This window comes from Sciurus carolinensis, chromosome 6 (genome assembly GCF_902686445.1).
Source record: "Sciurus carolinensis chromosome 6, mSciCar1.2, whole genome shotgun sequence".
Classification (NCBI taxonomy): Eukaryota; Metazoa; Chordata; class Mammalia; order Rodentia; family Sciuridae; genus Sciurus; species Sciurus carolinensis.
Genome location: NC_062218.1, coordinates 34137028 through 34281206, shown reverse-complemented (window position 1 = coordinate 34281206; position 144179 = coordinate 34137028). Strand labels below are relative to the sequence as shown.

General features: G+C 36.9%; 1 pseudogene; it reads right to left on the bottom strand.

Annotated features, from left to right (window-relative positions):
* Positions 1-70824: 70824 nt before the first annotated feature.
* On the bottom strand, positions 70825-114595 carry LOC124986299 (39S ribosomal protein L1, mitochondrial-like; annotated as a pseudogene).
* Positions 114596-144179: the final 29584 nt, after the last annotated feature.

The following is a 144179-nucleotide window of genomic DNA, read 5'->3' as shown; positions in this document are numbered from 1 at the left end:
TCAGGGTTAGGCAAAGTGGGTCCCTGACTTGACAAGGTAAGAAACTGAGATTAAAGATTCAACTTTTATAGTAATTCAACAAGGGAACATTAAACTTAACATTTTTTAAAAAATAGGGGCATGTATTCTATGTCTTTTTTCTTGTCAACTTTCTAATCATTAACTTGCATTGATAATTATTTTAATTTATCAAAAATTTAATGGTATTCTACATACCAAAATTATATATATAATTATAAGATAGTGCATTGTATATTACATATATGTAACATATATATTTACTACAGATAGTATATTTATCTGATATTACTGTCTCCCTTATTATTAACATCTTGTATAGTACAACATCAAAATGAGAAAATAGTCATTGATACAATTCAGAGAGTGTGTTATGACTCCACCAGTTACACATGCATTCTTTCTCTGTGTGTTTGTGTGATTTTCTGCAATTTTTTCCATGAGTACCTCTTTGTAATTCTCACCACACTCAAGATAATCATCTTAGCATCAACACAAGTCCTTCATCCTAGCCCTTTATATCCAAATTGATCCCAGTCCCTTTCCCTTGCTTAACCCCTGACAACCACTAATTTGTTCACCACATTTATAATTATACTGTTTCACAAATGTTATATAAATGGAATCATGAATAGATCCAAATATGTGTCCTGAGTTTGGCTTTTTTCCACTCCATATAATACCATTGAGGTTGATCCAAGTTGTGTGTCACAGTAGGCCTTTCCCTTTTATTACTGAGTAATATAACATAATTTATTCTATCCACCCCCTGAAGGATATATTTGTTATTTCCAATTATTGGCTAATAGGATTTTAAAGTCTTTTATAAACATTCATGGATGAATTTTCTGCATAATTTAAAAAGTATCTGTGATATACATGCAAGAATGCAATTGGTGGGTCATATGGTAATTCCATTTTTAGTATGGAAAATAGATGCCAAACTATTTTCCAGAGTGGCTGTACAATTTCCCTTTCCCACATGCAGTGTATGAGTGATACAGGTTCTCTGCACCCCTTCAGCATGTGGGGCTATTATTTATTGTTAAAATTTAAGCTGTTTTGGCAACTGTATTATGATATTTCTTTTGGTTTTAGTTTGCATTTCTCTAATGTCTATTGCTAAATGATGACCATTAGGTGTGACTTTTTCAAATATTTTCTTCAAGTCTTTTCATTCTATTAGGAAGTTCTTTCACAGAAAAAATTTTTAATTTTGATGGAATCCAATCTATTATTTTTTTCCTTACATGGATTGCTGAAGTTTAGATTGTAAATGTCTCCTTGAGGCCCATGTGTTATAAGTTTGGTCCTTGACTGGGAATTACTGGGATTTGGTGGAACCTCTGGAAGGTAAAGCCTTGTGGAAGGTCACTGGGGACACTGGTCTCTTCCTAATCTTCTTTTTACTTCCCTGCTGCAGGGAGGTAAGCAGCTTCTTCTGCCATGTGCTCTCACCAAAATATGCTGCCTTATCATGGACCAGAAAGCAGTGAGGCCAGTTGACCATGGACTGATAAACCTCCAAAACTGTGAGCCAAAGCTTTCCTCTTTTTAAGTTGATTGTCTCGAGCATTTTGTTACAACAATGCAAAGCTGACTAACACATGGATCATGCTTACTGTTATGCCTAAGAACTTTCCTTAAATGTATATCCTAAGACTTTCTCCTATTTTTTTCTTTCTGTAACTTTTGTAGTTTTATATTTAAGTTCATGATCCATTCAGTGATAATTTGTACATAAAGTATAAGGTTTAGGTTGATGTTCAACTTTTTCCCTATGGATCTACCTGTCTTGATTACTGTAGTCTTAAAGAGGGAAAATTGATTCATTTCATTTTAATCTTTTTCAAATTTTTGGCTGTTCTAGGATATGTTATATTTTATAAGGAAAATGGTCAATATCTAGTGCTACACAAAATTAACAATACAGCTACATATTCAACAATAAAATAAATCATGTCAAAAAATAAGTAAACTTAAATTTAAAAAAAGACGTATAATGAGTCTTCTATTAATCTATATTTGAAAGCTTATTGCAAGGAAATAATCCAAACCTTTACTAAATTGTATATGTAACAATATCAGGCACAGCATTACTTCTAATATCCCCAAATTTCAGTCAAACACTAACAGATCAGGGTTAGGCAAAGTGGGTCCCTGACTTGACAAGGTAAGAAACTGACATTAAAGATTCAACTTTTATAGTAATTCAACAAGGGAACATTAAACTTAACATTTTTTTAAAAATAGGGGCATGTATTCTATGTCTTTTTTCTTGTCAACTTTCTAATCATTAACTTGCATTGATAATTATTTTAATTTATCAAAAATTTAATGGTATTCTACATACCAAAATTATATATATAATTATAAGATAGTGCATTGTATATTACATATATGTAACATATATATTTACTACAGATAGTTTAAGAAGCAGTTATCGGGTCATCGATTCCTAGCCTCTATCATTTTGGTAGCAAAGATAAAGAAGCCAGTATTACTTGTATGGCATACTTCAATTTATTTAGGGTATTTATTTCTCTTCTAATGGGACTTAGGTAAATAAATGTATTTTTATACCAGATAGCAGTCAAAACAGTGCAGACGTTAATTGTTGAATCAAGTAAATTATTTTCCAATATTTAAAAATAAGAAATTCAAATCTGTTTTGGTAAAGCTGATTCTTTGCATCAAGATATAAAATAGTATTACACCTCTTAAGAATTCTTCACCAATTTTCCTTTTCTTAACCCAAAAATTTGAAACCTTGGATTTGTTAATGATAATGGATTTTTTATCCAACTAAATTATTTTCATATCAAGGATTCTAAAATGTCCAAGATGCTCTAATTTGCAGAAATGATTTGCCTTGTCAGAAAAGTCATGTTTCAGATACTGTGAACCCACCAAATGCTTCTCAAGAACAATGGACAAAATTTCTGATACATGAAAGTAGAAATGGAGGATGTTATTTAGAACCTTCCCAACTGGGTGCCCCTGTCTGACTTCCTTTCCTTTCCACCATATCTTACCACATGTTGTCTTTTCAGCATGGTCCTGAACTTTACCTCCTTCTCCAGTTTCACAGGTCCTCAACCATACTGGAAAGCAGAGGTGAACTCTGAAACTGACCATTGATGCAGGTCTAGGTAGGAAATCAGCTCCTTGACCTTTCTCCATGATGTATTGTAACAGCATGTGCTTGGTGCAACCATACCGATCACAGCCTACAAGGACAACAGGTTGTATCGATAACCACTGATGTACTCCGAGGAGCACCATGAGGGGACGATCACAGCCAGAGATGACTGAACCAAAGGCTTCCCTGCACTCTCAGGCCCAAGTGAGTTGGTACAAGTGCAGAATAGATCAGTATCTCCTAGATGTCATTTTGTGTCTCCTCACGTGTATTTGGAATCCATGCTCCAGGCTGTGCATATATACCCCTAAAAACATGGATTATCTCTACTTGCTTGTTATAGTACCACAATGTGTACAGTTGCCAGTTACATAATTATGTGGTCTAAAACAAGTTGTTGAGTGAATAGGTATGAGCTTCCCAAACAGTGCAGTCTTTAAGTTAAGTGAGATATAGCTTCTAGGAAACTGTCAATGAATAGTGTTGAGTAAAACAATTGTTGACAAATTATATGCATGATATAAGCAAATTTACAAAAATTATATGTTTATGTGTATGGGAACCATCATGAAGAATCTTAAGTTTTTCTGGTATATTTTGTTTGTTTGTTTTAGAGGAGGGAACATTTATTTTGGGATCATTGATTCAATACATGGTTGGTCAACTCCATAGCTCTGAGTTAGAACATCATGGTGGAAGGACATGGAGGAGGAAAGCAGCTCAGGAAATGGAAACTCTGGTTTTCATTTATAAATCATTTTACAATTACTTTACTTACCTATACATTGCTTCACAGAACGTTGAGAGTAGTGGCACTCATAAGAGAAAAACAAGTGAATCCTAAGCATGACGTGAGCTTTCTTCTCCTTAGTCCTTTTCAACGGATTATGTTGTGTCCAAACTGAGCAAATACGTATTTTTTATGTTCATAAAATTTTATATTTTCTACAAGTCTTCCATATCATATTTCATTTGTGCCTCAAGTAAAATTAGGACTCATGTATTCCTTGCTCTTACCCCCAAATTGTTTGGCTGCTTTTGCCAAATTTCTGCGAGTCTTTCTGCAATCTCCCTGGGAGGCTCATATTGAATCTAATCAATGTTTATCTTTGGGTACTGTGGTTATTCTGTCTTGTCCCATCAGGTATTGTCACTAACCCTGATGTTTAAAGAAATAATAATTATAATTATAATTATGACAGAAATGCACTGCAAAGTCACCAACAACAAGCCAAACCCAGTTTTTTGTCCTCATATCAACTAAAACCCCACTGACGGCATCCAGGGATATTGCTTCTATCATGAAGCAATCTTGCCTTAAAAGGACAACAAGCAATCAAATAGGATTTCAGATTTCAGATTTGATAGTTGGGGGAATAGATACAGAATATGTGTCAAAGTTCACTGCTTATTAACATCCCAAAGGAAGGAATTCAGATAGTTTTAATTATTCATAGATTATTGAATTCTTCCAATCTGAAATATATGTTTCAGTCTTGATTTAAAAAAAAATACTAGATAGTAATCTAATGTTATGAATTTTTAAAGGAATTTTTCTGTAACTCGGTAACTGGTCAAGTAAACTTAAGCTATTTTTAATTGTAAAGAAATTGAACTAGTATTAAGGGGTATGAGGGTAGGAATGGTAGTAGAATGAAACAGACATTATTACCTCATGTACAAGTATGACTGCATGACTGATGTGATCCTACAATATGTACAATCAGAAAAATGAAAAATTACATTTCATTTATGTATGATCTATCAAAATGTATAAATCCATTCTACTGTCATGTACAAATAAAAAATTAGAACAAATAAAAAATTAATAAAAATTTTTAAAATGAGCTACTTGAAAGCCTCTGGAGATGCAAGAAATAATTGAGAAGGTTTTAAGACAGTTTATACTCTATTACTTAATAAAATTTTTACCCAAATTGTTGTATGGTTTTTACTTATATGTTGGTCATAGGATATGGGAAGTGAGCTAGAAATAACCTTATATACTAGAAATCACGTAAATACCTAGACTCACTCCCTGTGCTCACAACTAATACTTGGTTAATATGCCTCATTGCTTCATCTGACTCCCTGGTAACACTGGGTAAGTATAGCCTAAACATTCCCTGCCCTCAAGAAAAATTAAGACATTCCCTGACATGCTCAAATATTGTTTAAGCTAAAGTTCAGATCTCAGGTTTATTATAAATGAACTAAAAAGCAGAAATAAAAAATGATTCTCCCCAACACACAATCAGTGATAGGCTATAGGGCAGCACATAATATACCATGTTATTATTCTCTCTTGGGACATTTTATAACCTTACAAAATCACAATCAATAAATGATTTAGACATGCAAATAACTTTTCCAAACATAGCTCTTATGTGTGTATGTGTGGTGCTGGGATCAAACCCAGGGCCTTGGGTGTGTTGGCAAGTGCTCTGCACTGAGCTATATCTGCAGACCTACAAACAATTGCTTTGAAATAAGTAATTCCCCATATATTTCTTTTTTAAATTATGTTTTATTCATTCTAATTAGTTACACATGACAGTAGAATTGCATTTATGCATTTTGATAAGTCATACATAAATGGAATATATTTCTCATTTTCCTGATTGTACATGTTGTAGGATCACATCAGTCCTGCAGTCATGTAGGGACATGACATAATAATGTCTGTTTCACTCTAGTATCCTTCCTACCCCCTTACACCTTCCCCTCCCTTCACTTCCTTCCACCTAAGCTAAAGCAACTCTATTCTTCCCTAGCACACCTGCCTCCAACTTATTGTGAATTAGCATCTGCATATCAGAGAAAACAATTGGCCTTTAGTTTTGGGGTTTGGTTTATTTCACTTACTATGATATTCTCCAACTCCATCCATTTACCAGCAGATGTCATAATTTCATTCTTCTTTAAGGCTGAGTAATATTCCATTGTACACATGTAGCACATTTTTTATCCATTCATCTGTTGAAGGACATCTAAGTTGGTTCCATGGGTTAGCTATTGTGAATTGAGCTGCTACAACATTGATGTGTCCACATCACTGTAGTATGCTAATTTAAGTCCTATGGGTATATATCAAGGATTGGAATAAGTGATCAAGTGGTGGTACCATTTCAAGTTTTTTGAGGAATCTCCATACTGCTTTCCAGAGTGGTTTGCACCAATTTGCAGTCTCACCAGAAATGTATGGGTGTTCCTTTTTCTCCACATCCACTGAGTCTGTCTTTGAACTTGCAATTCTCCTGCTTCAGCCTCCTGAGCCATTGGGATTACAGGTGTGCACAACCATGCCTGGCCAGTCAAGACTTTTTAACAAATGATTTAAGTATAGGATGCCCTCAGTAAGTATTTGCTGAATGAATATATAGTAAGTACCTTAGTCTTTCAAAGACTTGATTTAAGATTTAATTATGCATATCTGTATATAAGGCAATTGATATATATTAGATGCAAGATGTTGTATGTTATTATGCATATTAACCAGAATTTTTGAAATGCATGATACTGTTTAATTATTAATTTTAAAACATAATATTTGTAACTAGTGTGGACAAGATTAGGGTCTCTAAGTAGAAGACCAGCCACCCACTCTCTCTAAAACCACTCAGGGAAACATGCCCTGAAAATAAGGTGTTCTTGGGAACCAATCCCACTGTAGTCTCTTCATGAACTCATCATGCAGGTACTGAGCATTCTCCTACCTTAGTGGCTTGTCCTGTGCTCTCCTTCCAAGTTCTCAACTAATGTGATGAAAGAAGTCAAGAGTAGGATTCACATAAGACACTTCAAAGAGTGCATGTCAGGTGGACTGTAGAATAGGAGAAAGAGATAAAAATTACCAAAGCACATAGGACTGATAGCTATTTGTTAGTAAATTGAACAGTCTGGTTTTGCTGAGAGAGAGAGACAGAGAGACAGAGAGACACAGAGAGAGAGAGAGAGAGAGAGAGAGAGAGAACCATGAGCATTGTGTCTTCAAGTTCTTAATGCACTGACTGATGATATGACCTAAAAAATATGGTTTTTGGAAAAGCATTGGTTTGCTAGGGCTACTATAATAAAAATTCCATAAACTGTGTGACTTTAAGAACAGAAATGTGTTGTTTCATAGCTCCAGAGTCTAGAAGTCTGGAATGAGGTATCAGTTTCTTTGAGGGCTATAAGGAAAGGACCTGTCCAGCTCTCACCTTTTGGTTAGTAGACTGTCAAATTCTCCCTGTGTCTCCATGTCATCTGTGTATCTGTCTTTATGTACAGATCTCTCCTTTTGTAAGATTTCCTGTCATATTGGCTTAGGGCCACACAAATGATCTCATTTAATTTGCTTATATCAGGAAAGGTTCTAATGGTGAGAATCTTGCTCAGAAGGATAAAGAGGGATCTGCCAACAATTTAGAGTGCCTTAGTTTGGGTCGCTATAACAGATTTCCATTCACCAGGTGACATACGAGCAACAGACTTTTATTTCTCACCATTCTGGAGGCTGCAAGTCTAAGATCAGAGTGCTGGCGAGGCCAAGTTTTGATGAGGGCTGTCTTCCAGGCTGCAGACTGCTGACTTCTCATCTATCCTCGGGTGATGGAGAGCAGAAGGAAGCAAGCTCTCGGAACTCCCACAGGAGTACTAATCCCATCATGAGGGCTCTGCCCTCCGAGCCTCATCTAAGCACAGTCACCTCCCAAAGGTCCTGCCTCCTGACACCATCACAACAGGAGTGGGAAGGTTTCGTTGTATGAACTTGGAGGAGGGAGCAGAAATATTCAGTCCATAACAGAGCAACTAGAAAATTGACAAAGTGGTAGCATACTTACTCAAACCTTGACAAAAGGGCCAAAAACACACATTGGAGAAAAGACAGCCTCTTTAACAAATGTGCTGGAAAAATGGGATAGCCACACGTAGAAACTAGATCCTTGTTCTCACCCTGTACAAAAATCGACTCGGAATGATTCGTGATTAAATATGCAATTTTAGTGTGGTAGTGATTTTAATGCTTTTATTAGTGTATTATGGGGGGTTGGGGGTATGAAAGACGGTGGAATGAGACAGACATCGTTACCCTATGTATGTGTACGATTACTCGAATGGTGTGAATCTACATCGTGCACAACCATAGAATTGAAAAGTTGTACCCCATTTGTGTACAATAAACCAAAATGCAGTCTGTAAAAAGAAAAAATAATTATACATAATAATTAGGTTCTTGTTGACATATCCATTATTGTATATAAGATAATTTGCTCCATATCATCCCCCAGTGCTTCTCTCTCCCCTCCCTCCCTCCCACACCCTGATCCCCTTCTTCTAATCTACTGGTCTTCCTCCTATTTATTTATTGTTTTTTCAAACTGATCCATTAAAATTATCCATAATAGTGGAATTCATTGTAGTATTTTCATGCATACATATAGCAATAGTTTGGTCACTTTCATTCTACAATTGCTCCCTTTTTTCTTTCCCTCCCTTGATTCCCTCCCTCTACGATTCGCCCTTCTATTTTCACGAGGTTCCCCTTTTCTATTAGTGAATTATTGTTATGCTAATAGTGGGGTTCATTTTAGCATATTCATATATGAATTGAGAGATATGTAGCCACCTAACTGCATATTCTTTAATATCTATTTTTAAACATTTTCTCAAATTGCTTAGCAATTCTGTGATGTTTGATATGTAGAATACCTTAATTTTCATGCAGTATAATTTAACAATTTGTCTTTTTTATATTTTTATTCAAAGAATGACCTTTCCCATGCTTCAGTAAGGTAAATATTTACATAACTTTTCTCCTAGTTCTTTAAAGGTTTTTTTTTTTTTTTTTTTTTTTTTTGGTTTACTACAGTACCTTTCTAAATCTGTCATTTTAACTTGCAGTATGTTGTGTCATAGAATCTTTTTTTAAAAAGTTAAGTTGTTAATCAGTTCTTTCAAGGACTTCTCTTAAATAGCATATTATTTGCCCAATAATTGGAAAGGTCAATCTTACCACTTGCTACATATTTTTATATAGAAACATATTCATAGAACACCAGCTTCATAAGATTGAAAGTACCAGGTAAAAGTATCACTCACCTTTCCATTGTCCTTGCTCCTCTCCTTTCACATCCCAGCTCAGAGAGCCAGAGGTCCTTCTCTGGGTCACTTCACCCCAACCCATGCCACACCTACCCCTTCAGGCTTCTCACTGGTGAATCTTTGCCCAAAGAGCAGGAAAGGTTTATTCTGAATGTCACTTGAAAATTATGACTCTTAAATTTGATGAGAAATTTTATTCTGAATTGAAACTTTTCTTGGGAAAGAGTCTGATGAACTTATTATCTAAGGAGAGATGAAAATAAATTCTGAAACTTTCTAAGCTATCTCTGGAAGGGAAACATAGCCACAAGTAGCTTTGAAGGAAAATGAGAAGGGAAAATAGGTGCTTTTTACTTTTCATCCCTCTGGCTCATTGTTAATTTCTGCTCTTTTAACCGAGTGGATATATGAATGTTAAGGGGCTAACAGAGTACTTCAGTCAGCATTTTTACTGCTGTGACCAAAAGTCCAGACAAGATCAACTAGAGGAGGAGAAGTTTATTTGGGGGCTCACAGTTTCAGAGGTCTCAGACCACAGCCAGCCCGCTCCATTCCTCAAGGTAAGCTGAGGCAGAACATCATGGCAGGAGAGTGTGGTGGAGGGAAGCAGCTCACAAGGAGAAGCAGAGCGAGAACTCTGTTTTGCAGGACAAAATACATATCCCAAGTATTTTATTTTTTTCGAAGCTATTGTGAATGGGGTAGTTTTCCTAATTTCTCTTTCTGAAGATTCATCGCTTATATATAAAAATGCCTTCGATTTATGTGCATTGATCTTATATCCCGCTACTTTACTGAATTCACTTATGAGATCTAAAAGTTTTCTGGTGGAATTTCCTGGTTCCTCTAAGTATACAATCATATCATCAGCAAATAGGGATAGTTTGAGTTCTTCTTTTCCTATTCGTATCCCTTTAATTTCTTTGGTCTGTCTAATTGCTCTGGCTAGAGTTTCAAGGACGATATTGAATAGAAGTGGTGAAAGAGGGCATCCCTGCCTTGTTCCAGTTTTTAGAGGGAATGCTTTCAGTTTTTCACCATTAAGAATGATATTAGCCATGGGTTTAGCATAGATGGCCTTTACAATGTTAAGGAATGTTCCCACTATCCCTATTTTTTCTAGTGTTTTGAGCATGAAGGGGTGCTGTATTTTATCAAATGCTTTTTCTGCATCTATCGAAACAATCATGTGATTCTTGACTTTAAGTCTATTGATATGGTGAATGACATTTATTGATTTCCTGATGTTGAACCAACCTTGCATCCCTGGGATGAAACCCACTTGATCATGGTGCACTATCTTTTTAATATGTTTTTGTATGCGATTTGCTAAAATTTTGTTGAGAATTTTTGCGTCGATGTTCATTAAGGATATTGGTCTGAAATTTTCTTTCCTCGATGTGTCTCTGTCTGGTTTAGGAATCAGGGTAATATTGGCTTCATAGAATGAGTTTGGGAGAGTTCCCTCCTCTTCTATTTTCTGGAATACTTTGAGAAGTATTGGAATGAGTTCTTCTTTAAAAGTTTTGTAGAACTCGGCTGAGAACCCATCTGGTCCTGGACTTTTCTTTGTTGGAAGGCTTAGTGCAGCCACTCTGGAAAGCAGTGTGGAGATTCCTTAGAAAACTTGGAATGGAAACACCATTTGACCCAGCTATCCCACTCCTTGGCCTATACCCAAAGGACTTAAAATCAGCATATTACAGAGATACAGCCACATCAATGTTCATAGCTGCTCAGTTCACAATAGCCAGATTGTGGAACCAACCTAGATGTCCTTCAATTGATGAATGGATAAAGAAAATATGGTATATATATACAATGGAATATTACTCAGCCATAAAGAATGATAAAATTATGGCATTTGCAGGCAAATGGATGAAACTGGAGAATATCATGCTAAGTGAGATAAACCAATCTCAAAAAAAAAAACCAAAGGAAGAATGATATCGCTAATAAGTGGATGATGACACATAATGGGGGTGGGAAGGGTTAGTGTTGGGGTTGGAGTTGGGTTTAGGGAGGGGGGCAGGAATGGAGGAAGGAAGGACTGTATAGATGGAGGGGAAGGGTGGGAGGGGTGGGGGGGAAGGGAAAAAATGGCAGAATGAATCAAACAACATTACCCTATGTAAATTTATGATTACACAAATGGTATGCCTTTACGCCATGTACAAATAGAGAAACAACATGTATCCCATTTGTTTACAATAAAAAGAAAAACAGAAAAAAAAAAAAAAAAAAATACATATCCCAAATGCGTGACCCTAGGGACCCACCCCTCTAGCCATACCCTACCTGCATAAAGTAACCACTCAGTTAATTCAATTCAGTGATTGGGTTAAGGCTGTCATAACCCAATCATTTGACCTCTAAGTCTTCTTGCACTGTCTTACACATGAGCTTTTGGGGGACACATATTTAAGCCATAACGTGGAGTAATAAACTGGATATATAATTTATAGCTATCAGATGTACATGTGTTTGCATCAGATTTCCCTTAGTAAAATCTAAATACATTTTTAGAAAACAGAAATTATGTCATTCCTGGGATTGGGATGAATTTCTGCCTCTAGAATCGACTGGGCAGAATTTGCCTTTCTTTGCCAGGACCTTTGATATGCACAGGACATGTGAGGTACTATCTGCTCTGTACCACAGGCAAATAAGCACTCCTGCTTCGATGATGAGAAGCACTGGGAGGGAAACCCAACTGTCCACACTGAGAAGACTCAGGAATCCATCAAAACCGGAGACAGAAAGGAAGCACAATCATTTTTGAAGCCCCAGGAAGGTAAGATCAGACTCATAAGGGTGACTATATTTGTATGTGTACTAAAGCTGAATGTACATACATATACTGTAGAGATGAACATGTGGATCCCCTAACCCAGTGGATCTTAAACTTAATGCCCAGTATAGATAGGACTCTACTTCAGTGACAGAGGGGAGTACCCTAATCAATGAGCTGAGAATGATCTAAATTATTTTCATAATATAAAAAGAGCTCTTTGCAGTTCAAAAGTTCTAAGAACCAAATAGATAAATGAGCAAATTTTAAAATGTTTAGCTATGCCTGTGCAAAATAATATGTGAATTATTAATAAAGTATGAATTAAAATTCTGGGAACATTTTTACTTATCAAATGAGAAAAAATTTAAAACTTTGACTACAAACTCTGCTGATAAAGTTGTGAGAAAACAGATACTCAATAACATATTTTATGTGGAATATAAAGAACTAAAACCCTTACAAACATCAAATTTATAATTGCATGTAATATATTTTAGTACTATTTATGCTATTAAAATATTAAAATAAAAAAATATTAAAATCAGTCCAAAGATCTACCAATAAAAGACTGGTTAAATAAGCAATGACATAAGCATGCAATGAAATTCGATATTACTTATAAAAGTAATGAGGGAGCTTTCTTTGCTCCAATGTGAAAAAAAATCCTGAAAACAATAAAAAAATTACAAAACATATAACAAGGTAACTTTTGTGTAAAATAGGGAATATTGGGTGTGATATTCATTTGTTCTTCTATTTTATTTAAGAATCTTTGGAAATATATATGTGAAAGTAACGGTGGTTATTTTGAATAGATCAAAAATTATAAAATCTCAGTAAAAATTTGTAAGAGAAGTAAGTAAGACCTAATGCCACTTGAAAAATGGTTTTTGAGGAACAGAACCCATGATTCTGGTAATGATTCAATTCCTAATATTTCTTAGGAACAATTAAAATTTCTTTTTATTTTATTGGTAAATATGATTATAATTTATAATTATTATATAATAATTCATTTTTATAAAAGTTTGAAATTTCTTTTTATCATTCCACAGAATCTTGAGAATTTACAGTTATAGCCTTGTGTTTGAAAATGGGAGGGTGGCTTTTCACCACTTGTATTGTGGAAGATATTATGTGGCTGCCTTGGCCTGTGCAGCCTCCTGGTGGGCCAGGCAGAGGGCCCAAGCCTGGCAGAGCCAAGGGAGCAGAGCCAACCATCTATAGTGCTATGTGGGCAGAATGTGGTGTTGATGGGAACAATTGTCAGTATCCAGCTCGCGACCCTCATCCTTAGGCATTTTATGTATACAAGCTCATTCAGCATCACTAAGAGTCAAGCCTGCCTCAAGTTTTGGTGAACAGAATAAATTATGCTACACATGGGCCAACGGAGAAGTTGGAAGCAGAACTTTTCTACTTGGAAATGACCTTTCTTCTGGAAAGTTGGTAAATGCTAAATGAGTTAGAAAAAATACGTACTAATGATGATGTTTTTAGTTATATAAAATATTAGAATACATTTTGATATAATCACAAAAGCATGGATTTGATTTGCCCCAATTCAGTCCCCAGCACTTCCCCTTCCCCACTCTTCCCTGCAACCCTCCCTCTACTCTTGATCTTTGCAGCAGTGATTTTCCCTAGCATCATAATGCAAGTAATTGGCTCCTACATCTACTTCTGTGTTTATTTTTATTTCTGGTTGTACTTAAGAGACCTGAAGCTCCAAGTTTCAGTGTAAAGATGGAGTAAGTGATCACAAGAAAACATGGTAACCCTATGAATGTCTGTAAATTCTACCCTGGAAAGGAGTAGTCATTATTGCTTGAAATAATAATAAGAGGAAGACTTAACATATTGACATTCCCTGCTTTAGAGCCATCTGGTCACAGCAGTTTAAGAATCACACACCTATTTCATTACAGTGAGTTGAATTAGAATGTCTTGGTTGCAAAGCAGTGTCCACTGTGGAAAACTCAGGCCTACTATGACTCTTCACCTGCATCTGACTCTGATCTCAGATGCCTCTCTGAAATGAGGGTTACATCAGGTGGTCTTGTGCACCCTTGGCATGGAAGGTTCTGGGGTAGACTGGAAATGTTACAAGTGGTTCATCAGAAAAAGAACTCCATCCTGCTCAAACACGTTGATCTCCTTTCTACCATATTTAAATATGTCCAGCTCAGACCTAAATCTTGTGGTATCTTTTCAGATTGGGAACTGAAGAAACACAGCAAGAACCCCTTTAAAGCCCTGGGTTCAACCAAGAAGTGCATTTACAATGTGTGGGATGGTGTGTGTTTACAAATCTCAGATTAGAAAATACATTCATCAACTTGCACTGCTCATAAACTCCTGTGGAAATGATACTTCCATACATATCGATTGGTTATTGGTGTTTATTTTAAAGATGCCAGATTTAGTTTTGTTGTGAAACAGAAATGCTTATCTTGTGCTCTACATAGCACAGCACTGATTTGTTTTCTCCTCAACAACCTGCACTTTTTGTGAAATAATTAATGATCAATACTCTATTAACCCTAAGGATTTCGTTTGTAACCTTATAGCTTTGAGCCAATAACATGTACACTATTGTATGCTTTTTAGCAAACTGTCAATTAAAATGAAAGCAACCCCCCCTGAAAAGAAGAAAGAAAATGCAAGTGTGGACATAAACCTGAGAGGATATTGAAGAATCCTCAATGGTACCTACCCTTACATCTGTGGTCTTAGTGGAAGGAGAAACGATGATCAGTTTATTACCAACAAGAAATATGCATTTGTACTGTGCTATAGTTTGTATCTGGAATGTCCCTCAAAACTCATGTGGTAAAGGTTTCTTCCTGAACTAGTGACTCTATTGGACAGTTGAAAACTTAGTAGGTGTGGCTTAGCCTATTCAAAAGAGGTGGGTGACTGCAGGCACACCTTTGAAGGGTTTATTTTGTCCCTGGCCTCTGTCTTTCTCTTCCCAGCCTTCATGAAGTGAGCAGCTTTGCTCCAGTATTCCCTTCCACCATGATGCTCTGCTTCACCACAACCCCATAAACAATGGAACCAGCCAACCATAGGTTGAAACCTCTGATATTACCAAAATCTATATTTTTTCCTTTAAGGTGTTTTTCTTCAGTTATTTTGTTGCAGAACAGAAAACTGACTAATGCATAGTGTTAAGATACCAAGATTCCAGCACTCAATAGCATATCTTGTCTATTCTTCAGGTCTTGCCATTCTTCAAAGTATTGGGCTATGTTAGAGACTGAGACTGACTCATAAAAATGAGCACTTTGTATGTGCTTCTTGGGCACTGTTCTGCCTGATGATCAGTGTCCCAGTGACATTTAGTGATGTAATACAATGAAAATATAACTGGTACTTGTAGAATGCAAAGGGAAAAAGTCATTCCAAAATTTTACCTAAAAAAAGTCGCAATTCATATAATAATCATAATTACTTGAATTTATACTTCTTATAAAGGCAAGAATAGCCACACTTAAATAAGAAAGTTTGAGAATTCTCACAATCAGACTTTTTCAAAAAGATGCCAAACCCAAAAAATCAAAGGCCAAATGTTTTCTCTGATATGCAGATGCTAACTCACAATGCAGGAGCAGGGGTAATAGGGAATAATAGAGTTTTAGATTAGGTAGAGGGGAGTGATGGGAGGGGAGGGGATATAGGGATAGGAAGGATAATAGAATGAAACAGACATTATCACCTTATGTACATATATGACTACATGACCAATGTGATCCTACAATATGTATAATCAGAAAAAGGAGACATTATACCCCATTTATTGTATGATATATCAAAGTGCATAAATACATTCTACTGTCATGTATAACCAATTAGAATGAGTAAAAAAAAATTAAAAAGAAGTATACTAAAAACATGAACAAAACATCTTGTAGTTGTAGAACATTAAAATAAATGGACTAATGATAAAAAAGATTATATTGATGACTAAATCTGACTAGTCAAGAGATTAGATTAAATAACTCAGAAATGGATAAGCTTTGGAAAAGAACAGATGATGATCATGGACACAACCAAATACAGAACAAATATTAAGCAACAGTGAGACTTTACTGCAGAAATTTTAAAAATCATGAAAAAACAACAATAATAATATAACCAATGAAAGTAGTTGGGGAAAGAAGGATAAAGAAAATGTAAGATGTCCAATCTCTTTTCCTTTTACAGCACGAAGTAAATGTTTCAGAAAATGGAAACATGGATACAAAAAAATGATTACAAGCTTTTTATATTTCTCATTTTTTCTTCCACCCTTTGACTGAAAAAGCTCTGACCTGAAGTTTAATGCTGCTTTCACTTTAAACACACTTTATCTGCAAGACTCTATTGAAATTATACATAAAGAATGATCGCAATATTATAAAACTAATCCTCTCAATACAGTTAGAATGTAAGTACTATATGTATTTCTCATATTTCCTTTCCACATTTCTATTGGTTTATTTATCTTTATGTATCAATGCATGGAAAGTATTTGCAAAGAGTCGCATCAAATGCTATTTTTAGTTTTTTGTGGTGGCAGGATTTATTTTTTTTATTTGTATTTTTTAAGAATTGTTTGAATTTTGCACCAAGAGCTCAGGGCTTTTTTAATAAAAATAATGAAGTCATTATTTATAAGGAAAAAACGATACTATCATGATACATACCAGAAGACTGTCAGGACTGTGACCACACTTTAAAAGAAAATACTGAACTACGCAACAGTTAGCATGTGTGCAATGGAAGAGTCATTTTCTTGGTTTTCCCCAAAACCAAAAGATATCTGTGACTAAAAATAATACTGAATCTGACATTGTTTATGTTTCTGAGATGGTAAATTAAGCTCTTATGACTAGCACATGTTTAGTACACACAAAATTGGGAGTGTGGGTGGGGGATTTCCTCAATGTTTGATTTTGAGTAGAATCATAGAGTAAGGTTCTTTAGAAGAACTTCCAGGTCATCAAGCCCCATTGTAGAGATGGGTAAAGAAAGGCTAATGGGTCTAAGAGATTTTTTTTTTAATCGAAAGATTCATGACCAAGTTAACTAAAGAACCAAATACTATGTTCTGGAGGTTTGTAGCCCCTCAAGATCCAAGTCTGAAACTGATGCACTGAAATTCTATCCTTCAAGGTGATGGCTTTGGGAGGCAATTTGTTTGAGGAGTCAGAGCTTCCATGATCCTTAGTGTCCTTATAAAAGAGGTCTCAGAGAGCTGTCTTGTCCCTGCCACCATGTGAGAATGCAGGAAGAAGTCTCCACTGTGAAACAGGAAGTGGACCCCCACCAGATGCAAACCTATCAGGGCCTCCTCCATCTTGGACTTTCCACCCTCCAGAACTGTGAGAAATAAGATTTCCAGTTTTTGATGTTTTTTTATAAGAGCCTGAACAGACTGAACCACAAAGGTAAGTCCATCTTCTGAAATCCGCCTCGTTAAGCCACAATTTTACATTACATATTTGATTTTTTTAACACCTAGAGATGGATGACGAATTCAATACCACAGAGATGAATCTCCAAATTAAAATACCACATTATCTGAGTATTTAAAATGTTGTTCTTCTATTATTTTTGCTTACTTTTAATTAAACTGAGACTTTAAAGACCTTAAAACATATGTTCATAGAAAAGAAACTAGGTGTTCACTATGATGTCAATAATTTTAACACTGGGTTGCTGGCATAGTGAGTAATTTGGGGGAGATTCTTTTTTTTTCATCTGTATTTCATAAATTTTATATAATTACATTTACTAACTTGGAATATTAGAAGAAAAGATTATATCTCAAGTATCAGAATATAGGAATTTTAATCCTCACCTACAAGAAAGAAGGTTTTCCCCCTAGATAAGATAATGAGGATGTCCTTTCTTTTTAGTAGTCATCAGAAATCTGAAAAAGAATTGATAAAAATAACTAACTTTTTAAAAAGACTGGCCACAGGTCTTGTGAGAAGCAGTGAGGATGACCAGGCAAGGAAAGGGATCCTGATATTTGGGGACGTAAACTCACGAGGGTTCGGGCCTCCCATGAAGCAGCCGAGTTGCTGTCACCAATTCACCATTTTCCAGTGACTTTCCAGGGGAATATTCATCTGCTTCTGTGGTGACGGAGGCTTTCACAATATCCCCTGGCCAAAGAAATGTGACCACAGCCAGGATGACTTCAGATGCAAACTATGTCGGCAGCAGCAACAACAGCAAAAACAAAGACTTCAGCCAATTCCCAAATAAACTCATGTGAATGCTTCATGTTAGTGATTATCAAGGGGGTTTTATGGGAAACCATATCAAGAATGTGGTGGAGCTTCCTAGGAGACTGTTTTCCCTTGCTTGGGTCTGGAGAGGAAATGGAACAGCACAGCATTGAACTGGTGTGTCAGAGTTGGGGTGGAGATGTCAGGATCCTCATGAGATCTTAGTCTTTGGCTTTGCCAAGTCATGGAAGACCTAAGTTCTCTCTTCCCCTTCCACCTACTTACCTCTACTCCCCACCCTCAGAGAGGCAGAGAGAGCAAGAGAATAGCAGAGAAACTATTTCCCAAAGTGTTTTCTTCTGTGACATTCATAACAGATGATTTTTGCATGTGCAATACTTTCCCATGAGCATATCCACATTTTGACAAAAAAGTTGGTCAAAAGTAAAGCTAATAACACTACAGACAGAGTCAATCACAGATGAAATATACCATAGAGTATGTTGAATTCCCACCTAAAAATGTTACACACACACACACACACACACACACACACACACACTCACATAGAGGAATGCAAGTAACTTAGAAAAGTTTATCATAAAGTAAATATTTGACTCCATACTAACTTCTTTACCAATAAATTTATGCTAATCTTAAAATACAATGAATTTTTATAAATCGATTAGGAAAACTAACATTTTTTTTCTAAAAGAACAAGTCAAGGAGGGATATCATATAAAAACAAAACATTCATGTCTAAAAAACATTGAAAGATCCTTAGGGCAGAGGGCTAGGTATGTGCTTCAGAGACTGATTGCCTATCTAGCATGCTGGAGGCCCTGAATCCAATTCCCAGTATTGAAAAAAAAAAAAAAAAAAATCCTTCCTCAAAATAACTTGCCCCTTAAGAGTTAAAATTACTGTATGAAAAAAAAAGTTGAAAGTTTTTTATAATAGATGGACACACTACCTTTATTTTATTTATTTTACTTTTACATGGTGCTAAGGATAGAACTCAGTGCATCACATGTGCCAGGGAAGCACTCTATCACTGAGCTACAACCTCAGCTCCTGTTAAAATGTAATTGAGTCCTTAGATTTTTGAGAAAACATGTAGAAAAGCTTAAAGTCTGTTATCATTTCATCCAACAATTCCTTTTTTTAAGAATTCATCATAAAATTACATTTGGTGAATTTCTTACGTTACTTGATATTTTAATAAGAATATAAGTGAAAGAATAACCAAAACTCAACTCGGTGAACCTCAACTTAAGTTTCAACTACATCTTAGTGACATGGGTTTAAATGGAATGGGTGAAGATTTAGATATAGCTAAAGCTTTGTGAGGAATCTTTTTTTTATTACAGTATTATAGTTATACATTGTAGCTGGGTTTATCCAGACAAAATCATTCATGACTGGAAATTGACCGCATTCATTTAAGTACCTATCTCCTCTCCCCCCATGTGCCCACTCCACTCCACTGATCCTCCCCTCGCTCACCCATTATCCATCCTTGATGGGTGCATTCCACTCGCTTATAAAGGTCAAATTCCATATGGTATATGTATATATGCAGATAACATGATTTTGTTAAATTAATTCCACATTTCCTCTAACATAATCAAATACATGGTGCCAACATGTTTTTCTACCTATTCCTGAACAGAAAAACACTAGTCTCATGTTGCAGAAACTTAATTGCTTAACTTTCTTCAACATGAGATTAGTTAATTGTTTAAGTTAAGACTAGAAATAAAACAACTGCCATGCGCTGTGGCACATGCCTGTAATCCCAGCAGTTTGGGAGGCTGGGGCAGGAGGATCTCATGTTCAAAGCCAGACTCAGCAACAGTGAGGTGCTAAGCAACTCAGTGAGACCCTGTCTCTAAATAAAATACAAAACAGGGCTGGGAATATGGGTCAGTGGTCCAGCGCCCCTGAGTTCAATCCCTAATACCCATCCTTTCAAAAAAAAGAAAGAAAACGACTGTGTTTATCTTTGGAGATGAATATTGGAGAGTTTTGATTAAAATAGTAAAAAGAAAGACCGCTAGGAAACAGGTATGATCTGAAAATGAATAGCCCTGAGAATGATGTTTTTCCAAACATATGTCTGTTAACAATAAATCAATACCAAAAGAGGATTTATAGATTTCTGAGATCCTGTAGATTTTAATCCTGTCTTAGATTGGACCATCTATAGTGAAACCACCAGGGCCACATCAGGCCACCAAGCAGCTATTGAAATGTGTTTCCACCTAACAGCTGGTATAACTGACATAGACTCTCTGCTTATTTCCAGCAGAGCTGCATTTTTCAAGCTCTGTGGAATACGAGGTCTGGGACACATTCTTTCAAGGAATATTTAACAAGCAGCACATACTCTCGCAATGCTCTACTATTAAAGAGGGAAGTACAACAAAGTAGAATTCCTCTTTTAGGGCTTCCCAGTGCTTACTGATGTATTAAAAGTTATGAAAATTCCTGTGGTAGAGAAAACCAGGAAGGTGTAACCTTGCTAGAATTCAAAATCTTTTTGTGCTGAACTCATCTACAAGGCTTCCAGAGCACCACAAATGTGTAGAATTTAAATTTGGGAGATAGTGCAATAGGCATATCAAGCAAGGTTGCATGTTTTAAAAACTGGACTGCATATTATGCTTGAAACAGAACTTAAAAATAGATTTCTTCTAGAATTTAGAGTTATAAAATATGTATCCTCATAACTTGATTTTATTATTTTATACTTTCAGTAAGGAACATGTCATAGTCAATAAGAAAAGTGGTTTCATGTTTTTTTGGTGTCTATCTGTATCAAGCATTGTTTTGGAATAGGAGATTCAGCACTGAAAAAAAAAAAAAAAAATAGAAAAATCTCTGCCCTCCTATATCCAGCCCACAGGAAATAAGTTACTAAGGATCCTTTAAAAGGATTGGTCAATCAAGAACCTACCTGAGTAAAGGTATCTTAAGCTCTCTGTAGGCTCTTCATCAGTGTGAAGAGGCTGAGAAGTTTCCCAAACAGGTATCATTATTTTGTGACCCAAAGACAGGAGAACCTGCCCTCCAGCTGGAGCTTCTTGATCCTACACACTGAGCCAGTGCCTAGTTCTTCTCTGATAGTCAAATAAGTCACTACCCACTTATACAAGGGTTCTGAAAAGCAATTACTACTTGCTCTATCAACATTTACCCCTTCCCCACTTACTTTTTACTTACATTTAAAAAATTTTAAAAATTAGAATACTTTTCCAAATTACTTCTGAGACAATGTTCAAATTCCAACCTACAAAGATGGATAAAATTTTTGTCCATTCAAGGGAGAGTCACTCAGTAAACGTGGTAGAAATTGAAGTATCACTTGTATTATTAATTTGCTAGATGAATTTTCTCAGAAACTATTATTGGACTAATAGTCAACAAATACTCACTAACAAGTTTCTATTAGTTAGCTACAGCTGGAGTCCATTTTGAAGAACTGGCCGTCTACTCTGAGTGGATGGTGACTATGTGACTATGCTATTCTGCTTATTAATCACTTGAAATATCACTATGGTTTAGAATTTCTAAACTCAATGTCCAGTTTGCATTCCAATAGTCAGTAATGGATTATTATTTGCTGTTGGCTTTTCATTTTTTAATTTTTTCTAATTTGTTGTACACGACAGTAGAATGTATTTATACTTTTTTTTTTTTTTTTTTTTTTTTTTTGCTTTTGCTTTTCTTTAACAGAATCCACAGTAAGGAACTTGGAGATCTTTCTTATCATCCTGTAGTCCCCACTCTTCCTAGGTCTGGAGACAATGATGAAATAGAGATATCTCCCTCAAAAAGTGGGATCTCCTCTTTATATGATTACAATGTTTGGAGACTTGAAAGTTCCACTCATTTTATAATACTAAACATATTGAAATTCTTCCCTGAAATGGCTTATTTCAAGTTATTTTTTAGGCAATCCAAGCTTTCACTAGTTGTGAAGTTGTGAATACTCTAGGATTTCATCTAATAAAATTTCTTACTTCATTTTGGTTGAGTTGCTCAAGTAATGTTTCTCTTAAGTGTGACACAGTAGCAACTTTTTGTCCTGTCTGAAAGATCTTTCCCTGAATTGTTTTGTATTACAAAATTGTCTTCAAACAGATGACCACAAACATTTGAAATTTCAGGGGTTCAAAAGCTTTTATTCACATTAAAGTGCTAGAAAGTTATTACATTCCAACTCATTTCCAGTTCCCAGGCTCACTGAATAGCTGAATCATGCTGACTCATGGATGGATCTTATCCCTGGATGATTCTTATTTATATCCTGGACTAAATCTAAATTATTTCTTTAAAATAATTTTAAGAAAACAAAGCACTAAGAGAAAATTCTGTCTGCAGCTTCAATTGATATTTTGAGATTTGTACCACATTTACCAGAAATATCTCAAATTAGGCTGGAAATGCTGTAAAATATAAGACAGACATAAAAGGTACAACTCCCTGGACTATTGTAATAATATTTTAAGTTTGTATAAGTGAAGTATTCCACATACCTTGGTTCATGTGGACCACATGACAGCCATGTTTTGCTGGAAGATTAGACATCTGGTAGAAATAGACCTACCTAAGTGTCTGTTTGGGGCATTCCATAATGACTACCTCCCTAATCATATTCTGATGTCAAGACACTTCATGAAAATATGCCTGTCTTTGAGTTTGAATTACTTCTCAGTCTCAGATCAACTGTTGTCAAGACCTACAGGTACTCTTGCCTGACCAGGTATGGCTATAGTTGAATCTGGAGTTATTGTATGGTCCCTTTGTTTCCAGCTACTTTCTAAAATCATAAGTCCTAATTCCATTGCCTATTTAATTTGTCCTATTGCCTAAACAACCAATATAATTTCTCACTGTTGGTGAGTGCAGAAAGTAGGCTGTACCCTGCCCCAAATTACTTCATGATGTGTAGAAATGTAGGTTTCAGGCTGTGCTCTTCTGAGATACTTCATTTAGTAAAGCAGTAATTTCTCATCGGTTACTCCAGTTTGAGTTCAAGAGCCAAGGCAGAATGAATCTACAACTTGTTTGTTCAAATGAGCAACCACCATCTGCCCAGCACAACTATAAGGCAGAAATCGATAATTAACTCTTCCCTTTCAACTTATCACATTAAATTAGGAGCACCTGGACACATGGCTATCTCCAATTCTATCAGGAATACCAGACGCAGGAGCATATGAACCTCACAAACTTAACCCCCTCATCTAAGATCCATAGGAGGAATCCACCAAGACTGGGCACAGCAACACCCTGACCCCATCACCTGGTCACTTGTCATGAGCCTTGCCTAGGAAAACTGCCAAAGACAAACCTCTGGTTTTGTTCCCAGGCTTCAGCTCAGAGAGATTTCTCCTCCCCACAATGATGACACACAGCCCTACTCCAAACTCACAACTCAAGTTGACACTGAAACTGCCTACCTTCTGAACCCTCTGCCTTGACAACTCTGTGAAGTTGATTCATTAAAACCTTTATCTGACCACCTACAGAGACTTTTTGCATTCACACCTCTCTACCTATGCTCTTGCACAGCATCTGATAGCCTTACGGCTGCCTGAGCTCTTTTTAGTCTTCTTGTGATGTAATACATATGTCTGTGTGAAGTATGATGTGTGGGTTGAGTGTTATAGATAATGGAAATTAAGATTGGGATGGAATAAAAGAACTTGCAATTGCCAGGTTTCTGACTACCAGGTGACCGCAAATACTCAGTGAATTCCAACTGCTAAAAGTAGTATATCTTGTGATTTTTTTATTAGTCCATAAACTCTGGCACGTGGAAAGATGTAAATGTGTTTGGTCTGTGTTAATGACATAGCTCACTCACAACAATAAGGAAGCAACAATGGATTCGTTTTTTAGGAAAACAAGAAACTGAGTAAGAACTTAAAATTATTCCATTTTGTATTTTATTAACATGTATTAATTGTACTTTATTCTGGCATATGGTGTGGTATTTCCACATATGCAGTGATCAAGCCCAAGCTCTTTTATCCTCCCCACTGCCCACACCCTTCCCAAACTCTAGCAATCATTATTCTACATCCAGTTTGACTTTTCCTACGTTTCCACAGATGAGAAAGATCATGCAGTAGTTGTGTTTTTGTTTCTGACTTATTTCACTTAACATGATGTCCTCTTGTTCCATCCATTTTGTTGCAAGTGACAGGACTTCATTCTTTGTTATGGCTGAATCATACTCCATTTTGTACCTACACCACATTTTCTTTATCCTTTCATCAGTGTATATACACCTAGGCTGATTCCTCAACTATTGTAAATAGTGGCACAATACATGTAGCTGTACAGGGGTCTCTGATGGTTTCACTTTCTTTGGATATAGACTCAGACTTTGGATAGCCAGATCATAGGGTAGATTTATTTATTTATTTATTTATTTATTTATTTATTTATTTGGAAAAAAGCTACAAGTTAAGGTTTGCTTGACAATCTCCAAAGTCTCTCTTGAATCTGACTTTTACTAACAGGTTTGATGAAGGAGGAATATTTGCCATGTTGAAGTGTTCTTTGTGGCATTATCAGAATACAAAACTTCAACCAGTGCATTGATAGATACATCAGTGAGTTAAACACCAACTTTCAGATATTGTGTACGTTATGCAGAAATATAATGACCAGACCTATGGAAATATGGAATGAGTGTTTTAGCAAGGATTTTTCCCTGTGTCACTCCATCAGTAGGAAGTGAGGACTTATGATCCATTGATCATTCATCACTGCCCATACTTTGTGATTATCAGTAGTCTTTGACACAGATGATCACTGTCATCTAATCCTGGATTATTTCAATGGTCTCCTGTTATCTATGTTGCAAATACACTAGTTGGTTTAACAAAATTGGATGATATTGTGCAGAATCTTAAAAAGCACTAGAGATTGAATTAATGTTTAGGAGGATAAGACACAAGCCTCTTATTAACCCATCATCCTAAATCTTCACACTGGGACTCATTAAAATGCTCCATCTGTGTACAATGTGCCTAAATGCATTCTGCAATCATGTATAACTAATTAGAATGAATTTAAAAAATAAAAATTGAATTTTAAAAGTAGCACCTTTTAATCACATTTTTTAAGTCTTGTGGTCTACAGAAACTACTTACCTGGGAACCCAGACACTTTGTGGGTGACCCTGAATAAAATTCCACAGCAGTTCATTGAAACAGGATACTTTTCAATGGTTTTTCTACCAAGAGTGAGACTTTAGGCATGCTCTGTACTTCTGGGACCTGTCCTGATGCCTGGGCACTTCAGGCCCTTGGCATCGGCTGTTTCTGAACAGCACCTTCAGTAGGTAGCTACAGATGTCAATCCTCACCTGCTTCAGAGCTTACACAGATGTCCTCTTCTCAGAGAACCCCCACCCCCGCCATCATCCTCTTTTTTGTTGTTGTTGTTTAATCATTATCTTTTTTTTTTATTGTAAACAAATGGGATACATGTTGTTTCTCTGTTTGTACATGGCATAAAGGCATACCATTTGTGTAATCATAAATTTACATAGGGTAATGTTGTTTGATTCATTCTGTTATTTTTTCCCTTCCCCCATCCCTCCCACCACTCTTTTCCCTCTATACAGTCCTTCCTTTCTCCATTCTTGCCCCCCTCCCTAACCCTAACTCTAACCCTAACACTAACCCCTCCCACCCCCCATTATGTGTCATCATCCACTTATTAGTGATATCATTTGTCCTTTGGTTTTTTTGAGATTGGCTTATCTCACTTAACATGATATTCTCCAATTTCATCCATTTGCCTGCAAATGCCATAATTTTATCATTCTTTATGGCTGAGTAATATTCCATTATATATATATACCACATTTTCTTTATCCATTCATCAATTGAAGGACATCTAGGTTGGTTCCACAATCTGGCTATTGTGAACTGAGCAGCTATGAACATTGATGTGGCTGTATCTCTGTAGTATGCTGATTTTAAGTCCTTTGGGTATAAGCCAAGGAGTGGGATAGCTGGGTCAAATGGTGGTTCCATTCCAAGTTTTCTAAGGAGTCTCCACACTGCCTTCCAGAGTGGCTGCACTAATTTGCAGCCCCACCAGCAATGTATGAGTGTACCTTTCTCCCCACATCCTCGCCAACACCTGTTGTTGCTTGTATTCTTGATAATCACCATTCTAATTGGGGTGAGATGGAATCTTAGGGTGGTTTTGATTTGCATTTCTCTTATTACTAGAGATGTTGAACATTTTTCCATATGTTTGTTGATTGCTTGTAGATCTTCTTCTGTGAAGTGCCTATTCATTTCCTTAGCCCATTTGTCGATTGGATTATTTGCATTCTTGGTGTAGAGTTTTTTGAGTTCTTTATAGATTCTGGAGATTAGTGCTCTATCTGAAGTATGATTGGCAAAGATTTTCTCCCACTCTGTAGGCTCTTTCTTTGCATTGCTGATAGTTTCCTCTTTGACAATATAGCCATCTCCATTCTCCTTGTGACTTTCCCTTACCTCTTTCTTTCTATCCCTATCCTGCATGACATAGTTACATGTTATCACCCATGTCTCTCCCGACCAGTAGGCAAGCATTTTTACTTACTTATTCACTGCTGTGTCCCCAGTTAATTAAGAATAAATTTGTTGAATGAATGATGGAATAGTTTACCCATGATTAATAAATTAACTATGGTCAGACTTGACTACTTTAAAGCTTCCCTTCAAACCCCAAATCATTTATAAATTTCCTTATAAAATATAACACATATATTAATATCCTTCTAATTGTTAACTAAGAATAAGCCAACACTAAACTTAAAAATATTTGCAAATAATATTTCATGGAGGTTGATTTGCAGATCTTCCATTTTTTTATACCATGAATATCCTTTTAAGTTCTTAAAACCTTGAAAAGCATTCCATTTTAAAATTATTATTCACTGATTTTTTTCCCTGTATTTCCTCATAACATCTAATGTATTTTTTTCTATTTTTGGCACTTATTTAAATCAGACAACCTTATTTAACCCATTGTTATCCTCTAAACTCTGCCTCTTCTCTATTTCCAATTTTGACATTTTTAGATTGATTTTCATCTCCTTTCCTGTGATCCAGAGACTTTTTTTTCTAACTCACATTTCATCTATAAAACTATCTTTCTACTATAATAATCTCAGAATACTGGGTAGAGAGTTTCTATGAAGGAAAGCTAAAAATGCCATTTAGAATTAAGAAATGTATGCAAAGTCTGGCAAACATTTTCTCATGAAAAGGGGGGAAAAATCCCTACCAAATGTCATTTTCTTTTAATCCTTCATATTTGTTTCAAAAAATAAAATGGCATTTACAGTTCCCATGACATTAAAAAAGTATTCCTGAATGTCATTTTACATGAACCATATTACGTACTTCCAAGTACAAAATGTGATTGGTGCTCTTTTTCTCCTTTGGCACGGTTAGGGCTGGCATAAATCAAATTTAAGAAGGACACTATAACCTTTCTTTCTCCCAAAATTAATGTTAACAGTGGAATCAGATTTCAGTCTGTGTGAATTCAGACTTACAGAAGAAAGAAAAAGGAAGAAGGAAAAAGAAAGAAAGAAAAAATAGAGAAAGAAAAAAGAAAAAGGAAGGAAGGGAGGGAGGGAGGGAGGGAGGAAAGAGAGAAGAGCTTCAACTTACTCTACACTTACCTTTTTTGCCTTTCCAGTGATACAATTTACTCATCAGATAGCTTTCTGGTATAATACCCGTCTATAGCATTTTCTACTTTTATTTGTTCTTTTTAGTTATACATGACAGTAGAGCATATTTATACAAACATGGAGTACACCTTATTCTGATTAGGATCTTGGTCTTGTGGTTGTATATGATGTGGAGCCACATGGGTGGTGAATTCATATAAGAACAGAGGAAAGTCCGATGCATTCCACTGTCTTTCCTACTCCCATCCCCCGTCCCTTCCCTTCATTCCCCTTTGTCTAAATGTACTGAACTTCTACTCTTCCCCTCCCCCTGTGTTGTGTGTTAGCATCCACATATCAGCCATAAAAAAGAATGATTTTATGACATTTGCTAGTCTATAAAATTTTGACCCTTAACAACTTAGGACTGGTGATCTTTTGCCCAGTTCCACGGGTACTAGTGTCTCATGTAACCAGTGACCTTATTTTGAGGACAAATAAACCACTCCAAGGGTTAGATCTGTGGTCCTATACATAGTATGTGTGGAATTTAAACTACTTATTCCCAATTGTTATTTTATGACCTAGCCAATTTAAACCATATACCTTAGAAAATGGGAGGGGCAATTTTCTGGGTGATATTATACATGAAATACTAGTGACAATCGCAGTTTTTTCTTGGTGTAGGAGTTAAGAAGTTGAAATTAGGTATACTGGACTACCCTGTCATTTAGCTACTGTATAACCTTGGTTATGTTTCCATATGGTGCTTCACTTTATCCCTCTGCAATATGGGAACTAATGCAGTTGTTTTTCCTAATCAAACAGAATAATTAAGAATAGTACTTAGGATATAGAATAACCTCTATAAATGTAATATCATTGCCATTTTTGTGTTCATGTATTTATTGCTGCAATATTTTGCTTTTATCATTCTTTTTAGGTACTAACATTTTTGAAAATTTATACGTAAATGTTACAAGCTAAATTAAGACAGTTAAATTTGTATTATTTCTTTTTAAAGTCTTTTAATGTGGTAAAATACCTTATAACAATATTTACCATCTTAACAATTTTAAGTGTATAGATTAATGATATTAAGTACAGTCCTATTATTGTGTAATGTTTATTACCATTGATCTCCAGAATTCTTTTCATCTTGCAAAACTAAACTGCATATCCATTAAATAATAACTCTCCCTTTCCTGGTGACCACCATTCTGTCTTCTGTCTCTGTCACTTTGACTACTCTAGGTACCTCATGTGAGTGAACTCATACAAGTATTTGTCTTTTTTATTTTATTAGCATGATGTCCTTCAGGTACACTTATCTGATAGTGCACGACAGAATTCCTTTTCTGCTTAGTGGTAACATTACATTGTATGCATGTGTTTGTGCTTGTGTGTACACACGTGTGCATCCCATGTTTTGACTAACCAGTCATTCATTGATAGACACAGCTACTGTGAATAATGCTGATGTGAACATGAGTGTGCAAATCTCTCTTCTAGATGCTGTTTTCAATTCTTTGGAGTATATACCAAGAAATGGAACCCCCAGATCCTATAGTAATTCTTTTTTAATTATTTTAAGAACCATTGTACTTCCCATCAAAAGTGAACACAAGTTCCTGTTTTTCCATACCCTCACCAATGTTTGTTATTTTTTTTTTTTTGAATGATCATGCTAAAAACTTTGTGGTAATGTCTCTTTAGAGTTTTTAACATGAATTCCACCAATGATTAGCAATATTGAGTACTTTTTCATTTACCTACTAGTCTGTGTTTTACAGAAAAATGTCTGTCCAAGGTTTTTGCCCACTTTTTAATCTTTTTTTATTTTTTGCTAATAAGTGGTAAAAATTCCTTCTGCATTTTGAATATTAATCCCTTATCATATATGTGGTTTAAAATTTTCCATGACATTCTCTGTATGCTCTGTTGAATGTCTATTATGTGGAAACTTTTTAGTTTGATATAGTCTCACTTGTCTATTTTTGCTTTTGTTTCCTATACCTTTAATGTTGTATCCAAGAAATTATTACCAAGACCAATGATGTAAAGCTTTTCTACTATGTTTTCTTTTAAGAGTTTCAGTTTAAGGTCTTACCTTTAAGATTTCAGTCCATTTTAAATAGATTTCTTGTGTGTGGTGTAAGTTATGAATCCAATTTCATTCCTGTGTGTTTGTGAGTACGATTCATTGAAAAAACTATCCTTTCCACATTATATACTCTTCAGACCCTTGTTGAAGATCAGTTGCCTGCACATGCATGAGTTCATTCTGGGCTCTCTGTTGTTTGGTTGGTCTTTATGTCTGTCTTTACATACTATATTGTTTTAAGTTCGGTTGCTCTTTACTACATTTGGAAATCAGGAAGTGTGAAGCTTCCAAGTTTGTTCTTTCTCAAGGTTGTTATTGCTATTCTGAGTGTTTTGTGATTTTAGATTAATATTAGAACTATTATTTTCTATTTCTGTGAAAAAACTTGGTGGTTTGATAGCAGTTGCATTAAATCTATAGGTCAGTTAATAGAATGTGGACATTTATTAATGGCTTAGATCCATAAACTCAGGATGTCTATCAATTCTTCAAGCTGCTTCTAGGTTTTATGCCAAAAGGCACACAGTGACTTTTTACCAGTTATATTTAATACTCTATTTTATTACGAGATGGAAATCTTACTATGTTTTCTGCTAATAGTTTTGGAAAGCAAAGAATTGAAAACCACCTGTCTTGCAAAAAATATTTCTGAACAAATTATAGTCACTCCTTTTCTCATCACTCATACCAATATTTCAAACAAATCTTTGTTTAATGCCACAAGTGCTTTGATATTTAGGGACTTGTGCCAAGATAAGATTAAATATTGTGTGTGTTCATGTGTAAAAATGGAGAAAAGTGAATTTGAAGGGGATGTTTGGAAGATGTTTTAGGAGACAGTATAGATTACTGTGAAGTTCTATTAACTAATCCACTTAAAATTATTATTTATGTCATTTTACTCCATGGGAAGTCTACACACCCCAGGGAAAAATGCAGTCCAGTCTGAAGAATGTTGGTAAAGAAGGTCTAAAAATAGTAATGAGTAGGATGAAAGTCCCTCAAAATAAGACTGGGCATTTGGAGGAAAATGAACAAAATATGTTACATGAATATTGTCCCTCTATAATTCTATTTTTGAAATGATAGAGATACGGTACAAACATGGAGGTAAAAAGTTGCCTTTCTACAACACAATGGAACTAGGATATGTTAAAACACCCAGTAGATTCCTTGAGTGAGGTAATTGTGCAATGGATACTACCTTGCTAAATAACTGGATTATATTTTGTTATGTCATACAAGATGCAGTATAATATTGTTTTCCCAAAGACATTAACATTCTACATAAAGAAAAATATTATGTTTCCATATTTTTCTTGTTATCCTCTCCAACAACAAAATGGATATGTGTGTATATGCATTATAGAATGATAAGTTGGGTTATTATAAAACATTTATAAATACAAAATACAAGCTGTGCTTCTAATTTGTGTTATCAGTCAATTCCAACATAAAATTATAATTTAACCACATGCTGACCTTGCAGTGTAGCTTATCTTGTATTGTGTTATAAAATCTTTGAATGGCACACTTTAAGTAGGTGAGAATTATATGGTATGCAAATTACTTCTCAATAAAGTTCTAATTTATTTAAAAAGACAGTATTGGAACTGAATAACTAACATCTCAATAGAGTTGGACCATTGTGTTGTCAATCTTGCATAAGAACTCTTTAATGCATAAGGATTAAGGAGGGATGTGAAAGTAATCATGTTTATACAATCACAACACACGTAAAATACACAAACCCAAAAAAAACCCACATCATTTATTATTTCTTCCAAACATAAAACTGCATAGTATTCTTTGAAATTAAGAAAAAGCAGCTAAAGGAAAAAAAATATTTTTTTCTTTCTTATGTGTAGCAATTTACATAAACATGTACCTGTTATTCTTTAAGTGACCAAATGGGTACCAAATTTAGGTATCTAAAAGAATAATAGGGCTGGGGTTGTGGCTCAGTGGTAGAGTACTTTCCTCACATGCTTGGGGCACTGGGTTCCATCCTCAAATCCGTGTAAATAAATAAAATAAATAAAATAAAGGTATTATGTCCATTTACAACTAAAAATTTTAATAATGTGGAAAAGAATAGTAATAATTCAGAAAAGCAGGGAATTGCAAGGGATCTAAAGGTTCAGTCTGTTACTAATTTTACAGATATTATAAAAGGTCCAAAGAGGTAAAGATAGAGCCTAGAAAACTTGTTAAAGACTGAATAACCCAGCTACCAGCTGCCTTACCTAAGAGTAAATACCTTACCCTAACTCCCTGGCAGCACTTTCTGCGAAATTTCTTTAACTTGGAAGAGTAGAAGGTAAGTAAAGCTTTTAAGTCATGATTTATTTGAAGATAAATATTGAAATAATTCAAAAAATCGCAATGTGCAGGGTATATATTAAAAAGAAAAGAAATACACACTATGAAAAATTTTTTAAGATATGCCAGGAAATAATATCAACTGATTCAGATTCCTAAGGAAGCCACTGAAGCATAATAACGACACCAAGGGTCTCTGGCAGAATGGGAGGACTGAAGTATTAGACAGACCGTCATCTTGAGTCATGAAGACTGAGTCAAGGAGGCCACACAATTGGGCTGAGAGAGAAAGGATGAGTGATCAGACAGATTCACCACTGATGTTCTCTGTGGACTGCCTCAACTTTCTTCCAGTGGAATTAATACATCACCTAGAACTCCCGCATAAAAGGGCATGTAGTATACAACCAGAAAAATCGTGAATGATCAATTAATAGTGTTTTTTTTTTTTTCATGAGATATGCTTTATTGGGGGTATATTACTGAGTAAAACCAAGCTCCATGTTTAGGACATCATGGAAATTATAAATAATTTCTCACATACGAACAACTTTTAAGTAATTTATCTTACAAGTTAGAACATTGTATGAATTTCTCTTTATATTTTATTCTAATCTGAGTCAACTAGAAAGTAAGGCTTTTCAGCTTTCTCACATTAATGAAACCTCCATAGGGATATAGCTCTTTCCACACATCTGGCAAAGGTAAAATTCAAGCCACATCTGGGCTGTCAAAACATAGCCAGCCCCAGCATTTGCAGCACCTGGGGCAAAGGGACAAATGGAGGCCTGCATACCATATGCCTGTCTGCTTAAAAGTTGTGAATCAAAATTATAAACTAATTAAAGGTACCCCATTCTCCTGCATTGCTGAATGTGCCTTTGAAACAATAAAATTCTAAATATTTTGAAGCTATGAATTTTATTTAACTAAGAGTAAAATATCAAAGGCTGGGTATAAATTATTATAACCTATCTGTCATGTTAGTGATGTCTCACTGGTGTTTAGAAAACAAAAGAAATGCATGCATAATATATATGATAATGTATATTCATACAATAGAATTTACTCTTATTGCCTTCCTTTTAACATAAGACAATTGTGGTAATTAAGATTCTTTGCAAAATTTGTATTCTACTAACAGTAATAAAACTAAAATAGCATACAAACATATTTAAAGTATAACAAGCCTGAACATAGTTTCATTAGAAATACAAACTAAAGCAAAAGAAAAAAATATAAATAACTAAATTATACGTATGTTAAAATAATTTTTCTAAAATATTTAAAATTATCAAGATTTACAGAAATAGAATTTAAAATCAATAACTTTGACATTAGTTGTGTTTTGCCTTAATTTAAAAAACTTAATTATGGCTTATTCTATCATTTTATAAAATACCACCAGTTTACAAACCATCAGCATGAGAAAGTCAACATATTACACTAAAGTGAATCATGACTTCAGTTAAAACTGTAGATTCCAGGGCTGGGATGTAGCTCAGTGGCAAAGTGTCTGCCTTGCATTCACAAAGCCCTGGGTTTGACCCCCAGTTCCAAAAAAGAAATACAAAAAACAAAAATAAAAAAAACTAAAGCTACTGTGAGTTAGATTCCAACTAACATCAATTATTAATGAGCAACTTTAAATTTGATTAGATGAAACAAATACCATAACATTTTTACTCTAAAAATTGAAGGGAAAACCCAAAATACTATGGTTTTTCCATAAAAAGTATTTCTTCTCTCACATTAAGTCTACTAGTTCCAATATACATATTTTGTATGCATTTTTAACCTTTCTCAACCAATTCCAATTACACTGGTTTGTGGCCACTGAAGATTTAGAAACACAAAATTTTGGTGATGATTGTGTTTGTGTTTATATCAGTGTCTAAATCCCAGTGTCACAGAAAATAACTGACAATTAAATTGCTTATAAATTGCCACAGAAATACTTATGTCAAGAAATAATTAAAATTCTCTAGTTTTCAAGAATAGAACCAACATACCATTATTTATACTTCTAAATGCTTTCAAAGAAGCGGTCTTCCAAAGAGCAAATGGAATTGTGGTCTGAAAGGGAAGTGAGGAGAGAGAAAAGAGTTGCCTGAACAAAAACTAGAAACACATTTCCCAATGCAGCAAGTCCCAAATGGTGACGAGGACCCATTAACCAGCGAGTCTGTTGTCACCAAGCTTCAAGTTCACAGCGAACCTGTTGCAAGCCTGTCACCCATCAGCGACCATGTGTTCAGCAAGAAAAACTGAATAATTCCCACATATTATGACTGAGTGACAAGTGAAGTGATGCTCCCTGGGATGAGAGAGTGGCTCTATGGTTCTGTCGTATTGTGTCAAGCCTGAACAAAACCCAAGAATCTTGTTAGGCAAAGCAAATGATGCTGATAATGGGTTAAGAAATGTGTCTTTCCACACTGATCTCCAATTTTCTTTGTTCTTTTCCAATCTTTAAAAATATGTTTTCCTCCCTCTATTTGTCTATCATTCTGTCCATTTTAATGTTGTTCTTGATTTTATTTTAACAGGACATTTGCGTCAGAGTGGTTGCAAGTGGTTAAGAACTCTGTAGAGCCCTCAGGCCAGCAATCCTCTGGCTCAGGTTCCCCAGATTCCTGCTCTACTGTCACCAAACTGCCACCTATTCCCGCCAGCACCTGTGGTCACAGGACTAGTATGAGTGCAGACATACACGCATGATCAGTTGTTTCTGAATCACAGACTCCGTCATGTGTTCTTGTGCACGATATCAATAATCGCCAAAATTTCACCGCAGTTTCCCTCCAGGCTGAATTTACTCATCTCCAAAAGAGGCATGAAAAATATTCTGAGACTTTTACTCCAGAGGAATTAGTGAGGCAATAAAATGATTTTATTTGAAATAATAATCAAAAGCCAACTTGGAGGACAGCAAGAAGAAATTAGACCACCACTTAACTAGCCTTACTGGAATTGATTCCAAGAACGCAAGAATGTATTGGGAGGCAGTATATTTTCTGGGAACTGAAACAGAAGGTGGGTGGGGAGGATAGGCAAGTAACGACAACCACGAGGAACTTGAACTTTTCATCATCTCCATTGTAGCATTTTCAAGCATTAACTGTCCTTGGCGAGCGAAAAGCAGTAAAGGGTCTAATAATCAAGTGTGAACTTCACACACCTGACGCCTGCAATATTTCTAGACAATGCTTGGCGATGTGCTCTGCAAATGGGTTTTTAACAAGTACTCATAACGATGAAATAATATAGAGGAGCAAATTGCGGTAAGAAAAGCATGTGCTTGATGTTGATGGAGGCGGCCAGTTACCGTAACGCTGGCAACACATTTGTGTCAACACTGACTGTGGTCCCGGCCACAGGCTGATTTCTGATGCCTGCTTTTTACATTATCATCTGGCGTGTCTTGGGGAATTGTGGGAACCTAAGGTCTGCTTAAAAATCGATAGAAGAACTCAGAATAATAGAAACTCAGAAATGGAAGACATATACCTGATTTATTGTTAAAGAACAAAAAAGACAATAGTCATTTTTATCATTTCACTAACATACTATGAATCCAAAGATCATTCTTCCTCTCTTTCCACTCTTCCAGTGGTTCAGAGTTTCCTTTATTTTTGGGTGATGACTGCATACCTAAATTTCAACTCAAAGTAAGTATTATATCATTCTGACTTATTTGTTTGCTAAAAAACAAAAGAGTTCCTTTAAGATTTGAAACATAATTAAATTTTAATTATTTTAGCAGCATATATTGAACACAATTTTCCCATAGCACTCTATTAGATGCTACTGTCGACCGCGGCACATGGCTCATCATGCTCTTAAGAAATCAATTCCTTATTTGACAAGAGAAAGTTATATGCATGTTAAAATCAAAATAACTAAACTGTTATCAGTCATGTGACAGCATTGACAGTGAGTTGGGGGAATTCAAATAAAGACCTGTGCACCAGTCAGGTTGAGCATATATGCTGGGAAATCACTGGGTGCTGACAATTTAGATATGAGTCTGGAGCTAGATCCCTGTGTGCAGAATCCACTTCTACCCCTTATTTAGCATCCTGCAGCCTGTCTTGTCAGTCTGTGAAATGGGACAGCAGCAAACCCTAATTTTATAATACTGACAAAGGGACTAAATATGGGAGAGGGGAAATAGTTAATGTAGAATTCTACCTGATGGTGAAAATGTTTAAATTGTTTTAGTGAAAGGAACAGTGGACACCAAGGTTACAAAGGAAATAGGACATATTGCAAATTAGGACAAGAGGTTCTCTGACTATAATACAATTAGTGAATAAACTACAGGGAATCTCTTTTATGGTTTAGGTATGAGGTGTCCCTCTCCTGTGCTAGGAGGAGGCAAAATGTTTAGATTATGAGACCTATAACCTTATCAGTGTACGAATCTACTTGATGGAAACTGTAGGAAGGTGGGTTATGGCTGGAAGAAGCAGGTCACTGAGAGAATGTCCTGGGGGTTGTAGATTTGGTCCTTTACTTTTTTAAAAATTTTAGTTGTACATGAACACAATACCCTTATTTTGTTAATTTATGTGGTGCTGAGAATGGAGCCCAACATCCCATGCATGCGAGGCAAACACTCTACCACTGAGCCACAACCCCAACCCGTTTCTTGCTTTTTGAGCTCATCTGTCTCTCTCTCTCTTGCTTCCCTTTCTGAGCTGAGCAGATTTTCTCCACCACACCCTTTTGTCATAACATTCTGCCTCATCTCTGACCCAGAGGAATGGACTCAGCTGACTGTGGAATGAACCTCTGAAACCATGAGCCCAAATAAACTTTTCCTCCTCTAAGATGTTCCGGATAATCATTTTGGTAACAATGACACCAAGCTGACTAATTCAGTCTTCATGTAGTGAATTTTTAGGTTTCCAAGAGGAAAACAAAGTATCTAAGGGCAGAAAAGAATCACTAACTGATGTCAAGATGGATTGTAAAGATATGATCATCAAGACACCATGGGATTGGTTAAAGGATGGACATACGGATCAACAGAACAGAATACAAAGTCCAGAAATACACACACTCAAGTGTAGTTAACCTAAAGAGGAAAACAGGTAACCAGTGCTAGTCTCATCAATTGTGATAAGTCATGATCATAGCATCCACTCCTAAAGTGACATGATAAAACACTTCACTTCTGTGGTCAGCCTATAAAATCACTCTAACTTCAATTAAATCAAGAGAAAGTATGCTAGAAGAAAAATATGCTGTGTCATATGCTATTCTGGAATGGAAGTTGGGGAAAAAGGTACACTCGTACATTGCTGGTGGAGTTGCAAATTGATGAACCACTCTGGAAAGCAGTACAGAGATTCCTTAGAAAACTTGGAATGGACACACCATTTGACCCAGCTATCCCACTCCTCAGCCTATACCCAAAGGACTAAAAATCAGCATACTACAGAGATACAGCCACATCAATGTTTATAGCTGCTCAATTCACTATAGCCAGATTGAGGAACCAAGCTGGATGCCCTTCAATAGATGAAGGGATAAAGAAACTATGGTATATATACACAATGGAATATTGTTAAGCCATAAAGAAGAATAAAATTATGGCATTTGCAGGTAAATGGATGGAGTTGGAGAATATCATGCTAAGTGAAATAAGTCAATCCCAAAAAAGGTGGAATGATTTCTCTGATAAGTGGATGATGATATATAATGGGGACAGGGGAGGCAAGAATGGAGAAAGGATGGATTGTATAGAGGAAAATGAGACATGAGGAGAGGGCAGGGGGAAGGAAAGATAATAGAATGAGACAAATATTATTATCCTAAATATATGTATGATTACACCAACAGTGTGACTCTATTTCATGTACAACCAGAGAAACGAAAGTTGTACCCCTTTTGTGTACAATGAATCTAAATTAAAAAATAAAAATAACAAAATAAAACAAAAAAGATAAAAAAATAAGGAAGTCTGAATAAAGCAAAGAAAATATTATCAATATTGATGTGTTCTTTGTATGAAATGTGTTAATGTAAAATGTAAAGATGTTCATAAAAGGAGAAACTAGGTGCAAAGAATATGGAAACTGAATCATCTTCAAATTTGTCTTTAAGTCCAAAATTGTTCCAAAATAAAACCTATTTAAAAACAATGATAATATTAATAAGTCAATTCAGCTTTATAAAACTTGTTATAAGAATGCAATTACAACACCAAAAAAGAAAGCAAAATCTTTTAATATATTAAATTTAAAAGTAGAAGAATGCTGTGATCATCATAACATCAGAAAAAAATGTGTTTCTAAATTTCAAAATACATTCTGGAAATAGTAACAATGAAAATAATGATAATATCAATCATGGAGAAAAAATAGAAAAATAGTAATTCTGCCTAATAAAATATATCTATGTTACACTCACAACATAGATGATACTTAATCATGTGACCATGACATATTTGATTGATGCTTTCTTCTGTAATGTGCAATCCATAAAGAGTTACAGAAATGCTACCTCCCCACAGGACAAACACGGTGAGGATACTGAGGATATTCCAATCTACAAAAGTGTCACATGTATTTTGTCATTAAGGTAAGTTTTTTATTCTTTTATTTTTTTGCTATCCTGCCCACCCAATAAAATCGTTTTTAAGTTTTGTTTTAGCATTTTTCAGAATTGTAATCTGCGTGCATTGACATTCACTCATTTTCCTTGTACATTTAGATGAATTTTATAATTGTACACAGTTGTGTAACCTTTACTACAATCAAGATGCAGAACAGTTTCATCAACTTAAAAACATTTCTTCACGAGCCTTTGCCACTGATGCCCCGTCTCTGACTTCTGGCACAAGTAACCACAGCTCTTTCTTTCATTGCTAACTCTTTCTTTCATTGTAGTTTTATCATTTCCAGGAGTTTTGTTTCGTTTTGTTTTGTATTTTGTCCAGGGATTGGACCCAGGAACACATAACCACTGAACCGTATTCCCAGATCTTTCTATTTATTTTGAGGCAGGGTCTCACTAAGTTACCTATGGCCTCTGAGAATGACTTTGAACTCATGATCCTCCTGCCTCAGTCTCCCAAGATGCTGGGATTACAGGCATGTGCCATCAAGTCCAGCATTCTAATTATTTTTTAAGTATAAAATGAATTATATAAAACTTTTGTCTGCATTTTACTTACTTTACTTGAGATCATGTTTTGTGATTCATCTATTTGCTACTAGTATGTCCCTTTGTTTCACTGCTGAATAAGATTGCAACAGGAAAAGTGTATTGTGTTTGTCCCTTTGATATTTCTACCCTTTTGATTGTTTCTAGATTTGGCTATTATTAATCACACTTCTGCAAATACTTTGTGCACAAGTCTTTGAACACACATTTAATATTTATTGGGTAAATCCATATCCTAGTGGAATTGCCAGGTCACGTGGAAGTGAAAGTTTAGCTTTATAAGATAGTGCCAGACATTTTTCCCAAAGTGGCTGTACTATTTTATATCCTACCAATGATACCAAAATTCCAATTTCTTGACATCCATGTCAACACTTGTTATTGTCAGTCTTCTTAATTTTAACTGCTCTAAAGGGTATGTAATGTTATTTCATGGTGGTTTCAATTTTTAATTCCCTGATGATTAGTTATTCTGAACATCTCTTCACATGCTCCCTTGTTTATTCCTTTTATGAAAGGCCAATTCACATCTTACGCCCATTTTTAAAAACTAGTTTGTTTTTCTTTTGTTATGCAGAGAAAAAATTCATCAAATAATTCTTTATGTATTCCACATACAAGGCTGTTATCAGATATGCTTTCCAAGTCCGTGACTTTCTTTTTGTTTTCTTAACTGAATCTTTTGAAGAACAAAAGCTTTAAATTTTTATGAAGTTTACTTTAATGATTTTTTTCTATTAAAATTTGGACATTTCTGTGTTAGTATTCAAAAAAATCTAATATTAAAAATATTTTGTCCTTCCTTTTTTTAGAACTTTAATATTTGAGCTCATTATTACTATAACATTTGCACTTAATGTTCACAGATGACATGAGGTAAAGATAGGAGATTTCCTTTAATTTAACTGACCTATTTTTATGGATGGGGACTCTTCATCATTATACTCCTTTGGTGACTTTGATCATATAAATGTAGATTTATTTATAAACTTTCTATTCTCTTCTATTGATCTACATGCCCATACTAATGCTAATAATGCTGTGTATTAAATATCATAAATGTCATAGACCTGAAATAAGGAAAGGAGTCCTCTAACACTGTTTTTTGCAAGATTGCTTTGAGTATTTTAGTTCCTTTGTCTTTGTATATAAATTTTTAAATGATCTTGTCAAGAAGTAGAAAATCAGGACAGAAATTAAAAAGTTCATTAGACTTTCTAGGTTTTTGATTGAATTTTCTTAGAACCTATAAATCACTTGGGAAGAAATGCCTTCTTGGGTTTACACATCAATGATTGTGATATTCTTCTATGTTGATTTAAATTTTTTGACATTTCTCTTTGCAATGTTTGGCAGCTGATTGTTAAGTACAAGTCATTTTTACGTCAAACATATCTCCATCTTTATGACTATGGATTATTTTAAAAACTAGGAAAATTATTCTATAGAATATCCCACATCAGGAATTGTTTAGATACTGTCTAGCAATATTCTTGAATTAAGAACTCTATCTCATGAATTTCCTGCAGAATGAATGTTCTATATTATGATTTGATAAACTCAACTCAAATATATTTGGCTGGCATATCATAAGTGATGTACTTTTTATATAATGTAGATTCAGAAGACATACAATGTCTGATTAGCACACCACTTGTGATGATATGTGTATCCCCTGAATCCAACTGTGGCAGACTGATACCTCCACTGAACAGTTAGATATTTTTCTTTTTATCTTTGTAGTTCTTTGAGGTCACTATACAAGTGTCCAGTTCTTCATTGACAACTTGATATTCCTTCTTGGGTGAATAATCACATTTGGGTTTGCAGAATCAGCTATTTTAATTCCATCAACCCTTCCACATTTACAAGCTAACATTCTTTGTAACTTAAGGCTTTGCCTCATCAATTAGGAGTTTTTGAAATTGTCTTATGCTGTAGGTTAAAGTAATTGTGTTAATTATTTTAGATATCAAGAGTCACATTGTAAAAGAGGCACCTTTACAAAGTTAAAGTTATTACATGAAAACACAAGCCAGGCATGGTGGCACACATCTATAACCCCAGTGGCTTAGAAGGCTGAGGCAGGAGGATCATAAGTTTAAAGCCAACCTCAGCAAAAGTAAGGCACTAAGCAACTCAGTGACACTCTGTCTCTAAATAAAATACAAAAAAAAAAAAAAAAATAGGACTGGGGATGTGGCTCAGTGGTTTAGTGCCCCTGAGTTCAATCCCCAGTACCCCACACCACAAAAAAACCCCAATAATGGGGACCTGAGGTGAAGTTTACCAGTAAAGCTCTTGCCTAGCATGCATGAGGCCCTGCTTTCAATCTCCAGCAATGGAAAAAACTGTCAAAACTGAATTGTAAGACAAATAGAAACTTTAGATATACTTTACATATACTATGATAGGAAGACAAATAGATGGTAGATAGGATCCTAGTTCTTTCTATTAAAATAGATTAAAAGAAATGTTAGCCAAGAATCAAGAATCCTTACATTCAGCACTTAGTTAAGGGCTCTAAATCTACTCCCTCATGACAAACTCAAAGTTCTTCTTAAAGAAATTACAGATTCCGTGCCGAGGAAGAAAAGTAAAAATGAGCTTGGGACAAATTTTGAATCCAAGAGCAAGAAAATTTCCCAAGATAAATGAAGACTTTCAAAGAGAGTCAGGAGCCAATGTGAATGGAGTCTCTCCCTCCAGAATTAAGATAACTTGAGCATAGAAAGAATGATGGTTGTGGTGGGATGAAACACAATCATTTAATTTACTGAATCCTTGATAATTTTGAAAATAGGGAAACACACAAAAAAGATTATTTGTCCTAATATAAGGCAGTATTTAGGGGGACAAAATGTTCTTTACTTTGAAATTTGAAGAATTTACCCTAAGCACTTTATTTCAAGATTTACAATTTAAAATCTCTTTTGTGCTTGGAAAAAAAAAAAGTGAATTAATAGGGACAGATAAGAATAGATTATAAGAAACCAATTTGGAATACTTTATAAGGAAAGTAAGAAAATATCACAATTGGGACAGAAGTAGAAAAACAGAAATTAAAATTATTTCAGAATCCAAACTCCAGAATGGTGATTTAGGTGGAAAAGGTGAACCACAGTTATGCAAGATTTCCAGATTCCAGCTCAGAGGTTCCAGTAGATAATCTTGCCACCAGTTAAGAGAAGAAATGAATTAAAGAGAGTAGTTCAAAGGACAGAAATCTGGAGTTTAGTTTCATTCTTGCCAAATCTGAACGGTTTGTACTTCATGCACTGGGCTTGTCCACCCAGTAATTTGAAAAAGAGATCCAAGGCTTCCAGGAGTTCAGCAGCCTTTCTAAAAGGCGCATTTGACTTCCATTATAAGTCACAGACAACACTATCAGGACACCACGGCATGAGAGGTGAAGTACCATTGTGTAGTGACCTGGTTGAAGCAAGCAGAGGCAGTGGCTGAATGGAAAAATAAGATGCTAGAATAAAGAAAATCATCTTCAAGAATTCACGAATAAATTGTAAACATTATGTCTAAAATTCACTAAATCTCGATGATTCAGGAGCCAGGACCAGCTATATAATTTGCATCCACAAAAAATCCATAGGGTCCCTTGTTTAAAAAATTATTAAGAATTCAAGACAGCAACAGCAGAACTTTAAAACAAGCACAGGGCCCTTCTGAACAGAGATCTGTCCTTCTCTGTAGGTCACAGGCTGTAAAGTCGGATCTTCCAGGGTCATCGTCTATTCTAGCCACAAAAACTTGAAATCTTCCTTAATTTTCCTCTTCTGCTTGTGATAACTGTAGTGAGTAGTCACAATGGGAAAAAAATGTGTTGTTGTTATTAAGTAGAAAAAAAGACCTCAAACTCTTGTTTCTTATCTTTCACATAAATATTTGTTCAGGAGGCCTTGATTTTTATGCCCAGAAGTTTTCATTATCACATCATTCAAATCTTGTCAGATTGGAAATTTATACTCTGTTTCAGGGGCAGCGATTGGTTTATCTGTTTCTAAATTAAGCATTAATCTTATTTAGAACAAGATTATTTAGTGGTTTCTTAATGAAATAAATAACTGCTAGTTCTTGTTTTGTGTCATCCACTTCCATAAACAGATGCCATATAGATGAATTTTAAATGCACACTATATGATTCATTGAAACATAGCACCATCTCACATTGTGAACACAAAAACCTAAGATTAAAAGCCCACAAAAGAAGATGCCTGGTTTGTGTAGATATTCAAGTGTGACATTTAGAAAACAAAATGCTTGGTTCTTTCATCACTATCTTCTAAGTGCAGCAGGAGAAATCTATAATGCAGATACTCCCTTGAAGAACAGTAAGTGCCAGACAGTTCAAAATCTATGTAAACTGTCAGTTTAAAAGGAAAATATTATCTCTGCAGTCATTGGAATCAAAAGGCTATTGTCCACTGTGTGTGAGGCAATCAGAAGGGAGAAAACTATACAGAGATGCTGACTTAGTGGAACAAATCTGGAGAAAAGAATCTGTGTAAGTCAGTGCCTAGGGATAAGGATACAATACATTAAAGTTCTTTCCCATTGCTTTTCTTAAGAGTGATAACCACATCCAAGTTCTCAGATTCATGACCCTTGGGGCCTTATGCTTCAAAGGATCTCACATTTGTTTTAATGCTGTCGTCACTTTTTTGAAATTCTTAATAACTTCTTGACAAAAGTTTTGCATTTTCATGTTTTATTGATGCATATTAATTACATGGAATGGCAGGTTTCTTTGTGGAGTATTTTTATACACATAAAAACGTAATCCCCATGTTCTCCTCCTTCCCCTGACCCTCCTTCTTTACCCTAATAGTCTCCCTTTTATTTTCAGCATATCCCTTTATTTTCCCTGTTTTGTCCTTCTAGCTTCCACACATGAGAGAACACATACAATACTTTTCTTTTTGAGTCTGAACTTATTTTGCTCAAAATTATGGTCTCTACTTCTAACCATTTTCCCACAAATGACATAATTTCATTCTTCTTTAGGACTAAGTAAAACTCCACGGTATATAAATACTACACCTTCTCTTTATTTTCATATTGGTGATACTGCCTCAGATGTTGAAGTACAACACCAGGCAAGCACGCCCAGGCAAGCATATTAAGCAGGTTTTATTTAAAGGTAATAATACAGACTTCTCCTTGGAGGGAGAAGGGGGCCATGGCTGATGTTCTGGTATCCAATAAGTGAGGGTGTCCTGCATCTTTTATAGATTAGAGTCTCCTTTCTTCTCCTGCTCTCCCAGGCCCCTCCCCACACCTTATCTTTCTTCTTCCTGCCTGTGTAACTAGGCCCAGGAGATGCTAAAAGATGAGATGCAAAAAGGTGAGAAGCAGATGGCAGGGGGAAGGGCCAAATGGTGCAATTCAGGAAGGTAGGAGTCCAGGGGGGCATTAATTAGCAATTCCCTGCATGCAGTCTTTTTGGGAGGCATAGTATAGGCAGGTAACCTTGGTGATCAAAAGGGTTCTGGAGACACATTCCAATCTTGGGGTGGGGGGTGGTCCTCCAACTTCCCAGACTCAGATGGCCTTCATTCCTCAAGTCAATCCAATTATTTATAATTTTGGTTTCATTGGTCCCTGCAAGTTAAGTAGCAGTCCCAGTGATAACTTGCATGTATGTACAGAAACATCAATCATAACAACAAACCACAGTGTATTGAATATTAAGTAATACAAAGCACATCAACAAAAGACACCTATGTATCTTGCTTATGAACCTGAATCTAATGTGTGTTATCTCAGGTTTGCCCAGAACACAGCTTTGAAAATGCTTTCATGCCAGGATGTTGGTCTCCTGGTGATGTGTCCACGTTGGTCTCCTGGTGATGTGTCCACAGCACCAAAACTATTAACACTTTGCCCCCGGGGGTCCTGCCAGCACCCTTACATAGCAGTTGTTACAGGAATAAAATATAAGTTCTGAGAACTTTTTCTTATGCACTTTGGTCCTCTTTTCATTCCTTGATAGCCATAAACAGACAACAATAATAAGCTCCCATTTTGTATTTTTGTGGAAAAAAAAACATAATAGTGATTAGAGGAAGGACAGAGGTACCTAAACAATAAAATTATTAATAACAAAAAGAGAAGATTTGCTAATCTGTACAGAGAAAGGGAAGTTGAGAAATACAGACATGAAAAATTTAGTGGGGGAAGAAAGAGGGCAGATCCTACCAAACATAGCTAATTAGGATTGTGTGATGTTTGTTGAGATTGAGAATCTTCAGGCCTTTGACTCAGGACCAAGTTCAATTCCAGGCCACAGGAGAGGCAGACATGGGTAAGATAGACCTGGCTCATATGTGCTTTTGATCCCCACTGATATGTTTCCCTCCTGTTCCGAAGTGCTCCCTTGGAAGAGGAGACTAAGGTGGAGCTATAAGACCCTTGCTTTTTGGTCTTTTTCTCATCCCAGGATATTGACTGTTCAAACATGACTAGTCCATTGCAAAGAGAAAAAGAAAAAACAAAATAAAATAAAATATTAGGCAGATAAGAATAGGCAAAAAGAAGTTGTTCCTGAGACCTGCTTCCACTTACCAAATCCTTCACTTCACTGGTCTAGCCTAGGAGTTACTCTTCAGAAGTAACTTAAAGAAGATGCATCCCAACAAATGCAAATAAAAAAAAAAAAAAAGACTAATTCTTAGATTGCAGAGATGTGCCCTTTCCTTTAGTTTCCTAGAAAAGTTGACGTCTAGTACAGAGATCCAACAAACAACCTTAGCTCTTGTAAGAAATCCCATGAAAACCACGCTGGACATGGGAAATCACACAAGGGAGTTTACTAAGCAAACAGAGTGTCTCCCTGCAGGGTAAGAGAGAAAATGAGAGGAAAAGAGAAAGGAAAGAGAAAGGGTGTGCGCTGAGAGTGGAAAAGCAAGGAGGAGAAAGAAAGTGAGTCAAGGGGAGAGAAAGCATGAGAAAAGATGGCGGGGTAGCTACCCTTAAGCAGTTGAATTCTGCTGGGCTAACAGGGGATCAATAACGGAGAAGGATACTTGCAAGCTGACTGATGAACCAATGGCTAGCTAGCATGTTCACAGACTGACAAGTGATTGGGAGGCAGGGAAAATGGCTGCACCGGAAAGGGTCGGGAGAGCAGCTTTCAGACTGACAAGCTAGGTTGTGATGCAAGGGAAAGGGTGAGGAGCATTTTTGTATTACAGATCTGACCCTTGGCTAACAGCCTCTCTCCTCAAGCAGGAGTGTGATATAAAAACAAACTTGGGAATTTCTCTAGACATTAAAGATTTAGTTAAGGTAACAGAAACTTAGGTAAAAAAAAAAAAAAATATATATATATATATGTAAATATCCTATCTCCAAATAAGGTTACATTCCCAGTATTTAGGGGTAGAGCTTTAACATATGAATTTGGGGAAAGCATATCAACATGAATAAGTATAGCAAGTTGACTTTGTATTGTGTGCTGTGAGTATAAAAAATAATATTTATTAGTGGTTGCAAGTGTGTCTTTAGTTTTAATGTATGTTTGCAAAAGTTAGAGGAAATCAATATCATTTTTGGTTTACACTAGGCTAATAACTACTGTGATCAGTAGATTAATAAGGTGCATGGTATGGCTTAGACCAAATTTTGTCTTACTATAGCAACATAACTAAGACTAGGTACTTTAGCTCACAGTTTTAGAGGCAGAAAAGTCCAAGCCCTGAGAGGCACATCTGGTGAGGGTCTCATACTGCATCATAACGTGGCAAAGGGCATCGCACAGCAGAAGCACATGCCAGAGTCACAAGGAACACAGTAGAAAGAGAGAAGTCACACACATACTGGCCTTATAACAACCCACTCTCAGGGTAATGGATCCAGTCCTGTGAGAACTAACCCACTCCTGTGTGATGGGCATCCATCCTTCCAAGTGTGGTGCCCCCATATGACTTAATTACCTCCAACTGGGCTTTACCTCTTGAAGATTCTACCCCCTCTCAATTTCATTACTTTGAGTTTCAAGTTTTCAACACAGGACCTTTGTGGGACAAACCTTATCCAAAGCACAGCAGGGTATAAGAAAGGAGAATAACTTCAGTTAGCATGTGGGAGACATGAAACAACTGTGTTCATGGAGTACGAATACCAGCATATTCTGAGGAATCATGAATCAAGGTTTTAATATAGAAACTGACAAGCCATGTGCAATTAAGTACAAATGGTCACTTTAGGTGTTTCTATACTTATGGAAAAGCAGCAGTATCCACATGAAGAAAGATGAGAAAGATATTATTAAGATTTGCCTTCCTCATCTCCTATCTCAGAGACTTTGACCTATATCTACTAAGGTATGAGGTAGTTGATCTTCTGTTTAGTGTTACTCAGTTTTGGTGTGAGAGAAAATTTTTCCTCATCCCAATTCTATTTCCTAAGCCCATGCAATGGAAGTGATACTGTTTATCCATGAAGATGTGAACTCTTCATTTCTGTAGATATAATAATAATATTAATAATAATAACAATAATAATAATAAAGAAACAACCCACAGCATCAATGGACTTGTACTCCAATGAAGTAGTCAAGGAAATCTCTACAGTGGTTTTCCAGAATCAGTGCATTTCCTTTATTTTGGTACTTTTCTATATTATGAGTTCTACTTCTTAAAGACAGAATAAAAACTGTCAAACCAAACCCCCTTTCAGCTAAGGTAAAGGGTATGATCTTTCCACCAACAATAACACACAAGCACACCATCAAACAAGAGACAAATGTGGGCAGCAAATCAGTCACCTGGCAGGCAGGGTCAGAGGTGATGGAGAATCAGTCCAGGGTGTCATATGTCGGATGGTATCAGTGGAGTCATTTCCAGAGTTGGTTGTGTGTCGAGGAATCCTTACTGGTTTAATGACATCAAGGTCTATTTCTTTAGTCCTCTTGGGAACCCTGAAAGTTTCCAATAACTTTTAATAATTTCCATACCTTCTAACACCAGCCAGAGTACAGTGTGTTATTTACACCTGAGAACCTCTGAGCAATAAAGAATTCAACTGCAATGCCAGGTACTGTGAAGAAAATAAGTTTTTCAGTAAGAGAAAGAAATGATCTCCAAACTCTTTGCTCACAACTCCCCTAGAGAATTTTAAAGTAGCATAGATCTTCTTAGTGACATTTAATTTCTACATAACAACCTAAACATTAGCAGAGAATATCATTTCTGGAATATAGTACATATCGACTTTTTAAGATAAAATTGTTACACTATACTTTTAGATGTATCCAGTGGGAGCTAACATGATCATTTGGAAACTGCCATCATACATCTGAGAGGATATGAAGAAACTCTTTCATATTTGAAAGTTTTTCATTTTTCCTTTTTCTTTTTGAAAATATATTCCATTTTACTTCCATGGAGGAATTTTAATCCTATAAAATACGTTTTATGCATTGCAGTCATTTATATATTACTTTTCACATTATTTTGTAAAAAAAATTTGAATAACTTAAATGTTAATTTTTATTTCCTGTGACATGGCATTGTATACAAATTCACAAAAGTGAATTTGCATTATGTTATCATGTTATGTAAAATTTGTATATAACTGGTCAAAATGATGTAGGAAAGTGTACCTCTTAATGAGAGGAATAGGGTTTTTTTTAACATGCCAATTAGTTTGCATATCACAAATAAGTAAAATACATAGTTAGAAAGTCAATTCTATTGTTTTCTTTTCATTTTTCATTTCACAGAATCATATTAGTTAGCATAACTAATTAGGAGGTTGGGGATATAGATAGTGGTAGAACTTTGTCTAGCAAGTGCAAAACACTGGGTTCAATCCTCAGCAACCCCATAAAACAAATCAAACAGAAAAATCTATAAATCATTAGATGGTCATTGAAGGAATTGTAATGTAGAAATATAATTTATTTCTTTGAATATCTGAATTATATGTCAAAAATGGCATTAAAGGAAGGTCTAATCACATTTTCACATAACATATTATTATAATTATTATTGATGAGACCACTATGGAATTCATTTTTTCAGATTGTGGGATAGATAGACAAATGATAGAATAGCTAGCTAGCTAGTTGGATAGACAGACAGATTATGGACAGATAAGTGATTGAAATTGTGCTGGATCTTTGCCCATCCAGATCTGGTCTGCACATCCTTCCGTGGTGCTAGTTCTGTGAGAGTGACCTTTATGGACAGCATCGGTTGCATCCAGCTCCCTCTAGCTTCCAGTTGAGCAATTTAGGCATGTGCAGTGGAGGGTGCCAGAGAGTCTGCAGAGGAAGCTTCCTTCTCCCTTGGCAAAGCCTTGGCAGTGGCTGAGGTGTTCATCCAAAGGACTGCCACTGTGTCCTGTTTTTTCAGCTCCTTTGGCCTGAGACTGGTGGTACCTCCTGCTCTTGCTGTCTGTTTTCATCAACTGTTCCATATCTTTGCTTGGATTGACAGTCTTTATAACTTTTCTCTTGTAGCGGTCTTATCTATATCTTATATTGCTCTAATTTGCAGTTCCCTAATGAATTAATTATACTTGGCTATTTGGACTTTATCTTTTATACCTTATCAATTGTTTGGACATACATTTTTGTGAGGAGTCTGTTTAAGCCTCTGTTCTGAAAAAAAAATCACACTGTGATTCTTTTTTAAATTACTGTTTAATAGGAGACATTTGTTCTGAATATAAGCCCCTCATCAAAAATATATGTTACAAACTAAAAAGCTTCTTCACAGCAAAGGAAACAATCAAGAATGTGAAGAGAGAACCCACAGATTGGGAGAAAATATTTACCACATGCACCTCAGATAAAGCATTAATCTTCAGGACAGAGAAAGAACTCAAAAAACTTAACACCAAAAAGCCAAATAACCTAATCAATAAAGGGGCAAAGGAACTAAACAGGCACTTCACAGAAGAAGAAAGAGGATCAGTCAACCAATATATGAAAAAAAGTTTAACATGTATAGCAATTAGAGAAATTCAAATTAAAACTGCACTGAGATTCCATTTCACTCCAATCAGAATGGCAATTATCAAGAATACAAGTAACAACAAATGTTGCCGAGGATGTGGAGAAAAGGTACACTCATACACTGCAGGTGGGAATGCAAATTGGTGCAACCATTCTGGAAAGCAGTATGGAGATTCCTCAGAAAACTTGGAATGGACCCACAATTTGACCCAGCTATCCCACTCCTTGGCATAGTCCCAAAAGGACTTAAAATCAGCATACTACAGTGACACACACACAACAATGTTTATAGTAGTTCAATTCACAATAGCTAAGCTATGGAAGCAACTAGATGCCCTTCAACAGATGAATAGATAAAGAAAATGTGGTATATATACACAATGGAATATTACTCATCCATAAAGAAGAATGAAATCATGGCATTTTCTGGTAAATGGATGGAACTGGAGTCTGTCATGCTAAGTGGAATAAGCCAAACCCAAAAATATCAAAAGTCAAATGTTCTCTCTGATATGAGGATGCCAACACACCAAAAAGTAATCGGGAGGGAACAACAGAAATTCACTGGATTAGTCAAAGGGGAATAAAGGGAAGGGAGCAGGGATAGGAATAGGAAAGACAGTAGAATGAATCAGACATAACTTTCCTATTTTCACATATGAATAAATAACCAGTGTAAGTCCACATCATGTTCAACCACAAGAATTAGATCCTAATTAGAATAAGTCATACTCCATGCATGTATAACATGTCAAAATACATTCTACTGTCATGAATATCTAAAACAAATAAAAAATATGTGTTACTATACCTCATCCAGTCTCTGACTTGTTTTTTTAACAGTTTTAATAATAAAATACATTTTGATAAATATAAATTTTTAACCTAATGTAGTAATAATCCAGATATGCTGGATTATGGCCAAGTCTTTTTTGTTTTGATTTGAGGTCTTTACTCTCTCAATAGATGATGTTTAATATTAAAATAAAAAAGAAAATGGAGGCATGATTTTTTGAAATAGGTAGATAACATAAAATAAAAATCTATTAAAAATTGAAATTGACAGACTTAGGTAAACAGAGATAGGTTTTAAAGAGTCTAGTAGATTTTCTCCTATTGCAAAAATCTATAATTTTAAGTTGCATAAATACAAATAAGAAATGTATTTATATTATAAAAATACATATATTTGTATTTTTAAATGTATTAAAATGCCTATAAAGGAGATGAAGTTCATAAAAATATGTATTTTCCTTGAAGAAGACAGTGCTTTAATCCTAAATATAGTTAAAATATCTCTGATTTAAAATTTCTTTAAGGGAATTGCATTTTCCTTAGAAAAAAATTAAAATATCTAATTTTCATCCACATTTAGCTTGTGAATAACTAGATGCAAAACAGTATGATACTCAAATTGTAAACTGAACTGCAGCATGAGTCTGAGGTCAGAAGTTGGCTAAGATATGTTGGATTATGGCCCAAGTAGATTCCTCTTTGTTCAGAAAGGCAACAAATACTATTAATTGTGCGACATTTTCAATATCATTTTAAGATTATTATTATTGTAATTATTGGGTTTATTTCAAGAGGAAACGAGCATAAGAAATGCATAGTTCTCTACTGCCCTCTGCTGTACCCAAGGGTGAGGAGGGAAAAGTTACCAGGAGTACCAGGACCACAGTAATCTGTCTTGGTGTTAGGAGCCCTGTGACGCTGGCTGTATACTGATGACACCAGCATTCTTTCTGTAAAATATGTTCACTGAATCTCATTGCAAAATGAGCCCTTGGATCTAAACACTGCTAGTGTTTAAAGTGCCCTCACGCTTTAAGAAAGAAGACGGCAATCAAAGAGAAAGAGTCGTGTGTCAGTGGAGGGACAGAGAGAGATACTCATTGGACAAGAAGATCTTCATGATGCAGCTGTTTTTACAGAAATAAGGGCTGAAAGAAAACAAGTATCTTATTACTAGTAGCTCAGTATAGTTTCTATTTAATGGTTAGTGTATTATTGTGGAAAGAACGGAGAACAGATCATTCAAATGGCCAGTCAATGACAAAACCAAAGCAAGCTGATTTTGTCTTTTAGAGACTGAGGTTCCTTGGGGCATGTGTGGAATGCTTCCAGCTAGGAAAAGGGAACACGCTGTCCCTTGCACCAACAGGAGGCTTGTTACAATGGAAGCAAATCTTAACCACATTCTGCCAAACATGCAATCATTTATTAGCAAACAGGAAGAAGTTATCTAACCTAGTTATGCAAGCTGGATGATTTCTCTATCCTCAGGACGCCTGTGAGCAAACTCCATTACCAATCTTTTAGCAAAATCAGCCTGCTTTCTAGTGAGTTCACACGACAACACATCTATGCAATGAAGCACAGTGGGAAGAGGAAAGGGAGGCACAGAAAAAAACATTACAAATGCAATATAACATTCCATTCTGAGACCAGAAAGGTTTCCTTCTATTCACAAAAATAGCAGTATTGTATCTAATAAAACTAAAAGTGATTCCTGAATACCATTTCACTCCCAGTCCTTTTGCAATTTCTAAATATATCAAGAATGAGTTTTGTAACATTTGAGTGGTGTCCCTCAGTACTTTCCTGGTGATGCTCTGAATTGCTGCTTGGTCATCTACTATTGGGATTTCCCACATTAGCTGGGACTATACCCCTGTCTCTTGTGTGAAAGGCTTGTTTTGAGGTTCATGAAATGATCTTAATAACAATATCATCCAAGGTTTGTTGGTTTGGTCAGGTAAAGCAATGAATTCCCTTTTAACAAGAATTAGAGCCCAGGACAAAACAGAGCTTTGTGCTGAGCACTTTTTCAATTTACCCATTAGACATTCATATGTCTCCTTTGGAAAAATTTCTTTTCAGTTTCTTTATCCATTAAGAAAAAAAAAAGAGCTTTGGGGTTTTTTGCTATGGAGTTGTATGAATTCCTTACATATTGTGGATATTAGCGTACTATTGAACACACAGTTTGCAAATTGTCTTTTCTCCCACCCCACAGAGACTTTTCATGTTCCTTACTATTCCCTTCACTGTGTAGAAACTTTTTAGCTGGAGGTCCTTCCACTTATTTATTTTTGGGTTTTGGTTCCTATGCTTTGGGAGTAATATTTGTAAAACCATTGCTAAGTAAATCATGAAGATTTTCTCTTTTCCCTCTAGAATATTTTGTGGTTTCTGGTCTTATGTTTAAGTCTTCAATCCATTTGGAGTTGATCTTGGTGTAGTGTGTAAGATAAAGTTCTAATTTCATTATTTTGGATATGGATGTCCAGTTTTCTGAACACTTTTTATCAAAGAGATGATCCTGTGCCCATTATGTATCCTGGCATCTTTATAGAGAATCAGTTGGTCACGTATGTATGGGTTTATTTATAGGCTCTTTTCCCTGTTCCAAGGGTTTACACACCTCCCCTCTATGCCAGTACCACATTGGTTTGATTGTTGTCATTTTGTAATATATGGAAAGAGCTGACTGTCAATAATCATCAGAGAAACTCAAACCAAAACCCAATGAGCCATCACTTCACAGTTCTTAAGATAATTATTATCTATGTCAAATGATAACAAGTATTGGCAAAAATATGTAGAAAATGGAACCTTGTATATAATGGGATTGTACATTGCTAGAACCATTATGCAATACACTGTGAAGGCTTAAACAAAACTAAAACTGCCATATGATCCAGCAATCCTACTTCTGAGTGTGTATCCGAAGGGATTAAAATCAGTATGTTGAAAATATATTTGCACTCCCCTGTTGATATTATTCGTAATAGTCAATATGGAAAGCACTTGTGTCCATTAATGGGTGAGTGGATAAAGAATCATATTGCATATATAAATATAAAGGTAAATTTGATTATCAATGTGTTATATAAATATATAAGTATGTACACACATAAGGATAAAGAAAATGTGATTACACACACACATAGAGGAATACAGGAATATTCACTCTTAAAAAAGAAATAAATCCTACCATGAACGAATGAATTTAGATGATATTATGCTGAGTGAAATAAGCCAGGCATAGAAAGACAAGGTCTACACTGTCTTGCTCATATGTGGAATCTAAAGAAGACACTCCCACAGAAGCAGAGAGTAGAAAGTTGGTTGACAGAGGCAGGTGGACGGGAAGATGTGAGACTTTGGTCAACGACTTTAAACTTTCAGTGTAGGATAAATAAGTTCGGGAGATCAAAGGTAGAGCAGGGTAACTATGGTTAACAGTAGATCTCCCAAAAAATAAATATATAAAAAGATGGAAATGTGAATTAGTTTGTGATAATCACATTATAACATTTATGTATATTAAAACATCACATTGTATACCTTAAATATATACAATTATTATTTTTGTTATAGCCCAGTAGAGGTAGGGATAAAATAAATGAAACTAACAGAACTTTTTAATTACAATGCCACCATATCAGATTTTTATAATTTCTACCTGCAGGTAATTGTCAGAATCGACTGAGGAAAGAGATTAATGACTCTCTGAGTTTAAAAAATACAAAAATAAGGAAAAAAATCAAGATCCATGACTAGTTATGTGCCTCCTGTTTAGAAATTATATGATACTTGAGATACTGGTTTAAACTTCAATTCACTATAACATTCTGTCTGGGAGACAGGCTGTGAAGGAGGGTCTAAAACTGGATACTTATCTTTGTTCAAAGAAATCCCCAGATGATGGATATTTTAGTCAGTTATTTCATGGCTGTGGCTAGAAGAACCCAACCAGCACAATTATAGAGGAGAAAGAGTTTATTTGAAGTCTCACGGCTTCAGAGGTCTTAGTCCAAAGAAGGCCGGCTCCATTCCTGGGGGCTCTGCCTGAGGTGAGGCAGAACATCAGGGTGGAAGAGCATGGGCGGAGGGAAGCAGCTCACATCATCAGGAAACAGAGAGAGAAACTCCACTCACCAGACACAAATATATACCCAAAGTCACACCCAATTCCCACCTCCTCCAGTCACGTCCTACCACTTCAGTTACCACTCAGTTCATCCCTATCAGGGGATTAAATGACTGATTGGGTTAAGACTCTCACAACCCAATCATTTCTCCTATGAATCTTCTTGCATTGTCTCACACGTGAGCTTTTGGGGGACACCTCACATTTAAACCATATCAATGGATAAGTGGTTGCATTGATCAGTTCTTAAACTCTACAAGAACAATGCATTATTATTTCCAATGGAGGATGTAAGAGATTGTAAAAGAGATTGGGAGACACTGCAAACAATAATAGGAATCTTGAAAACTTCTTGTAAGGAGATAACCAGCAGGTAAAGTACAAATACTAAACAAAAGAAATAGATGATCTGATTGGATTAGTAGACTCGGATTGAAAAGACAATCTCTACTGTGTGAGTCTAAAGAAATTCTCTAGGAAGGGACTGTAGGTCAGTACGAATAAAACATAAAGAAGACAACTAGTGTGTAAAGAGAATCTACTGATATAAGGAGGCCTGGTCCCCAAGCCTGGAGACATGATCTTAATGTTGGTAGCACATGTAATCTTCCTGGGGAATGTCACTGCACAACTCCCCCGCATCAGGTGACAAAATCCCCTTTCAAGTTGGAAAACTTTAAAAGTGTTTTAGAATTAATTAATTAAAATGTATTCAATTTAATATTTATAGAATTAAGTACAATAAGATACCATTTTTTACATAAATTTGCATTTGAGTTTTAAATAAAATGTAAAATTTTGGGTATTAAGGAACTTAGGTAGGATATTAACACATGGAAGAAGAGAGGAAAATTGCTCAAGGAAAGACAAGACCTACTGAAGTGATCAGTAACAGTGAGTTTTGCATTTTCTTGACAGGCAAAGTAAAACACAAGAAGTACCACAATGAAACAATGTGCTGAGGAATTATTTGAATGGAAAACACATCTAGAGATTTTAATATGCTTGCAAGGTGGGATTCATTAGGGTTATGCTCATCAAGAACTGATGATCATATTCTGAAGAAGACAGATTGAGTCCCTGAGACTGTATGTATGCAGCTTTTTAAATGTTCCTTGTTCCTCTTTTGGAAAAGAATCTTCAATTCAATATGGTGAGAGGCTTAGGATATTGAAAAAGAGCCTCTCAAAGCTTTTGTCACTTATCGCCTTCAGCTGGTGGGTTTCTCAAAACCATAATCATTTTCTAATTTCAATCAATTGTGATTGATTTAGTTTTTGTGTCTTCTAGTCGAGTGCTGCTTTAAGTGGAAAGGTCTTCTCTTACTTAATGGGCACATTTTCTAAATTGGATTTCTGTGTGATTGAAATGCTCTACAATGTCTTCAGCTCCTCACTCCCTGCATTTCATAGCAGACATATTTGAAAACAAATAGGTTGACAGAATATGGATCACATCAGTTATGATTTTTATGAAAGTATGAATAAACTTCCCAGGTATACTGTTCCCTGTTTAACATTTCCATACTTTGAATGGGTTACAGGATAGTGTGGGGTCATAATATTTTCCATTCCCTAGAAATATTTTACTTTTGCGCACCTAGAATAACTTGCCGTACTTGTTTCTCATACAGTTTATTAGATTTGCCAAATTCATGAAGTTAAATTTAGATTCCTGGAAAAGGAACTGTATGAACTAACATGAATTTACAATAATACTCAACCCTATACCTCTTTCCTTTGACCAGAATAAATTGGTAATTTCACATTACCCAATGCTAACATTCACAACATTGGAAAATATAGTTCTTCCTTTTTTAAAAGTTGGAAATGTGATCTGTAGTTAAAAATCACAGTGGTTCAACTTCTGAACCATTGTTCCCATAAAATCATCTTCCTTGATGATGTTGGCCATCTGGCATTTTGAAAAGCAACCCTTCATATATGTTCCCTATGTTAATCTGGAAACTAACAAAGTTAAAGACTCCAAGGAATTATATGTCAATTGCCAATAAAGAATGTAAGCATTGATCTTAAATGATGCCCCATATGCTAATTTTCCTTAAGGAACTTCTTTAATGAATACAGTTTACTGCTGTGACCATGCACAGTTGCCATGTAGCTTCAGACAGGTTGCATAGTTTTTATGTGCTTTAGTTTCCACATTTGTAAAGCAGAGATAGATGATTGTATCCATGGGAGTTCTTGTGAAGACCAAGTAAGATAATTCATGTGAACTCTGGTGATAGAGCCTGGCAAATAAATACAAAATACTCTAGCTGCCAGTACCATTGATGTCAAATGCTACACATGATGGTGACACCTGTTGTTCGTAGGCTGTGCCATGTGATCGTGCAACCAGCCCATCTGGTAAAGAAATAGGAAGAAGTCTCACAGTCTCACATTTTCTTTTGAGAGATGACAAAGCTTCACATTAAATTCTGTGCTAGAACATCTGAGATAAAAGGAATTTGATGCATTACTTTCTTAGAGGGGTTAAGAACAGAACTAGGAATGAAAGAATTCCTTGGTTTGACACATCCTGATCACTACCTGAGTGTATTTTCAAAAGAATTAGTAGGATGATGGATGATACTTATTTTCTTTCTTATGCTTTCCTCAATCTTTAGATTGTCCTGTCAGGCAAATATTACTTCTATAGCAAAAACAAGAGTGAGCAAAAGAACACCCTGACACTGTATTTTAAAAGAATAAATTTTTAAAATGTTGTTTTTGTAGTAACCTCATTTGTTAGGTGGGAGAAACTGAAGAAGTCTTAATGTTTTAGTTTTGAGTTTTAGAGGAAGACAAATATTTAGCTGAACAGGGAAAAGAAAGAATAGCAGAACTTAACAAAAGAAGGTGAAAAAGCAGGTCTCTGAGCCTGAACACTTTATGCTTTAATGGGGAAAAAGACATTACTTTTGGAGGCTCAAGTAAAAAGTAAAGATGTTGGGCTAAATGGTCTCCAATGTCCCATTGGAGGAATGGTCCAGAAACTATTCAGAAAACTAGTCATGGTGCTTTGGACCTATCTGCTCTATAATTAAGGTTTTACTCCCTCTTAGGCTCACTTTCCTCCAGGACAGAGTCCAGATGCTTAACAGGTATGGAGGAAAACAGTTCAGTTCCCTTTGGATTTGAAAACTGTGATGTCACTTTCATCACTCATTTAATTGTATATTTTGGTTTATGATGCATAAAACAAATTGTGAAAAGCATATTCTCCAAACTGTGCTGCTGAATCATCTAAAAAATTAATCTCACTTCTTGGAAATAAAGTTTTCTGACTTAAAAAATAAGCTTTAATTATCTAAAATATTTTAAAACCACAAGTCTTTACCAATAATATGCATAAATGAAGGATAGCCATAGTGACTTGGAAATAATTTCTGATTTACTTTCTATGAAAACCTTGTTCAAGATTCTCTTAGGTACTTTAAGAGATATCCAAAACACACAAAAAAATACAAACAGCGTATGAACAGTAACATTAAAATCCATGAGGATTCACATCTCACTGGTTCAAATCCCCATTTGCCTATTTTTTGAGATCATTCGTTTAAATGTCTTTGTGGTTTCTCATAGGTGCATATGAGATTTATCTCATCAGTTTTGACCTTTTACCTCCTCAGAATATGGGTGGCTTTTCACCTCTGGTTGACTTGTTTGCAGAAGTGTCACCTTAGTGCTGAAAATCCATTTCAGGTCTATGTCTTGAAAGCAGGTTTAGTTTCACATAGTCCTCTCTACTGTTCTTCTCTCTCTCCCTTTCTTTCTCTATCCCTCTCTTTCTCCCCCCTCCTTCCCTTCCTCCCTCTCTCTCTTTCTCTCTTTCTCTCTCTTCTTCCCCTCCCCTCATTGACATGCATTGTAATGAAAAAGAAAACACAGGATAAAGTTATGACAGATGATCCTATTTATATAGTAAGCCGCATGATACAATTTCTTGCATTGTTTCTAGAGGGCAGGAGTACCTCATGGACTTCTTTGGAAGCTACAAAGCTACACCTGATGAAATCAGTCACACAGCCCTGAGAGACTGCTCTGAGCTGTTTCTCCTTATCCTGTCCTCCATCTAACCCATGAGCCTCTTGTAGAGCAAATGACTCCCCTGAGAGAAAAAAGAAAAAAAAAAGTCTATAGTCCCACTCCCTATTCCAACTCCCATGCAGGCTGAGGAAGGAGCTGGAACATGGTCCTAGTTTGAGGACTTACAGCAATGTTTGTGGCCAATGCCTGTGATTAGAAACAGAAGAGATAAACCATTGCCGTACTTTTCTTCTTTACACCTCCCTAGATTTCTCTGTTCTATAATACATAGTGGAGACCAATGGAATGGGAACCTTTTCCTTCTAATGACAGTCCTTTAGAAGATGACATTAGACAAACAATAAAGTGCAGTGGAGATTACTAGGGGGTCTCAGAAAAAGGAAGCACAAGGGGTGGGCTCAAAGCACAGGCCAACAGGGACGACTTTAAGATTTTTGTATAGGTTGACTCATTTTATCCTCTACAAATAGGAAACATAGAAGAGAGTGATGTATTTCTTTCCTTTAGGCACACAATTCTATTCTTTGAATGGCACTCTATTGAATAACTTCTCCAGATTTTGAAGTAATAGAAATAGCAATAACTTTGATCTTTTTCCACAGATTGCTTTCAGTTTAAACATTCTGCTCTTCACTAATGTGGTTTTAATTTAGCCTGGTGTTTTCATTGTGAACTGTCTCATTTGCACTGCTAAAACAGAAGAGCATAAACTAGTAACGTGTAAACAACAGAAATGTATTCCTCTGCAGGCTGAGTGTTGGCAGATTTGGTACTGGTGATGGCCTGATTCCTGGTTCATAGGACCTCACCAGACACAGATCTACTGATCCCTGGGTAGACTTCCCAACCAGAAGCCATTGCGACTGGAAAAGCTCATTGTGAAGAAAAGGCACTAGAGAGATTGCTTGAGCAAGGTCAACAACTAATGGAGCAGTCGTCACTGAATCTGGTGGTCTTTGAAAATTCAAATCTGCCCTGTGAGCTAGAATGATGCTTTTGTAGTCTACCTTAACTTTTCTGTCTTCAGGAAGAAGGGAACAGGAGAAAAACGAGGGTTTTGTAAATAATATTTCAAAGATTAGAAAACTAAAAATAGAAGTCCGTGAGAGTTTTAGTTACCAATTTAGATGGAGGTTAAGAATGACCATCATAAGAAATGAAAAGATTTGTAATTTTGCAAATGTTTGACAGTTTTGAAATGTTTGAAATTTTGTAAATGTTATTGTGCCTTTTTTGTTATTGTTGTTTTTTGTTTCATTATTAGCAACTTTCCTGGTTATCCTTGAGGATGAAAAATACCAAGGGAACTGGAAAGGTTATATCTTATTTATTAGGTAAATTTTGGAATACAGAAGGAAATTTCAAGGGGTTGAAAGAGAAGGTAAAACAAAAGATTAAGAAAGCAGTTGAGACCTTAGGGCCTATTGAAAAGAAGATTGAAGAATCTGAATGAATGACCTGTTTTTTCATGCTTACAGACAAGGTTTTATCAATGGAAGACACTAGTTGAAATTTTTTAACAATTTTAATTTTATTCACAATGTTCGTGGAGATATTTTTATGTCTAGGACTTTACAATAAGAGTTTATGCAAGTAAGAAGTACCAGGCTGCCCAGTAAAGTCTCCTTTATTTATTTTTCCTGAGATGGGAAGACAGGCTTAAACAAAGGAAAAGGTGAGTGTCCCTAACACTCCTTCCACAAAATGTCTTAGTCCTCATGCCAGCAGACAGGAGTGCTAGAGTTTCCATTTGTTGTATTAGTAAGGACCTTCTTTTCTGATCCATTCAGTTGGCATAATTCTTGGAACAGAAGTATATTTTAGTAGTAAGTTATATATTTCCTATAAATATGCTTTCCATACAGGTTCACATCAAGTGGTTATTACAGTCCTGAAAAATTAGTAAGACAACCTACTGAGAATGCTCATATTAAATCATTCTACCGCCTATGGTTGATCTACAAGGTTCTAGGTGAACCAAATGGAGTAAAGCATCATGTAATAACAAAAATTATAAGACTAAATATATGTGAATTCAGAATGCTGATGATCAGTCTTCAGTTCAAATGTACAAATAATTTCAGGCATTTTTCATGTTCTTCTTCAGTCTGGAATAATTTAATAGACATGGGAGTCATTACCTGTTTGCCATATGTGCCTCTAAGGAATTAATACCACTTGTCCCTACTGCCTAGGCAGCCATATGATCACATCCCTCTCATCCCCAATCTTATTTAACTGAAGAAAGATTTGTTCCTGATCAGAGGTAGTCTATCCTTGGATGCTTGGTCTGACATGAGGATTAATCAGATTCTCTCTGTTAGCAGCTATAGTGGGAAGTACAGAATTTATCAAGGAAAACTGGAAAAACAGTAGGATCAAAACTCCAACAGTATGCCAAAGTGATATTAATAATTTCAAAATCTTGGAGGATAAAATTCATAAACTAGAAATTCTAAGCTTCAAAGAGAGCCTGAGAATCCAGCCCTCCCTTGTAAACCTTTAAGTTAGTAAGACCTTTGCATAATTTCTCTCTTCAAATTTCCATGGGAATCCACTCATTTTCCCAAGGGCAGCCTTATAACAAATTGAGTTAACTTGAGTATTCCCTATTCATTGCAATTAAAAGAATTGGACCAAAATACCCTATACTTTATTTTCAGGCAAAGCAAAGTCTCTTCCAGGCCTCATTTAAAATTTCCATTCTCCTGGAAGTAATTTTTGCATCTTGACCTTATGAGTCCCCTCCTTACATAAATCTATAGTTTTTATTATATAAAACAACCATTATTTATTTTCTCCAATTACTTTTCTTTTTTATTTTCTGTGATTTCATGAGTATCAAAAGTAAGTTTTCTTCTCCTGTACTCCTACATAGTATGCAACAGGACCTTTAAAAAATATTATGGTATAAGAGTCCCAATTAAGAAGAAACTATAGAATATTTAGAATAAGAAGAAGATGGGATCAATAACATAAGGCTTTCATCTCACATCAGCCCAGTTGCTCTGTACTTCTAACTGTGCAGCAAAACAGCCACCTAAAATCTTCAATTGCCACACATTCTGGACCAAACCCAACAAGGCTCACAATGTCATTCCCCTCAGTCACCATCATAGATCCAAATGCCATGGATTGTCATGTGAATGATAGTACACTTCTACAATGCCCTAATCTGACTTCAATGTCTAAGCCTCTGCATGCTCCCAAGTGCTTCCACAAGACTTTCTAGAACTCCTGGTGGGTTCTTGGCAATCTTTCTTACCTTCTCAAGTACTTCTCTGAAAATTCTCTACACCCTTTTGCTCCAAATGAAATTTTCATTCTCTTGCCTTCATTCTCAAGTAAAGCCACATGTTGTCCTCTATTCTCCAGCATTTTTAAGTCTGGAAATGAAGTGTCTCATTGTTTCCTCTTGTTGCTTCCAAAGTGTTTCACACCTTCTTTCAATACTCCTGATTTTTTGAAACATGTGTCTCAGTGTTTACGACTCTCCCTGCCATATAATATTGTCTACCAAACTCTCAACTCTGTTCCATCGATGCACACAGTCAAGTCCTTGTAACTTTAAAATACACAGATAGCCACCCAAATTCCCTGACCTCTTAACTCTCCTATCTTTCAAAGCTAGCAATTTTCCTCTTTACCTTCACATGGTGATCTACTTGACTAGGCCACCTCCAAAATCTGTATTCAGTCACCCCATTCTCAGATGGTTATTTATACTTTTCTATTTCCTACAGTTGATTTCAGTCTAATGGCTCTGCTATGTTTTAAATGTTCTGTAATCACCAAGTTCCTCTTTCTTTCTTTAAAATCACATATTTCATGGTCTAAAACTATAATGACTACCTCCCCTGCAAAAAAAGCCTTTTATTTTACTGGACTGGAAAGCCCCCAACCCGAGTTAAATTTATCCTACTTACTTGACACAGCTATCCCCAAGCAGCTAAACCTTGGGATAAATTCTACATTCTCACTGACAGGACTATACATGTGTGTTCATATTAACAGCCATTTCACATTGTTCTAGTACATTCACTTTCACACTCTCTGAGACTACATGTTCACATGTTGCTGCCCTTAGATCTCTAAGGCTCAATGCCTCCAATATTCATCTGTCAGCTTCCAACTTATACTTCACTTAAAAATAGGTAAAATGTGAATGAAAACGAAAAAGCAACTTCATCTTCCCACTTCCAGTTTCCTTAAACAGCCACTTCATCTCCTCATCTACACAGTTTTCCTACTCTTCTTCCTATAGAACTAATTCCATTTCCTCTCTTTGTGCTGTAGATTTTTTTTTTTCATTTATAATATGCTGCTTCTGAAATCATCCCCTTCCTCTTCTAAATCATCAATTTCCCCCACTACATAAGGCTAAAAGGTATGACCTAATATCTCCATCCCAGCTAAAAGGTATGACCTAATATCTCCATCATAAAAGTAAACAACTCCTTTCATCCTATATGAGCTTCCAGCCACAACCAGATGTCTTGGGTCTCCACAGAAACTCAAAATGTGCTTAGCCATCATCTCTTAGTTTTCTTTTTTTTAATTTTTTATTTGCTCTAATTTGTTGTACATGACAGTAGAATGCATTTAGACATTTTGATAGATCATACATAAATGGAGTTTTCTTAATACTTTACAGAGCATTTCTCCTTTTCTCTCTCTTTCCTTCTTCTTCCCTTTTTCCTTCCTTCTCATGAGATTTCTGTGTTGATTTTTCCAAGGCCAAGATCTCTATCTTGAGTCTTCTTCTTTTCTCCTAAGTCTCATGCAATTAAATAGAGCTGTATCCTAAAGGTTTTCAAAGTTACATCTGGAGTTGTAAACTCTCTTCTAAATTCAGACTTGAATGTCTAGCTGTCCAGCTCACATGTGCAGTGTAATCCAATAATCCAATCCAATTTGACATGGTTTTCTCCCTAACTCTTCTAGTTTTCTTCTGCATTTATCACCTTACTTCTAAGGTCTCCTGAACAAACATAAATAAAAGAGCAACCCCACCCAAGATTATTTCTGAATCATCTCTTTCTCTCACCTTCCACACCCCATTCTGTTGATTTCATACAGAATGCATCCCACACGCTCACATTCCTCATTATCTTAATTGCTACCCACTCCGGTTTAAGACACCCACCTCTCTGGATTATTTTTGTAGTCTCCCACCCATTTCTCCTTAATCTCAATTTTGCATCTCCAAACAATCTTCCAGTACTCTTCAGTTGAATGATTTGAATCTGATTACACCATGCCTGTGCTCAAAATAGTCTAATAGCTTTCCAACGAAACTATGAAACTTTTTAAGTTGTTTCATACACTACGTGGGTTTCTAAATAGTCTCCCCTCTGCCCATACCTCCCTCCTTAACTCTCAACTCTCCATCCATCTCATCATTTCCTTTGTACACACCCTCATCTTTCCGGTCAGGTCCCTCAGCTTGTAACTCAGGGCCTAAGTGATAATTCTTCAGGCCTTCTGTGACTACATTTTCTAGAACAACTAGCTTCCTCCTGCTCCCAACAACATCCTGATTTTTGCACACTTGAGTGGTATTTGAAGTTTGTTTTCATTTGTTAGTTTTTTGCTTGCTTTTGGTTACCTTGTCCATTTAGTATATAGTTTAGGAGATTGTAAGCTCCTTAAGATGTTCCTCTCTTATTTGCTGCTCTCTCACTAGTACTTAAAACGGTATCTGGTACAGAGTAGGTGCTCAATAAGTATTTATTTTCTGACTAATTTGGAGTAAGAAAACATGAAAAAGCCTCAAACTAAAGCATTAACTCATTTTTGGCTCTTAAATCCTTGACTATCACTAAGTGTTAATGTTTATAATATAATAATAATAGACCCATAAATTTTTGAGTCACAATGTACAATGAGCTGCAACTGAAGATCATGCAATCGATAGTTCCTTGTAAATCACTTCATGATTTTCAGTACTTATTCTGTATTTGTATTGCAATCACATGTACCTGAATTGCATATATCATTACCATCCTGTAAAGACAAATTGGAGGGTTATAAAGAGTGTAGACCCTGAGATAAGTGAATATGACAATTTTCACTGCAAAGAATATGTTTATGTGTAATAAGACTTTGTCTTTGAAATATTCTGACAATGTATTACCCTTTAGTTAAAAGATAAGAAAACAGCTGTATGTGACAGCAAATATCTGTAAATCTAGCTTTTGGGGAGGCTCAGTAATTTACTGAAACTGTCTTAAAATAAAGGAGAAAATAATGAAGGACTTGGGATGTGACTCAGTGACAAAGAGTACTCAGGTTTAATCCCAATACTCCCTCCCAAAAAATATATATATATTTACATATATATATGAAAAACTAATATTCACACTGGTTTTCCTGCATTTCCTGCAATTATTGTAATTTTATCTCATTAATTGCATCATTTTGGCAGCTATTTATAAAAATGCCTTGAGTTCAACCATGAAGAAACTTTGAGTCGCAAAAGGAAAGAAAGGCTATAGTATTTCAGTGACATGGCAACTGTTAAACACAAATTGCAACTTCATACGCTACTAATTCAAGATACCATCAACTAACAATTAACCAATAACATTGTCAAGTAGGTAAATCTGGAAACACATAGATTAAATTTTGACCAGAGTGTTAAGAAGAGCAAATTACCAGAAGTGTTCTGTTGAATTGAAAAAAGTGCTGATCTAGAAGCAAAGAAATGGCAGGTTCTATTCCTGGAGTGAGAATTTATTCACTCTGTTGAAATTTTTCCACCTCTCTGGGGATCAATTTCTTTTTCTAGTTACAAAATGGTGAGTGTAAATCCATTTCAGAAATTGGAAATTTCTGAAACACCTTCATAGAGGTGGGTTTAGGATGGGAGAAAGCACAATCAGAAAGGACAATGTTAAGAAACTGAAAGAAGCTTTTGGAGCCTGAACACACTCACTCATTATTTTGCTAGAAGGAAATCTGGGTAGGCTCAGATTCAATTCCTGGTTCCAGAGAAAACTCCCTGAATGACCTTGGGTAATTTTTGCCTTATTTTCATACCTAAATTCCAGAAAGTTTTGAAAATCACATGAGATAAGGGTGGGAAAGCACCTTTCTTTCTTGGAAAATTCCATAGACTAATTATAAATACTTTCTACAGACCATAATCTCAATGTAACTCATGGGTGTTTATTTAAATAATTGCCCAGACTTTTGCTATCACAGATGATATCAGAGATGATAGATTGCTTCTGTTTTTATCATGCTCTAGAAGGAATGTACACACTTTGACACAGCATGTTGGGAAAATCAGAACTCCCTAACTGAAAAGAAAATAACTGAACTTTGTGATACTAAAAAATACATACATAGCTCCAAACAGGTGTGAATTTAAAGACATTTGTTTTTCCTCAATCGATATAGATTTTATCAGGTTACAGGGATTAAAATGGCACTGGAAACTTTCTCTGGAGACTTTGTATTTTGTCATTTTTTGACAAATCTACTAAGGTAACTTTGAGTAATTGTGAATTTTTACACTTATTTTTCTTCCAAGTTCTCTTCTCAAACAGTGATTTAATTAACTATATTTTTAGATTCCTTGGTAAACATAGCCAACCCAAAGTTAGGGTAACTACCAGTAAGAAAAATGTTTAAGTTCCAGATTTAGTCTAGCCTCACAGCATGGTATTTGCTAAAAAGCCTGTCTCCAAGCTATGCCAATGATTCAAGTGGTTATGCTCTGAAACTGGAAGTTCAGTGATAAAATGTTTATACTCACAAAGAAAAATGTTTTGACTTATAATATATAATCACATTTATGTGTATATACATATATATATATATGCATAGATGTATAAAATTCATTATTTTAAACACAAACACAGGATATTTAATCATCATTTTTCTATTGACCTTCCAAGATTTGGATGTTAAATTTATAATCCATCTCACACAGTTTTGGTCCATCAAGTGGCTGAGATAAAAACTAACCCAAGGATAAGATATGCCAAACAAAGTTAAGTACAGAGTGTGGACCAAAGTGAATCCAAATCTATGGTAGATTTGGAATATAATTAATTTTAAAAAATCGAAAATCCCCAGAGACAGGCTGTACAGGTGTGTTTAAACTTCCTACCAGGTAGCTCCTATGTACAACTTCTCAGAAACGCGGGAGGGAAATGGAAGTCACAAGCAAAAAGAGAAGATGGCAGAGGGCCTGAAAGAAAGAAAACAGGGCATCATAATGAGATGGCAGGATGGGGATAAATTAGTGTCTTGCAATTTTTCCTTCATGTTTTCCTGGTTGATCCTTTGCCTCTGATTGAAAACAAAAGTTTGTCGTTCTCTAACTACGGTGCCTCTGAGGAGCTGAGTTCTTCTTCCATTCAACGTGTGGTCAAGCCAGTGGTTGTGTCAAGCTAGTGGTGTTGCCTTCTCCCCAAATGTCATAGATCTTTATAGAAGCAGTCAAATGCATTGAATTCTACGATGTTACGGATTCTCTACTTTCTGTTCTGAGACTATGATGTTAAGTAGACCCTTGCACCCAAGGGCTAAAGGGGCTTGATAATTTTCACCTTGGATGTTTGTCATATCAGGTGTACTACTGAGGCATTCCTGATGAAGACAGAAATGAACAGAGCAGGAACAGTGATACAATGAAACCATTCTCATTTTTATTGTTAATTTTTTTAGTTTATTTGACTTGGTTTTTATTTTAAAGGCTGCTATTGCCTTACGGATGAAGCAATGGGCAATTACAGGAAGACTTAGGTCTCAAGGTGACCAAGTTCTTGACTAACTTGAAGAATTTCAGTATTCCTCAATAAAAGTTTATTTTTAAAATATGAATTCAAAAATGAAGTATTTCCATACCAGCTCCTAATCTGTTCTGTTTTGTAAATGGCAAAACAAACTACAAATCTACTGGTCCTTATTTTTATTTCTGTTGCGTTAATGCTATCCGTTATATAGTGGTGTGTTTCATTTGTAAGGCCCATTGTACCAATTCACTCCATTTCTTTTGTATTTATTTACCCCATCTGATGGAGAACTTTGGAATAATTATGGTCCACCATAAGACCCATTCTGTCTCAATTGCAATTTTTACTTTTTTTGGCAATTGATTCCAAATATTCTTTTTCACAATGCATTTTTCCCCTGGAATCACAATCCAAGTTTGTAGGTTTACTTGCACAGGCAAATAATGTGGACTATTCTTCACATTAAGGGAGACAACAGAACTAAACTAACATATTTAAAACAACAAATGTGTTGCTATGGGTGTGCTATGACAGGACAGAAACTGACCGTCTTTGTTATGTGAACAGAAGGTATAAATATAGGTGATCAGAAATGTTTTAGTTATGTTAGTAACAGATGCAGAAGAGCACAACGGCTACTCCATTAATTTTTCCCATACACTGGTGCAAACAAAGAAAAAAATCCAGCAACTCCAAATTAACTGAATCAGTGCCCCTCAAGAATTCCATGGCCCAAGTCAGGTTTTGTTCTTCCTCTGTGATATTTCTTTAGTGTCAACTACCTTGCTAGATCTCTGTAATGAAGAGCCAGTTTGCTTATATTCTGCACTGGATATATTCCAATTGTGGCAGGTACCTTATTCTCAGATTGTTAATAAGACATTTCCTGGAGCCTTCGATGCTCTATTGAGTCCTAACAATGCAAAGATAAGCTTTTGCTTTGCTTTCCACTTTAGTTTGCAAAAATCACTATTCTTGTCTGTACTATCACATCTGGCTAGAACTTTGTCATCTTTTTCAATCATTTTCTCCCTTGTCCCAAAATATGAAATGAGGAAATGAAGAAGTCTGATCCTGCTCATGATAGATGAGGAGTTGTGCTTAGTTGCAATCTGAGGGAAGTAGATCTTGCCGATATACTTTAATTCACAACCTCATGAGATTTGAACATTTTTTTCTATCACAATTCATGGGATTGGTTAAAAAATCTCTCTCGCTCTCACACCCTGCTTATTCAAATAATTATAAAGAATAGTCTTTAAAGAAAACAGAAATTCTATTCTGGGAATGAGAATTCATACAAGAGGAGGAACACTCACTCATTTTTGCCTTGGAGATAGTGACAAGATACAGCATTTCTGCTTGTGCATCCATGTGTTAAGATTTTTTTTAAACGAACCATTTGCTCTGTTTTCTCCTGTGCTCCAACAAACACAGCAGATTTGAGGTGCTGAGGATAAGATGTTGGTAGTTCACATTTAACCATGCACAAATCAAATACCTTTTTGAGGCTCATATTGCATGCAGCCTGTTTTAGTAACTGCTGTAGAGAGTGTAAGGATGAGTATAAAGTGCACTACTTACCACATAGATCTGAGTCAAGTAGCAGAGATTAACACCTGTACAAGAACAATGTTGAGACATGCTTTATTCTTTTCCACAGAGAATGGCATTACTATTCATTTAGCTCAAGCTACAAATCTTCACATCTTCCACAAAGTTTTTCCTTCCCTCATGAATTATTTAACTTTGGCTATAAGAGTCTTATGTATTTCCAAGTTCTTTTAATGCTTCCTTTCTTTTCACTGCCAGTGCTCATAAACTCAAAGTTTATGTGCCAATTTTCATAAACTTTCTCTGTTGATCCATTGCCATGCATTCTTTTTTTATTATTCTGGAAGGAGTATGACAGATTCAGAAAAGAATAAATAGGTGATTATGCCTACTCTTTAAAGACAAATATTAGTGTTGTTGATAACTTCTCTGGCCATGAACAGTCACTTTTGCAAGAAGTGGTGAAGATTATTTCAATCCAATTGATGAAAGAAAGAATGCGGGTAAGCCAGAAATCACCCTGTGCTGTGCGATGATCACAAGAAAGGGTGACCTCAGCGGCAAAACAAAGCACGAATGACAGAATGATTGCCACTACTCAATGTCCAACCTGATAACAATCAGGAATCCTCAAGGAGACCAACTTGAGGAATCAATAATCATTTGTTGCATCATTAATCACTAGTACAAGGGCCAAATATTTGCTTTGTAGAAATACATAATTATTCTTGGTATGTGTTTTTTCTTTACTGCTCATGGGGTCTCAACCAACCCCACTAAACCAAGTCTTATAATGTTTGATCTACTAGTATATGTTGTGGAATGGCCTTCTGAAGGGTTCAATGTAATTATTTTTTTTAAAATATTTTTAGTTGTAGATGGATACAATACCTTTAATTTTTTTTTTTAGAAATTATGCAGTTTTAGAATTTTCTTTGTTGTTTCTTAATCCATTCAAAATAATTTCAAAATTCAACACTTTTAGGCAGCTTCTTGGTTACTTTCTTTAGTTTCTCCTTCTTTGTGCAGTAATGAATCAATCTTTACTAGCAAACTTTCACTTGTTGTGCTCCGAAGGAAGGCACATACTACAAAGGGACTCAAATTCAGAGGTCTATGCTTACAGACTTCATTAATAACCGCTTGCAGATTGGTAGCAATCTGGTCACTTGACATATCCAATGTGGCTATTTGGGTACTGAGAAAGTTTTCTCTTTCCTCATCTACATGAATTTCATGTCCAGTTTTAAATAATTCAAGCATTTTGGGGATGTCATGGCCAATAGAATTTCTAGCAAACCTTGGAAACCTTTTTTTTTCCAGTTTCTTCTTTAATGGATTAAGTTCAGGCATTATTTCTGGAACAGCTACATAAAAGTCTACTTGAATTTCATCATCCAAAATCTTCTGAATCAGATTAGTTCCTCCTGCAAATGCAGCTCCATTTTCTTATGCTATTTTAATCTCTGATGCATTCCCAGTAAATACAGCAACTTTATTGATTTCTGATGCAAATGGGTATGGAAAACTAATAACACTGGCAAATGGTTCCACTTTTTTCTTTTTCCCTAGTGCCATATCCTTTGTCAAGTCAAGATAAACCCCTTGCTTTGGATTAGTAAAGTCCAAAATTTGAAATTTCTTAAGTAACTGAACATCTTTCTCCACCTCATATATCTGCCTTGGGTATAGGCGTTTTAAATAGACATCAACCTCAGGTTCACCTTCCATGTAGGGATATGACTTTATTTTTCTATCTCATCCTTTTTTTTTCATCTGATGCTTTTCTTTGGTATCTTTTTTTGTTTTCTTTGCAGGCTTTGTAGCAGCAGCAGCAAAATGTCTATTGGGCACCTGAATGTTTAAAGAACAAGGATAAAGAGATGTCTGATAAACCATCTTGGAAGGAGTATGTCTTTGATGATGTATGAAGACTCATTTCAGTTACCTGAACAGTTACTAGGTTCTTGACCACCTTAGGATTTGCATACAAAATCTGTCTTCCTTCTGTGACATTCTTCCATACCACTTTCCCTTCACATGATGAATTTCATAGTAATCCAGTCATGTTTCAGAGATTCCACTTAAACATTACTTCTTCAGAACAGTCTCCCTCTTCCAAGACATCTATGGCCACCACCATGTTGACCATTCTGCTATTTTTTTTTATATGTGATGTTGAAGATCAAACCCAGTGCCTCACACCTGCTAGGTAAGCACTCTACCACTGAGCCACAACCCCAGTTCACCAATGTAATTATTTTTTAAGATGATGCCAACATACAATGTAGTATGCAGTGTGTACCTTGAATCAAACTTGTATGCTGCTATCCCTCCAACAGGAAGAATACACTGCCTTAGAACCAAGAGATAAAAACAGGAGTGGCTATGTTTACTCATATTTCCAATTACCCACTGGAGGGTCTGGTTCCACATGCCCACAATTCTAGGATCTAAGAGTTCTTGGTTTCCAAAGAGTGGTGACATTCTCCAGGGAGCACAAAAAGAGCCCCAACAATTTGCAGATTGTGACTGCCCTGTGGGTCCATTAGACAGTAGCATCAGGAGAAGAGTCAGCGTATGGTCAGCACTGAGCGTGGCAGGGAACTAAGTTTGCTGTTGCACAATGGAGGCAGGGATAAATCTATCTGGGTTCCAGACTTGGACCTCTCCTGCCTTGTTGTCATACTAAATGGACAAGTCCAGCAATTACAGACTGAAAACCCATTTTCACTGAAAATACTGAAAATCACTGAAATCTAGACTGGATACTCAAGGAGGGAGACCACACCGTGATTGTTGGTTGTGGTCCCCAAGTCAAGTGCAGTGGAGGAGACTGTAGCATCAAAAGGGCATGCAGCCCAGCTGCAGGAAGCAAGGTCCATAAACTGTCACCTGCCACTGCAAGGACAGCCTCATCAGAAGAGAGTTGGCTTACCTGAGAGCATGTCTGTCCCAAGACAGAGCCTTCAAGGACTAAGTGGGTCATTTCTCCCCAACTCACTACAAGGCTCACTTTGATTCCAGAGCTCACTCAAGGAGGCTGCTGTCAACCCCACTGCAGATTGACTTCTCTTTGTGCCATTACACTCTTTTTCAGAATATGACTTCAAAAAAACTCAAAATTTAGAAATAGCTATACAGAGACAACCCTTTAAAAAATGTCTTCCAAATGTTCAAGAAGTGTGTATAACAACACTGATAAAAGATAAATGAGTTGCAGATTCCTTCAGGGGCTGCAGTGTGTCTTATCCACATTTATGTTTATAATGTCTAGTATGGTAGCTGACATCTAGCATTAAATTGCAATCAACTGGATCTTACTGAATTAAAATGTTGGAATAGCATAAAATATTTAATATTAATTACTTTATGTGAGCCTATACTGCAGAAATATGCAAATAGTTATTTGCTTACACGAGCAAAATGTGAGATAAATACAGCCATCATCTCACTAAGATAATATACTCCTTCTGTAGAAGGAAGCTTATTCCCCAATCCTCATATGTCCATAAGGAAATATCCATGGAAGTTACATTTATGGTCACTATTTTAACCTATTTATCTGACATGTGAAGATGGGAGAAATAATGGTAGGTATAGCTGGGCCCTTCCCTAACGTAGTACATTCTACCAACAGAAGGCACATGTTTTTGCCTATTTTATGAGGTTCTGCTCCCTTGGGCTGTTGAGTATCAGACTCTTTTGGTAACTATTCAAATTTGAGAGAATATAAGAAAGTTTTAATAAGTCTTGTTTGCTTTTACTCCAAGTCAAGTTCTAAAACCTGCTCTATCGATCAGGGGGTAATGTTTTAAGGTCCATCAGTGCATTTTCATGCACTGTGTCTCAAAGTATTGATCCAAGAAATCTCAAAATTTAGAAAAATCATAAATACACAATACAAGGACAGACCTTTAAAAAATGTCTTCTGAATGTTTGAGAAGTTTGAACAATACTGAGAAAAGATAAATTAGTCATCCCTCAGATGGGGACAGGGGTGAGATTAATCCTGGAACTCCACCTGCCCCTCAAACCACTGATTATTTCTCTAAGGGTTACAAGACCCCACATTCCTTGGCATGTACCCCATCTCCCAACGCCTTTCTTTACCTCCTCGTCACACACCTGGCAGCAGAGTGTCTGTTTGGTATTTGTTCATGATCAGCGTATAGAAAGTTAGGGCTGAGAGATGTAAACAGAGGTAAGGAACATTTTCCTTCCTGGCCCATTGTACTTGATCTACCTGTTACTTCAGGCCAGACTATTGACCCCAGTAGCCAACCACTTCTGTGTTAAGGTGAGGGAGGTCTGTTTCCTGATCGTAGTTAAGTCACCACCTCCATATACTGACCTTTTATTTGAAGATTTATATTTGCATACACATAATCAAGAGCTTATGATTATTTTACTTCACTTTTATTGGCAAGAACATAACTTTTGCTTCCCAATAATCTCTCTTGAGTAACAAGTATAATATTATTGAAAATACTTAACTGGCCTATTTTCTCATAGATCAAGTTGTGTGGTAGCTCTGTACAGATTTCAGGTATTACCTGGAGCAAAGAAGTAAGTTTGAAGATATATTTTTGAGTTGACAGTCACATGGTTCTTAAGAGTCTTTGTAAGTTTTTAATATTAAAAAGGTTGAGCTGTATTTAGAAAACTTCCTTTTACATATTTAAGAACAAATCTTGACCAGGTGTAGTGGTGTATGTCTGTAAATCCCAGTGGCTCAGTAGGCTGAGGCAGGAGGAATACAAGTTCAAAGTCAGCCTTAGCAACTTGGTGAGAACCTAAACAACTTAGCAAGACCCTGTATCAAAACAAAATATAAAAAGGACTGGCTCAGTGGTAAAGCACCCCTGGGTTTAATCTCTAGTACAAAAAGAAAAATCTTGGAAACCTGAACTTAGAGGTTCACCATACATGGGAAAGATGGTGAATATTCAATTTTACACTTTCAATATTTATTGTAATTTGTTATAACAGTAAAATACAAAAAAAATTCTCTTTTATTGAACATTGTAGTATGTATACCTCCCCATTTTTATAATAACATTTTTCTTTCTCCATCTCCTCAGCACAAATCTGCACCCAAATAACCAGATAAGTAACTTGGTGTGCCCTATTTTCCTTCTTTGATCATTTTCATAGGTAGTGGAGCCTGCTTATGAGCAGGTTCCACATCTGTGGATTCAACCACCTGCAGATAGGAAATGTTTGGAAAAAATGATTGCATTTAGATTAATATTTTTTATTTGTTCTTTTTAAATATACATGGCAGTAGAGTGTATTTTGACATACATACATGAAGTATTACTTACTCTAACTAGGATCCAATTCTCGTGGTTGTACATGGTGTAGAGTTTCACTGGTCTTGTATTTATATATGAACATAGGAAAGTTATGTCCAATTCATTCTACTAAAAATGACTGCATTTACACTGAACATGTATAAACCTTTTTTCTTGTCATTTTCCCTAAACAATATAGTATAACAACTATGTTCATAGCATTTAAAGTGCATTAGATATCATAAGTAATCCAGAGATGATTTGAAGTACATGAGATGATGTGTGTAGGATAGGTGCAATAGTACATCATTTTATATAAGGAATTCGAACATTCTTGGATTGGGGTATCTGCTGGGTGGTGTGTGTCCTAGAATTAATTCCTTTTAGGCAGCAATAGATAGATAGAATAGATAATAATAGATAATAGCAATAGATAATTGGAATAATAATTTTAAAATAGTGTGCTTTGTTGATATTTGTTTTTACAAGTCAATCCTATGCATTGGTCTACAATAAGCTTTCTCATTTACTAATGCACTGTATACCTTTTTACAAGTAAAAAAGTTTGCAGCAAATTAATTTTCTTAAGATTACTATATGTATTTTTTAAATTAATGGACAGAACTGGGGTTGTGGCTCAGTGGTGAAGAGTTTTCCAGGCATGTATGAGGCCCAGAGTTTAATCCCCAGCACCACACAAAATATAATAATAATTATTATTATTATAATAATAATACACTGTTTTTAGAGCAATTTTAAATTGAAGTTGAAAATATAGAGTACACTCCCTCACTCATACATACTCACACAACCCAATTATTTGACATTTTGCATTAGCACATTACTAATGTAAACTATGCACTTTGGTTAATAAGAACAAACCACTATTGGTTAATTAAATGTAAAAAAAAAAATTGTGCCACACTAACACATCACTTTTTAAAATAACTACATCATATTATATTGTGTGGGCATAAATCTCCATTCCTTATCATGCTAAGTGAATATCATGCTAAGTTAAATAAGTCAATCCCATAAAAACAAATGCTGAATGTTTTCCCTGATAAGCTGATGCTGATCCATCTTGGGGGTGGTGGAGTAGGGAAGAATGGAGGAACTTTGGATTTGGCAAAGTGTAGTGAGGGGTGAGGTGGGGTGGTGGGAATGGGAAAGATGGTGAAATGGGACAGACATTATTACCCTAAACACATGTATGATTATATAACCATTGTGACTGCAGAGGAATGAGAAGTTGTGCTCCATTTGTATACAATGTGTCAAATGCATTCTACTGTCACATATAACTAGTTAGAACAAAGTAAAAAATAAAAAAAGAAAAATGTATTGACTACAGATCCACCAAAAAGAACTATTAAGCAGTACACAAACATAGATCATAACTATTCATGTCATTTAATTGTATTGATAACAGTTAATACTTTCTTTGGGCTTGGTTCTGGACTTAGTTCTGAACTTATTTCTGAAGAGCCAGGCACTGTTCTTAACTTAATATGTATTAGTTCATTTATAGTCTCAACAATGAATTGAGGGGTTACTGGTGAAAAGTGCCTTTTAATTCCACATAGTTTTGAATTTTTCCATCTTCCTTCTGCTATCTATTTTTGATTTAATTATATTTTCATCTAAAAAGATAGTTTTATAATTTCAATTTTTTTAATTTATTAAGGATAGTTTTCTTTCCCCCTAACACATGACCTATTCTGAAGAGTGTTCTTATGTGCTTGAGAAAAACATGTATTCTGCTGTTGTGGGAGGGTTCTGAATATTTGTGATAGGTCCAATTAGCATATAGTTCAAATTCTCTGTTGCCTTATTGATCATTTATCTGATTTTCTATCCAATATTTAAAAGTAGACATCAAAGTCTCTTATTCTTATTGTAGAACTGTTTCTCACAATGTTTGTTTTATGCATTTTGGAACTCTGATGTTGGTGTATAAATTTTTGTTGCTGTGTTTTCTAGTAAATTTACTCTATTTTCTTTACATAGTGTTCTTTTTTGTCTTTAACAACAGTTTTGGATTTAAAATATTTTTTCTGATATTTCTATTTTTTTGATATAACTATTTCCATTTATTTATTTCTGACTTGCTCATGTCCTTATATCTAAAATTAGTCTCTTTCAGATAGCACATGGTTGAATATAGTGTTATTCTTGTTGCAATGTATGTCTTTAAATCATTTACATTTAAAGCCATTACTTCTAAGACTGTGCTTGGTATTGGTATTTTTCAATTTTCTTTTTTTTTTTTGATGCTTTTGCTTCTTTGTTTTTAAATTATTTTTTGTTTTAATTAGTTATACGTGACAGCAAAATGTTTTTTGATACATCATATATAATGGGGTAAAATTTCTCATTCTTCTGGTTATACAGGATGTAGAATCCCACCTGGATATATGTACACAGGGTAATAATGTCTGATTCCTTCCTATATCCTTCCTATATCCTCATATGCCCTTCCCTCTCTTCAATTCCCTCTACCTAATCTAAAGTATCTCTATTCTTCCCTAGCTCCCTCATTGTGAATTAGCATTCACATATCAGAGAAAATATTTGACTTTTGGTTTTTTGGATTTGGCTTATTTTGCTTAGCATGATATCCTCCAGCTCCATCTGTTTACCTGCAAATGCCATAATTTCATTCTTCTTTAAGGCTGAGTAATATTCCATCACATATATATGCATATGTATATGTATATATACCACATTTTTTTATCCATTCATCTGCTGAAGGGCACCTAGGTTGGTTCCATAGTTTAGTTATTGTGAATTGAGTTGCTATAAACATCGATGTGACTGCATCACTGTAATATGGTGATTTTAAGTCATTTGGGTATAAACCGGGAAGTAGGATAGCAGGGTCAAATGGTTCCAATTTTCTTTCTGCCTTTCTTACAGCTTCTTTGTGCCCAATTTCCTCCCTTCCAGTCTTCCTCTAGGTTTAGTTGACATTTTACAGTGACACATTTTGATTCCTTCTCCTTTCTTTTTATTCATAATAGTTATATTTTTCTTTCTGTTTGCCATGAGGATTGCACATCACATTCTTTTTTTAATGTTTTTATTTATTCTAATTTGTTGTACATGACAGTAGAATGCATTTATACATTTTGATAGATCATACATAAATGAAGTATAATTTCTCATTTTTTGATTGTTCATATAGTAGGATCACATCAATCATGCGGTCATACATGTACATGAGGTAATAATGTCTGTTTCACTCTACTATCATTCCTTCCCCATACCCCTTCCCCGCCCTTCACTCCCCTCTACCTAATACAAAGGAACTCTATTCTTCCCTATCCCACCCCCATTGTGAATTAGCATCTACATATCAGAGAAAACATTTGGCTTTTGGTTTTGGGGGTTTGGCTTATTTTGCTTAGCATAAGATTCTCTAACTCTATCCATTTACCAAAAAAATTCATAATTTTATTCTTCTTTAAAACTGAGTAATATTCCATTGCATATATATGCCACATTTTCTTTATCCATTCATCTGTTGAAGGGCATCTAGTTTGGTTCCATATTTTAGTGATTGTGAATTGAGCTGCTATAAACATTGATGTCAAACTAAAAAGCTTCTTCTTAGCAAGATAAACAATCAATAATGTGAAGAGAAAGCCTACAGATTGGGAGAAAGTCTTTACCACTTGCACCTCAGATAGAGCACTAATCTCCAGAATCTATAAAGAACCTCATTTGTGTACAATGAATCAAAATGTAGTGTAAAAAAATCTCAAAAAATAAATTAAAAAAAAGAACTCAAACAACTTAACACACAAAAAAACAACAAATAACCCAATCAATAAATGGGTTAAGGAACTGAACAGACACTTCACAGAAGAAGATATACAATCAATCAACAAATAGATGAAAAAATGTTCATTATCTCTAGCAATTAGAAAAATGCAAATCAAAACTGTTCTAACATTTCATCTCACTCCAGTCAGAACAGCAAGCATCAAGAATACAGGCGACAATAAATATTGGTGAGGATTTGGGAAAAAAGGTGCACTCATACATAGTTGGTAGGACTGCAAAAGGGTGCAACAATTATGGAAAGCTGAATGGAGATTTCTCAGTAAACTTGGAATGGAACCACCATTTGACCCAGCTATCCCACTCCTCAGTTTATACCCAAAATACTTAGAAATCAATACATTATTTTCTTAAGTTAAAGCAGTCTGTTTTAAACTGTAACTAGCTTAGTTTGATTTTATTTAAAATCTCTACTCCCAGGTTCTTTGTTACTAATGTCACAAGTTACATCATTAAATATTGTGCACCCACTAACACAGCTTTACAATTTTTTTCTGCTTTTGCCTTCCAAGTCTTATAGAAAGCTAAAAGTGAAGCTATAAAGCCAAGTTACAATAATATTGACTTTTATACTTGCATTTACTTTTACTGGAAAAGCTTCTATTTTCATATGGCTTTAATTTACTATTTAGCATCCTTTCACAACAAGTTGGCATTTCTATTAGAGTAAATCTGGTGACTACAAGTTCTCTCAGGTTTTATCTGTGAATACCTTCATTTCCTCCTCCTTTTGAAGCACAGTTTTGCTGGCAAGAGAATTCTCAAAGATACTTTTATCTCATTTTCTTTCACATATATTCGAGAAAAAAATATGTGTGGGGGGTGATGGAGAGAGAGAGAGAGAGCAGGAGAGAGAGAGAGAGAGCAAGGGAGAGAGAGAGACTCCCTTGTACGACAAATTGCTTCTCTCACTGCTTTTGAGATTCTGTCTCAGAAATTTAATTCCAACTTCTCATGATGTGAATCTCTTTCAATTTATCCTACCTTGAGTTTGCTTATCTTCTTGGATATCAATGTCTTTCTTCAAAATTAGAAAGATATTGCTCATTATTTTATCAAGTAAAATTTATCAAATAAGCTTCTCTTTCTCCCTCTCTCTTCCTTCATCTCTCTCTCTCTCCCTCTCCCTCTCTCTCTCTCTCTCTCTCTCTCTCTCTCTCTCTCTCTCTCTCTCTCTCTCTCTCTCTCTCTCTCTCCCTTCTGTTACTCCCAGAATATATATATATATCAGTCTGCTTGATGATGTTCCATCTCACGTATCTTCACACATATTTTTTTCTTTCTTCCTCAGATTTGATAATTTCAAATTACCTGTCTTCAAGCTCACTGATTTTTTTCTTCTATGATTTTAGCTTAGAATTCCTCTGGTGAATTTTTGACACTAGTTGTTATATTTTTTAGCTCCAGAATTTCCGGTTTGTTGTTTTTTTCATCATTTCTAATTCTTTATCATCATTCTGATTTTGTTACTATACCATGTTCCCAATTTCCCTAAGTTCTTTGTGTTTTCCTTTAGTTCTCTGATGGTATTTAAATCATTTGTTTTAAAGTCTTTGCCAAGGAAGTCAGAGGCCTGTATTTCTCTGTTTCTTTTCATGTTTGTGACCTTCTGTTGAAAATTAAGCATTTATAAAAATGAGCATTTATAAAAGCAGCCTCCTCTCCTGATCACTGCAGATTGGCTTTGTGCAAGAGAACTTTGCTCATCAGCCTGGCATGAAGACTTAAGGTCGTCTTAGGTCTTTTCCCGGCATGTGTCTTCTCTGGATCTGGGAATGTGCTTTCTTTTTCAATTCTTCTGTATACACAGCTGCTTTAAATGTTTTTAACATTTCCCTGATTGTCTCACTCTTGCTTCTTCTCAGGGTCATAGCTGTTCTTTTGTATCTCTTAACCTGACATCTCTTACTCCAGGTATTTATAAATCTACTGTGCCCTGGAATTTTTCTTAGTCTTGCCTGCTGTTCCTATGGTTGTTTCCTGCAGTTTGAACTCTGGAGTTAGGTGATGCAGAGATCAATCCCTAGGGCAGCCTGCAGACAAGAACATTGCTGAATTTGTCCTCTCTTTTCTCTTGGGCTCACAGAACAGAACTCGGGTTCAGAAAACTGCTTTCCCTGAAATGCACCACATTGCCAGCAAAGGTGTGTAGCAAGGATGACTATAAATGCTACAGAATTTTCTACCACTTTCAATATAGACTTTTCATGCATGGGAGTTGGATTATTTCCTGTAGACCTTTCACTGATTTTCAGAGAGCTTACGCAGTTAATCATTTTCTAGTTGTTTATTAAATACTCCTGTGGAGTGTCAGGACCTGCAGCATCCTGGACCTCCATCCTGGGGCTGGGATGTAGCTCAGTGGCAGAGCACTTGCCTAGCAGGAGTAAGGCCTTCCATTCAAGCCCCACTACTACAAAAACGAGCAAACAACAGTTTTCCATTTTGTTGATATCGCTAGGATGGTTTCCTGGTGTGATTTGAAAACCATAAAGGAAGTTTCTTACTATAAAGTATTCTCCCATACTTTGGAAGTTAGAACTCCTAAAAGTAGAATATTTGGGGGAGTTAAATACAGAGTTAAACACAATGAGTTCTATAGAACTCCAGGGTTCTTGGAATATTTCTCTGGACTCTAATCCCCTGGCTTTAGCAGGAGATGGTGAGTGTGCCTCCTAATCCAGCATGGGTAGCTCACTTTTACCAACTATACATCATGCTTATTTATAAAATTTAATATGGCAAAAGAGTTCTACAACAAAAAGGCAAGAAATCCCTTTGATTAAAACACTGTCATCTGAAAACATCCATAAAATAAATAACTTCTTATCCATGAACAAGATGTAGAAAACCATAGTCTTTCATTACTATAATGATTGCTTTCACCATCCGATAATCTGACAATTATATTATAGGGAATATGGTTCTGAGACAATTGAACATACAACAGATGATCTAGAGACATACTTCTTTGATGAAGAACACAAGGGCAAGGCATGAACATATGTGGCTTCAAGAGACACCCCAAAGAACATTAAGAACAGTTCAGTTTTAAAATGTGCTGTATCTGCCTCCCATACAGCTTTACACGGATGTATTCTTGGAGAAATAACCGTAGTCTTCTTCCAGTTGATTATGGTCCTTGAAAAGGAAGATTACAAAAAGTATCCATTAAAATCCCAATAGAAAATAATTGGTAAATTCAAGGTAAAAAAATTTGAGGGTTAATTTTCAGATTGGTCGTTAATAAAGAAGAACCAACAAAAATACTGTAATGATCTAGGGTTTGTGATAAATGAGCCAGTACGACCCCTGAGCAGGAAGGAATGAGTGAAGGGAGGGAGTTACCAAAACCTTAAATGAATAGCAGAAAGTCCATCGCACTGTAAAGAGCGATGACCTATGGTTAAGAGTTATCCCAACTCACTGGTCAGGCAGGAAGCTGAAGGAATAAATAGCTTAATCTGCCTCTCTCTAATCCCTTGCCTGCGCAATTGGCAGAAACCTGTAGTGAAGCAGAGGGCCCTGAGTCCAGGCAAGTGATCTCTGGGCAGAGAGCAGGTAGGAACAAGGTGGAGAGGAGAGATAGAAGTACAAAGAGCAGACATCTTATGCAGAACATAGGTGGGACCATTCCAAGGGCTGAAATATGAGTCTCAGTCTCTCTCTCTCTCTCTCTCTCTCTCTTACTCTTCCTCCTTCCTCCTTGGATGTGAATAATAATAGCAAATCTTTGGAACAAATCACAACAAAATGTTTACATAAACAGTGAGTCTATAAATAGAATAAGTTAGCAACAAACATTTTCAAAGAGACTATATATCAAATATGTTGTTTATCCCTTGGAAACTTTGTTGGTAATAAAGTATTGGGCTGATGAGACTAACTGTGAGTCAATGTAGCAACTCCTAATTTCTTAGGGATCCATCAGTGGGCAGGTTGATAACACTGTGTTGTACAGACAGTAGTGTGGATAAATAGAGTAAAAAAAAAAAAATCTGGTCTTTCTGTTAGTTACTTGAATAATTCAGGAAGGTAAGCATTATATATTGTTTCCCTCAGAACATTTATTCTATACAACCCTGAATAGAAATAAGAACATTTTAAGTGTTCAAAGAGATATATATTTGATTTATAACTGAGAATATTTGTTGGACACAAGCTCTCCCCGTTTTCCAGGGGCCTGTCAGTCATCCTGGGAAGAGCCTGGCCATCATGAGAGAGAATGAGACTGAGAAGTGAACCCATTTCCCTTTCTGGTCCCCACAGCCTTGAGCCAAATGCTATCTAAGGCTGTGGTGACCGAATTGGAGCATGAGGAAATCTGAGTCTGGCTGGAGCCCTTTGGTCCCATTTTTTTTCCTATATTTAGTAGTCTGGAGTCCTTCTGTCTGGATAGAATTTCATAAGTGGCTCTGACGTTTACCATCTGAGTAGCTGTGGGAAAGTTAATTAACTCCTTTTTACCTTATTTTCCTTTCAATAAAATAGAGATATTAATACGACAAACTCAGTGGAGGTTTTGTAGCAATTAAAAAGGTATTGCATGCAGACAGACATACAAAGGGCTCAGTAGATATTTTTCTATTATGAAAATTAATATGATACTTTACCAGATTACTCATTTCCAACATATTTGCAAACATTTGACCACTGTTAATGACATTAGGACTTCTTTGTATCTTCTCTCAGCTTTCCAAAAGCTCATCTAAAAAAAAAAAAAACCTGTTGATAAAATTAACAGGTAAGTTAATTAGACTTACCTGTAGATGTAGCCGATGTGGAAAGCAACAACTGGATAGATTCTTCATAGTGTCTAAGAACAGAAAGTCTAAGAGAATGTTTATGGAGTTCAGGAATCTGGGCCTAAGTGATCTAAGGCAAGGAGGAGTCTAAGATTGGGCAAAATTTGTCACTGAAGTTCTTCTGCTGGAAGAATTAACTGAGTGAAGTTAGATTATACTAGTGATATTTCTGATACATGTTCCACAATTAGCATGCCATTCTGTGATAATGAGTACAAAACGTTTGCAAATGTTTTCAGTGTTTGGGCTGAAGTATGCTGCGACCTTCCTTAGATGGCACTGTATGTGTGTCATTCGCTGGAGTGCACACATCCCCGTTTCCAGCATATGTGTTTCTCTGAAAATGAGATTGGTCCTCTCAGAGCTGGATATGATTCAAATCCCAAGGAAATCACTTTCTAGAAGTGGCTCCTGTCACTTTCTATTCAAGCAGTGGATCATTATCCAATGTTTAAGTTTTGTTATTGAAATTTGAGGTACTTTGTTTTTTAATTTTTTTAAAATTTTTACAGACTGCATTTTGATTCCTTGTACACAAATTGGGTACATCTTTTTTTTCTATGGTTGTACACGATGTAGATTCACACCATTCATGTAGCCATGCATGTACATAGGGTAATGATGTCTGTCTCATTCCACCATTTTTCATACCCTGCTCCCTCTCATTTCCCTCTACATAATCTAAAGTTCCTCCATTCTTCTCTCACCCTCAACCCCCACCCCCATTATATATCATCATCCATTTATGAGGGAAAACATTCAGTCATTGGTTTTTTGGGATTGGCTTATTTCACTTAGCATGATATTCTCCAATTCCATCCATTTACCTGCAAATCCCATAATATTATTATTCTTATGACTGAATAATATTCCATTGTGCATATATACCACAGTATATATATATTTCTTCATCTATTCATCTGTTGAAGGGCATCTAGGTTGGTTCCACAATCTAGCTTTTGTGAATTGTGCTGCTATAAACATTGATGTGGCTGTTACTGCAGTATGCTAATTTTAAGTCCTTTGGGTAAAAACCATGGACCACTTGGGTCAAAAAGTGGATTCATATCAAGTTTTATGAGGATTCTCCATACTGCTTTCCAGAGTGGATGCACCAATCTGCAATTCCACCAGTAATATACGAGTGTGCCTTTTCCCCCACATCCACACCAATATCTATTATTGTTTATGTTATTGATAATAATTGATAATAATTATTCTAATTCTTGAGGCAAAAATGTCAACATCTTTTTCTTAAGATTGCTCCCCAAATATTTGATGATATTCACCCCAAATCCTGGTTACCTAGAGAAGGTATAATCTGAAGAACCCACACTGAATACACAATGGGCCTGGTAATTCTTGCTTTCAATCAGGGAGATGTCTAGTCAGAAAGAAGGGAAGGAACCCTTAAATTAAACACACTGTTGGCAAAGCCTTGTCCATGAAAAGGTGAAAATAAGAGCAACAATGTCTTCTTAATTGCCTCTGGAAACTGGAAATTATGATGAAGCAGATTTTTCCCTTGGCAACTCTGAACAGAACAATCAGGACACCACATTGATTTTATACAATTCTAAGAAGGATAATTTACTGCCTGAAAGTTTTGAAACTTACACTGGACTTTACCAAAAGGTCAGGATGAGCAAGACTCTGAGAAAAAAGAAAATAAGAACTTTTTTGATTATATCCCGTGAGTTTCCCTTTTCAAAAAGTATAGCACCACACATGAACGGGGGCCACTTTGAATCAGGTGACTGCTTCATTACTATTATTGTTTGGTTGTGAAGTGTCCCCTGAAAGCGGCAATGCAGGAAGGTTCAGAGGAGAAATGATTGGGTTGTGAGAGTCTTAACCCAATCAGTGATTTAATCCCCTGATAGGGATGAACCGAGTGGTAACTGAAGTGGTAGGGCGTGACTGGAGAAGGTGGGAATTGGGTGTGACTTTGGGTATATATTTGTGTTTGGTGAGTGGAGTTTCTTTCTCTGTTTTCTGATGATGTGAGCTGCTTCCCTCTGCTCATGCTCTTCCCTGTGATGTTCTGCTCACCTCGAGCTCTGAGGAATGGAGCCGGCCTTCTATGGACTAAGACCTCTGAAACCGCGAGCCCCAAATAAACCTTTCCTCCTCTATAAATACTCTGGCCAGACCATTTAGTCACAGCAGCAAAAAAGCTGAATAAAACAATTACCTTGTTACTCAGGACTCATGCTTCATGGATGCCACTTTTCCTGGCTCTTGCTCAAACCTTGGAGATTGCTTGCTCTCACTCGTACATCGCTGTAGTGAGATTCTCAGTGCCTCATACACAGGTTCCCCACATTTGGCTCTGCTATGGGCCCTTGGTCTTCGATGTTCCCTCTTATTTATAAAACACAGAAACAGTTTTCCTTATTGTCAAAGGTTGTCAAAATCTCAGTTTCAGCTTAAAAACGTAATTGTCTTGCATGTAGTGAGTGTGTATTAAAGTTTATTTAACTCATTAATAAGGGAGCTAGTAGAATAAAAAACAGGGATTTCACGTGGGTGCTGAGGAATGATGCTGAAATAGGGTTGCTCAATTAGAGGCAAAGTGGGTTCTGATCTATCAGGCAGCATAGCTGTGACTTTTGGGGTCATTAACTATAATAGAGAATAAATCATGTACCTTAGTAGTTTCTACTACTTAAATTCTTAGAATTGTAAAATGCCTACTTCTTAATGTTTATGTGTCTGTAAGATCATAAGCAAGCTACTAAAGTATTCAACATTTTTAAAATTACTAAATAAATATTGATACTAAGAACAGTTAAGTTTACCAAGTAATGGTGAACTTCTAGTTAAAAAGCATGTTTGCATTTGCTTCATCCCTGTGTTGGATTATGGTATGTCAACTTGGTTAAGGTGGGTTGTTATATTTCCCAAATCTCCTTTTCTGAACAATTCTAGATGCAGTTTGGAAGGTAGAGTCGATGAGCAGCCATGAACTAAGAAGCCTGCTGGGATTGGTTACAGTGATATTCATTTCCACAAGCTGTCGCGAGCAGTAAGAGAGGAATCAAGTTTGGTTCCAACAAGTGGATTTTATTCATGCAGTGCACACTCAACATTCCTAATAATAGCAAGTCACAAATACATTGAAGATTTACTCCCTTGTTCACCTAGAATCCAATCTCCATGGACTTACTCAATGCAACGTCTCTTAGCCAAGAAATCAGTCCGCAAGACCCAGGGGATTCTTCTCAGCCATAGCCTCTCTCAGCTCCTCGGATGTCTTTGGATGTCCTTGGGTGTCCAGTGAGTCCAGAGTCTGGATGGCAGTCATCATCACGGGAGTGGTGGTCAGTCATCTGGCCTCAGTGACAACGGTCGATCAGCAATCAGAGATGGAGTGGACAGCAGCCAGGGCAGTAAAGAGACAGAGCAACATGGAGTCCTCTGGTCACGGTGCTGCTGACCGTTTGCTCCAAAGTCCAGAGGCTTAAGTCGTGATTTTTAGCCCAGTCAAGCTCTGGTCTAAATTGATAAAGCCCAGAACACGACTAGACTAGGAGCCACCACTCAAATCACAGATAAAAGTTCCTATCAGCATTGTTCAGGAGTGTCATCCTGCCACACAGCAAGTTTGTCACCAGGCGCCTTTTATGATTTTAGTTTTACAAGTCCAGGCAAATACCAAATATAGCTTATTATTACTACGTAACACACAACTATAGCAATTCCTATTATTTCCTTGTCTCATTACAGAAGCCCCTTGTGAATTGAAGCTAGGCCTCACTGTCCCCTGTTCTCTGACCAGTTTCCCTTCCCCACTGAGGGCAGGACTAAACAACAGCTGTCCCAAGCCCACAAACAGAGGTTTGGCTACAAATACGTAGAAGCCACTGCTCCACAGACATAACAGCTTCTTACAGATATCTCCACGACCTCCGCCTCTACACCCGCGTCAGTGTCTGGGCACACTCAGCCTTCACATTACCTTCAAGCTCTGACATCCAATCTGACCAGTGGTTTTTGGAGAATAAGCTGTACAACGACCCTTTGATCCTTCACTCCCTGTTCCAGACCTTCACTTCCCCAGCTCCTCCCACAACCCTGTTGGACCTAAAGTCTATAATAAATTCCTTCTTCACCAAGTACTCAGTGACTCTGCTTCCCCGACTGAACTCTGGTTGATGCATTCCCACGTTTAAGAGCTGTGGTCTGTAATTGCAGCCCACTCCTATGAGCCATTTCCAGCTTTATTCCGACACAGATTCTATCCACTAGGATGACGGTGACGATGACTAACCCTTACCTAACATTTGACAGGGAGCCTTTTGTAATGATAAAATTTCCATGCTCAGATGTTTCTCATCTTCTTTAAGGCAGTCTCCTTCCTTCGAAGGAAAGTCATGGTTCATAATGCTAAAAATATCATTCTCAATCCTGAGGTCATATTGTTGTGGAAGAATTAGAGGGATAGCCAGTGATGAAGCTAGAAATAGATAACTAAGCTAATCCAGAGTCTATTTTATATACGGGGGAGGGCATTTCCAATTTAACTATCGTTAATGGTTGTCTCAGATGTCAAAAACTATTACTAAAAAAAGTTTATGTGCACTTTGTTTATATATTTGGCTCTAAAATGCTGTGTATTTCATTCAGAATACTGGAAACTTTTCATGTATGAAGTACTTTGAAAAGTTGTTTACAATATTATCTCCTAATCCCTCCAATAAGTCTAAAAGAACAGAAATATCCTACTCTTTATTCGGGTGAAAAAATTGAGATTGAAAAAATTATCTTAGTCAAAGTCACACATTTTCTACACAACAGTAAGGGAACTATGGATTTCCTTCCTATACACATTTGTCCTGCTGCTGGGCCTCTGAGTTTTTCCTGGACAGAGATTTGCAATGATATTGACTGCATTCCCATCTTCTGTTACAACTAGATACTGCCATTTGGCTATATTCTGACCAATGAAGTAAAAGTAGAAGTGATAGAAAGTAGTCCTATAGAGAAATCTGCTCTGTTTCATTTCTCTTCTATGATTGCTATAATGTAGTAGATGCAATGACTAGATCTCTGACAGCCACCTTGAGTCATGAGGTGACCCTGGGAATGACAAACACAGTGGAGAAATGTGCCATAAGAGCTCTTGAGTCCCTGATACACTGAAACGTCTTACCCACCAGTCTCTGAACTTTTGTCTAAAAAGAAAAACAATTTTTCCATTCCATTTATGCCAGTGTCATTTGAAGTTTTTATTTTTTACATTTTGCAAGCGAACTTAATCTTAATTAATGCAAAAACTAGTATTTTTATATAGACCCCAAAAGATAAAACAAAGCAATCCTCACTAGCACTACCAACACCAGTCATCCTTTTTAAAAAATCTGTAATTATTATTTTATTTGTTTTAATATTATTTGTTCTTTTTAGATATACTTGACAGTAGAATGCATTTTTGCATATTATATATACATGGGGAATGGAGGAGGTGGGGGATAAGGACAGTAGAATTAATTGGACGTAACTTCCCTATCCTTGTATTTGAATCCACCGCCAGTCATTCTTACGATCATCTTCCTCCTTTTTTAGATTACAAATTAGAAACATCTTTTTGTTATAAGTTTCTAATCTCATGTCTGAGAACTGATATTCAGTAGGAGTCCTTGAAAATTCTGGTTCTCAATCAGCATGATTTCCTGTCAGAGACTAGGATCAGAGAGCTGTTGTTAAATCCTAATTTGGTTGTGGTGGTTTCTATCACATCACATGGGTGGAGGAGTAGATTACTGAGGATTATGAAAATCATAATGACTTCAAAACAAGTGACAGTTGTAAAATTGAATTCCATTGCTTTTCACAAACTTTCAAAGCATAACCCTGATTCACTCCAAAATATGTTTGATTCAGAACTCCTTTATTCCTGAGATATGAGTTGTCTACCCTTCTTTTACACTAATGAGAGGGGCTAAATTTTTTTTTTTTTTTTTTACTTTAGGGTTTGTTAACAAAAGCACACTGGTTACAACTTGAAAGGAATGTTTTCTTAGCATTGTGAAAAATCAAAGAAGAATGTCAAGAAAATAATGTACAGCTGTACATGTGTTTACGTAAATAAACTCAGTTTTCCTCTGAGAAGGCAAGCTTGAGTGAGACTGACGTATCCATGTGTGACTCAAGCTCACAACAGCCTTCCTAATTCTTACATCATTGAGTCTAGTCTCCAAGTAGTGATTTTGATTGCTAATCACAATTTCAACTTGGAGGAAGTGGGTCTTCAGTTCACCGATTACACTAGTTTCTAGAGGCCGATCAGACAAACAATCACTGCAGGTTTATGCCCTAATTTATGACCTAAGCACTCAGATTTGATGAGGACTGACAGGTACACTTTGTGTGAGGGCTTGACTTAGGTATTGTCATGTGATGACCTTTTAGGAGGAAAGAAGACTAACCACATTGGAGATTTTAAGGATCCATGAGAACAACCACCTCTCTTCTTTTTTTTTTTTTTTTATTGTAAACAAATGGGATACATGTTGTTTCTCTGTCTGTACATGGCGTAAAGGCATACCATTTGTGTAATCATAAATTTACATAGGGTAATGTTGTTTGATTCATTCTGCCATTTTTTCCCTTCCCCCCCTCCCTTCCCACCCTTCCCCTCCATCTATACAGTCCTTCCATCCTCCATTCCTGCCCCCCTCCCTAAACCCAACTCCACCCCCAACACTAACCCTTCCCACCCCCCATTATGTGTCATCATCCACTTATTAGCGATACCATTCTTCCTTTGGTTTTTTGAGATTGGCTTATCTCACTTAGCATGATATTCTCCAGTTTCATCCATTTGCCTGCAAATGCCATAATTTTATCGTTCTTTATGTCTGAGTAATATTCCATTGTATATATATACCACATTTTCTTTATCCATTCATCAATTGAAGGACATCTAGGTTGGTTCCACAATCTGGCTATTGTGAACTGAGCAGCTATGAACATTGATGTGGCTGTATCTCTGTAATATGCTGATTTTAAGTCCTTTGGGTATAGGCCAAGGAGTGGGATAGCTGGGTCAAATGGTGGTTCCATTCCAAGTTTTCTAAGGAATCTCCACACTGCTTTCCGGAGTGGCTGCACTAATTTGCAGCCCCACCAGCAATGTAAGAGTGTACCTTTCTCCCCACATCCTCGCCAACACCTGTTGTTGCTTGTATTCTTGATAATTGCCATTCTAATTGGGGTGAGATGGAATCTTAGGGTGGTTTTGATTTGCATTTCTCTTATTACTAGAGATGTTGAACATTTTTCCATATGTTTGTTGATTGCTTGTAGATCTTCTTCTGTGAAGTGTCTATTCATTTCCTTAGCCCATTTGTCAGTTGGATTCTTTACATTCTTGGTGTAGAGTTTTTTGAGTTCTTTATAGATTCTGGAGATTAGCGCTCTATCTGAAGTCTGATTGGCAAAGATTTTCTCCCACTCTGTAGGCTCTTTCTTTGCATTGCTGATAGTTACCTTTGCTGAGAGAAAGCTTTTTAGTTTGAATCTATCCCAGTTATTAATTCTTGCTTTTATTTCTTGTGCTGTGGGAGTCCTGTTGAGGAAGTCTGGTCCTAAGCCGACATGTTGAAGCTCTGGACCTACTTTTTCTTCTATAAGATGCAACGTCTCTGGTCTGATTCCGAGATCCTTAATCCATTTTGAGTTTAGTTTCGTGCATGGTGAGAGATATGGGTTTAGTTTCATTCTGTTGCATATGGATTTCCAATTCTCCCAGCACCATTTGTTGAAGAGGCTATCTTTTCTCCATTGCATATTTTTGGCCCCTTTGTCTAGTATGAGAAAATTGTATTTATTTGGGTTTGTGTCCGTGTCCTCTATTCTGTACCATTGATCCACCTTTCTATTTTGGTACCAATACCATGCCGTTTTTGTTACTATTGCTTTGTAGTAGAGTTGAAGATCTGGTATTGCGATACCCCCTGCTTCACTCTTTCTGCCAAGGATTGCTTTAGCTATTCTGGGTTTTTTATTCTTCCAGATGAATTTCATAATTTCTTGCTCTATTTCTGTAAGGTACATCATTGGGATTTTAATTGGAATTGCATTGAATCTGTATAGCACTTTTGGTAGTATGGCCATTTTGACAATATTAATTCTTCCTATCCAAGAACATGGGAGATCTTTCCATCTTCTAAGGTTTTCTTGAATTTCTTTCTTTAGTGTTCTGTAGTTCTCATTGTAGAGGTCTTTCACCTCTTTTGTGAGATTGATTCCCAAATACTTTATTTTTTTCGAAGCTATTGTGAATGGGGTAGTTTTCCTAATTTCTTTTTCTGAAGATTCATCGCTTATATATAAAAATGCCTTAGATTTATGTGCATTGATCTTATATCCCGCTACTTTACTGAATTCACTTATGAGATCTAAAAGTTTTCTGGTGGAATTTCCTGGTTCCTCTAAGTATACCATCATATCATCAGCAAATAGGGATAGTTTGAGTTCTTCTTTTCCTATTCGTATCCCTTTAATTTCTTTGGTCTGTCTAATTGCTCTGGCTAGAGTTTCAAGGACGATATTGAATAGAAGTGGTGAAAGAGGGCATCCCTGCCTTGTTCCAGTTTTTAGAGGGAATGCTTTCAGTTTTTCACCATTTAGAATGATATTAGCCATGGGTTTAGCGTAGATGGCCTTTACAATGTTAAGGAATGTTCCCACTATCCCTATTTTTTCTAGTGTTTTGAGCATGAAGGGATGCTGTATTTTATCAAATGCTTTTTCTGCATCTATCGAAATAATCATGTGATTCTTGACTTTAAGTCTATTGATATGGTGAATGACATTTATTGATTTCCTGATGTTGAACCAACCTTGCATCCCTGGGATGAAACCCACTTGATCATGGTGCACTATCTTTTTAATATGTTTTTGTATGCGATTTGCTAAAATTTTGTTGAGAATTTTTGCGTCGATGTTCATTAAGGATATTGGTCTGAAATTTTCTTTCCTCGATGTGTCTCTGTCTGGTTTAGGTATCAGGGTAATATTGGCTTCATAGAATGAGTTTGGGAGAGTTCCCTCCTCTTCTATTTTCTGGAATACTTTGAGAAGTATTGGAATGAGTTCTTCTTTAAAAGTTTTGTAGAACTCGGCTGAGAACCCATCTGGTCCTGGACTTTTCTTTGTTGGAAGGCTTTTGATGACTTCTTCTATTTCATTACTTGAAATTGGTCTATTTAAATTGTGTATGTCCTCCTCGTTCAGTTTAGGCAATTCATATGTCTCTAGAAACCTGTTGATGTCTTCGAAATTTTCTATTTTGTTGGAGTATAGATTTTCAAAATAGCTTCTAATTATGTTTTGTATTTCGGTCGTGTCTGTTGTGATATTTCCTTGTTCATTCCGAATTTTACTGATTTGGGTTTTCTCTCGTCTTCTCTTTGTTAGTGTGGCTAAAGGTTTATCAATTTTGTTTATTTTTTCGAAGAACCAACTATTTATTTTGTCAATTTTTTGTATTGTTTCTTTCATTTCAATTTCGTTGATTTCAGCTCTGAGTTTAACTATTTCCTGTCTTCTACTACTTTTGGTGTTGGTCTGTTCTTCTTTTTCTAGGGCTTTGAGCTGTAGTGTTAGGTCATTTATTTTTTGAGTTTTACTTCTTTTATTAAATGCGCTCCATGAAATAAATCTTCCTCTAAGTACCGCTTTCATAGTGTCCCAGAGATTTTGATATGATGTTTCTTTGTTCTCATTTACCTCTAAGAATTTTTTAATTTCCTTCCTAATATCTTCTGTTATACATTCATCATATAGTAGCATACTGTTTAATCTCCAGGTGTTGGAGTAGTTTCTGTTTTTTACTCTTTCATTAATTTGTAACTTCAATCCATTATGATCTGATAGAATACAAGGTAGTGTCTCTATCTTCTTGTATTTGCTGACATTAGCTTTGTGGCATAATATATGGTCTATTTTAGAGAAGGATCCATGTGCTGCTAAGAAGAAAGTGTATTCGCTCTTGGTTGGATGGTATATTCTATAAATGTCTGTTAAGTCTAAATTATTGATTGTGTTATTGAGATCTATGGTTTCTTTTTTCAATTTTTGTTTGGAAGATCTGTCCAGTGGTGAAAGAGGCGTGTTAAAATCACCTAGTATTATTGTGTTATGGTCTATTTGGTTTCTAAAATTGAGAAGGATTTGTTTAACATACATGGATGAGCCACTGTTTGGGGCATAGATGTTTATGATTGTTATATCTTGCTGATTTATGCTTCCCTTAAGCAGTATGAAATGTCCTTCTTTATCCCTTCTAACTAACATTGGCTTGAAGTCCACGTTATCTGAAATGAGGATGGATACTCCAGCTTTTTTGCTGAGCCCATGTGCATGGTATGTTTTTCCCCATCCTTTCACCTTTAGTCTATGGGTATCTCTTTCTATGAGGTGAGCCTCTTGCAGGCAACATATTGTTGGATCTTTCTTTTTAATCCAATCTGCCAGTCTATGTCTTTTGATTGATGAATTCAGGCCATTAACATTCAGGGTTATTATTGAGATATGATTTGTATTCCCAGTCATTTGGTTCATATTTAAAATTTTTGACACATCTTGGTTCCTCCTTTATTTGACAGTTCCTTTAGGATAATTCCTCCCTTTGCTGATTTGCTTCTTTGTTTTTTATCTCTTCCTCATGAAATATTTTGCTGAGAATGTTCTGTAATGCTGGCTTTCTTTTTGTAAATTCTTTTAGCTTTTGTTTATCATGGAATGATCTTATTTCATTGTCAAATTTGAAGGTAAGTTTTGCTGGGTATAAGATTCTTGGTTGGCATCCATTTTCTTTCAGAGCTTGAAAAATGTTGTTCCAGGCCCTTCTAGCTTTTAGGGTCTGGATTGAAAAATCTGCTGATATCCGTATTGGCTTCCCCCTGAATGTAATTTGGTTCTTTTCTCTCACAGCCTTTAAAATTCTGTCTTTATTTTGTATGTTAGGTATTTTCATTATAATGTGCCTTGGTGTGGGTCTGTTGTAATTTTGTGTATTTGGAGTCCTATAAGCCTCTTGGACTTGATTTTCCATTTCATTCTTCAGATTTGGGAAATTTTCTGATATTATTTCTTCAAATAGATTGTTCATTCCTTTGGTTTGTTTCTCTAAGCCTTCCTCAATCCCAATAATTCTCAAATTTGGCCTTTTCATGATATCCCATAGTTCTTGAAGATTCTGTTCATGATTTCTCACCATCTTCTCTGTTTGTTCAACTTTGTTTTCGAGGTTAAATATTTTGTCTTCAATATCTGAAGTTCTGTCTTCCAGCTGTTCTATCCTATTGGTTATGCTTTCTATGGAGTTCTTAATTTGGTTTATTGTTTCCTTCATTTCAAGGATTTCTGTTTGGTTTTTTTTCAATATCTCTAACTCTTTATTGAAATGATCTTTTGCTTCCTGAATTTGCTCTGTTAACTGTCGATTGGTGTGATCGTTCAATGCCTGCATTTGCTCTTTCATCTCATCGTTTGCTTCCCTAATCATTTTAATTATGTACATTCTGAACTCCCTTTCTGTCATTTCTTCTGCCATGCTGTCGTTGGATTTTATTGATGTAACATCTAGATTTGTTTGGGGCATTTTCTTCCCTTGTTTTCTCATATTGTTCAGGAATCAGTGGGTCATTAAGATATTGCAGATTTCCTCTATCAACTTATAATGTCCCTGAAGATTGCTAGTATATCCCCTCTTATCCTTCAGTAGCCTGAAGTCTTGGAGGAAGTTGATAATGCAGAGCTCCACGAAGAAGCTGCCTCTCTAGGGGTGGTGACCCTCAGGTGGCGTATATTCCCTGCTAGTGGGCAGTGGTGCCTCCACTTGTTGACCAATGGTCATCCAATGGGGAACTAGACTGCGGGCTGAGGCAAGGCCTGTTTGTGCCTATGTCTCTGGCTTTACCGTCCCTGTGGGAAAACCTCCCTTGGCCGGGAAGAGTCACTCGGTGGGGACGTCTCACTGGTCAGCTGCCCTCCTAGAGGTTCCCCTCAATCTACAACTACCACCTGGGCTGGGCTGTCTTCCTCTGCAACGATCCCAGGGGCCCGGACCTACGTCCTGGGCCTGGGAGCCTCACCCTTCGCAGGCGAGTCTCCTTAGGCTGCCTCTCCCAGAGATTCTGCCCGCCGCCCTGGAAACATCGCTCCGCCCCTAGGCGTGTCTCTGTGCGGCTCTTCCAGCAAGAAGCCACCTAGCTCCTGGGACCCTGCTCTGCACCAATCGCCTGGCTATGCAGCCCCTCCCCTGAGCCACCACCTGGAGCCCCGTACAATAGCTCCAAGACCCAGAGACCCGCCACACACCTCCTCCTCCGGACAGCCGCCCAGTTTCTGACGCAGTCACTAGGAGTCCAAACAACTCACTTCGGGTCTCCTCCTCCCGCCAACCACCGGTAGCCCTAGGCAGTCACTCCAAGTCCAAGTGACCCGCCCTGTTCCTCCTCCTCCTCCTTGGGGTAGCCCCCTGGGTGTTCAGGAGCGGTGGCTCCGAGACCAGGTGACTCACCACGCTCCTCCTCCAGGCAGGCCACCGGTGTTCAGGAGCGGTCGCTTTTAGTCCAATCAACTCACCACTCGCCTCCTCCTCTGGCAACCGCCTGTGGTTCTGATGCAGTCACTCCCAGACTAAGCATCCCACCGCTCTCCTCCTCCAGGCAGGCCACCAGTGTTCTGGAGCAGCTGCTCTGAGTTCAAACAGCTCGTCGCGCAGCTCCTCCTCTGGCAACTGCCCACGGCTCTGATGCAGTCACTCCCAGGTCAAGCAACACGCCGCGCTCCTCCTCTTCCTCCGGGCAGTCCCCCGGCGCTCAGGAGCGCCCACTCTGAGTTCAAACAGCTCGCCACGCAGCTCCTCCTCTGGCAACCGCCTGTAGCTCTGATGCAGTCACTCCTAGACCAAGCGTCCCGCCGCGCTCCTCCTCTTCCTCCGGGCAACCCCCCGGTGTTCAGAAGCGGTTGTTCTGGGTCCAAACAGCTCGCCACGCAGCTCCTCCCCAGGCAGCCGCCCGGAGCCCCAGCGGCTGCTCGAGTCCAAGCGCTGTGCTGAGCCGCCTCCTCTACGATGATCCCAGTTGTCCGTGTTTACCGCCCCAGCGGGGGGAGGGGCGTCTCGCCGAGCAACTCCACTTCACAAATTCCCTGCGTTCCGGGGCTACCGCCCCATCTGGGACGCCTCCCCAACGGGAGAGACTCACCCGGCAGCTTTGAGTTGGTCCCAAGTCTCTCACTATCTCCTCTTTTGAATCTTGCGTCCTGGAGCAGCGTGAAATGCAGCCGCCCTCTAGTCCGCCATCTTGGCCCTACCACCTCTCTTCTTGATGCCAACATTTACTATCAGAGCTTCATTGGTCATAAGGTGAGTATGTTCCTTGTTTAAATTTAAACTTTCCTGAAATAATTACATGGTAAGTACATCGAGGCCTTTCTAAGCACACACATTGAGGAGTCTGTAAAATAAGGAGGCGCTCTAGGTCAATACAGGACCTCAGCTCTCACGTGGGAAGGCACGCTTGAGTGAAATGCTTGGTTAAGCAGGAGCATCAGCAAAGCGTTTTGATAGTAAACTGGCTCAAAAGGGAGGTTGCAGGATCAGAGACTTGCTGTCCTACTGACACCCCATATTTCCAGGTCATAGAGCAGCCACTTGAAATCAAATAAACTTAGTTCTCAGTAATCCATGAGATATTATATCAATATTGCTTCTTAGTAATATCAATGTGAGTTTTTTTTTTTCTTGGTAATATCAATGTGTGAGGCAAAAAGAAAAAGAAAAGACTGTTGAATCCAGTTAAAAATAGAAAAAAATTACTAAATCAACCAAATGTCTAGCTTAATAAAGTCAAAACGGTTTTTTCCAATATGTTTCTCTGAATTTACTAAATTGAGCAACTTTGGGGAGCATCGGTTGGGCCAAGCCAGAAAGGGAAGGCAGGAGTTGACTGTGCCCCTCTCTAGGTGGGCAGGAGGAGAATGAAGGGCCAAGATAAGGCCCAGCTGACTGAATCCACTTCTAGCAGTTTATTCACTTCCTTTGCTACACAGCAGTTTCCTGTTTCTTCTAGCAGCCCGGCTTACTTTCTAGAAAGAACCAAAGTATCCAACTTCTGGGAATCCATTGCCATTTCATCAAGATCAAATTCAAACATACAATTCTACTGTGACTTTCCAGGCTCCTCTTTCAAAAAACTGAATCTGCAATAAGGAAGAAAGACATTCCATGAACATTGTCCCATTTCTAATTTAAAATAGCAGGATCTGTGCAGACCTGAATAACATAGAGGAAACATCAAAATAACCTCATTAGAACTTGGTCAAATGCTGACCTCACTGGGAGTTCTCCATCCAAACCCTGAATCCACTCCCTGGGGAGCTGTCCAGGAAGCCCCAGTACAGTCAGAAACCAATGTTCTTAAGTATGTGGTTTGCTGGTGGGTTGCAAGTTCTGATTCTTGCAGTTCCTCTTTGCTTTGGCCATATATATATATATATTTACACTTGTATATAATATAATTGCTAAATATAATTCTTTGTTAAAATAAGGCTTTAAGAGTTTGATTTTTGAAAGTAAAGGCACTCATCTACTCATCTTACAGACCTTTCTCTGTGAAATTAAATAACTCTGTTATTGTATATTTCACTTAACAGAGCTTCTGCTTTTAATGTAGTATTCCTTGCAGATGAAAATCAAGTTAAGGCAGCCTGACTGAATGGTGGCTCCAAAATAATGAAGAACAAATGGGCAATTGATGTCAGGATCCCAGAGTCCAGCAGTGAGCACTTGTCTTCATTTGAAAAATTCCGTTTCTATTCCCATATATCTGGGGGGCCCAATCATGGCTACAACAGAAATTAAGTTACCAGGAATTGCCTTCATGTTTGTGAGCTTGAGATCATTGTCTTCTCGTTTCTTAATTTCTAGGGTACTATATGACCTATTTCTACAGCAAACTCATCTTTGAGAATCTTAGAAAAGCTGCCTCTGTTGGTATGAGTTTAGGCCAAATTGCACTGAGAAATATAAGACAATAATTTCTGAGTGACTGTTTTATTCTCTTGTGAATAATAATCTTCATATATTAAAATCACTGCTCTTAAATGGTGACAATATGCTGGACTCAGCTCTGATTTTTAAGAGAGAAAAAATAGTGGGGGTTTTCATCCAGCATGAGTTCATTCACATGAAATGGATTCACACTTTTGTTTGCAGTTTCCTTTGTTTTCTCACATGCATTTTAGAAAATATTTACTCCTGGTCAGGTGAGAGAAGAAAACTATGTTCCTCTGTTTCCCTGAATGCATGCCTGCTCATTTTAAATTTGTGGAATGATTGCTTTGTTTTTTAAGATTATGAAATGTAACATTTGGCAAAGAAAAGAAATTTACTTTTCTTTACAAAGAAGGATCTCAAGAGTTCTAGACTTTAGAAGACTGGCTGCCCCTCCCCCCCAAAAAAAGAAAACAATAAAATAATATCTTTTGGTAAAATTTTAAAATTTGGCTATTCATCATGAAAAAATGAGTATTTTCTCACGTACATATCCTACCTACACATGGATCCATATTATCAGTGACCTGCATTGTAAGTTTCAGTAATAAAGCTGTTTGTTGAAGGAGTCAGAAACATAAGGGAAATGTTAGAAGTTCTGTTTATTTGGAAGCCTAGCATGAGATAGGAACCTGGTTTGATACTGCCACTCTTACTGCTTCTTTCATGGTTTCCCAAGGATTTGCTTCACTATTGAAAGCAATTGGTTCTCAAAACTGAGATCCCCTTACCCACAACAGTAGTAATCTCTTTAGAGGGACTTCATACTCATAACAAACCATTAGAAATTATTCATACATTGCTGGTGGGGTTGCAAATTAGTGCAGTCACTCTGGAAAGCAGTATGGAGATTCCTTAGAAAACTTGGAATGGAACCACCATTTGACCCAGGTATCCCACTCCTTGGTTCATATCCAAAGAACTTAAAATCAGCATACTATAGTGATGCAGCCACATCAATGTTCATAGCAGTTCTATTCACAATAGCTAGGTTGCGGAACCAAACTAGATGCCCTTCGATTGATAAATGGATTAAAAAAATTGACCTATATACACAATGGAATATTACTCAGCCATAAAGAAAAATAAAATTGTGGCATTTGCAGGTAAATGAGTGAAGTTGGAGAATATCATGCTAACTGAGATAAGCCAATCCCCAAAAACCAAAAGCCGAATGATCTCTGATAAACGGACGATGATACGTAATGGAGGGGTGGGAGGAAGGCAAGAATGGAGGAAGGATAGATTGTATAGAGGAAAAAGAGGGTTGGGGAGGGGGTTGGGGGGAAGGAAAAATAACAGAATGGGACAAACATCATTACCCTACGCACATGTATGATTACACAAATGGTGCAACTTTATTTCATAGACAAACCAGAGAAACAACAGTTGTACCCCATTTATGTACCATGAATCAAAATAAATTGAAAAAAAAAAGAAAATGGAGGGAAAGCGTTTTCTTTTCCTTTCTATCACTATAATAAAAATCAATTTTATAAATACCAAAGTTGTCTTATAACAAAAGAAAAGTCAAATACTTCATCAAAAGAGTTGTCCCTAAAGTGCTCAGGGCTGTTCTTCCCATTTCAATTCTTCTAGTCTCCATTCAAGGATAGTATTTTCTATCTCCGATTCTTCTTTGGTACTGTATGAATTCTTCGAAGAGCAGGACAACATGATCCTTTGCTGCCTAAGCAGACATTTTTCAATGCCAGCACACTTCACTGGTCACGCGTGAGGGGTCCGTCGTAATTCAATGGCATGGTTATCGTGGACACTTCCACTCCATGATTATGGGACCCCATTTCCTTCCATCCGAAGACTACACCATCTCCAAGGCCCTCAGAATTCGATGAAGGAAGAAAAAAATCACTCACAGAAAGATCTCAGGACCCAGTTCTTGAGATGGCACACATCCTTCCATGGTCATCCAGGGGAAAGGGATGTACAGTCTGTCTGTCTAGGAAGAAAAACAAACGTATTCTAACTTTTTTTTAAACTTTGAAGATATAATTTTAATACTTGATACACAGAAAAATTAAAAGATAAGATAAAAATTATATTTAAAATATATTTTAATCCTCAATAAGCTCAAAATACACATATGGAAAATGTGTACAAAATATATGAATAAAAGTCAAAATATGATTAAGAGCTAAATTACTAATTTAGATTGGTTTTTTCCATAAGGCTATTTTTAAAAATTTGTTCTAATTAGTTATACATGACAGTAGAATGCATTTTGACACATTGTACACAAATGGAGTTAAATGTCCCCCTCCTCTGGTTGAACATGGTATGCAGTCACCCCATTAGTGTAATCATACGTGTATATAAGGTAATAATGTCCATCTCATTACACTGTCCTGCCCATCCCCACATCCCCTCCCCACCACTCCCCTCTGCGCAATCCAAAGTTCATCTGTGTAGTCTATTCCCAAAATTGCATCTCATAAGCTGCAACACTGTTTCCTCCTGAAACATGTATATAAAATAACTGTGCATAAAATAATTCAATTCCCAGAATAAGAGTCATACTTGGTGTCAAATTCAAGAATTAAAAATACTTCACCACCATCTACACTGTGTGTGGTGGCTGCTTTAAATATTTTCCACCCCTGTTCAGCTCTTTTAATACTTACTACATTCAGAATATAAAAGATGTGCTTCATAAAGGGACATCTGGATCTTTTTAATATCTAAATTATCAAAATTTTATGCATGTACGTCATGCCCTTGGGTGTTTACTTTGAAACAGGTTCAAGTAAAGTTCACCTCGACGGAAAGCCATAATGACTTCATGCATTAATTAGCGCAGTCTAATTTTGAGAGCATTAAATGAATCATCAGTTCTGCTTATTATCCCCTTCAGAATCGCTTTGCCACTGTCTTGGCTGTATTTCTGAAAACATGGTCTCACAGAAATGATCCTGGGGTAGAACATGTTATTATAATTCTCTAGGCCCTGAGGTGTGACAAACTCCAGTGCTGCTGAGGCCTGACAGTGACTCAAGCGTCACAGAGTGGTGGCATACGGTGTTACCTTGGGAGCTGATGTTTCAAAGTCCTTGACTCATACCTGTAACTGCAGCAGGGTTCCAACCCTGCAATAATCCAGTGCATCTGAAATGAAGTCAATTGTAAGTGTCCCACCAGGGAAATCACGGATCTGTGTTGGCTTCAAGATGGTGTGTGCATGCACGAGCAGATGAGGCCGTGCACCAGACCAGAACAAGAGAAGAACATGTTGCAACCTCTATGTATACTCAATTCTTACCAAAGATGGAAGAATGAAATTAAGGGCAATAGTGTGCAATATCTAGCTGGAAACTCTCAGGCTCATTTTGTCCTCTGTAACATAAGGCAGGGAAATATTCTCAGAGAAAAGTGAGAGTCCCACAGTTTTGAGGGGACCCAGTGAAGTGCATCCATGAATTATAATAGGTGGCTTTGATTAAAGTAAATCCTGTTTAAAAATGGCAAAATGTCTCTAAAAGATCCTTTCGAGAACCTAGGAGTTGAGCACAGATCTGCAAAAAACAAACACAAGTAATCAACCAGAAAATGACAGAGCTGACTTCTTATGCTCTTTGTTAACTGCAAACAGGAGGAAAGAAAGAGAGATGATACCATCAACAGACAGTAATGTGCTACCCAGCATGCGTTTTGGGGAAAAATAAAATCAAATGCTTGTTGCCATCTCTTTAATGTAAAGATTTGTTTTTTTAAATCCTGGAGAAGTAGTTGCTTTTCTAAAGAATCTGTGCTATAAAAAGAGTATTTTGAAAATAGATGTTTGGAGAAGTTTCCACTCTACATGATTTTAATGCAGAAAGCAATTACTATGTGCAATATATTAAAACTGAAAAAGTTGTTTGATCTAATGGCTAATTTTATGTGTCAACTTGATTGGGCTCAGGCACTTCTAGATAACTAGTAATAAATGATAAAACTCATTTCTATTTTTGTCTGTGAGGATGTTTCTGGGAGATTAGTACTAGAATCAGTATGTATCAGTAGATTATTAAAGAGGATCCAATCCCACCGGAGGGGGCAGGCATCATCCAATCCATTAAGGGTGGGGATAGAGGGGTGAACTGCCCTCTTAGTCTGGGATATCCATTTCTCCTGTCCTGGGGAAGCAGAACTCCGGGCTCTCAGCCACTGGACTCTGACTGGATCACACCACCATCCTTGATACTCCAGCTGGCACGTGGCAGGAGGTGGAATTTGTCTACCACAATAGTCTCATGACCTAATTCCCATAATAAATACGTGGTTATATATTGTTTTAGTCCATTTTATGTTGTTCTAACAGAACATCTGGGACTGGGAAATTTCTGAAGGAAAAAATCATTTTTTATAGTTCTTAAGAAGTAAGAAGTCCAGGGTGGAAAAGACCACAGCTGGCAGGGGTCTTCTTGCTGTGTCATCTCATGGGAGAAGGTGGAGTGTACTCAAGAGGGGGGCCAAAGTCACTTTTGTAAGAAACACACCTCTGCATTAGCACTAGTCCACTCATTAAGGCAGACACCTCATGACCTACTTACCTATTAAAGGCTGCCTTGAGGATGAACTCTGGGGCACACACTCAAACCACGGCATTTATATATCTTTATATCCTATTGATCCTGATCCTGTTTCTCTAAAGAACCCCAACTAATACACCTGAATATAAATTTTCTAATTCATTTAAAAATTTTCCAAATGACTTTCAGTGGATTGTTAATACATTAATAAAAATTGTACAAATCCACTTATTTTGTACAAATAACAAATCAACCTTGAGGGCTATAAAAATTTACCAATAAAATCACTAAGCAACCATACCCTTATTTAATGTGTGCCTGAAAATAAAATAAAATGTCCTGTGTTAATAAGAATTTTCAGTTTCATACATTGTGAGAATCTCCCTCACCAATGATAGCTCATAGAAATAACTATTACAAAATAGTCACACTGAAATTAGAAGGAATGCTGATTCATATTTAGTCATATTCCTTCTCTTTCAAATATTACCTTTTCTCTGTAAAATATTACATTTTTACTTTTTTGGAGACTGAAAATAACTAAAACTAAAATTTCTTTCTAAATTGTTTCCACCTTACACTTATTTTATGAATGGATAAAGAAAATGTGGCATACATACAGAATGGAATATTACTTAGTCATAAAGAAGAATGAAATTATGGCATTTGCTGGTAAATGGATGAAACTGGAAACTATCACAGTAAGTGAAATAAGCCAATCCCAAAAAAACCAAAGACTGAATATTCTCTCTGATATGTGGATGCCAACACAAAATGAGGTGGGAAAGGAAAGAATAGAAGTTCATTGGACTAGACAAAGGGGAATGAAGGGAAGGAAGAGGGGATGGGGATCAGAAAGACAGTACAATAAATCAGATATAACTTTTTTTTATGTTCATATACAAATACTTGACCAGTGTATCTCCACATCATGTTCAACCACAAGAATGGGATCTAATTAGAATGTTAAACTCTACTTGCATTTTTAAAATTTACATAATTATTAAAGGAGAAACAAATTAATGAAATACAAATATTTATTACACGAACATGTTTAATGTGAATATAATGGGTAAATGTTCAAATATTTTTTACTGATAAGTGTGAATAATCAAACTCCTGGAGATAAAACATTGAGACTGAAAATAAGGGTGTTCAGCCTACATAGTAAATAAGTTTATAATATAATTAAATATCCTTGGCTTCTCTGTCTCACCATGGATCCCTAAAAATCTTGCTTAAGGTACTTCAATTTTGCAAATTTACCAAATTTTTTCATGGAGATAGCAAAATAATATACAGATGGAATTTGTGTAATGATCCCATCTAATTCATTGTTTCTCTCCAGGAAAACTCTAAACTAGGGATTTCAGGTCATTCAGTATACAGAGGAGCAAAAGTCCTTTGAGTCAAGCAAACTCCTCAGGACAAAAGGCACTCTGTTTGAATGGCTTAGAGATGCTCTTCAACTCCTCTGTCCTTAAGGCCTTGAGACATTAGCTTGTCATAATAACCTTTGGTAGTAGAGGAGTCTGAGAAGCAAGCAAGTTATGTGATCTGCACATGTGCAAATCTAACTGTACTATGTAACCGAGGTAATTTGATAGGACCCTGGAATAGATAACAAACTGGATTGGCTTTCCCATGGGTGCCACTTCTTGCTCTTCTCCATCCTGTGTGCTTGCCTCTTAATTACTCTCCCTGTGTGGGCCACCATTTAACCTTAACACTAAACTCGTTCCACAAAAAATAAATCTGGTGCCTGGTTAAATCAGAGTTGTGTGTTACAAAGATATTTCAACCTTCTTATGAATTATAATCCTTTCATCGTGTAAATTTGAACCTGCATCCATAGTGTGAAAGCCAAATTTATGTAATATGAGTGACAATAATACAAATAATCAATAATAATATAATTAAGGTCATGACATTTCACAAATTAAATATAGCCTGTTTCTGTCTGAGAAGACTATGGACGCAATGACTTGGGTGCTAGATTTAGAAACAAATGACCAATTTTTTGTCATGATTCTACTTTTTATTTAACTGTAGACAAACTAATGACCATATCTGCCTCTGTTTCTTCACAGGCAAATTGAGGATACCTGTTCTGTCCTTTGAAAGGAGTTGTTTAGAAAAACAAATAATATTCTCACACACCATATACGCTCTCCTAATTTATTGACAAAAGATAGAGTGGCTATTTTATGACATGACTCATATATATTATTTAGACATAAAGTGGTAGAAAAATAAAGAATAGAAATATGAAAATTATAATTCTCATTCAAAAAAGCATAGTTTAGATGAATAGATGGATTTTGATGGTCTAAGTCCTAGACATATGCCTAACTCTGAAAGATATATTCTACATCAGTATCTCAATTAAAATTTTTATTTGAATCCTAGATGAAGTTCACATTTTCAAGTAATCAGGTCATTTATTAAATTCTCACCTAGAAAATCAATAAGAATTCAGCACAGATATACTCATTGGCTACTGAGTTTGAAATAGATTGCTTCCCCAGGTAGAAATCATGTTTGCCTGTGCTTGTGAAACAAGTCAGTTGAGTTCATACATCATCTGACTCACCACCTCCAGTACAAATCAGAATCATTCGTGAACAGTTCATAACTATGATGCTTTTACCCAATTTTAAATAACAAGAAAGGACTTCCTTTAACAACCTTGAAATAATAAAGTTAACCAAAATTTGACCATAAAAGAAGAAAAAGAGTTAGAAATATACAGAAAAGGCCTTTTCCTATATAGTTTCAAGTAGTGTATGTTTTTAGTTTTGCAGCTCATTTGGTCTCTACTGCAAACTCAACTCTGGCAATACAGTGGAAAGCAGTCATAGCCAACACATGAACAAATTAACGAGGCTGCTTCCAATAAATCTTTATTTACAAAAGGAGAAGCTGGAGATTTGAACTGCAGAATGTAGCTGGCCAATCCTGAACTAAAGATTATGGAGGGCTGTACCAGGAATTAATGAGTTTTAAAGATTATTTCCTTCCCTTGATAAAATTAGTATCTGCCTATTCTAAAAAATGCTTCCATATTTTAGTGTTTTCTATTTCTGTGTTTCTTATTAAATATTTCTTAAAAGAAGAATTTTGGTTTCTTCCTCATAGTATGTAATCTTAGCTTTCAGATCAGAGTATTTTGCATTCAGGTACAAAAGATTTGTAAATTAAGTTCATGAGCAAGGCATTATGCTGAGTGTAGTCAAGAACCATGATGTTTCTCTTAGAATTAAAACTTAGGGGGAAAATGGTGCAGACAGAAGCAAAAGATATTCTTCTTCTAGCTTTTTAATGTGGCAAATCATGTTTTCCTTTCACTGAAGCATTTATAATTTGGAGTATCTGGTACTAGTTAAGAAATAATTCTATAATTGTTTTTGTACTCACCATATATGAATCATTCCTCATTTATAATGTGCCCCAAATGCAGCTTCATTTTCCAGATACCGTGATGCAGGATAAAGTTTTTTGTAATTGAAAAAGAAAGGTATTTTTCCTATCTCACGAAAGGGATTCAATAAGAATTTCTAATAATTTTTTAAAGTTATTAATGACGTGTTATAGAAAAATTATTCTCTTTTAAAACAGTAAGGCAGGCTTTATTCAAGACTTCTGCAATAGGGCTATTGTAATAAGGGAGATTGGACTCAATTCCACAGTCAAGAAGGACAAGCGTAAATTCATAACCAATGAGTAAAGTGAGGGGGTCAGCAGAAAGAACATCCCCAAGACGGTAAATTACTAAACCATTAAGCGGCAGGGGATTCTGGTTCAATCCACTAATAGCACAGACACGAGACTTAGACACCAAAGGAGGGGTGTAAAACAGGCCCTATCATCAAGCAGTGGGATGGGTACTCTTTTTTTTTTTTTTCCAGAGATGAAATTAAATTTTTATTGACTTAGAAACAATTTAATTTCAAATATTTCTTAAACATAACTAAAATATTTTAAAAATATAAAGTGACAGAATAACTAGAGCATCAACTTAATCATTGCTGTATATGTGCTAATATGGTACTCTTAATAAACTGATTTAGTGGGATTCTAGACTCTGTTAGAGTCTAGAATAGGCAATACTAGGCAAACCTAGTATGTATAGAATGGGGGTCAAGTCCTAGCCATAGTAGAAAAGAGTTTTCAGAGGGACCTAACTAAAGTTTGGTCACAGAGAGAGTCTGTGAAAAATAATAGGTCAAACAGAAAATAAACTGAAAATCTAATAATAATACAATATACAAAAATAATTAGATATTATATTATCAAGCTTCAAATGTTATCCTGTGTCAATACATTTCTCCAAGGATTTTAAAATCATTGCTGTAGAAGAGATTTTTTATAACATCACGGGAAAGCAAAATAAAATGCATAAATTCAGATACACATGTATCAGCAGATTTTTAACCTTTTATCTACATTTTATTTTTGTTAATTCCTTTCTTTTTCATTCTATCATATTTGAAAGATATTTTTTCTATCAAAGATGACATCTGGATTAATCTTCACTCTATATTTTTTCTATGTATATTTTGTTATCACTTCAAATAAATGAGACATTTAGGTCACATCATCTAACCTTATTTTCATACTGTATTCACTATGAACATGTACAAAAATTTTAATATAAAAGTTAATTTTAAAATTCATGATGTTCATTTTCATTTTTCATAATATTTTCTAGGATGTACACTAAGACTTCAGCATCTTTCAAGTAATACCCATTGGGGATCTCTAATAATTGGGAAAACAATTCTCCCATGAGAAGGAGCTATCAGTTGCCTTTCACATTTATTTCTTTGGCAATTCTCTTTGCATATTGAGGGCAGATTGGGTTTGGTGCTCATTTCAGAACCTGTCAGGGCTGAGTACAAAATAGGGGCTATCATTCTGACTCCCCTTAAATGCTTTTTTCAGAAGCTTTCCTTTTAATAATTCCAATAACTACAATGAGTAGACTTTGAACTTAAAGAAATGAACACATATGCATTCCCCCAGAAAAGAAATGCTTAGTTTTCCCTACATGAAGGGTTGAATTATCTTTGATTCCATTATAAATATCACAGTCATCATACCTGAATTTTAAAGATTTAGATTGAGTAATTTGTTGTGTTTTTCTAATTTGATAGATATCATATGAGTAACTAGTTACCCAAGAAACTTAACTTTTTCAGTGTAACACACACCATTTGGCTTATCTGAATAATTGCTATTAAATTGCATGACAATTTTTTTGGGGGGAGTATCAGTTATTGAACGCAGGGGCACAATGGACCACTGGGCCACATCCTCAGCTCTATGTTGTATTTTACTTAGAGACAGGGTCTCACTGAGTTGTTTAGTGCCTTGTTTTTGCTGAGACTGGCTTTGAAATTGCACTCCTCCTGCCTCAGCCTCCCAAGCCGCTAGGATTACAAGCAAGTGGCACTGTGCCCAACTTGCATGACAATTTTTATTGTGAGAGAAAAAAGAACAAAATTACTCTCTTGATTTTTAATTGTATAGTATGGTATTTTGACTATAAGCACATGATTGTACAGTAGATCTACGTGTTTTCCTCTGCAGACGGAAGCTATATATCCAGTGAACAACAGATCCCTGTTTTCTCCTCTCCGCCCCCATCCCTGGCTGTCATTATGCTCCTTTGTTTCTGTGCTTGATCACTTTAGATATCTCATTTAAGTAGAATCATGCCATACGTGTCATTTTGTAACTGACAGTTCATTTAGCATAAGGTCCTCATTTAGCATAATGACATGTTGTACACCAGTATTTCTTTCTTAAAATCAGAATAATCTTCCGTTATATGCATATACTTTACCTTCCATTCCTCTGCCAACTGACACTTAGGCAGCTTCCACCTCTTGGTACAAGAGGTACCACCTACTACAATGAACACGAGTGTGCAGTATCTCCTCACGATCCTGTTTTCAGTATCTGTAAACAGGATTGCTGGGTCATGTGGTCCTTCCATTTTGAATGCTTTGAAAAATAACTATGCAGCTGTCCATAGCAGCTGCTGCATTTTACCATTACAAGGCATGGTGGCTCCAATTGCTCCCAATCCTCTCTAACACTTGTTCATTTGTTAGTTTAATGACCATTCTAATATCGTGTGAAGTGTGAGATATCTATTGGCATCAGGATCTGCCATTTTGCTGCTGCCAGTATTCTCCCTCCCCCAGGCCACTTTACAACCCAGATTGTTAGCCTGCGAACCTCCTCACCAGCCATTGGTCCATAGTGATTAGCCCGCAAAATTCGACTACTTAAGAATAGCTCCCCCACCATTCTCTCTCTCTCTCTCCTCCTTGCACTCTCTTTCACGTGCATACTTTCTATCTCTTTATCTCTCTCTCTCTCTCTCTCTCCTCATTGTTGCTCACCCTCTCTCTCTCTCTCTCTCCTCCTCACTATTGCTCACCCCACCCCTCTCTTTCTCTCTCTCACCCTGGGGGCAGACACTCTGCCTGTTCACTTAATAAACTCTCTTGCATGAGTTCCCGAGTCTGGAGTGGTTTCTGGGTCCTTTCAATATCTCATTATGCTTTTGATTAACATTTCTCTTAATAACTGTTATGAAATTGATGCTAAACAAGTTTCATATGCTTGTTGCCCATTTATATGTATTCTTTGGAACGATGTCTATCCAAGTCCTCTGCCTGTTTTATAGTTAGGTTTCTTCTTTTGTTATGAGCTGTATAACTTCTTTACATATGCCAGATGGTAGCCCTTGTTGGACACAAGATTTGAGAATATTTTCTGCGTTCTGTAGGCTGTATTTTCACCCATTGATCATTCCCTTCCCTGTGCAGATGCTTTTAAATTCAATGTATTCTTGTCTGTCCACTTTTAATTTTGTCATTTGTGCTTTTGATACCATAGGCTGATGTCCCTGATCAGTCCAATGTCATGAAGATTTTCCTGTTTTCCCCCCACCCCAGGAGTTTTAAAGTTTAACATTTTACATACATAGATTTTTAATCCATTTTGGGAATTCATTTTTGTAACACTAATCATAACACATTTTATCCTTCATGCTTTTAATTATTTTTCTTCAATAGTCTGTGTTCATATTTATAGTGGTAGTTCCTTTTCTGTTTCATAGTGTATTTAGTTTTTGAAGTTTCAAGTCCACTTTCCTGTTTTCTCAGTCTTCTTTGGTTCAGTTGTCAGTATACTTCTTAAATTTCTAACAATTTTACTAAGAATATTAATGTTTGTTCACTTTTAATTTCTAATAAAAATTAAATACATGTGGAGTACTATTTACCACTTTTACCTACAGTATTTACTTTCCACTCCTGGATGTCCCTGTGATTATGATGTGATTGAGAGCTCATTGTCCGAAATGGTCAAATGAAAATGGTACTCACCTGAATTTCAGAGAAAATCATGGCATCCTCAAAATGAATAGGTCATAAAATTTTGTTTGCTATTATTTTCAAATAATGTCTTAAAAAGTTTTGTAGTAAAATGGAATACATGGGAATTGTTAGAGCAGTGATAACAATTTAAATGTAAGTAAGTCAGTAAAAAAGTATGTCAAGGGAGCTGGGATCGGCTCAGTGGTAGAGTGCTTGTCTCCCACGTGTGAGGTAGTGGGTTCAATCCTCAGCACCACATAAAATGAATAAAATAAAATAAAGGTATTGTGTCCATTTACAACTTAAAAAATTTTTTTTTAAAGTGTGCCAAGAACCTGAGCAGACAGGCCTTACAGGACTCCCACCTCAGTCTACCACCAGTAGGTCAAACCTTTTCATCCAGTCACATCTCTACGACCTACACTTAAAAGTGGATTGCTTACCCTGGGTCTCTGGGTTTTCAGCTGGAAGGCTCTTGTGTCATATGATTAAACACATTTGTTAAAAATTAACTAATAATAACATATTGTATGTTTGAAAATTGCTGAGAATAGATGTTCTACAACAAAATAAGCATATGAGGTAACAAATATGTTGATTAGACGATTTAATCATTTCTCATTTTACACATTTATCAAAACATCACATTGTACATCACAATATATATATGTATGTATACAATTTTTAATTGTCAACTATACCTCAATTTTAAAAATGCACAGGTAATTCTCAAAGACAAAAATATACTAGCAGAAATGTTTCTGAAATAAATATTTGAATTCAATAAGGGGAAAGAAAAGTATAATCAGAATTGCCTCTGTATCATGTACTTCTTTCTTCCAGGTGTGTTGGAGAGTACTTATTATGTGGTACCCAGAAAGCATGTGTTTAAAGAAACAAACAAACAACAACAACAAAAAAAAACCAAAAAAACAAAGAAATCCTTTGTTTGAAACAAAAATTTCAAATCACTTGATGTTTAAAATATTCCTCTTTTTTAAAGAGTACTACTCCAATCTTAAGAAAACCACATAGCCATTGAGAGGTGTGTGTGTGTGTGTGTGTGTATGTGTGTGCATGTGTAACAGGGTTCAATATAAAGTGAATTATAAATATTACCAGATGATTTTGAGTCTTTCTGTTCTGAATTTTATTGTTGAACCATTGGTCAGCTTTCAAGTAAATATTTTGCCTCCTCTTTTTCTTTGAAGTTGTATCAGCCACTACTTATTAATCTTTTGTAATTCTAAGTATTTATTTTTTAAACCTTCAGTTTCATGTCAATGATATTAATGGAGACTGGGACTAGAAGAGTCACTACATTTAAAAATAATGTCCAACAAGTGTACTCTTTAATAAAGCACATGCTGAAGCAACCAAATAATTAAAAGTTAAAAAAAAGAAAAATAGGTTGCAGTCCTTAACAAAGGGAATACTTTCTCTAATTTCTGTAGCAACCATTGTTTAGGATGGAATGACAGGAAAAGCCTGACAGCAATTAGGAAATAGGTTTGGTCAAGAAGATGGCAGGCATTTGAAACAAATGCCCAGCTTATCTGAATATCCCTTGTTGCTGGAGTCTTAAGCCATCTCGGAGACTCTGTCTCCCTCTCTTGACAGGTTAGCATCCCTACCTTGTCTTCCTGTGTTCATGGGTCACTGTCGGCATCACATAGGTCTTGCTTGTTTAACATCTACCTCCCTGGACTATAAAGTCCATAAATGCAAGGACCTTTCCTGTCTCATACATTGTTCTCTGCCCAACACCTATGACAGTGCCTGGCCCTCAGCATTCAGTAAGTATTTGCTGAATTAATTAAAATTCAAACTATACGGGAGATTCTTATTACTGTAACTGATCAGTCTGCTATGATGGTTGTGGGGAGCCATCCATGTTTAGCAGAATCAAGGTTGGCTGAACCATGGGATACAAAGTTCTGACACCCAGAAACTGGCAGTCAGGAGAGACTGTTTCAGACTGCTGGGGAGTAAGTGGCCCTATACAAAGGTGGCTCACCCCTGAGGATATGCTAGTTCCCTAAGCAAATGGCTCCCTAACTTCACCCCGTCCTGTTCCTCACAGAAGTCCCTCCTGGTCTGGGCCCCTTTTCCTATGCAACTATGGTGCAGATGGGGTCCTTCTTCTTGTTAGAGGCCAGATCTGGTATGGCCCTATCTGTCCCACCTCTCTTCCATTTGAAAAGAGTATTGGCTTTTGTGTTTATTGAAAAGATAAGTTTCTTAGTAATTAATTGTTCGCCAGCACCGTCATCTTCCAACAGAAACTCTTCCCCTCATCCATGCGGGACTAGAAACCCCCCGCAGATGGTTACCAAGATAATTTGTGTAAGGGACCAGGAACATCTACATTGTAAAATCTTCTTTCCCACTTCCCTTCCTTAAAGCTCTAAATTCCATAATTAAGGCTTTATCTCTATAAGACATGATCAAATGTAATTTCAAAACAAAGATCTTTAATCTCAAAGTGTGTCTTATGGAAAAGACCATCCCAGTGTAATCTATCCTGGAAACCGGCCAAGAGGAAAGCCATGATGATCAGAGTCAGGAGAGAGCCAAGGGCTGCCTTGGAGGCACAGGAGGCTCCACTTCAGAGCTACAACCCAGCCCTTTTTATTTTTTACTTTGAGACAGGCTCCCCCTAAATTACCTACATATGTGGTCCTCCTGCCTCAGCTTCCCAAGCCACTGGGATTACAGGAGCTGTAGTCACTCCTTAGTGGATACAATTATATGCAATTTATGTGACTCATAAAGCTGGTTTCCACATTTGTAGAATAAAGGTCTTAATACCATATCTTGCATTGTTACTGTGACACAGGAAGTAATGAAGGTCAAACGGGTCTTAAATTGTCTTGCTCAGTTTTTCCTTTAACCTATGACCAACACAAACCAAATCAGCTACAAAATCTAAAAAAGAACATGGCTTTAATTTAAATGGAAGTATTCCAAATTTTCTCTCACATTCCCCTCAATCAGGACAGAAGAATCATACAGTATGAGAAAAAAAAGAGGAAGCCCAATTGATTAAAGTTTGGGTTTAGTCACCTTCCTCCAGACAAGTTTAGTGAACAGGGACCCACATTTGCAATATACCAAGGAGGGATAAAGAAGGTTTAGGAAGGATCACGTGAGTGGAGTAGAACACAAACAGAAAAGCACTAGGGTGAGGCATTTCCAGAGAACATAGGAAACACTGTTGGAACAAAAGCAATCTCTCAGTGTGCATTTGATATATGACTTGAACAGTCTACTCTGAGACAGTTCTGGTAGTATATAGTATAAACTCCCACAGAAGAAATGCCATCCATTCACACTTACGAGTGCTCATTATTCACCAGTTTGCAAAAAAGTGTTTTATGTAAGATCAGCCCATAATTCATTATGATACAGTACTTTAAAGATAGCCGTCTCTTCTGTGTGTCTCTACACCCCCGTACACACACAGACACACACACACACACACACACACTTTTGTGTGTATATATTTTTCATTTCTGGAAAAAGAAGTTTAACTATCATATGCTCTGACTTCCTAGTTTTAAACATGATCAAAACAACAACAACAAAAACACCTGAGCCCAGATTGTGTAATGGGCCTTTCTCAGCTCAGAGGTATGTCGGGGAAAAGTTAAAACAAGAATTCAGGTTTCCTGTCTCCTGGGTGGGATGGGCCACACACCAGCCAGGATGCCCAACGTGCTGCCACTCACAGAAGGAGTTTTGGTCCTCCTCCCTCCAAAATGCTTGATTCACGGCCTTCAGTTTCCTTTTTCAGTTCCCTCTCCATGTTTCATACCTGATGGTTCAAAACTTCCACACATGTCCAGTTTCCTAAATTTTCCTCAAGATTATCGGATAAAATTATTCACCTGATGTTTCCAAATTCATGGAGGAATGGAAATTCTGATCTCTAACAACTGGACTCCAGCCAAGATGAAATATCAGGTGGGACTGAGAAGTCACTTGGGAACTTGACCAAATCCCCCCACACACACTGTTTCTGGAGGGTCGTGGTATGATGGCACTGTGGAAACAGTGCCACACACTGGTGACAGGGAACATTGACTACTTGGATGCTTCTGAGACTGTTTAAAAGAAAATTTTCCAACTGGTAACATTTAGATTTAATTATCTCTCTTATATTTTCATTTATTTTGTTGAAGTTATGTACAAAGAATTAGGTTTTGGATTATTCATAATCCTTCATTTATGATACAGACCTCATTTAAGGCAAGTCTTGCTTCTAGTTACTGAATTGATGATTTTCAATAATGTTACAAGCCTCAGGGAACTGAGCACCCCAACAAAACAAGACTCTTACAATAACTTGCATGTAGCCAAGCACAAAACCTGGCCCTGTCTCCTTGCCTCCCTCCACCTGCACAAACAGGCTCATACAAGTCTGGACCAGACCTGAGGCATTGTTTTCATAGGCAATAATATTTCTGGATTTCTTTAATTATGCGGAACAAACAAGTATTTCTCTAAATGCCACCACCAATCAATGTCACAATTTTCACACAATCAAATTTCAGAATTGAAATTAGAGATGCAGTAGGGCCTGCACTTTCTAATGTATTTTAATTTCCTGTTAAAAGCCCTTGAATACTTTGTTATGAGTTTCATTACTTAATTCATATTATTTTATATTTAAATTAAATTAACATGATAAACCATTGCTTTACAGACAATTCAATGGTTCTTTAGCTTGACTATTATGAATAAAGACTTATGCTAAGACAGTATTTCCAAATACTGAAAGCATTAAGCATTAAGTCACTTACACTCCATTTTTTTCAAATGACACCAGAATAATCTTTTATAGCATCAGGTCTTATCCATCCATTAAAGGTGCTCTAAAAGTTTTCATTGTTCTTGAATAAAACTCAAACCCCTTTCCATGAGCTTTCACGTTCTGTACTTTTCTAATTTCCTCTCTCACTTCTCCAGTTTGCAAACCACTGTTCTGTTCTTCTAATCCACCAACATCTTTCTTTCCATTTTTTTTTTCTAAACTCAGTCTCATGTATGCTAGGCAAGTGTTCTACTACCAAGTTACATCCCCAGTCCCTTTAATTTCATGTTGAGACAGACTCACATGTACTTCACCCAACTGGTCTGGAACTTGTGATCCTTCTACCTCAGCCTCCCAAGTTGCTGGGATTATAGAAGTGCACCATCTTTCTTTCTTTAGAGACTGTATGCTAGAAATTCAAGATCATGGGGTACCTCTTGTCAAACAATTCTTTCGTTTTACTCATTTTAGACATTATCTAAGTCATCTCGTCACTTATAAGGGTACGTGTTTGTTTGTTGTCCACATCATTAGAATTTAAACTCAATGAGAGTAATGAATTTGTGTCATGTTCACCATGGATTTCCTAGCATCCCTAAGAGTTCCTGGAATATATGCAATGCTCCATCATTACTTCTTAAAAGAATAAATGTTGGAATGAATTGATAAAATATGCTAATAACAGAGTTACATCCAGTCCTATCTAATTCTAAATTACTTGATCTTATACTGCCTTCATGTTCTGCAAATTGTTCAATAAATTGTGATTTGTTCTAGGATCTCCATTAGGTGACCTTTTTTTTTTTCTTTTAATTTTTTTAGATATTAATAGGCCTTCATTTTATTCATTTCTTTATATGTGGTGCTAAGAATCAAACCCAGTGCCTCACACATGCTGGGCAAGGGCTCTACCACTGAGCCACAACCCCAGCCCCTTCTTGCATTCTAGAGTACTAAACTTCTTTTGTGATTAAGGAGTTGTAGCTCTCACATTTAACAATATTTCCTAAGAGGATGAATAATTTTTTGTGTTCCTTTTCTCAGGACAACCAGAGGTCAGAACAGGAGCTGAGAGTGCTCTCAGCAGTAGAGTGCTTGCTTGGCACGCGCAAGGTCCTGGGTTCAATCCCCAGAACCACAGACAACAGCAACAGTGAACTGATACTGTATAGAACTTGCACCTCATAGTACCTAACACAGTTTTCATTATCTACACTTCAGTTCCATGTAGGTGGGGACCCGAAAGTCCTATAAGACTCATGCTCTATTTATTCTTTTTTTTTTCCCGACAGAAGGGCATATTAGGTATAGAACATGTAAGTTAACTCCCAAGAATTCATTTTTTTTTTTAGTTAATAAAAGACCCTGGAGCAAAACACCTCATCAAAAAGAAAGCATGGGGGCTGGAGCTGTAACTCAGTGGTAGAATTCTTGCCTACCATGTGTGAGGCACTGGGTTTGATCCTTAGCACCAAATAAAATAAATAAAATGAAGATGTCCTGTTCATCTACAGCAACAACAAAAATTTTTTAAAAAGAAGAAAAGCAAGTATCCCCCAAGTTTGGTTAAAGGGTATCAGGCCTGGTTAGGAGGGGAAGGTTACTTTAATTAGAGCTCGGTACCTATTGCTAAGGTTTTGCTTCATTCCAGACTAAGATCCATGTACGTAGTTGACACGGATGAATGCCACAGAAGAGTCAACACCAAAGAGTTCAGTTTTCAGGATCAGCAAACATTTAGCAAATTTGACTGATTGTATTGATGAAGGAAGAATGGAGTTTTGCTTTTAGAAAGTTTACCTTCCAGTAGAAAAGACAGACACACAAATAGGTAATTTAATTGTAATATTTTAAGTGAAGATGTAGAGAGGTTCAGGGTTCTGCAACCCACAGAGGAGGAGACAGAAAACAAACTAGCTCTCTAGAATGCAAGAAAGGCCACCTAATTGAGACCCTACAACAAATCACATACTATTGAACAATTTCCAGAACAGGAAGGCAATATAAGATCAAGCAGAGAGAGAGTTTAGAGTTAGTAGACGTGGACTTCACTCACACCAGCCTGAGCATGTTGGATGTCTTCATAAAGGAGATAACATCTGTAGGATACGCATGTACTACGTAAGCAGGGTAAGGTGGGGAGGGGATTTCAATAAAAATAATGACAGCATCAAGAGATGTGGAAATCCTAACACAGTGTGAAATTTTTGGACTCCAAAGGACAGGGTGATGAGGGGTGAAAGATAAGAGTAGAGGGTAAGGGAAATAGGCCCACTTCAAGAAGGGTGGGATATTCACAGCTGGAGTTTGGGCTCTATCCTATGGGCAATGGCGAAACACTGGTGTACCATACCCATGCTCACATTGTTAGGTGGAGGGTAGATTTGAGGAGGCCAAGACCTGAGGTAGAAAATGGTTAAATTTGACATGCCTTTGGTATATTTGAGTAGAAATCCAAGAGGAGATGGACTGAAAGTATGAACTCTATTGGAGATTTTAGGTCATATTACATAGTGTTATGGGGCGCAGCTTAAGAACAGACTGATCACCACTGAGGAGTCCAAATATGAGAGTCTTTATTAAACCAGCCGGCTGACTGTCTCACACAATGCCCCAAAAAATGACTTTTGGGAGAACAGCCCCAACCACAGGGTTGTAGGGGTTCTTATACTAAAAATTACATCAATCATAAGTGTCTGTTGCTATGATTCAAAATTACACATTAACATCATGAGATCATCGATAGAGGGGGAAGTGGGTCAAAATGACCCTTACCTAGGTACAAACTGAAGAATGGTTACTAACATCCACACAATCACTGTTCACATGGTACATTGTTTAGGAGCAATAGGAGTCAAAAGAGAGCATTTTTTCTTTACATAGGAATTATCATTCTGTATTGTTAAACATGTCATACTAAGTAACTCTTGATGGGTACAGAGGCAGGGTGTTCCCATGGGAGAAGTTTATTTCCTACATAACATGGAGTTTCAGAGCAAAATGGAGTCTGTTTAGTCATTTCCCTTAGAGTCTGGCCTATAACACTCTGATGGAGCCAGATCTGTCAGCCCATCACAATAGGTTTTGGGATTATCAAAAAGTTTATAGCAGCTCAATTCACCATAGCTAAAATATGGAGCCAACCTAGATGCCCTTCAACTAATAAATGGAAAATGTGGTATATATATATACACACACACATATACACACACACATATATATACATATATATAAACATATATACATATATATGTACATATATATATATGATGGAATATTATTTAACTTTAAAGAAGAATGAAATCATGGCATTTGTTGATTAGAATATCATGCTAAAAGAAATAAGCCAAACCCAAGAAACCAAAAGCCAAATGTTTTCTCTGATATGCAAAAGCTAATTCACAATGTGTGGGAGGGGGAAGAATAGAGGGGAAGAATAGGGTTACTTTATATTAGGTAGAGGGGAGTGAAGGGAGGGGGAGGGGAATGGAGTAGAAAGGATAGTAGAGTGAAACAGACATTATTACCTCATGGACTTGTATGACTGCATGACCAATGTGATCCAACAACATGTAGAATCAGAAAAATGAGAGATTACACTCCATTTATGTATGCTCTATCAAAATGTATAAATGCATTTTACTGTCATGTACAACTAGTTAGAACAAATTTTTAAAAATACAAATAAATAAATAAAAAGTGATAATTCCACCTGGGTGGTAAACTCCCAAACAGAATGTATAAAATGAGAATAATAATTTGGTAACAGAATCTTAGGGAAAATATATAATGAAAGGATGATAGAAGAAAAGATGTCTATAAAAAAGGTGAAGAAAATATGCTCAGAGACACCAGAGGAAATGAGGAAAGACTAAGTCCCAGATATGAGTGTGACAGAGGGTGGTAAGTAGGAGGCAGTGGCAGTGCAAATGCTTCTGTGTTGGTGAGTCTAGGGAAGTTCATTCAGTTTGTCAGTTAAGAAATCAGAGGCGATGACTGAGCAGAGATGCTTTAGGGGATTTGTGTGGTTGAAGGAAAATTCCAGGGAGTGACCAGCAGATCCAAGTCACCTGTTGCCGCCCACAGCAACAATCTCGAGGTAATTAATCGAAGGAGGACTGGAACTGAACTACTTCTATTATCTTTATCAGGGCTTTCTTGCTTGCTTGCCTATTCGCTAATTTATAGAGGAAGAGAGGCTTTGCTTACTTTTAGTTTTAGGGGAAGAGAAGCTTTGAGAGGAAGAAAGAATTTGCTTAGAGGAAAAGAGACTTTGCTTAGAGGAAAAGAGACTGCTTAATTTTAGAGAATGCTACTCTTTCAGAGAGGCTACGCTTATCAAAGGTCTGCTGCTTCATAAGGTGGTTCACTTAGAGGTGCGGGGCGCAGCGTGCAGCCTATGTCCTACAAACTGCGACCCGCGATCTCCGATCTAGAGTTGTCTGCTTAGTCCTGCGTTCTGCGATCTTCATTCTGCAACTTAGCCACCTAGAGGTGTGTTCTTAGTTCTCTGTCCTGTGATCTATCAGAGGTGCTGCTTATCCGAGGTGCTTTCTATAGGTGCGTGTCTTATATACCTAAGGCAGCCAATCAGCTTAGGATTAGCACAATTGAAGCATGCCCCTCGGTACCAATCAAGAAAGAATGAGGAATATCTGTTGACCACTAGAGGAGACATTAACTAATCAGGCAAAAGTAGATCATGCCGTGTTAACACTAATTATGTGACACCTCTTGGCTCAACACCAGCCGCCATCTTAGGGTTACCCAAACATGTCTCTGCAGTCACCAAAACAAAACCCCACCCACATGGAAACTATAAATAAAGTACATAAATTAATAAGTTAATAGTAAATGATCCTTTTGCAAAAAAAAGTAATGAAGTAAGTTAGAAAATACAGGTGAAAGACAAAGAAAATTTTGAAATTTCTGAATCTCAGCTGTTTTAGTCCGTTTTTTCCTGGCTGCAACTGAAAGACCTGACCAGAACAACTGTAGAGGAGGAAAGGTTCACTTAGGGCTCACAGTTTCAGAAGTCTCAGTCCATACGTGGCCGGATTCATTCCTCGGGGTTCAAGATGAGGCAGGACATTGTGGTGGAAGAGTGTGGTGGAGGGGGCAGCTCACATGATGATCAGACAGCAGAGAGAGAGAGACTCCACTCGCCAGATGCAAAATATAAACCCAAAGGCACGATGCCCCAATGCCCACCTCCTCCAGCCACACCCTACCAACCTGCAGTTACCACTCAGTTAAGCCCTATCAGGGGATTAATCCACTGACTGGGTTAAGGCTGTCACAACCCAATCATTTCTCCTTCCTGCATTGTCTCCCATGTGAGCTTTTGGGGACACCTCACATCCAAACCATAACAGCAACTAAGCAGCCCTTTTATACAAAAGATGGCTATCATATCAGAAAACAAGAAAGTTAGAAAACATAACAGTCAGGAATGCAAATTGAGAAATAGAACAAAAAAGCATCTTCCTTAAATAAAAGAAAAATGTTTTAAAAAGGAAAAAAAATCAATGAAATTGATTTTGTACTGTTTACTGTGTTGTTGCTCCATCCCAAGCACTAACACGTAGTCCATGCTTGGTACATAATTGTGAATGAATGAAGAGTATTTGCTTGGGGGTAAAAGCAAGAATGCAAAGCAGGACACTGACCTTTGCATTGCTAACAGCCTCTCCACTCTATGCAATTGTTGAACTAAGGCAACAAGGAATTGAAAGCTTGCTCAAGAAAAGTTGCCAACATTTGCATATCAAAATAAGATACTGTTAGAAATGCAAAAATCTGGTGGATCAGGCAAAGTGGGCAAGAAATATAACAGAACAAATGGAAAGGATGAGTGAGAGGCATTCTGGAGTGCATCGCAGACCCTGCTACCTCCTGGCTTTGTCCTGTCCTAGGGCCGACTTCTGAAAAGTCCCCTCGTCTGTGAGTCACTTAGAAATAAACCAAACCTACTAGCATTATGCACATCAAACGGATGTGTAAGGTTTTTCCCCAGGAATAGTACATGTTCAAAATAAATATTTAATCCAGGCAACGAAGACTACAGCTACAGATGAGAAGCTCTGATGAACAGGAGGAAAGAGACTGGAGCTTCATCACAGAGAGAGAAAAACAATGCACCTTCTGGGACCTTCTGCCCACAGAACTGAGGCTTCTGCTAGTCCCAGCTGGGAATCTCCAAGGAGCTAGACTTGAGTTCCACAGCATGCTCTTCGAGGTAAAACTGCCACAACTCATTCTGCACTGTTTTGGTCAGCTTTTCATGATTGTGACCAAAAGACCTGACAAGAATAAGTAGAAGAGGAAAAGTTTATTTGGGGGATCACAGTTTCAGAGGTCTCAGTCCACAGACAACTAACTCAATTCCTCAGGGCCCAAGTGAGACAGAAAATCCTGGCAGAAGTGTGTGGCAGAGGAAAGCAGCTAAGAACATGACACCAGGAGGGAGAGAGAGAGAGAGAGAGAGAGAGAGAGAGAGAGAGAGAGAGAGAGCGCAAGCTCAACAGGGACAAATACAAACTCCAAAGACATGCCCCCAGGGAACCACTTCCTCCAGCCACACCCCACCTACCCATAGTTACCACCCAGTTAATCTCTATCAGGGGATTCACCCATTGACTAGAATAAGACTCTCATAACCTGATCATTTCACTTCTAAACCTTCTTGCATTGTCTCACACATGAGTTTTGAGGGGATAACTCATATCTAAACCATAATGAAACTGGTCTTGATAATTCAGGATTGGGTCCTCATTCCCTGGGTGTTGAAGATGAACACTGATGGAACGCATGGCAAGAGCAAAAGTAAATTTTATTTAGGAAACAGAATGGAGAGAGAGATACACTCCTCCAGAGAGAAGGGGTTCTAGGGAAGGTGCCCGAGGGAGCCGGTGTCTCATCCTTTTTATGGATTTTAGGTTTCCTTTGTTCTCATTTCCCCTCCTCCTCTTATCTTGGACCACAAGTGACCACAAGGGCAGGAAGAGAGCCCTTGTGGGGTGAAGGTTTGTGTTGGACAGTGTGGTCCTTCCCCTCCCTGCAGGCTGTGAGCAACCCTGTGATGGGAGCGCTGCCTACCCGCTTCCTTCTCTTTGCCAATCAGCTCTTGCCTTTGCCCAGTCTCAATAACATGCCCCCAGCTATTGTTCTCAATGCGGCTTGGCTTGACTTTACAGGAACAAATAGAATACTGAGAACCCAACCGGAGAATCTAAAATCGTTCTTCAAATACGATTTGTCTGGAATCACTTTATTGTCCCTGTATTTGAAATAAGAAAATGAGTCGCAAACCTTCAGTAGACAAAACAGATCTCTTCCTGTTTCTCTCTCTTTCTGCCTCTGTAGTCCCTTCCTCAATGAGTAAGCAGTCCCAGGGTTTGTGGATCATCAAAAACAGTGGCAGCAAACTTTGGTCTGCTGATCAAATTTGGCCTGCTGTTTGGTTTTGTAAATAAAGTTTTAGAACACAAACCTGTCCCTTTACATATCGCCTGAGGCTCTTTTGTGCTATAAAAGCAAAAGTGATTAATTGTGATAGTAATCATTTGGTTCATAAAACATAAAATTGTTGTTATCTATCATTTTACAGAGAAAGTTCACAGATCCAACCTAGAATTGTGGAGCAGGAACCACTCTGGAAATGACCTAGTACAGGGGCTCCCACCTGTGACCCTTCAAGAAACACAGAACTTCATTTTTTTCCCCAATACCTTTTGCCTTACCAGATTTTATCTACCAACTTATATTAATTAAATAATTCATTGTACATGATAACTCTCTATTATAATAGTTGCTCAATATAAGCCAATTTGTGGGACTATATTAAGCTTCTATTACAGTAATAGAAAGCTCAGGTCATGTGTCCCAATGGAAGGGCACATAATTGATTTCAATTAAGTTTTGATTAAAATGCAAAAAAAAAAAATTCAGATTCTTAAAGTACTCTGAAGGACCCTAAAGAATTTTGGGGTCTGGGGAGATAGCTCAGTTGGTAGGGTGCTTGCCTTGCAAGCACAAGGCCCTGGGTTCAATCCTCAGCACCGCAAAAAAAAAAAAAAAAAAAAAAAATTTGGAACCCCAGATCGAGAATCAAAATAGGTGAGAAAACTGGCCTAGAGAATTTCTTGCTCAATGTCATTAAGATTCAACAATGATTAACACCAGGTATTCTGACTCATCTTCCTGTTGATTGCCTCAATAATTGCACCAAAGAATAAGAAAGCAAGAAATAAAAAGTGGGCCTTCTGTCATCCCACTAAACTATAGACCAGTAAACAATATGAAATTCTCAGAGATCGAAGCCATCATCAAAAGGTCAAGGTAGCTCTGAACATTGTAATCCAACATATTTTTTTGGAAGATCAATGCCAATGACCAACAAATACATGAAAAAATTTTCAACATCTCTAGCAGTTAGGGAAAAGCAAATCAAAACTATATTGAGATCTTATCTTACTCTAATAAGAATAACAAATTTCAAGAGTAAGTGTTGGCAAAGATGTGGGGAAAATGGTACACTAATATATTGTTGGGGGGACTGATAATTAGTGCAAGCACTCTGGAAAGCATCATGGAGATTTCTCAAAAAACTAGGAATGGAACCGCCATATGATTCAGCAATTCCACTCCTTGGTATATTTCCAAAAGTTCTAAAATCAGCATGCTAAAGGGATACAGCCACATTAATATTTATAGCGATTCAATTAACAATAGTCAAGCTGTGGAACCAACCTAGACGTCCCTCAACAGATAAATGAATAGAGAAAATGTGTAATATATATGTAATATTACACAGTCATGAAGAAGCATGAAATTACAGCATTTGCTAGTAAATGGCTGGAATTAGAGACTGTCATTTCTACATATATCTCATATATATCTCTCATATATATATCTCATATATGTATATATATGTATATATTTCCTTAATATATATATATATAAAGACAGAGAGAGAGAGAGAGAGAGAGAGAGAGAGAGAGAGAGAGAGAGAGAGAGAGAATTGGGAGTGGATTCCATCAAAATAGAAGAAAGATTGGTGGACCAGGTTTAGGAAGGAAGAAAGTACTTGATGGGGAAGAACAATGGAATAAATCTAACCTAACTTTGCCGTGTACCCATATCAATAAACCACAGTGAATCTCACCATCATGTACATCTATAAGACAAAAACTAAAAAAAGAATAAATAAATAAAGTAAACAGCAGAGTTCAGTAGAATAGAGGGAAGAGAACATGAAGGAGGAGGAGAAGGCGAAGGAAAAGGGGAAATATTACAATTAAATTAAATAATATTTGATGTCTTAGTAATTATGCCAAAAAGAATCCCAATGTTATGTATAACTAAAAGGAACCAATGAAAAGAAAAAAAAAATGATAGGAAAATAACTGAAGTCAATTTCCATGCACCGATAATTTTGTCAGAATGAACCCAAATGCTGTAACTATAATGCTCTAATTTTAAAAAAAGGTAAAAAACAAAAAAGATAGGAAAATACAATTTTTGAAAAAGGTCACAGATATTCGTTTTCAGCACCTAATTTTCTAAGGCACAACAAATTACAGCAATCTTAATCATTATCAGAGAATAAATTAATTGTAAATTTTCTGAAAAAATTCAAATAATTCTGAGATTGCTTCTTCTCGTAGACACTAGGTTTCCCTTCCAACTTTTCCCTTCTCTAAGAATGCCCTTGCTATCACTGTGGTCTCTTTTTCCCCATAGCTTGTGAATTTGAAGAACCGTCTGCTCAAGTTACCAGGAGTATTGCCAGAACTGTGTGCTTCTGACTCACCAGCAACTTTGGAAGGGTTTTGCCTTGAAACAGTTGAACTAGGAGAAGACCACCCAGATTCCTTGGCAAAGAAGCCTCAGAATCAAACATCTCTGTTTCTTGCTTTGACTGTACTATAGAGTTGTTGTTTTGCTAATCATGTTTAATTTGGAATGTACCATTGACTTGTTGTTTGCTGTTCATGTTTTATTTGGAAATAAAGATGTTAGAATGCTTATCATCATTTTTATAATGACAAAAAGCATTATGGGAATATCTTTTATTCATCCATTTGTTAAGCATTGGTTTGTTTTGCTAGAGGCATGAACAGGGAATAAAAACCAGTGAGAGTTTTCCCTCTAAATTATCGGAAAATCATAATGCTAAGAAACTCCAGGGATAGCCTGCCACAACCTCCCAAAGATATAACATCAGTTGGTCCATTTAGGGTCTTGGACAAGCAGGGGTAGGAAGAGATGTAAGGAAGAAGAGAGGGCATCTGCGTATTAGGAGCTGTAGGGCTCATTTCTTCATCGATCAGCTGACACAGATAATACACTGGAGACCTTCTCATTCATGAGACTCTAAGACCTGATGTTTTCAGTTGAACTACCTCCCATTCTAGGGTCCCTTACTGTCCTGATTCCAAGCACAGTGATATTTCTCCTGAATCCTACAACTACTTTCTCGGATTTGACCAAAATAATCAAACTAATTTGACAAGTCTCTTTACTGTCTACATACATGTTTTTATATCATTGTATCATTATTTCACAATTAAATGTATTGGGTGTAATGTGTGCACCTAATACCTGAATTTGTTTCACTGATGTACAAAACATTCCACCAGTCATTTTCAAAAAATGACCAGTGCACAGCATTGTAAATGATGCTCAGAAAAACGACAAGTTCCTCCGAGGAATTGGTGATCCATGTGAGTGGATAGTGTTCTTTCCTGCTGATAGATAACAGGAACACATGAGATTAAAGGATCTGTCGTGGCTATACAAGTAGAATGAGGCAGACTCTAAGCTAGAAGAGGAGTTCCTGGCTGCCATTCACAAGATGTAAACTGGGCTTGCCTGATACATTTTTCATAGTTTCTCTCCACCTGCAGTCATATGTAGTACAAAATAAAGACATTATTTATCTCTATAACAAAACTTTCATATATAGGTATCAAAGTTAAAATTGCTTCAAAACAGTACAATAATCCTAAGATTTAAGTAAAAGTAGAAGAAGAAATAGCAGTTCCTTGAAACAAATCATGTAGTGGCCATGACTAGATATACTTTTAACACATGCAAGTGTGTATTCACCGGATTGAAAGAGAATCTTTTCAGTCTGATCACATGCTCCTGTGTCTTTCTGTTCTACATCGTATTCGGGAAAAGTAAGAGAAATTCTGGTTAATTCTATGGATGCATTTGAAAATTCTGTGAATTTAAAACTTGTCATTTGCTTCGTTTATTTTTGGTAGCTTTACAAATCATTCTGTGAGTCTAGTCCAGAGTCCAGGAGCCTTAAATTGCCTGAACCTTAAGAACACAGGCAAATCCCTCATGTCTACAAGATGTCATGATACAAAGCACACCTTTTAAAAAAATGTGATATTGTTTGAGGAGGAGAGGAAGTATGCCTTTGTACTTGGAATTTATCTCAACATTTAAAAAACCCATCGGAACACAAAAATATTAAAATAATCATCTGAGCAGTTTATCCACACATTGTCAAATTTCTAGGTATTGAAAATGTCCACAGTTGTTTAAGTAATCCTGTTCATTTTTTTCATATTTTTGCATGAAATTATAGATCTGACTAACATTAAAATATTTAAGGTCTTCTTCACAGAATATTTGCTACCACAATCATTAATGCTCTCACAGCAACATAGACTTAAAAACAATACAAAGACAAAACAAATAAGGATATTCATCATCGACATCATAGGTATTAACAGGTGTGTCTAATTTGTGATGCCTGCTTAAGAAATTTAAACAAAGTAATATTAATGAAAATAAACAACAGAGAGCTATTGTTAAAATCATATTTAATAATCAATAATATTTATTTCCCTTATCTTAGTTTGCTTCACATACTCCTAAAAATAGTAAGCATATTGTATTGTTTTTTAAATGAGAGTATAGTTTAAAATTCTGTTCAAATGCAGCTATGCCTGGTTGAAAAATTGAGGAAATAATAATTTGAAGGCAAAAGTTTTCCAATTAGTTCTAATTAATATTTTATTCATTATTCTACAATCACTTTATGTGTGATTTTTAAAGACAAAAATGACCAACAAATAACAATATGGTATTGTTACCTAGAATTTGTCAATGAAACATCACCTTCTGTAGATTTTGTTTCATGAAAATTCATCTTTTCTGGGTGCTTTCAGAATTTTGTATTTTTAAATTTGTACAAATAGACATATTTCCACTTCTTTCTATAGTCTTAAGTTTTGGTCAGTTTTTTTGCTACTTGACTAAGAAAATTGACCATAAAAGTTTTAGAGGAAGGAAAGTTTATTTGAGGGCTCACAGTTTCAGAGGTCTTAACCCATAGAAGTCCAGCTCCATCCTTGGGGCTCGAGGTGAGTCTGATCATCATGGTGGAAGAGTGTGGCAGAGGGAAGCAGCTCACATGATGATCAGAAGGCAGAGAGAGCATCTCTACTCTCCAGTTACAAACTCTATATCCCAGAACCATGCCCCTAATTCCCACCTCCTCCAGCTATATCCTACAACTTCAGTTACTATTCAGTTAATTCCATCAGGGATTAATTCACTGATTGGTTTAAGACTCTCACAACTCAATCATTTCTCCTCTGAACCTCTTTCATTGTCTTACACATGAGCTTTTGGGAGACACTACATCTATACCCTAACATTCCAACCCTGGTCACCAAAAGCTCACACTCCTCTGACAATGCAAAATTCATTTAGTCCATTCCCATGAGTCTCCATAGTCTCAATAGTTCCAAAATTGCTCTAAGTTCAAGTCCAAAGTCTTCTCTGAGGCTCAAAGCAATCTTACATTGTGAGTTCCTGTAAAATTACAACTAATTTACAAGTATCCAATTTATAATGGTACAGAGTAAACATTTTCATTTACAAAATTAGGGCCATAGAAAGAGGGAATAGGACCAAGGCAAAACTGATCCAGCTGGGCAAACAAGTCCTTAAGCTCCATGTCCAGCATCTGGGGCACATAGTATCATGAGGTTCTCTCCAAATGACTTGTTTGGCTCCATCCCTGTGGACACGTTGGTTGCAACCCATGGGGCCTTTCTGTTTGCTTGTCTCTGTTCAATTCCTGCAACTTTCCTAGGAGGATATCCCACTTTACTGGCATTTCTTAATCTTGGGAGTCTCCACTACAGCTTTGGCTTCCTCCTCAAATCTCAACACATCACCATCTCAGGAGGTGCCCACAGGGACTCCAACCCTGTTGCACTTTGCCTGACCTCCGAGGCCTTCCTTTGAAATCTTGGTGGAAGCCTCTATGAACCCCTAATTCCAGAATCCTGCGTTTCTGCAGAATTAGCACCACATGGTTGGCACCAAGGTTTGTCACCATCTTGATCATAGTCAAGCCTCCAGGGACCCTGGCTGAGCAGCCTCTGAGCATCTGGATATCTAAGCACATTGAAAACATTTCCTAGGTCCCTTTCTGCAAGGATTCCCCACTGGTCTCTTCCCAAGAAAATCTTCACTTTTAGTTCCTTGAGCCCGAGATGGGTGTGGTCTTGCCAGTTCCTGAGATGCCCTCAAGCCATCTTTCTTACTCTCTCTAGGCAAAGTCATTAGCATTTCTTCAGTGGCAGTAATGTCTTCAATAACTGCAAATTTCTTAGCCCTAGTTTTACTCCTGCCTTTCAAGTTCAAGTTTTTCAAATCTTTATGCTCTGCTTTCTGCTCCTGAATATCACAACAAATTTGACTAAAAATCACCAGCAATACCCATGCCATTCCCTGAATGCTATGCTGCCTAGAAATTCCTTCCACTAGATTAAGAAGTCCAGGACATGGGCAAAATGCAGACAACTTCTCAGCCAGAACATAACACAAATCGCCTCTAGTCCAATTACCAATAGTGTCCCCTTTTTCCTCTGACCCCTCTTGAGCCCCGTCTCACTGTCCATGGTCCTATTGGCATTCTGGTCTTCTGAGCTCCCACCAGAACGTACTACTAAGTTCCACTTACAACAATCTAAAGCATTTCCAGCTTGTACTTCTGAGTATCTCAAAGTTCCTCCCACCAATTCCAAAAAAGCTCACAAAGCTTCTGAAGCTGAGGTTAGTCACAGTGGTAACCCCAGTTCTAGCTACCAATTTCTTTTTTAGTAAGATTTTTGTTGCTGTGACTAAAAGATCCAACCAGAAAAAATTTAGGGGAAGTAAAGTTTATCTGAGGGCTCACGGTTTCAGAGGCCTTAGTCCATAGAAGTCCAGCTCCATTCCTTGGGGCTCCAGGTGAGGCAGAACATCATGGTGGGAGAGTATGGCAGAAAGAAGCAGCTTACGTGGTAATCAGGAAGCAGAGAGAGAGCTTACACTCTCCAGTTACAAAATATAAACCCCAATGCCATGCCCCCAATTCCCACCTCCACCAGCCTCACCCTACCACTTCAGTTACCACTCAGTTAATCCCTACCAGGGAATTAATTCACTGATTGGGTTAAGACACTCACGACCTAATCACCTTATGAAATGAAAAAAAATAAAATATCATTTTTACAAATCTCTACAGTTCTGAGAAACACTTATCAAAATCGAATTCGGTAACTTCAAGTGACAGTAAAATCCAGCTGATGTCTCCTATTTTTCTCCTCCTCCTACATTTTGACTTTTCTGAGGAAAACCATGAGTTTAATTCAACTGTTCCATGTAATGCATTACTAAAACGCCCCACTCTAGTTAATATCCCTTAAAACTGTCTATTTTCAGGAACTCTGAGCTTTCAAAGCAATCATGATGGAGTGTGTTCAAGTAAAAAGATAAGTAGCCATAAGATTATCTTCCCAAGTAATTCAATAGTGTTAAATTTAATTCTCAGAAGATGTTTAGGAGTACTTGACTGTATTAATCAGGGTTCTCTAGAGAAAAACAACCAAATAGGGTATATAGAGGGGGATAAAAAAGAAAATTTATTATGGGAATTGGCTCATGTGTTTCTAGAAGCCAAAAAGTTCCTCCATCCACTGTCTACACGCTGGAGAACCAGGAAAGTCCATGTGTAATTCAGTTAGTCTGAAGGCCTAAAAACCAGGGACTCCACTCTCTGGAGGTCATAGTTCCAGAAGAGAGAGAAATCCCAAACTTCTTCTTCTTATTTATTCTACTCAAGCCCACAGTGCATTAGAGGGTGGTCATACATATTGGTAAAGATAGATCTTCTTAATCTACTGAAATTCTGATCTGTCCCTGAAACATCCTCACAGAAACACAGCTTAACCAAGTCAGGTTGACACATAAAATTAACCATCACAACGGCACGTGCAAAAACAGACTCTACAAACCAAATAGGTTTTAGAATGAACAAACATCATGTTTACACACTCCCCAAATTTTAAGATCATTTGCATTCTCTTTTAAATAAAAGAGATGTAATTATTTACAAACTGTTGCAGTATGAATTCTGCACCAATTCCTTCATATTTAGGGTTAGTGATATTCTTCATTAAGCACTTTGTTAAGTATTACCTGTAAAATTATTTAACAGAAACACCTGTTGGGTGAAGGATCACAAGTTCCTTCTAAAATCAGAGATATGATCATTAGAGACTAAAGAGAATATGCACAATCATAGAAGGGAATAATGTGGTCATCTAAACTGTGATATTTATGATTTGATAAAAATATCATTCATATAAAATCATTGCTAGTACTGTTATCATATTTTAATCTGCAAACCTATATTTCACTTAATATCATCTCATGGATATCAATAAAGATCTATCTCATAATTCTGACGTTTAAAATTAGTATACATATTTTTTTTTAAAAAATCAATTTTTTTTTAAAGAAATCAAAATTTAGAAGGAAAGAGAAAAGAATGAGAGTAAGATTAAATAAAGTGGGTAAAAAGGTTGCTTCAGTTGCACTGGAGAATCAAAAGTACAAAATGAATTTGTAAGGGCCCTGAGTACAACTGATTTGAATTTTCTAAGTGGGTAACAAGCAGTACAATTTCCTCGAAGAAATAATACTGGTAAAATCTTTGTTAGAGGACAGAGAGATGAGTATGGTGGAAACACGAGGTTAAGAGAATAATTCTATAAAATGGGTCCCCTTACTTCTTACTTCCCCAAGAAGTAATTTACCTGCAGCCCTGCCCGGCCTAAGTGGATAGGCTATGTCAAATTCCTCAGCAAACTACAGAAATGCAGGCCCCAAATTATGTTGATAAGAAGAACCCAAGTTACCCTGAAGGGGAAGATCCTGACACTCTGGGAGATAAGGATGATAGCTCCCAACCATAAACTCTGTAAGAAGGAATGGTTAAGAATCCAATTAGAATTGATCAGCATGAGCCCAGGTGACCTGCAGTTGCCATGGCAGTGGGGACTTGAACATCTGATGCCTTCCTGCTGTCAGTCAAAAGTCAAGAAGCTGTCATGGGCACAAGTTTCTGGAAACTTCTCTGTGATCCCCAATAAAACTGGAGTGCCAGTCTCTAGATTAAAATCAGTTTGTATAGGAAGATACTGGTGGAACAACATTCATGCGGAAGCCATCGCGGTGGTCTGAAGAGTAAATTTCTTGATCTGATGGGAAGAATTCATGCAAGGGGGCTGTGAAAGATAATGTTGGAAAAGGGTAAAGAAAATAGCCTGTGGGGAACCTGGGGTGCTTATTAAAGTCATGTGGATTTTGTTCATTGAAATTTGAGGAAATATTTGAATGGGTTAAAACTAATGGCCCTAAGGAACTGGCTATTTTTTCTGACCTTTCCCCTACCGTTTTAGTCAGCTTTTTTGCTGCTGTGACAAAAAGACTTAACAAGAGCAATTTTAGAGGAGGAAAGGTTTATCTGGGGCTCACAGTATCAGAGGCCGACTCCCTTACTCAGGGCTCAAGGTCAGGTTGCGCATCCTGGCAGAAGAGTGTGGTGGAGGGAGGCAGCTCAAGATATCACATCAGGAAGTAGAAACAGAGCTCCATTCATCAGGGACAAAATATATATCCCAAGGCAGGGCCCCAGGAACACACCTCCTCCAGCCTATAGGTGACACCCTACCTGCCTATAGGTGACTTTCAATTAATCCCCCATTTTCACCTCTAAGTGCTTAGTACCAGAAAACAGATGTCTTCCATGGATGTTGCTTCCATCAGAGAAGTGAATCTTAAATACCCCAGCTTTTAAAGTCCTCCTCGTCTGACAGCACTTCCCTCCTCTTAGCCCATCAGTCATGCCTTAAAATTTACCACTTAATTAAATCCTTCATTCAAATTGCTCAGGTATTCCAACTGCCCACAGCTTCCTTTCTTGCCCATCTCCAAACCATTGTCTTGAAAGCAGCTGGAGGAATCTTTAAAAATATTCACTGGATCATACTGCATCTCCTGCTAAAAAACCAGTAGTGGTTTCCTATTTATTTTTAAAATAAAACAGATTGCAGACTTCCGCCCGATCTGAACTTGCCTCTCTAAATCTCTCATTCCATTCCCCCACTCCTGATTCTCCCTGCTTCTTGTCTCACCTTTTTAAAGCTCTATCCATGGTGCTCTGATATATTTGCTGCATTAAAAATTGCCACATATTGCTGGGTACAGTAGCGCATGCCTGTAATCCCAAGGGCTTGGGAGACTGAGGCAGGAGGATTGTGAGTTCAAAGCCAGCCTCAGCAAAAGTGAGGCTCTAAGCAACTCAGTAAGATCCTGTCTCTAAATAAAATACAAAATAGGGCTGGGGATATGGCTCAGTGGTCAAGTGCCACTGTGTTCAATACCTGGTACTCTCTCCAAAAAAAAAATTGGCACGTAGGTAGTGACTTAAGGCCACATGTATATTATCTCAAGATTTCTGTGGACCAGAACTCTGGGCACACCTTAGCTCCAGGGGTTTATCAGTCTACAAACCAGGTGCTGACTTGCTTGTCATCTACGGGATCAGTTGGAGAAGGATCAGATTCTAATACCTTTCATGTTGTTGGCAGCATGTCTTTCATGAACATTCAGGTCCCTGTTTCCTTGCTGACTTTTGGCTGAGAGTCACCCTCAATCCTAGAGGACACATCCAATTGCTTGCTACAGGCCTCTCTCCACAGGCCTCCTCACTATTGTGGCATTTATTTTCTCAAGGTCAGCAGAGAGGGAGTCTCTTCCTCCTTAGAGAAAGCCCAGTTCCTCTAGTAAGAGCTTTCACCTGATTGAGTAAGACCCACCTAGGACAATCTTCCTTGATTAACTAAAAATATCTGATTTGGAACCTGAATCACAACTGGAAAATCTCTTATCTTTACCATACTTTATTGACTAAAAGTGAGTTATAGGTCTCCCCTGCACTTTAAGAGGAGACCACAGAGGACATGAATAACAGGACGGGGATTATGGAGGTCATCATGACATTCTGATAACCACAGGCCTTGAATACAAAATCTCTTTTCTACTTAAGGCTTTTGTCCATACTGATGTCTTTGTTAAATTTGTCCCTTCATGTTCCCTAGCTAATTCCTAAACATCTTCAGAATTCACTTTACATGCTACCTCTTGACATTCTCCTTTCCTGGCTCTTCTGTCAAAAACACAAACTCTTTGTCCTGTAGCGTGTTTTAAATGCATCGTTGAGATGCAACTTATATACCATACCATTTAATCATTTGACGAATATAATTAAATGGACTTTAGAGTATTCACAGAGTTGTGCAACCATCACCATAATCAGATTTTAGAACACTTCCATCAGCCCAAAACCCATGAGCACTAGTGGTCATAACCCACCAGTCTCCTACCAGTCCTGAGCAACTGATAATCTACTTTTTACTTCCATACATTTGCCTATTGTAGACCTTTAGCACAAACAGAGTAATAGAGTTTGTGAATTTTTTGTGACTGATTTCTTTCAGTTAGCATAATGTTTTCAAGCTTCATTTATGTATTGATATTTCATTCCTATTTATTGCCAAATAGCATGATATGGTAAAAATTCACCACATTTTATTTATCCATTCATCAGTCAATACACTGATGTTTGGATTGTTTCTACTTCGGGGTAAACATGAACGATGCTGTTGTGAACCTTCATGCACAAGTTTTTGTGTGGACATATGTTTTCAGTTATTGTGGACATGGTCCTAGCAGTAGAACTATTGAGTCATACTGTAATTATATGTTGAACATTTTGAAGAACTGCCAAACCATTTTCCAAAGGGCCTGTACCATTTCACACTCCCACCAGCCCCGCCCAAGGGCTTCAGTTTCTACGAATCTTTGGCAACACTTGGCACTGTCCGTATTTTGTTTTGTAACCACTTATTGAGTGTGAATTAGCATCTCACTGTGGTTTGAGTTCACATTTCCTTAATGACTAATGATGCTGAGCTCTTATGTCCTTATTGGCCATTTTTATGTCTTTTTAGGATAAAGACCTATTCAAGTACTCCCTCCCCCACTTACTTATCTTTATACTATTGAGTTGTCAAAGTTCTTTATATATTTTGGACACAAGTCCTTTATCAGACATGTAATTCATGAGTAGCTTCTCTCACTCTGTAGTTTCTCCTCTCCTTTCAATGATGCTATCATCCTTCAACAGAAAACTTTTTAATTTTGATGAAGTTGGGTTTATCTCTCCTTTCCTTTTGTCACTTGTGCTTTTGGGGCCGCATCAAAGATACCATTTTCTTAACCTACCTAGTGGAATATTATTCCACTTCAAAGAGGGAGAAATCCTGTCATTTTCAACAATGCAGATGAATTGGGAGGACATTGTGCTAAGTGAAATAAAGCAAGGTGCAGAAAGACATATACCATATGATCTCACTTATGTGTGGACACTAATGGAGATGGACTCTGGGAAAATAGAGCATGAAATGGTTACCAAATGGGGAGGGGGTGGAAAGGCAGGAAATGGAAATTTTTTGATTAAAAGGTACAGAGTTTCAGATGCACAAATGGAATAGAAGACTACAGTCAATAATAATGTGATACATATTTCAAATTAATTAAGAGTAAATTTAAATTGTCTCACCAAAAAATCATAGATGAGAAAGGTGATAGATATGTTAATTACTTAATTATGTAACATTGTATACATATAGCAAAACAACATATCATATGCCAAAATGGATACAACTATTTATTTTTAATCAAAATTAATATTAATATTAATACTGAAGTAAAATTTAAAACTAAATTAATCATTAGTTATTATATATTAATTTATTAGTTATACATTTTTAATTATTAGTTATTATTAAGTATTAGTTTTGATTAGATTAAATTATTATTAATTAAAATTAAAAATCAGCTGAAGGAATCATTTTTCAAGGTCACAATGGATTAATAAAGTTAGCTCTTATACTTAGGTCTATGATCCATTTTGAGGTAATCTTTGTATATGGCATAGATTCTATACCATTTTCTCTCTTTTCCTGGTAGATATTCCATTGTCGCAGCACCACTTAATAAAAATCAATTGGTCATTAATGTAAAAGTTTATTTCTGGATGTTTGGTTCTATCCTAAGGTTCCATATATCTGTGTTTATACTATTACTTCATTGCCTTGATTACTGTAGCTTTGCAATGCAGTTAATTTTTTTTTTTTCTTTTTTAAGACTGTGTTTGCTACTCTTGGTCCATTTCCGCTACGCACGTTCATGGTATTCATGGTTCTAGACTGAAATGCCTATTTTCAGTCTTTTTTTAATGCCAAATCATTCATCCCTTTTGTTTGGAAGCCTGTTGCATGTCAACCCAAATAATTACCAATGATAATCAACAGTGAGCCCAAAGAGCAGCTGGAAATCAAGGTCAGGATGGAAAACTGGGCCTGTTAAAAGAAGGTGACAGATTTAGGTCACATGAAAGTCTTTGAATAGGATCTTGGGGGAAAGAAGTAACCAGGCAATGAAAAATTAGAACAGAAGTCTTAGAATAAATTTCCAAAACAATTGCCCTGTGTTTTCCTTTTCCTCACGTAGACTGAGCAGACCTTTTCCTTAGTAGACTAAGTTAGTTCATGTTCTCAGATTCTTCCAAAGTGAAATGAATCTACGCTGTCTGTCATGTTCTGTTGTGGATCCTGTCTGTTGGCCTTTTGCAGCCAGTCTTTATGAGATTTCCATGCCAGTGAGAGACTCAGCCCTTCATACTTTAATTATGCTCAATATGAACGAAGACTTGTAACTCGGAGATGCACTTAAAGTAAGAGAATTGCAATGAAGGAATCCATTATGAAGGTTTTTCAGAACACATGTCTATATGACTCCCTCTATATTCACATCAGATCCTGTCAGATGCCACAGAAAGTGAATTCTCCCATCTTACAGAAGCAGACATTGAAGTTCCAAATGACAAATTGACTTGGTTGGATAATCAGGCATTGCAGGGACAGAACCAGTGTCAAAGCACATTATGTTGGTCTCCTTGGGATACTGTCATTTGCTGAATCGTGTCCTCCCAAAAGATGTGCTAAAGTACTGACACTTGCTGCCTGTACCTTACTTGGAAATAGAGTTTTTGTAGATGTAGTCATTTTAAGATGAGATCATTAGGATAATCTGGAATCAAATACATTTTCCATCCCATAACAGAGCACCATTATGAGACCAGAGGCAGAGTGATTCAGCTGTATGCCAAGGAAAGTCAAGGTTGATTGCAATCAACAGAAGCTAGGGGGAGGCCAGGAATAATTCCCTTCTAGGGTTGGAAAGCAGCATGGTTCTACCAACAACTTGACTTTGGATGTATAGTCTCTAGAACTGTGAGACAAAGGATTTCTATTGTTTAGGTTATTGTTAGGTAACACACCCCTGTTGTGGTACTTTGTTACAGAACCATTAGGAAATTGATGGACATATGATAAACTCCTTAACACAACATTTTGTAACAGGAAATGTCAGGGTTTGGATGTGTGGGGTCCCCCAAAAGCCCATGTATCAGACATTGCAAGAAGGTTCAGAGGAGAAATGGTTGGATTGTGAGAGTCTTAACCCATTCAGTGAATTAATACCCTGATAGGGATTAACTGAGTGGTAACTGAAGTTTTAGGGTATAACTGGAGGTGGTGGGAATTGGGGGCATGACTTTGGGGTATATATTTGTATCAAGCAAGTGGAGTCCTCTCTCTCTGCTTTCTGATCACCACCAATACTCTCTCCCGTGATTTTCTGCTTCACCTCGAGCCCCGAGGAATGGAGTTGACCTCTTATGGACTAAGACCTCTGAAACCATGAGCTCCTAAATAAACTTTTCATCCCCTAAAATTGTTCTGGTCAGATCTTCTAGTCACAGCAGTAAAAAAAACTGACTAAGACAGCAAATAAGCCTTCTCAGAGTACCAAATAGCACCGTGCTGTCTAGGGACCACTCCCTGCTATTCATACTTGACTCCACTTAGTAGAACAAATCCTGTCTTGGTCAATGGCCTTGATGTGAACTATTCTTCCTTGCCTAGAAAATGCCAATGAGGAAAAGCTTCATATACATATATATGTGAGATTTATGTATATATCTCATTATTCAGACAACTCCCCCCTTTGCACAATGTTGTTCAAAACTTCTTCCTCTTCATTTGTCTTCCTCCCATATCCATCTAATAATACTAGTTCTGCATTTGAGAACAATTAGGTTTAGTCTAATTCCACTTTCATGCTGTGGTGCCTACACCTTCTTTACTTCTAAGAATTTCAACTGTTCCTTGTAAATTTTGTTCCAAAAGACTTTGTCATCCCTGATGGACAACGTCAGTGAATCTGAGTTCCCTCTGAGTATAGCATCCAGAATTGAATGTCAAACTCATGGCATCGACTACTTAGAGCAAATGAGAACAAAGCCAGTTCCACCTTTGTCGGGGAAATCTCTTCTGAAATGGGGAAATGTTGCTTCTACAGCCTCAGCTGTCTTTCAGTGAGGGTCGGTCTTGACAAATAGAACCATCCCCCTGATTAGCACCTTGATAGATTGGGGTGAAGGCAAATTTTAGATTCCATAAAATTTTTCATTGTGGAACATGCATATAGTTTCCAAAACATGTAGACAGGTTGGGTGAGGAGACAACTGAATAAGTAAGCCTCCATAGAATAAGAACCCCAAATACCACAGCGAGTCAGGAAGCTGGGTCAGATCAAACAATACGAGGATAATTAAGAAACCCACTCCTTGGTACACTGAAGAGGGTAGCCTGAGGCAGAGATCTAAAGGTCCTTGGAGGTCACCTGCCCACCATGGGTTGGGGCAGAGGCTATGGGAAAGATAGATGCCTGGCTTGCCTGACCAGATCCCTCCCCTGGCCATGTTCAGTGAGTCGGTCCAGCAACTCTTAGGACCTAGAAAATGTGCACATGCCCCGGTCCACTGACCAGGGCTCCAGGTGTCTGTGAGAGACTGTACCCACCTATAAGATTCTCTGTGCTCAAGCTGTCTCTTCCCCACAACTTTTCCAAGTCTGGCTCATATTCAGCCACCGTGAGGCACCCTTCAGAGACACGAAATACAAGTTGCAATGGTGATGATTTCACATGAATTAAACACTGATTTTTGCATTTTGGATTGGCAGTGTATAATAAAAGGTGAAAGGGAGAATTTAAGCTAATATTGGAACATTTTAATTTTTCCTACTTAGAATGTCATTAAAACAGAAAAAAAAAAGTCTTTTGGCAACTTGAGAGGGAAACCGTGGGAAAAAAGCAAAAGCTATTTTATGTACTCTAACCACAATGTTTTCCTGCTTTTTGAAAAATGGGCTCTGTGCTTTCATTTCACACTGCGTAGCCAGCATGATTGCAAGGAGCAGTTTCTTGGTCTTTGTCAGTAATTCACAGTGTTTAGATGAATTTTTGCTAGACACTGGGTCTTCCCACGTATTTAAGGACTTTCATGTCCTTCGATTTTCTCATCTCTTTCACTCACAACCCCAGCTTATTCTCTCTTCCATCTAAAAAATAATAATAATGCATGTAAACATTTTAAAACATCAGACCATAGTTCCTGTTGCCACTAAAACAAGCATCTGTTTACTACATTTTAATATCCCTAATATTCCGATTACATCTAGAAAATACCTTGAGTGCTTTTATTTTAATTTTTCTTTATGTGGATATGTAATTTTTTAATTTTAAAGTAGTTACCATCTGTACATGTCAGACTCTACCCTTATATCATTCTCTGACTTGTATGTGCATGTGTGCGCGCTCACACACATGGTATTGAACCCAGGGGCACTTAACCACTGAGTCTCAATCCCAGCCATTTTAATTTTTTAATTTTTTTTTTATTTTGAGACAACAGGGTCTTGCTAAGTTGCTGAGGTTGACTTTGAACTTGCACTCTTCCTGCCTCAGCCTCCCAAGCCTCTGGCATTATAGGTATGCACTACTGTCCCCTGCTCTCTGGCTTATTTCTAGTAGACTTTGGTACTTCTATTCTTTGTATTATTGAACTTTTAAAACTGAAGATTTTAAAACAAACTTCTAATATAGCAACAATCCTTTCTCCTATTTTTTTTTTTTCCTCATGGGAACTATATTGGATATCTTTGATGTCCCAACTCATATCCTCTCAATCTACCTTATATCCCAGCTACCACCACGGAAACCAAGCATACAAAAGCTAATTGAAAAGTAATCTTCTCAATGACACACACACCACTTTTTGCTCTTTCTCTCCACTGACACAGCAGGAGACCTACAGAAGCCACTCGGTGCTTAGGCACAAAGGACCCAGGAGCACGGGAGAGTTAGCATTCCATGGGGCTCACTTCATCAAGGAGAACAGGGTCAAGAAATAAGTCTGCATGCTTTTATCCCTTAAAAACACTTTCTAAGCAGTTTATCAATGCTCCCAGGAGAATCAAGACCTCCTGAAGTGACCATTTGAGAACTAACTCTTATCAAGGGGTCCCCCTTCCATGTCACACACTAATCCAGTTACCATTTCTGCTACCTAGGGACACTTCCTAAACAAATTAATTACACACTCTTATTTTGAGTTTTGCTTTCCAGGGCAAGGGATGCCCAAGGCTAAAGCAACCCTAGACACCAGGGTTAGTATCCCTAGACATGGACCTTCAGAAAGTAACAATGAGGAAAGCCACCTGTGTCAATTCCCTGAGTTCCTGTCCATGTTTCCCTTTCCTATAGTTAATATGAATTCTGTTCATACAACACTATCACAGAACATGGTCTATTTATGCCACAATAAAATATGCAGTCAAACAGTATAGTCGGTAATAGTATAGTTGAACTTGTCAGGTAGATAGCTAAGCTTAGATAACTAGAAGCCAGTATGTTGATGTTTGTAACCAGTGGTTCCTAACAAAAGAGAAGGAAATGATGTTGTTAAGAAAAAAAATGTCAAGAAATATATGAATAAGACACAAAAATGATGAATGGAAAGGAGACGTGCTGCGAGTACAGGAAGCAGGGCTTTTTCAGAAGGAAAAACTTCACAAATTAAATCAAACATTTATTAAATTACGGAATTAATAGAAGTCGACTTGTAACAACAAAACAGTCTGTAGTTCAAGTGTATTCCTTGGAAAATATGAAGTAGTACAAAGGTTGCTTCCTTTGTTCCTGTGACTGCAGAAAGTCTGGAGCAAATAAACATAATTTCTTTTTTCCTGAATGTTTCTGGTCAAAACAGACAAACAGAATTTTGTAATAGAGCAACCTAAGTATAAAACTACCAAACAAAAATCACCTCACACGTATGCAAGTCTTCCTGGAGCTGTTCAACTTTTCTTGGGTTCTTTTTTTTTCAGTTTACATCTTAGTTCATCCAGTGGAAAGGAAAGTTGCAGCAACAGATGCAATAAAAATGATTTTCGAAAGTAAGTGTCCAAGGAATCCAAGAGAACTTTGGCCCTTCTTTCAGTTGTTACACCAACAGTTGCTGCAGCTTATGGACCTTCTGTTTTGACAGGACTCAGTGTTGGAAGGCACCTCTGCTTCATGTAGCATTAGCAGGGCAGCTTCACCAGGGATTGCCAGCTCACTTCAAAGACCATTCATTCACAAGGCGGCAAGTTGGTGCTCACCATTGACTACCAGTTCAGTTGTTTGTGTTGACCGCTGGACCCTAAGACTCTCTTCCTAAGGAAACCTCTGCAAGCTACCTGGGCTTTTTGATAGGATCTTAGCTGGCAAGTGTTCCAAGAGGAGGAGGATAAAAACCACCTTTTATGATTCAGCCTCAAAATTCGCAAAGTATCACTACCCCAGCAACCAGACTCAGCTGAAGCACACGTAGTTCCCGGCTCCAGCATCAAAGTGATTAGAACAGCGGAAGAGCCAGGTGTGGTGGTGTGCAGCTGTAATCCCAGATGCTCAGGTGGCTAAGGTGGGAGGATTAAGAAGTCAATGCAGTCTGGGCAATATAATAAACCACCCACTGCCCTTAAACAAAGATAAGAGCAAGAGAGGTAGAACGTGTTTTGTAGTCATCATGAATACAAAGGAGAAAATAAGAGTTTCTGCAGAGTTGGTTTTGTACAAAAATCTTTTGTTAACCATATCCAGAACATTATTTTTCTAAAACATGTAGTCCTAAATACACCAATAAAATAAATTGAGTCATAGTCCTTGCAAAAGTCAGAAAAAAAATTGAACTTGAGTAGTAAGTGAAAAGAGCACCATCACCAATATGACCTTGACCAAGCTTCTGAACGTCTGTGAACCTAACCTCCCCACCGCTAAAGTTGAATTATTTGTATCATGACAGTTGAAAGAATAGAATAACACATTTTATGTAAAGCAAGCACAAAACTAGCAAAGGCACCGAATAACTTTATTAACCTTCTTCCTGAATATTGCATCTCATTAACTGTCACTACCACCTCTTGAGATTCACAATGTGATAAATAGCAAATAAGAAAGGAAATCATTTCTAGAATTAAATTTCACTGAGAAAATTCTAGATATCAGACTGTGGAGTGAGGTACTACAAATCGTCTTTGTCACCTATTAACCAAATATTTCTCTTTTTAAAAATTCATTTAACAAGTCCCATGCAACAAGAGTACATTTTAGTCATGGCTTAAATATTCAGAGGCAAGACGTGGCCTACCCAAGAAAAACACAATTAAGAAAGCCTTGGGGAACAGTAAAATTAAAAACAAAAATAGAAAACACCCTGCTTTACTTCAAGCAAAAGCAGGAAATAGGTTGTGTAAAGGAAATAAGGAAAATATGAGCATGGAAGACACTTAAAGTACTTGCATCAAGTTAGAACCATTAAATTAATGTGACTAGGATCAAAATACATTTACCGAATGTTGTGAGCAGAAAAAATGCTCAAAATATTTAGTTATCTTTTTGCTAATTACAATTCAATAAGTATAAAGAATGTTGAGAAATGCAGAAAGATTAATAAATGAATAAGGGAATTGTTGAAAGTTTTGGAAAACCATATCTAGGAAGGAAGTTTGACAAATGAATTTAATGCAATCAGCTTAAAAAAAAAATCATCAAGCACCTAATAATCCCTTACATATAGGCAAAGAATTTCTAAAAGAATTAGTATGTTCCCTTTTCTTTCTCCAACACATTAATAAAGGAGCTTAACCCACAACAGAGCATTAAGTGCAATGGTTTTTCAGCATCTGAGATCAGCCATAAAATTAGGTTTATGATGAGTCTTTCTAAGAAAAAGGAACCAGTTCATGTCTTTGCTTTGATGTTTTCCTAGTTACAAATCATAACTTTAACACAATAATTACCAATTTGTTTTCCTCTAGAAGCTAGGATACCATGGGGAAAAGATAATGACTCTATGAAAATTTATATATGACCTTGTCATTTATGAAACAAATACACACAATGCCATTCTCTTGGCACCCCCGAGGAGAACTCCTTTTATAGAGAAACACACATTAGTTAGAAAAGTTCCTTGATAATATGGATATGTGAGAGAAAAGGGGATGTGAGGGACTTTGGAGTAAATACAGTGACGAGGGAGGGAAGGGATGCTGCATCAGAGAGGAAGGAAAAGATGCATGAGGGTGGAGGAGGGTAAGAGTGACTCCAACAGGAAACCACCAGGACACCACCAGGAGACCACAGGAGAACATCAGGAGACCGCCAGGAGACCACCAGGACACCACCAGGAGAACACCAGGAGACCACCAGGAGACCACCAGGAGAACACCAGGAGACCACCAGGAGAACACCAGGAGACCACCAGGAGGCCACCAGGAGACCACCAGAACACCACCAGTAGACCACCAGGACACCACCAGAAGACCACAGGAGAACATCAGGAGACCACCAGGAGACCACCAGGAGACCACCAGGAGTACACCAGAAGAACACCAGGAGAACACCAGGAGAACACCAGGAGGCCACCAGGAGAACACCAGGAGGCCACCGGGAGGCCACCAGAACGCCACTAGTAGACCACCAGGAGACCACCAGGAGACCACCAGAAGAACACCAGGAGAACACCGGGAGACCACCAGTAGACCACCAGGAGACCACCAGTAGACCACCAGGAGTACACCAGGAGAACACCAGGAGAACACCAGGAGACCACCAAGAAAACACATCACTTTACAAAATGCTCCTTTGGGTTGCTACCCGCAGATGCCTGATAAAAATATTTGAAAGGAGCTGACGATTG